The sequence below is a fragment of the Dipodomys spectabilis genome, unplaced genomic scaffold (assembly GCF_019054845.1).
Source record: "Dipodomys spectabilis isolate Male_0828 unplaced genomic scaffold, ASM1905484v1 ptg000175l, whole genome shotgun sequence".
NCBI lineage: Eukaryota > Metazoa > Chordata > Mammalia > Rodentia > Heteromyidae > Dipodomys > Dipodomys spectabilis.
In genome coordinates, this window is record NW_024870852.1 from 19,914,628 (window position 1) to 20,035,458 (window position 120,831).

Consider the following 120,831-nt stretch of genomic DNA (forward strand, 5'->3'; position numbering starts at 1 on the left):
ACTTCCTATCACCATTCATACATGTTAAATGTCTCTTGTCTTTTAAAGCAATGCAGCAGGAAGAGCCTCAGATCTCATTCTACTACACATGTAGACTTACAGACAACAATGCTGCTATTCCCCATCCCCTAGTTGTCAATTACCTCAACTACATTCGCGTCTCTCATCAGTGTTACTAGAATCAACTAAACATACAAGAAAATGGCAATTTCTTGCTTGTATTAGTATATAATATTGAAGTATGTGGAAAGTCACAGACACTTCTATGCTCATGGACCTCATTTTTATTCTTTTTTTTTTTTAATGTTTTCTTAGCAATGCTAAGGATCAAACCCAGGACCTCAGGAATGCTAGGTAAGTGTTCTAACTTTGAGCTACCACATCAGCCTCTCCATTTATTCTTGACTTTTTTGCTCTCTCTGTATTTTTATTTATTTATTTACTTATTTATTTATTTTTGTTAGTCATGGGGCTTCAACTCTAGGCTTGGGCGCTGTCCCTGAGCTCTTCAGCTCAAGGCGAGTGCTCTACCACTTGAGCCACAGCGCCACTTTCAGTTTTCTAGTGGTTTATTTGAGATAAGAGTCTCACGGACTTTCCTGCCTGGGCTGGCTTTGAACTGTGATCCTTAGATCTCAGCCTCTTGAGTAGCTAGGATTACAAGCATGAGCCACCAGCACCCAGCTTGTATTTTATTTTTAAGAAGTTGTACAAAGGAGTATTCAACTCAACAACTCTGATTATAAGTATAATGCATCTTGATCTGTGTCACAGCTTCCATTCTCTTCCTCACCCCAATATTTCCCAATCCCAGCTCCCAGCTCTATTTATTTTAGATTTTTTTTCTTGGTTTCTTAAGTTGCATTCTCTGTGTCTTTCTACCTTCTTGATTGCTGCTCTTTGAATATATCTGCAGCTGATTTTTGAAGCAATCACAAATACAAGATTATACCTATTTGCTGCATGATGGAATCATGGAAGGAGTCCTACTCTTGGACTTGTTCAGGCTGTGGTTACTCTTGTAATATGGAACAAGATCTTTTCTCATTCCAGACTTTTGGAAATTTAAATGAATGATCTCAAAAATATCGCTTAACATTTTTGGGGGCTAGGGGCATTCAGAAAAGGCCTCTAATATTATATTCCTGTACCATGTCCCTGGAATCTTGGCAATGCCTCCTACTGAGCAAGCTGGCATTTACTGGTAATGGCAGTGTCTGTGGTGACTTTAGCCACACCCCTAGCACACCCAGTTGAATAAGATATAAATGGGATGGATACACAACTCAGCTCTCAGCAAAGATCCTTCCCAGCAAGATGAAGTCCACCACTTTCTTCATCATTTCTCTGCTTCTCATTCTGCAGGAGCAAATAGCAGTTGGAATTGGATATCATGGTGAGTGGGGAAAGTCTGTTGGGGGAAAGATAACTAGGGGAGAAAGGTGTCTTGTAAGGGAACTCTAAAAGTGACTAGAACCTTCTTCACTCAGAGCTTCTTATGCTTGGTTAAAAAAAAAAAACACCAAGTCTTCTCCACACATCCCTTATGAGAACATCAGAGAGCCGAAGAAGAACAAGTTGGGTTACAAGTTGCAAAGGGTCATGAGTGGCAAGGGGTCCCTGGAGATGGTATAACTTGGACGTCTTATTGTCGTTTACTAGGCAGTCCTCCAGGCCAGTTGTCAAATGAAATACCTGCATTTTCAAAAAGACCCAGAGGTTCGCGGGGTTTTGGACATCATCGCAGTGTGCATGTTACAGAAGATAGTTCTCTAAGCCAACCTGAACCAAAAGTTGGTGACAGTGATTCTGATACAAAATACACACTTAAAGAAAAAGAAACCATTATCTCCGAGGAACACAGATCTGAAAACAAACCTGACAGCTTTTCTTCCAGTGACAGTCACGAGAATAAGGTAGAAAGTCGTGTACACAGACATTTCCATGAAAGACGCCATAAAACTGAAAAGGAAGATCAAGGCGGCTATGAATTTTCCAAGAAAAGGACCATCCAGTTTCAACATGAACACAATGAATAATACGCCCACTGACCAACTGAATACCTGGACTGATACCAAGGTAAGATTTGTTTTAACCAAATAAGAATGATACTAAATCCAGTGTTTAAAAATAGTACATGAGGACTTCCAGGGCCCATTATGGGATGGATACCCACTGTCCACGTCAGCAGAAGTGCTGTTACAAACTTGGAGAGCATGAGTGCCACTCGCTGGTAAGAAGAGCCCCTGCCAGAGGCCCAAAGCTATCCCTATCACAGAACCCTAAAAGTATATCCCAGTAAGCCTTTTAAGGGGCACTTACCTAACAGTAAATTCTTTTCTGAGCGTACACCTAAGCATATTTCTGAATTTGAAATATAACCATATTCTTTGGAATATTGGAATTTAGTTTCTTGCTTATATTGGTATTTTCTTTCTCACTGGGAGTAATGGGGAAACCCCTATAATCCCAGCTCCTTGGGAGATAGAGGCAGGAGAATCACAAGTTAGAGGCCAACTTGGACAAGTTACTGAGATCATGTCTCAAAAATAAAATAACAACAACAACAAAAAAGGGACTGGGTGCGGCCTCAGTGGTAGGATTCCCAATACCATATATAGATATAAAACATACCATATATATACATATATATTCTTTATCTCGACACCAACAAGTGTGCTTGCTTCTCTGTTGGGGTACATCTATCCTCTTTCAGAGACTGCTGGTCCAAAGTTTAGCTGCCCTTCCTTCAGAATATAAGAAGAAGACAATCACAAATAAAGATCCCTGTGTGTGATGCAGGAGAGATGAAAAGTGGGCACAAGAAGTGTTGAGAAATAACAGGTATAAGAGGGACATTTGCAGTGTCATGACAGAAATGTAAAGCCCAAGGAGAGAAAATGATGTGCCCTGCACATTTGTGCTAATAACACATCGGTTAGAGGAGAAGTAAGCAACAAAATCAATGGACAAAGGTAGTATTGTCGTTGTCAGTGGCTGGTACAGTAGGGAGTGTGCCTCCGATCCCCACATCGCCCTTCGCTGCCTCACTTCTCAACTTGCCCTCTGCCTCCCCAGGAGTCACCTAACCTGAGTGAAGACTGTGATGTGTTCCAGATGAAGACTTCCACGTGGTCCCACAGCCTCGGTCCATGGATGACACCTTGTGCTCACACCTGCTTGTCTTGGGGTTTCTAAACCTGGAGATTCTTCAAACACCTGCTTTCAAATAAAAAGATCACTTTCTGCATCATTTACTCTCGACTACTGAGGTCTTATTTCCTTGAAGTTTAGGGAATGGGGGAGGGGATATTTCCAAAATGAAAGGAAGGAATATTCTCAGAGAATTATGGAGATTTGCTAATCAAATTCTAGACTTCTGGCTAGACAGTCCATACGAACAAACAGGATAAGGGGATTCTGCCAGTCACTAGACTCAACTATAAAAGCCCCTCAGAACCCTTTTCCTTGGGAGATTTCAGAAACTGACAGCCTCCCAGAATTATCAGAGATGATATGTCCTGTGAGGCTCTGCAGAACCCTGACCTACTGGTGTCTTCCCATAAGGCCCCACTGCAAACCCCAATCAACTCGTGCCTTCAGTTCTACCAGTCCATAGTAGCTCCTCTCTGGTGTGGGCAAGAATTCTGCTCCCCTACAGATTCCTATTAATGGAAAGATCCCATGTTCAGTCTGTACCACTGCACTGAGAGGAAATGGTTCATCAGTGTCATCTGTGGAGAGACAGAGGATGAACCATAAGGGCTGGGCAGAGGAATCTTTTTTTTTTTTTTGGTCCTGTTGTGGGGCCTGAACTCTGGGCCTGGGTGCTGTCCCTCAGCTCTTCAGCTCAAGGCTAGCGCTCTACCACTTAAGCCACAGCGCCACCTCCGGCTTTTTTCTTTTTGCTTATGTGGTGCTGAGGAATCGAACCCAGGGCTTCAGGCATGCAAGGCAAGCGCTCTACCACTGAGCCACCTTCCCAGCCCTGGGCAGAGGAATCTTTATGATGAAAACTTTGCTACTGAAACATTCTTCTTTCCAGTATGCAAGTAAGATGCCCAGGTATGACAATCCTCAAACAAGCATAAACCAAAATAAAGGAATCAAAAACCCCTCACCCCATGAATATGGGGTTTCCAATTCTATCTCCATCATGGACACGAGATTATCTTCAATGAAACCAGATTTCCTCTGAGATCTTTATACATGGAAAACTTGATGCAGTAAAGTTGAACCTCAGTTCATACATATTGGATGAATGGAAGTTAGGCTATCACACTTGGGAGTCTACACGCCGGAAGTGGACTGACAGAAATACTTAGTCAAGAGCATGCTTGATTCTTGTGGAAAGGGAAAAATTGTTCTCAGTGTGATCAAGTGACAACAGATCTTCTCAGTTACCACACGCCCAGGGGCATAGCAACCCTGACTCAGTCCCAGGAGATATAGGCACCTGTTCATGTACAGAGAACATGTCCGCCATTGCTATGGGTCACTAGAGTTTGGCCATCATCTTTGTGCATTCAGCTAATAGACATGGAAATGCAGAGTACACTGAGTTTGAATTAGAATGAAATTAGCCCTTTGCAGTTCTTGATATTTCTGGGACCTCGGTCCATATTTCCTTCCAATTTATCCCTTTGGATTGAGCATGACTATCCTACCTTTATTGCACAATTGTCTCCTGGAAATACACAACTTTTATACATTCAGAGTTCACAGATGGAGAAGAATTTTGTCCAGGATTGGATATATCATGAATATGATATGATGTGGGTGTGGCAACTTCTTGTGCCTACAATCCTCGCTGAAGGCTGAGATCAAGAAAATCCCAGTTCAAGACCCAACCAGCCAAAAAAGTCTACAAGACCCCATCGCCACCAACAACTTGTGTGGTGGCCTGTGCCTCAACCCAACAACATACGGTAGGAACCGTGAAGTAAAAGTATCATGGACTATGCAAACCCAGGAAAACACTGAGACCCTATCTTAAAAGTAACCAGAGCTGGGCTGGGAAGGTGGCTCAGTGGTAGAGCGCTTGCCTTGCATGCATGAGGCCCTGGGTTCGATTCCTCAGCACCACATAAGCAGAAAAAAAAAAAAAGCTGGAAGTGGCACTGTGGCTCAAGTGGCAGAGCACTAGCCTTGAGCTGAAGAGCTGAGGGACAGCGCCCAGGCCTAGAGTTCAGGTCCCACGACCAGACCAAAAAAAAAAAGTAACCAGCGCTAAGCCGGACATATAATCCTAGTGCAAGCCTTGAGTACAATAGTTCAGGGACAGCACCCAGACCCTGACTTCAAATCTCAGGAATGGCGCGTGCGCGCGCGCAAACACACACACACACACACACACACACACACACACACGAGCTAAAAGGACCGATGACATGGCTTGAGTGGCTGAGTACCTGCGTCAGACAGGCAAAATCTTGGGTTAAAGTCTCAGTACTGCAAATAAATAAATAAGAAGAGAAATAAATAATATTATAAAATAAAATAAAGGGTTTGTTTTTCATTTTCACACTAGGAGTGAAAATGGTTAAGGAATTTTTGAATAAGCACATTGTACTTCAGGAAGGACGCTAATAGAGACAGAGAAAGCTTCTGGGCTGTCATGGAGTCCTGACTTTCAATCTTCTGTGAGTATTTTCAGTGGTGTGCTTTGACACCTACCTTCCACCACAAGCATGTTGATAAGCTTATTAAATAAGCATTCTAAAGCTTTAACTTTCCACTATTGATTATTTTATTGCTTATGTTATCATGAAGCATGATAGTAGTTCATCTGTCAGGCCCTTGGGTCTGTGAGTTTGTCAGATGCTGGCTTTCTGGTTCCATCTCATTCCTTGTTGTATTTCTTTTTTTTTATTATTGTGAAAATACTGTACAGAGGGGTTACAATTACATGGGCAAGATAATGAGTACATTTCTTATCAAACATTGTAGCCTCCTCCTTTGTTTCCCCTTCCCATGCCTTCCCATCCTCTCCCTACCCCCCACCCAATCCTTCCCGCTACCCCCCCCCCCACCAAAGTTGTAAAGTTCGTTTTCGACATAACGACTTGTACATCTCATTGTTGCAATGGGTCCACCAGTATCCCTATTTAAACGATTTGTTTTTCCCCTTCCCCTCCACAAAGTATACTGACATCAAATACAGTGAAAACAGGGGGAGGGACATACAAAGCAACAAAGAAATAATCTTATAAATGTGTTAGAAACAATCGCATGAAAGAAAAAAAAAACATTTGAGTACATGGTGATTTATATCTTTTTTTGTTTACATTGCTCTACATTGTACTAGAATATAGGTTTTCAAATATTCCCTCATGACCCTCTGAATTTCATTGGTACTTGTAATATCCCCATTTCATCTCTAATTTTATTCTTTCCCCTCCTTCTTTTGGTCAGTTTGACTTAAGCTGAGAAGAATGTGTATTATGCAGCTACTGGAAGAAATAACCTATAGTTCTTTATAAAGTTCTTTTGATCTATGGTGTTCATTGATTCTGCAGGGTTTTTTTTATTGTCGATCTGTTTTGTCTCCAGGACATAGTAGTGAGAGTGGGATATTGTAGTATCCTTATTTTATTGTTTTGGTGTCTATCTATCTATAAATCCAATAGCATTTGTTTAATGAAACTTGATGAACCAGCCTTTGGTGCGTACATGTTAACTATTGCTATCTCTTCCTAATGAATGTTCCCTTTTTTACTATGAAGTGCTTGCTTTTTTTCTGACTGATTTTGGTTTGAAGTCTGTTTTATCTAATGTGACTATAGCTACTCCTGCCTGTGTGGGCGGACCATTGGCTTGAAATATTTTTTTTTCCATTCGCTTACCCTAAGTCCATATTTGTCTTTGTCAGAAAGATGTATTTCTAGTATGCAACAAATGGTTGGGTCTTGGTTATTATTGGTGATGGTGGTACAGAGTTTTGAGTTCAAGGCCTCCTGCTTGCTAGACAAGTACTTGTCTGCTGAGCCACACCTCCAGCCTTGATTCTTACCCAGGCATGTCCTTGGACTTAGGATCCAGAAGTTGTTGAGATGGCCAGGACATGACACTACATCCAGCTTCCTGCTGTTGAGATGGAGTCTTACAGATTTTCCCCAGGCTTGCCTGAAGATATACTTCTCCCAATTTCAGTTTCCCATGTTGTTTTGGATAAGCTGACTTCAAATGTGATACTCCCATTCTCAACCTCTTAAGTAACTAAAATTACAAGGATAAGGCACTAGCACATAATTTTGGGTCCTGCTTTTTAATCTAAACCACTATTCTACATGTTTTGATCGGAGAATTAAGACCATTTATACTGGGCATTAATATTTAAACTCTGGTAGTATTTCCTGTCATTCTGTGATGATTTTGCTTCTTTTCTAATCCTTATTTTCTACCCTACTCATCTAGTGTGACTTATTTTCCCCTATTGTGATTCCTGGTTATGCTTCTGATTCTCATTTGTGTGTACTGTTTCTTTTAAACATATTCTGGAATTCTAGTTTACTGGTCATGAATGCCTTAAGTTTTTGTTTACCTTCAACTATGAAGGAGATAATTTTGTTACATAATCTATATGGACACTTCTTTTTCATGGCCTCATGCTTTTAGAATTTCTGTTGAAAAATCTGTTATTATTCTGATAGATTTGCATTTCTGTGTGACCTATTGCTTCTCTGTTGCAATTTTTTCTTTATTGCATATATTTAATGTTTTTCTGATAGTATGCATAGAAATATTTATTTTCTAATTCCCTATTTGGTGTTCTGAAAGTCTCCTCTCTGATTCTCTCTTTCTTGAGATTAGGGTAATTTTCTTCTATAATTCAATTGAATATAATTTCTAAACTATTAGCTTATATCTCCTCTCCTTCTTCTATATGCATCATTAGTAGGTTTGGTCTTGTGATAGTACTTCCGATTTCTTGAATGTTCTATTTATATTTTCATAGTACTTTTCTCCTGTGTGATATAATCTCTCTACTTTATCTTGATCCCTGATATTTTATTTTCAACTTGTTCCATTCTATTAGTAAGGCTTAAAATTGAGGTTTTAATTTGAGCTAGTGAGCTTTAATTCTAGTATTTCTACTTCATTTTTCTAGGATTTCTGTACCTTTATTGAAATCCTCCTCCTTTACATCCTGTATTGTCTTCCTTGTTTCATTCAGTTGTCAATTTGAGTTCTTTTTTACTTCATTCCACTCTTTATTTTTAGGCTCTTTGATTTCATTAAGGTGTTTACACATTCCTTCTTTAATTTCATTCTCTTATTTGTGTGTGTGCCAATACTAGGGCTTAAACTCAGGGCCTCAAGCTCTTGGCTTTTTCACTTACATCTCCCACTCAAACCATCTCTCCAATCTAGTATTTTTTCAGTTTAAGTAGATGTAAGAGCCTCACAGTCTATTTAGGCTGGTTTTGAACCGTAACTCAGATTCAGCCTCTGGAGTAGTTTAGACAACTGGTTTGAGGTGCCTGCCTCATTGATCATTCTTATCATTGTTCTTTTGAGTTCCTTGTTGGAAATTTATTTTGTTTCACTATAGTTCAAGTCTTTTATTGTGGAATTGTTAACTCTTGGAAAAGATGTGTTGCCTTGTTTGTTTGATTATTTTTCATATTACTTGCCTTTCTATGTTGAACTTAATGTATCTGAGGTCCAAATCATTGGTAGGAAATTCCAATCATGCATATTCTTTCATCTAAAGTAGTGTCAGTGTTCAGGCAGGAGAATGTAGTGGTTTGGTCAAGGAGGTATTTCTCAGCCCTAGCTGGGTAGAGAGCCATGTCTTAGTAATCAAGCCTTAGTCCAGTGCTCAGGGCATTGGATCTAGGACTGGGTTCTAGGCCCAGCATGGCCTAGAATCAGGTAAATTGTTGGAGTCAGTTGCCCTCTTCTAGGTTTCTATTACTATACTATAAAGGTTTATCTTCTTTGTGTAGTGGGAGATGCTTTTTCTGCAGGGATCTTTGTAGTGGTGGGTCAGGCAGCTTCACACTCTTCATATCCCCCAGTTTGGATCTTCAGGGTTAGCAAGCATCCAAACCTCAGGGTGGTCCTAAATGTGATAGAGAATGAGAAGTGAACAGAGCACTGAATTCTTCCCTGGCTTAGAGAGAGCTGAAGGGCCTAGTCACTTTACCTCTTGGTCTCCATGCTTATAGACACCTCTACTCTCCAGCACCTCTCTGTTTGCTGAAGAGGAGGCTGCAGATATTTTGTGATTCAGAATACCTGGATTTGGGTTCTCAGACCTCTCAAGCACACTCATCAAGCTATAGTTTCCAGGGGGTACATTACCGTGTTTCCAAGCCCTGTCAACTACTTACCTCTGTGAAGTATAAAAGGGTATTGATATTGCATGATTTAAAGGGCCTGCGAGCATTGTTCTGACTTACTCAGCCATCAACACTGCCAGAATTCAGAGCTTGGGGACTAAATATTTATCCAGACACAGGCTCAAAGCATCCTGGCCAAATATCAGATGAAAACCCAAAGTACTGCACCCCCCAAAAAAAAACTACATAGAAAGTGAAATTATTAATATCCTCCTGGCCTCTGAATTGATAGAGATAGATAATGTCCTTTTCATAATAGAGCCTTTGTTAGGTATTTGTGGTCATCAATGCTACCATAGACTCCTCTCAGAGTGGGAAATGTAAGCCTTAATCGGAAACATCTAGTATTTTTACATGTCTAAAGTACTTAATGTAAAAAGGGTACAAGATGACAGATTAGAAGCATCATGCTTTTGATTCCATGAATGAGAGTAGTCAAATAGTAGAGTAGGGAAGGGTCTTTTATCCCAAAGAGAAAGAAGAGCATCAGAAACCATGAAAGAAGTAGCCAAATTGCAGAAAAGCTAAAGAAACAGGGGCATGAAATAGAAGCATCAAGCAGCCCCATGCCTCACCCCAGATGTCTGGGAGAGGGAAATAAATCTGAAGACATGATCACAAGGTGATTGATCCAAATGGATCTTGTGATAGACTGGCAGTTCCAACTGCAAAATAAATACCTCTTACAAGCCAGTGCCATGACTGCTTGAGACAGAGACAGCTCTGGTACAGCTCTCTGCATGAAACTTAAGGTAAGAGATCTGTTCAGCAATCACAAGCCAGAGCAGGAGCTCCCGAGCCTATTCCCTCACTGGTACCATTGAGGGAAAAGACAAGCTTCTCATCTGGGAAGATCAGCAAACTCTGTCTTTTGATGTTTGTTCATTGGGGTCTTGTGGGGAGGAGAAGGTCTTTTCTACATTCAACCCTCAAAGACCTTCCCAGCTCCACTAGTCAGGCAAAATTCTGAGACTCATTGTGGAATCAGCCAATTGGTGGAGATTTAGTCTGTTACCCAAGCACAGAACTACTTGAGTAAAGATAGAAGAGTGAGGGCTACTCCACCACTGGAAGAAAGAGGGTAGATTTTCCATGGAAAGCCCCTCAGATGGAGAGAGCAACTGTCTTACTCTGAGTTACCACTCACAGGAAGCAGCCCCATTCAGTGCACAAAACAGCTCTGCCTCAACCTAACCTCTGCAAAGCAGCTTTAACTTACAGAGTTAAGAGTTCCCATTCATTGAAAAAGCTAAGCACTAACTGCTTGGACTTGTGTTCCCAAATGACCTTACCACAGGAGGTCATATCCGTAGCCCCAATGCTGTTGCTATAGCACCTACATCTGACCCATGTGCCCAGACCCCATCTAGCAAGAACTTGTTGCATCCCCATCCTCAGAGGGACTTGCTAGCAAGCCAATCAGGGATGTATCAGAACATAGAGGGATCTTGACCCCTTGATTTTATCTGTATCTTTTGAACATTGGGTCAGACAAAGGCTACGTTCTTTTCTCCAAGAAGGCAAGTTATCAGATCCTTTCCTTACGAGCAAACTTTAAATGGAGCAGTTCCTGGTATTTAATATTTTTTTTAAAGTAGTAGCTGTGCATGCAGGCCTAAGCTGGCTCAGTAAGCAATATTATGTCAGGATGACTTCAATGAAATCTGCTGAGATCTCTCCTGGGAGGATTGATCACTGCTCTTAAGCCAAAGAGATAACCTGGGTAGATTAAAGCAAGGGTCTAGCTTACATGTTTTCTGATAGATGATTTTAAAATCCATTTTATTAAAAAATATGGCTATTCTCTTCCTTCCCTTCCATCTTTCATACAGTACTCCTTACAGCAGATTCGGATTTTAGGACAGAATATACTAAAATCGTGTTTTCAAGCCATCTTCCTTCCCCTCCCCCAGCATGCTCTGAATGCATACCGACACCCTGGGGAGATGCTCTGCCTTTCTCCTACGGGTGCCCACACCAGTCTTCACCAGACAATGTAAAGGAATGTCATATTGGACCCTGGAGAGGATTGTCCCAATAGCAGAAAAGCAAATTTCTACAGAACGGCAAATGCTCACTTTGCATCTTATCTCAATATACTACAAAAAATTCATTGATGGTGATAAATATCCTCACAACCTCTAGGGGCTTGATGCTGCCTTACACTTCCATAAGAATTTTTTTCAAATGAAAAAATATATATACTGCATTCTTCAGGTAGATTTCATGGCAAGAGTGCAAGAAAGAAACTAATCATCTTCTTGTTTTTTCCAACAGTCATTCCTCTCAGCATACAAACACGCTAAATTCCTTCCATTCTTTAAAACATTTTTGCAGCACCTGACCCCCGGGGGTAGCTTTTGACTCGCATTGCATTGTAGGTGCAGACCTACTGAAAAGGCCACTGCTGTTCTACAGCCTCCAGGATAGGAGCGATGACTTCTTTGCTTGTGTTAGTATAAGGAATAGAATAGCTTTGGCTCATGCCATCATTGTTAATGATGAACTTTGCAGAAACTTTTGACATTGATGTACCCCATTTACATTACTTTTTTTTTTCTTAATGATGCTGAAGATTGAGAGGCGGGCCCCATGAATGCTGGGCAAGCCTTCTTCCACTGAGCTAAAGCCTCAGCCTTTCCACTTACCCTTGAACTTTCCTTTTTCTTAAGGCTTAAGAAAGCCTTTTCCTGGCTTTCTTAAATTGCATCCTCATCTGTGTTTACCTCTGTGCTTGTCCTTTTCAGGTAATATAGGTGTACCTCACTCTGATTTTGAAGCAAAAACAAATATAGGGTTATCTCTATGATACAGCATTTACAAAATGACATCATGGAAAGCTCCCAGTACTCAGACAAAGAAAGCTTCAAGTTACTTTTGTAACCCAAAGCAAGTCTCTTCCCTAGTCTGTCCTGAATTTCTTTCTTTTTTTGGGGGGAGGGGGTGGTCTGGTCATGGTCCCTGAACTCTGGGCCTGGGTATGGGAATGTAGGAAACTGACTGATGGTCTCAAAGCACTGATAAAAATCTGTTAGGACTTTTATGGACAGCAAAAGATCTCTATCCTTTGGTCCCTGTACAAAGTCCTTAGGGTACTGGCAATGCCTCCTACTGAGCAGGGAGAGGGAACTGGCATTCACAGATAATTTTTAAAAAGGGCAGTGTCCTTTGTAACTTCAGCCAAGTTCCACCGCATATCGAGTCAAGAAAGGTATAAATGAGGAGCTCAGCTCGGCTTTCAGACAAGGTACTTCCTGACAAGATGAAGTCCACCGTCTTCTTCATCCTGTCCCTGCTCTTCATTCTGCAGAACCAAGCATCTGGGGGTGGATTCCATGGTGAGTGGAGGGTGACATCTAGGGAGAAAGTACTTAGGGGAAAACTCTTCCAAGAGTACTCTAGAAATTAGCAGAATACCCTTAGAGCCACCAGGGGAGTCTTGTCCCTGATAAGATTTGACCTTCCTTCACTGTTACGATAGCTCTTGCATGAACGTAAGTGAGATGTTAAAAAGGTAGGGGGTGACAACTGTCAGGGAACTTAAAGAGATCGTGTAGCTCAGACATTCTCTCATTTCAATTACCAGGTGATGGGCAAAATCCTTTGGAAGGCTTAAAATCCAAATTTCCAAATAGACCAAGAAACCATCGGCATTTTGGCCATCACAAGCGTGTTGCATCTGAAATGGGGTCTGTAAGTGGACGTGAGACAAGTGGAGGTGGTGCTGGGACTGAAATGAAATTTGCAGTTGCTGAAGAATCAGTTTTCGGTACCGAAGACAGAACTCAAAACAGACCCAATGAGGATATAAATGAAAGTCTCGGAGTGAACCGGGGTCACCGCAGGGAACACTTTGAAAGTTTCCATAAACACAAGGAACGAAACAGTGACGGAGGATTTGGATTTTCAAAGAAAAAGACAGTCCACATTCAACACGGACACATGCAGTAATACAGTCACTGGCCAAGTGAAGACCTGGACCAATTTTGAGGTAAGCGTTTTGGTTTTGACCACATTAAGTGTGATATGTACCTCGGTGCTTAGAACTTTGTGGGCCCATCGGGAAATGGATAGCCAGTGCCCACACTAATGGAAGTGCAATGTTACCAACGTTAGGAAGTTGAGCAGCAAATCCTGGTAAGGAGAGCACATGCACATGATAGAGACAGAGAAAGCTACCTGGGCTATCACTGGGTGCTGAATTCCTATCCTAATGATTCGTTTTCTCTTTCTTTCTTTCCTTCTTCCTTCCTTTCTTTCTTTCACTCGTTCTTCCTTTCTTTCTTTCTATTTTTTTGTGTCGGTCTTGGGGTTTGAACTCTGGGTCTGGGCCCTATCCCTGAGCTCTTCAGCTCAAGGTGAACGCTCCACCACTTGAGCCACCGCATCACTTCCGATTTTCTGGTGGTTAATTGGAGATAAGAGTCTCACAGACTTTCCTACCTGGGCTGGCTCTGAACCATGATCCTCAAATCTCAGCCTCCTTTGTAGCTAGGATTACAGGCGTGAGCCACTGGTGCCCAGCCCAGGCTGGCTTTGAACCACCATCCTCAGATCTCAGCCTCCTGAGTCACTAGGATTACAGGTGTGAGCCACCCGTTCCCGGCTCTATCCTGAATGATTCTTTAAAGGGATTTTATTCAGCACAAAGTTACCAGTTGAAAGTATTTTGAGCATCTTCCCTGAATATAAGCATATTTATGCTTCTCATGGCGTCCTGTCGTTCTTACAGTTTTGAATGTTGAAGCTCAATTCCTTGCTCATATTGGTATGAAGTCTTTATTCTCTGTCTTTATACTCAGGAATCCCCGTCTCTTTCAGAGATCACATGTTAAACAATCTTTCCCATCAGAGCTCAGCAAAGAGATGTGATACAGGGGAGACGGAGAGTAGGTGCAAGAGACAGTGATGGTCCCCAGGTACCAGTGGAAAGTTAGCCATATCAAGAGGGAAAGTTAAAGTCCACGGAGGAAAAAAACAAAAAGACATGCCCTGCATGTTTGCAGTAAATAACACATCAATTAAAGGAAACACAAGCAAAAAACCAATGGACAAAGCCAGTATCTTCATTTCCAGTGGCTGGTACATTAGAGGGTAAAATAATAGAGGCCCATCTCCTCTCCCCACCCGTCCCCATTCACTGCCCTCAAGGCTCAGCTTGATTCTCTGCCTCCCTAGGAACCACCTCACCTGAGTGAAGTCTGTGATGTGTTCGAGATGAAGACTTCCATGTGGTCCCACAGCCTTGGTCCATGGATGACACCTTGTACTCCCATTTACTTTCCTTGAGCTTTGGAAAACTGAAGATTCCTCATATACTTGCTTTCAAATAAAAAGATCACTTTCTGCATCATTTGCTTCTGACTCCTGAGACCTTATTTCCTTGAAGTTTAGGGGATAAGGAGATAATTCTTGTGCTAGGTATTTCCAAAATGAAAGGAAAGAGTATTCTCAGAGAATCATGGAGATTGCTGATCAAAGACAAGCTTTCAGAATTCTAGCTAGAACTGCAACATAAAACCAGAGTGCTAGAACTCTGCCACCCACTCACCCTAGATGCTACCTAAGAACTCCATAATGACCTTTCTCCTAGTGGGACTTCAGAAACCAAAAACTTCCCAGAAATGTCAGGGCAATGTGTTTGTTTTTTGTTTTGCATGTTTTAGTTTTTTATTGTTATTGTAAAGGTGAGGTACAGAGAGGTTACCATTATGTAAGTCATGAGTACCTCTCATTTTGGACAATGTCACCCCTTTCTTCACTCTCCCAGTTTTTCCCTTCTGTCCCCAACCACAAGTTGTACAGTTCATTTTTAACATAGTGTCTAGCGAGTACCACTGCTGCACTGGTTCACCCTTTGTCCCTCTACTTCTGTACCTCCTCCTTGCCCTCCCAAAGCAGATAAATGAACAAACAAGACAAAAAGAAAAGAAAACAGAAACAGCAATGAAGAAAAACCTCTTGTTTCCATTTCTTAGAGTTCATTTCAATAAATATTATTTTATATGATCTGATGCACATAAGCATTGCACCTTTGTGCTCCTCTCTTTAGAGTAAGAACAATGCGGTTTAAGAGGCCCCAAGAAAGTCCTTCAATTCCTAGTACCTTCAGTCCCACCAATCTGTGGTAGTTCATCCCTGCACTTGGTTCAAATACTCTGCTTCTTCTACAAGATGCAAATGTCCCTACAAGTAATATATTATGCTTTTTGCTGCTTCAGGAAGAGGGAGTATGTTGAGCCAAGTCATCTGAAAAGATGGATTCAAGAACTAAATACAATAAAGGTTTTATTTGGGAAGGAAGGGTAGTCTTCCAAATGAAACTATCCTGCCTAAACTGTCTTCTTACCTTCTGAGAATGACAGTCCTCCAGGAGTAGAAACCAAATGAAGGAATCAATAAATCGCTTCCCTATTGAAAAGGCTTGTTTCCAGTTCCAGCTCAGTCCCAGGAACAGATATATCTTCAGCAAAATCCATTTTTCCTTCAGGCTGAAGTATCTTGGTCTTCATTTTGTACATACTGAATCAAAGGAAGTAAGGCTGTCACATTTCCAGGAGTCTACAGGCAGAATTGGACTAATAAGTTACTTAGACAAGAACACGTTTGATTCTTACAGAAAGGGAAGAATAATGTTGTGATCAAGTGACAGCAGACCTTCCTCTGTCACCATCAGCCCAGGGCCACAGCCCCCCTAGAAGGTATAGCCATTCCTTCATGTATGGGGAACATGTCCCTCTTTACTATTGGTCCCCAAGGTTTAACCACAGCAAATAGGCATGGAAACACAAAGAATTGTTCTGAGGCTTAAAACAGTACTGAATTGGGGGCTGGGAAGGTAGCTCAGTGGTAGAGCGCATGCCTTGCATGCCAGTGGCCCTGGGTTGGATTCCTCAGCACCACATAAGCAAAAAGAAAAAAGCCAAAAGTGGCGCTGTGGCTCAAGTGGTAGAGCGCTAGCCTGGAGCTGAAGAGCTGAGGGACAGCGCCCAGGCCCAGAGTTCAGGCCCCATGACTGGACCCAAAAAAAAACAGTACTGAATTGGCTCTTTTCAGGCTGGACATTCTTTTTGACATGAGTCCATATTTCCTTCCATTTTCTCCCTTTAGACTGGGCATATGTAGTTTAGTTTTTTTTTGGTTTTTTGTTTGTTTGTTTTTGTCGGTTGTGGGGCCTGAACTCTGGGCCTGGGCACTGTCCCTCAGCTCTTCAGCTCAAGGCTAACACTCTACCACTTGAGCTACAACGCCACTTCCAGCTTTTTTCTGTTTATATGGTGTTGAGGAATTGAACCCAGGGCCTCATGCATGAGAGGCAAGCACTCTACTACTGAGCCAACTTCCTAGCTCCTCTAGTTTAGTTTTATACCATGACTGTGTTCTGAAAATGCATGACTTTTTTGGTCTTCTCTAGACTCTATCATTCTAATCTTTTTCTGTTATCTTCTCTAGCTTACTAATTTGCCAATCTTTTCAGACATGTACCTGTAGGGGATTTTTCTAGTTTGTGCAGACACAAACACCACAAAGTGGTGTTTGTCAGCAATCTATCATCTTCCCAGATACCGCCCCCCCCCCACTCCCTCCTCTCTTGTGCTGGTCCTAGGGCTTGAACTCATGGCCTGGGCACTGTCCTTAAGTCTTTGAGCTTTTGTGCTCAAGGCTAGGTGCTTACCACTTCGAGCCACATTTCTAAATTTCTGGGTTTTTGTTAGTTAATTGGAGATAAGAATCTCATAGGTTTTCACTTCAAACCACATTTCTAAATTTCTGGGTTTTTGTTAGTTAATTGGAGATAAGAATCTCATAGGTTTAGCTGGGCGCTGGTGGCTCACGCCTGTAATCCTAGCTACTCAGGAAGCTGAGATCTGAGGATCGCGGTTCAAAGCCAGCCCGGGCAGGAAAGACCGTGAGACTCCTATCTCCAATAAACCACCAGAAAACCAGAAGTGGCGCTGTAGCTCAAGTGGTAGAGCGCTCGCCTTGAGCTGAAGAGCTGAGGGACAGTGCCCAGGCCAAGAGTTCAAGCCCCACGACCGACAAAAAAAAAAAATCTCATAGGTTTTCCTGCTACGGCTGGTTGTGAACTGACCTCAGCTTCTTGAGTAGCTAGAACTACAGACATGAGCCAGCGGTGCTCAGCTGTCATTTCTATTTTTAATTTTAACAAAGAATTCACATTCATATTGAACTTTGTGAATTTTTTGAGTGCTGGTTTGTTAATTTTACTAGAAGATACAAACTGATTTCTACAGTGGACTATGTATATAATACACAAGAGCACAGGTTGTTTCACAGTTTTTCCAGCATATAGTAATTAACCATTTGACTTTGATCCAGTCTAATGAGTGCTTTCTTGTTTCTCATACTCTTACTCGGTATTCCTCCCTGATGACTGTTCATGTCAAGAACTGTTTTCATGTATTTTGGGGCTATTTCTTTTTTTTTTTTTTTTTTTTTAGCTTTCAAACATCAAAAACTTTTTAATTTTTATTTTATTAGTATCTTAGGCTTGGAATTTTTAGGGTACAGTTTTCTTTACCACTTAGGACCACCAGCTAAATGTTTGTATGAACAGACCGCATCAAAAATACAATAAAGAAGCCAGGTGATAATGGCTCATACCTGTAATTCTAGCTACTCAGGGGGCTGAGATCTGAAGATTGTAGTTCAAAGCCAGCCCAGACAAGAAAGTTCATGAAAATCTTATCTCCAATAAACCATCAGAAAACCGGAAGTGGCACTATAGCTCAAGTAGTAGAGCGGTAACCTCGAGCTGAAGAGTTCAGGGACAGCACTCAGGCCCAAGGCTCAAGCCCCATGACCAACACAATAAAAATAAAATAAAGACACAAGTTTTGCGTTTTTTTCTTTTTACTGAATTAACAAGAAATACCACTTTTATATACTGCATTTGCACTTGAAAGGCAGTTTTGTTTTTGTCTTGCCAATTATGGGGCTTTAAGTCCCAGCCTGGGCACTGGCCCTGAGCTCTTCAGCTCAAAGTGAGCACTCTACCACTTGAGCCATAGCACTACTCCGTTTTCTGGTGGTTAATTACAGATAAGAATCACAGACTTTCCTGCACAGGCTGGCTTTGAACCATGATCCTGAGATCTCAGCTAAGATTTCAGGCGTGAGCAACCATTGCTTGATCCACTGTCCTTTACAGATAAAAAAGAACCTATGAAAGCCTTATAAACATGACTGAACTTTGGTCTACTGTAGTAGATAGAGTTGGGGGAAAAAAATGCCTGCACTGCAAACTCCAATGAATCTTAAACCCGAGGAATATATGTCTGCATAAACTGTTAACTGTCTCCCTTGCTGCTGTATTAAAAAAGTGAAGCATAAAACATCAAGTAGCTGGACTTTCAGAACTAAGCATTAGAATTTCGGTATTTCATACTAGATCTACCCTTAAGACAGCTGGATGCTACCTGGCACTATGACAAAAATGGGATTAGGGCTGCAATTAGAGGGGGCAAAGGTGAAGAGGTTAAGAAAGACTTGGCTAAGTACAAGATCATTCTAAGGAAGCTACATGCATAATCCTCACAATGTTTTAGAAAAGAGAGAGCAAATGCTTTTCCTATTTTCACTGAACTCTGAGGCAGAGTTCAGTAAAAAGATTACACTAGAAAAACAATTTTAACAGTGTATGTTGATAGACATGACGAGACAAATGTATTTAGCACAATCTAAAGATTTTGTGGAGGCCGCTGCAACAAAACAAGGAATTTGAAGTAAATAGTTATAAAATACAAAAATAAAAAACCAGGTGTTTTTTTTTCTCCAAATTCCTGGTTTAATAAGGGCTTGTTTATTTTTTGAGAAAAAAATGTCCCAAACATCAGGCTGTTCACAAAAATAACCCACAGTATCAACTTTAGAAAACAAATATTAAGACTAGTACACTAATTATTTTTCTAAAGGATGCATCTGACATGCCAACTCTCATTCACAAAAATACATTGTTACATTTCTGTTTAACATCCCCACACAGCACTCTCATGTGGGGCATGACACAAAGATTTCTAACTTAAAGCTGCTATCCAGTGCTACAACTAAATGCATGAGATTGCCTTGGCAGTTAGGGAAGCAAATACTAAAATTTTGTATGAATGGAAAGAACTGTACTCCCTGCATAACAAGAGATTATTTTGGAGACAGTTGATAAAAACCATACATCCTTTTTATTGTTAAGTCATAAAGAGGTATCAAAATTAAAAGCAAAAATTACAGGGTAAGACTTAACAAAACTATCAGGAGCATCAAAGGAAGTGAAAATGGAACTAGGCACAGGGCAATATGAATTAATGAACATGGGAAGGACAAGGATAGAGAGAACAGTGAGCATGTGCTGAAGATACTAGGGGAGAGGATCTGGTGAAATTTTGATCTTAAGACATGCGCCTAGGTAAAGAAATAATGGGATAAGATCCCTAAGCCCCACTATGTGCTTAAGAGTCATCCTCGCCATTGGCGCTGTCTCTGTCATCCTCTCCTTCCTCAGCCTCTTTTTCATCATCCTTGATCAACTCCAGCTGGTCTTCCCCCCGATCTTCATTATCATCATCATCCAGTAGGTCCCCCTCCTCAGCAGAATCATCTGCACCCCCCTCAGACTCCATCTTGACATTAGTCTCATCTTTCTTCAGGGAGCTGCTGCTCTGTTCTTCTTCTGACTTCTCATTCTTCACTTCGACTGCTTGTTTGCTCTGCTCCTTTTCAATTTTTTCCAGGCTGTCCAGCAAAGAATCCACTTTTTGTTTAATCTGGGTCAGTTCTTTCTTAATGGCTTGAAGATCATCACCTTTCAACTTTCCAGACTTGGAAGAAGATCGTCGCTGTCCACTCTTAGAATTGAAGCCACTTTTGCCCCTGCGTGAGGTGTTTCCTGATACACGCTGACGTTTAGAGGGCACCACAGCCCGAGCAATAGGAGGCGGTGGCGGCACACGTGCTGGATAACTGTACATCCTGTCATAATAATCTCGTTGAAAGTCATAGTCCAACTCAAATGAGGAGCCGTACATCTCCGCTGCAGATCGTTTCACACCTGCTTTTCCTCGATTCACTTTTGGCTCTGCAGCCAGATTAATATCTAAAACCTGGCCAGCAATCATTCTGCCATCCTCGCCTGCTACAGCAGCCCGAGCATTTCTCTCATTAACATACTGCACAAAGGCGAAGCCCTTATGAACAGAGCAGCCCACAATTTTCCCATACTTCGAGAAGATTGCTTCCACATCAGACTTCTTGACCACAAGGGTATTGAGATTCCCAATGAATACACGGGAGTTCATGGAACGAGGATCTGTCTTGTTGGTAACATTGCTAGCCATTGTGTCTGATAGTCTGGCTCCTCACAAAGCTGAAGGCGGGAGGGAAAAGAGATTCTATTCGAATCTCCTACTCCCAGGTTCTGTGAGAAGTCGACTGCTCCTCGAGGTCGGCAACGAGGATACAACCGTCCAGTCTTCGCCTCTTCAAAAAATGCTTGGGGTTATTTCTATCCTCATTTCCAAAGTGTCTACTGAAGTATCTTATTAATTTTTGCTTGGTGTCTTGCTTGTCATTTGATTATGGAGTTATAGAAGTTGTTTATATAATTCCAGCTGCAAATCCTGAAGGCATATAAATGTATCACAAGCATTTTCAAAAGAACTTTTCTTAAAAAAAAAAAAAAAAAAAAAAGCTCCTTCTGGGGATGGGTATACCTCTGAGGAAGAAAAAAAGGTACAGAGCAGTTTACTTTTATGAAACACTTACAAACCTTGATGAATTCTCTTTTTAACCTTTTATTTAGGATTATCACAACTATGGCCCTAGGAAAACACTTTGGCTCATGATTCTCTTTTCTTTTACTACCTATGTTTGTTTGTGCCATAACATTTTTGCTATATTACTGGTATTAGTCCACTATGGATGTATAAAAAGTATTCCAACTCTTAGCATTTTAAACCCATAAACCTTATCTCATAGTTTGAAGGTCAGAAATCCAGGAGTACCTTAGCTTGATACAACTGGGTGAAGGTTTCCCATGAGGTCAAGTCATTGCAAGATGGCTAGGTTCGTTCATGTGCTTGTTAGTAGGCCTCAAAGACATAGATAGTTCCTCATGCTGTGGGCCACTCCTCAGTTGACTTGAGTGCCCTTCTGAGCACAGAGAGACTGAGCATGCTCCTCCAAAGGAAGCTCAAGTGGCAAGCTTTTGCCACCTAATCTCACAAAGGTGCTAACCATCACTCCTACAAGGTCCCATTGGTCCAACAGACCAATGGTGGGAAAATGTGGGTGGGGACTCCACAAGGCTGTGAAGGCCTCGTGGTGAAGGTCCCTGGGGTCCAGTTGGGAGGGGAACCACCCCACCCATGGAATAACTGAGATGGTTCTCCTGCTTTTTCCTCTTCTCTGAAATAATTAACACATCCTGCTGCTGTTATGAGAGCCCTGGTAAACAGTAGTCAGGAATATTTTCTTAATTTAGTGACTATTTCCAAGAAATGATCAATGTATAAGTTTCTTTTTATCTTTCAATGATGGTGGTGGTGGTGATGATCTAACCAAATAGTCTCTTTCCTCTAGAATGGAATGGTACAGAGAAAAGTGTGGGGAAAGACTCTTGGCTATTCCCTGACTGTAAAAGTCTGGCTGTTCTTGTCCTTGCTCTAGGGAGCCACGAACAACATAAGCTTCAAGCAATACCAGCCAACAGCGTGTCACAAACATGACTCACCATGGCAATATTCTTATTTGAAGATAGGCAAGATGCTATCTTGGGGGAAAATACAGAAATGATAACTTCATAATCTCCCAGGAGGCATCATAGGGCTACAATGTGTGATAATGTCCTGTGGCTACACCACTGCTATTCATTATACAAATATTGCATCTTCTAATCATCTAAATCTTGGGAGGGGGGAAGTGATTTTGCTGCCATTTTTCAGATTAAGAAATGATAAGAGGTAGTACTGCTAGACTCATGATATAAACTCAAGGCCATCCAACCCTGAAAATTCCATCCTTCCACTCCATATATGTAGAAGGGAGGCCTCTTAATCCAAGCCTTCCCTCACTGCCTCTCACCCTACCCATACCTCAATGAATCACAGATACAATAGGAAGAGCATTTATTTGCTTGTTTGTTTATTTATGCACTGATTATCCATATTTCCAAAACGCCTCCTATGTGCCAAGCACTTGCAGAAACAAGATATTGGTGATAGAAACAAAGTATTCTTCAAAGGATCAAGCTTAGGATCAGAGAAGTAATTCCCAGACCCCACAAATCCACCGCCTCCTCCAAATAATGGGAATCAAGCTGCAATTAAAAAAAATAGATAAGGAAAAAAAGAATCAGATAAGAACTTTAGCATAAAGAACCAACCAAATCATTTCCCACAAAGAAGCCATCGAGATAGAGAGAAATAATAAGGTAGCAATGTGGCAAAACAGTTTTGGTATCAGGAGACTGACTTCAAGTCTTATTTTCACTGTAAAACTGAGAACACTGAACTAGATTGTCCTGAAATCCCACTCATTCTTTGAGGTTTGACCCAGGGTAGCATGACATAAATAACCCGAACAGCAAATACTTAGTATATATTGTGCTTTACAAAACACTGCATTATGTCTACTTTGCAGATAAGGGAACTGAGACGAAGAAGGGCTCTTTGTTTAATGAGCTGGAATAGAACCAAAGCCACAGGTGATCCCCTGGAAATCCCTGCCCAGAAACCTAGGGGAGTGCAATTGAATAACAAAGGTGCAAATCAGAGGCTCTGCATAGGGCAGGAGTCTCTCTACTCAAGTGTCTAGACTTCCACAGGGCTGAGTCTGAGAAGGAAGAGAGGAGGAGGGCTATCAATCAGTCCCAGCTCCCTCCTTACCTGACAAAGGAAGAACACAGGCTTTCCCACACATGCCTGGGCAGCACTTGTAGTTTCGCTCGCACTGGCTATCGGTCTCACAGAGGTTGGGAGGGTTAAGCATCAAACAATGAGCATCAACCACTGGGCACCTTCCAGACTTCTTATTTACTGGAGAGAGTAGAGCCACAAGTCAGAAGCCTTTACTGTTATAGAGCCCCACTCTGCTTCTTAGACCCAATCTCTATTGCACTCTGAGCAAGGAGGAACATGTCCTTCTCCTGTCCCCAGCAATACCACATCCTCTTAGCTAAAGCATCCCTTGAAATAGCACTTGGTTTCCATCAGAGCATATGGTCCTCGGCTGATACTGGTGACTAGCTGTTTAGTGCTGACTAGGTGAGCACTTAGCTATCTGAGGCACATATGATTTCCTGGAAGGCCATCCCGAGAGGCTAGCTGCTTCAGCCCAGGGGCTAACTGGCTCCACAAGGCAGCATGATGCCTTGAATGCCTGATACACTGGGATGGATAGCTTTTGGGAATGAAGAGGCCTGGAAAGACCTCTTCGTCTAGTCTTACGCCCCCAGATGCTGGGTCTTGAGGCTCCTTCCTCTCCACCTGGCTCTTCTACTAGCTCACCTGGTTTCGAGATGTCAACAGGATTTAGACATTTAATGCCACAATAGTCACGGCAACATTTCTGCTTGCCTGGACACTGCCAGTCAGACTTGCACTTGGGTTTCTCAAAGACAAGGCAATTGGCAGGTCTTCTAGAAGGGCAGGCTCCAGCTTTTACAGCTCCTGAAGAGAAGATCAAGAAGACGGAAGAGGGCTAGGTGCTTTGTAGTGACCATGAGTCTTGAATAAAGTACAACTTTCCAGGAAGGAGTGTCACCCTGGAGGCACAACCACAGATTTAAAGGGAAACGCCTGCCCCACCAGAAAAAGTGACAGACTGGCTCAAAACAGACATATGGGCAGAAAAAAAGTCATAAACTTAGGCTTCTAGTAAAAGACCTTTCACCCCAGGGCAAAAGCAAGATTATACAAAATCGTAGGGGAAGGTGGGAAGAGATACCTCTCAAGAGAAAGAAACAAAGCTGGGCACCTAGCTACTTAAGAGGCTGAGATCTGAGAACTGTGCTTCAAAGCCAGCCCAGGCAGGAAAGTTTGTGAGAGTCTTGTCTACGTTAAACCACCAGAAAACTGGAAGTGGTGTTGTGGCTCAAAGTAGTAGAGCAATCGCCTTGAGCTGGAGAGCTCAGGGACAATGCCCAGGCCCAGAGTTCAAACCCCAGGACTGACAAAAAAAAAAAAAAGATAAATAGAACCAGCAGAGGAAATGTAATCTGAAGCCAAAGACAGTGATGCAAAGACTAAAGGACAGGAACACAGAGAGAAAGGAAAAGGAGATGGTAATGGAGAGAGTGGAGGAGAGGACAGACCTGGCTTCATGGGGAAGCACTTCCACGAGCTCAGAACCCGTAGGGTAGGACATGTGTCCTACCTTAGCTTAGAGACATTATCTACATTATCTGCAGACACTCCCCATCACCATCAGGAGCCTCCAAATGCAAAGATTGGACTGGAGTCCAACTCACCCTTTTCAGAACCTTCCACAACCCAGGATGCTAGGATTCCCAGGGCAAAAAGCACCACCACAAGGAGGAGGCTGCTGGACTTCATGATGGAGGCTGGGTGGTTCTAATGACCAGTAAACCTCAGTATTTATACCTTGACTAGTGGGTGTGGCCCCAGCGGGACCTAAAACCCCAAAGGGTTTTAGCCCCTCCCTTTTGCTATTGCTTACGCAAGAAGCTTAATTAAGACACCGGATATCTTGCAATAAGGAAGGTAGTATTGGAATCCTTTTCATTTCAGGCAGCCTTACAAGGCCAAATGAGCAGTTGTCAGTGAAGGACTAAAAGGGGTCGGCTTGGCAGGTACCATTTTTCAAGACAGCTGTGTGAGCCCTAAACATGGCAAAGGTTTCCAGCCCGGCGGATAAAGGGCAGTAAGTGTCCATCACAAAGGGCCCACGTAGAGCCGGCACTGAAACAGGAGACTGGGAGTCTCGGCTGAGACTGTGTGTAATACATCCCTCCTTCTCACGGAATATTCCCGGACTCTCCAGGATTGTGAAATGCCTTCCTGATTGCTTAATGCACATCCATTTTCAAAAGTACATGTGTTATATCACTGACCCAACAGATATTTAGTTCCCACACCAAACTGCACCGTTACATCCCAGTGCCTATCTGCTCACTGAACCATGGAAAGAACTACCTAAACCAAGGAAAGACATGCAAGAAGAGCCTTCAGTAAATCTCTTTGGAGTTCAGTTCCCCACTTGTGAAATGGGATGATACAGTCAGCCCTTCTTGTGGAGTTATGACATTAAGAGTGTGAATAGACTCCAAAAAAATAAAGGCATTGTGCCCCCTTGCCACAGAAAGAAAATGGAAACATTTATGAGAGAAAGGGACAAACTACTCACCAGCCACTGTCATCAGCACTGAGCTAGGGTATGATGTTAGAGGCGTAATATGGAGTGGACGAAGGAGGAATACTTCCAGTCCCTAAATCCTCTACAGGTATCAGATAAGAGCAAAAACATAATGGCTGCCATGTATTAAAACTATTCTGAGTGCTATCCATTCTACACACATTGTGTCTCATTCCTGGAGACAGTCATTCTCTCTAGAACCCAGACTCCTCCAATTGCAAAGCCCACAATCATGTCACTATCATGGGACCTCTTAAGGCTTGGCATTCTGCCTTTCACTGATCAAATAGCAGATTTGTGGCAATTCAAACATGAAAGCAATAATGATGGTTCCACATGAATTTATTTAGTATTCTCCAGTCGGCTGGCAACAGACACTTGCATGCAGAAACCATTCAATGGTTTAGATTTTTGTAGGGATTGAAGAAGGAAAGAATTCTAGACACTGGGTAACTGTAGCGAACCTACTGTACTCTCTCCTAGCTGAAGAACTATACAGGAGGGGAGGAAAGAGAGGAAGGGAAGGGTCTGACTTGCAGCAGTGGCAAAGCACTGTCAGGTTTTTGTCCTCACTTCCTCTAACCAGGGCTTGGTTTGATTTTGCCCACCTAGCTCCCACACTACCCACCCATTGTTTTTCCCTATCCTTTTCAATGCCAAAAAGGTGTCTGGCATCATCTAAATATTTATTTCTTAAAGAGGAAAAAAAGAATGCTACTGCTAGTTTTTGATGTGATTGATGACTGGTGATTGATTGATTAAAAACCAACTCTTTCTCTTCAGGACAGAGCTCAGTGATCAACTAGATATATCTTCAGTGGGTAACCAGAGGAGGATAATGATGAATTTCTATTCATGACACTATTGACACTGAATCTTTAAGATTACAGAGTATCTCAGAGGTTATAGCGGACCAAACCCAGCAGGCTCCTTACCTATATACACGAAGTTGTATTGGAACATAGGCACGTGTATGTACGTCCATTCATTTCTCCATTGTCTTTGGCTGTTTTGCCACTACAGCAGCAGAATGGAATAGTCACAATAGAGACCAGAAGTATTCACTACAAAGCTTGAAATATTTCCTGTCTAGTCCTTTACAGAAAATATTTGCTGGTCCCTGATCTAGACCAAACCTCCAGCTTGCAATAAAAGAGACTGAATCCCTCAGAGAAGGTATGAGTCCAAAGTTACATTACATATTAATTATACAACATAAGAGTGAAATTTTCTCAAACAGGTGAGTCACCTGACAGGTGTTGATTCTCAGAACCTGTTTTTGCATTGGACATACATTCTTAGCTGGATCTCAACCTGAGGTTGACTCACTAAATCTACTTCACATGCTCTCTACTACCTTCTACCAAGTCATATAGATTAATATGTTCATGCATGCACAAATTACTTAATAATGTCTTGCCACTTGCCAAGGCATTGTGCTAGGCACTGAGTGTACAACAAATAGGATGCACAAAGCCAATACCACATGGTTGGTATAAAAAAAAACAACGATTTACTTGACTAAGTCTGAATTAGAAGAAAACCACTGAAACTTTCTGATCTTCAGTTACCTTATCTGCAAATGAAAGCCTTGCTTTCTCTTGTATCATACCCACGTCGGGAGGAGTGTTTGCCAAGTACTCAGCATAGGATCTGGTCCTATCAACCCAACAGACATTGTTTTTAACCGCACACACTTCCTGCATTCCCGAGGCACACAGGTTGCTGTCATCTACAGGCTCAAGCTTGGGTCTAGACCCAATCTACTCTGCCCCATTAAATGCTTTACAGAATCAGACTCCATTCATATTCTGTTATTTGCTTGTTTGGTCTAGAGATCTCTGGCTATGATAACCTTCTTATCTATTGTTTCTAGTACCACTTTGTTAATGCTAGTTACATCATTCCTTCAGGCCTCTGAACAGTGATGTCCAGGGATCTTTGTGTGATTCTTCCTCACTATCCACCATTTTGAGGTCAGGAAGGGGAACTTGGCAACAGGTGGCACACCAAGTATCAGGAGACCCAGGCACGAAGAAGGGCTACATTCTCTCCAGAAGCATCCACATACCTTTGGTAGAACAATAGTCAGTGAATTTTTAAAAGCCCCACGGTAGTTATGAGTGTTTTGGGTGTGACCTATAATCGCAGCACTCAAAAGGCTAAGTAAGGTATGCCTAGGCAGCATAGCAGGTTCCATCCAGACCAGCTGACTTCCAAAGGGAGACCCTGTCTCAGAACAAATGAGTAACATAAAAATTTTAAACATGGAAGATCTAGGGGTGGGATGCGGGAAGACTAAAGGAGGAAATATAGTCACTGGATACCATGTTGAAAATGAACTGTACAATTTGTTTCATTACGTGGCCTCTATAAAGGGGTGACACTATTGAAAAGAGAATGTACTCTTTACCTGATTTATATTACTGTAACCCCACTGCGCATCACCTTTATAATAATAATAATAAAATGTTAAGAAGGAAACAACTTTTTATCTTAAACAACATTTTCCTTGAACAAGGGACTTTGCATTTTTCATTTTGCCCTGGACCGCACAAATGATGTAGCCAGCACTGCGGGGCTCACGCTTCATTCACACAGGAACAGCCCTGTCTTTTTCCATCATCTTTCAGGACTGACCCTGGCCGAGTACCTGTCAATCATAGGCAAAAAAAAAAAAAAAAGAAAGAAAAGAACAGAAAAATTAAGGAAAGTGAATGGAAAGTTCTGATGGTTGATGGGTCATGGTCTAGAAAGTTCTGGGGGGAAGAGACAGAGATAGAAGACAGGATAGCCACACCCACCCACCAGGAATCTGCTGGGTGACTGCCTTGGATGTTGGCAGTGGGGGAGAGGTCAAGAGTGGGGGGAAATACCACAATAGAAAGAAAGGAAGCACTTTATTAAAAATGAACTATGCAGCTTTTGGGTGGGGATGGGAGGGAAAAGCTGAGAAAGAGCAAGGGAAGGGAAGGTATACTCTTCACCTGACTTGTGTAACTGTAACTCCTTTGTACATCACCTTTATAATAGCAATAAAAAATTAGGAAGGAAGGAAGGAAGGAAGGAAGGAAGAAAGAAAGAAAGGAAGGAAGGAAGGAAGGAAGGAAGGAAGGAAGGAAGGAAGGAAGGAAGGAAGGAAGGAAGGAAGGAAGACCAGAAGCCATTGAGTCTCCATCCAGCCTGGGCTTCACTGCTCCAGTGCTACTATGATCCCAGCTAGCCTTGAGTCTTGGAAAGGAACACAGATAATTTTGAAGAGGACACTCCAAAGCACAGGGCCCTGAAATATGAGGTCCACAGCTGAAGTCTCAGCTATTCATGTTTAAGGGAGATGTGAATCAGGCCTCCCTGTCCTGACAGCAGGTACCATCTAATCATTAGTTTAAATTTGCTTCATTTCTCAGCCTCAGAAGAAGGAAGGAAGGAAGGAAGGAAGGAAGGAAGGAAGGAAGGAAGGAAGGAAGGAAGGGAGGAAGGAAGGGAGGAAGGGAGGGAGGGAGGGAGGGAGGGAGGGAGGGAGGGAGGGAAGGAGGGAGGGAGGGAGGGAGGGAGGGAGGAAAAAAGGAAGGAAGGAAGGGAGGCAGGGAGGGAGGGAGGGAGGAAGGAAGGAAGGAAGGAAGAGAGGGAGGGAAGGAAGGAAGGAAGGAAGGAAGAGAGGGAGGGAGGGAGAGAGGGAGGGAATCAGAATCAGAATCTTGCAGGAGGGCAAGATCTCCTGGCTCATTGCTTTTTTTTTTTTTATTGTGAAAATACTGTACAGAAGGGTTACAATTACATGGGCAAGGTAATGAGTACATTTCTTATCAAGCATTGTAGCCTCCTCCTTTGTTTACCCTTCCCATCCCTTCCCAGTCTCCCCCTGCCCCCTGGCTCATTGCTTTGTATATGAGGTAGCACTTCCTTTCTCTAGGCTTCAGTTTCCTCCAATGTCCCATGATAATAATAACTATGACTCTAAGAAACAATTTTCCCTTAATTTTCCCAGATCTTAAAACTCATCCCAAGTGGATCAGTCAACTGTCTGACTTTTCAGTTGCCTTCATAACTTAGCTTGAACAAAACGCATACAACATTCAATGGTGTTTTAAAATTAAAACAGAGAGAAAGAATCCTGAAGACCCAGAGTAGTATCTAGATGTGGTGGAAAGGTAGTGAGGAGGGAAACTACTAAATACAAACAGAAAGAAGAGACCAAGAACGAGATGACAAAGGGAGGGTCAGATGATTTCTATCATCTCTGGCAAACAACAGGTAGCAACCAGAACCCTGCTCACCTTAGAGATGATTAAGCTAACCACTTCCCTCCACCCAAGAAAACTCAAATTTTACAAGGTTTGAACTTCCTCTCCATCTACTCAGAACAGTCCTAATAAAACTAGAAAAGTTGAACTGTTCCTTGTGTTCAAATGTAAATTATAGGGTCTGACAGTAAAGTAGAAGCTGGGTAAGGATCAAAATCCCCATCAAAGAAATGATGGAAGATCTCAGATGTCTTCTTATTCACATCCTGTCCAAGAGATGGTGGGTTCCAGAGTCCATTTCTCAAAGGCTGAGAGTATTTCTCCCTAGGAGTAGGCATTTGTTTACCCCAAGGTTAATGAAACAGTCTGTGACATGTCAAGAGAGAATGCTTTTTCTGATAAAAACAAAGACAAGTGTTGGATGTTGAGAAATTGTCCACATGGCTACTAGTGAGGGAGGTCGGGGAGGACTAGGAAAAGAAAAGAAAACTACATAATTAAAGTCTAGAAGAAAACTAGAAGCAGCCATGAAAACTTTCCTCCAAATCATTAAAATCTCCTGTCACCTGGCTGGGTTAAAAGATGAGGTTCTGCAAACATTATAGACAAAAATTAGATGCATGTGGTTTTACCATGTAAGAGCCCTGTTACGTAGAGGATTTATAATCACCATTGTTAACTTTTGTTGGAGAAGTTTTTTTTTCAGCCAATTAGCATGTCAAGCCCCTTGTATGTTTTATCCAATTTAATCCTCACATGATACTGAACAGATGTTAATGTCATCTTGATTTACAAATGAGAAAAAAAATGCATCTTGGAGAAGCTTTCTTCCAAGAATGACAGGAGGTATCAGGATCTTAGATGGAGCGTTTGATTCCTAAAAACTTTCTTGTGTCCAAGTCTGGGGTCAGTGGAGAGCACCACAATGAGGCCATATCTGTGATCCAAACAAGGCAGGAAACCTTAAAGGCAGTGGAGGCTCTCACTTGGGAGTGTTTATTTTGATCACCAGGCTCCCCACTCAGAAGACTAAGCTAGAATCCCTGCTTCCCACTGCCCTAAGACTTGTCTCTTCTCTGATCCTTGATTTCCCATTGGTGACATCAGAGCATTGGAAGAGATAACCGTTAAAGGTCCTCAATCTAAGATTGAGGCTGTGATTTGAACTCAGAACCCAGAGAGCCAATTTTCCTGAAGAATAATCCCAGAAATATACTTGTACTCAGAACATCCTTGGGGATAATCTCATTTTTAAGAGAAAGAAATGGAACCTCAGAGAATTTAGCCCATTTGCCCAAGATAACCAAAAAGAGAGTGGGAGAGAAAATTATTCTCCAGGAATAAACATAACAGGATATATAACATCACATCATCTCATAACATAACATAACATGCACATACACAGTCTCTAAAATCTACCTACTTTTGGCTACTGAAATCTACATTCCCATCAATTCTCATTCAAACACTTTTCAAACCACCAATGCCGTCATAAAACTTACCCAATCACGTATGCACACAGACACACACACACACACACAGAGACACACAGACACACACACACACACACACACACACACACACACACACAGAGTATCATCTCCCTTTATCGCACATTTATCTCCACTTCTGGGAAAGTAGTTCTCTCCACTAAATCTAGATAGGGCTCCTTATGCTCCTTATAGATTAATTTTAAAAAGTTTAACCACTTCAAATGTACCCAATATAAAATGATAGAATATGAACAAAACTGTAATTTAAAAAAAAATCCTCCTCTTTGCAGAAAAGAAAGATAAGCATTATTGTCCTGGGACATGTGTTCTGTCCTGCTAAGACCAGCATGTGAGGACTGTCTACCTGGTGGTGGCAGAGCTTCCTGGTACATGGAATCAGGACAAGCCAGTTCTGCTTTCCAGCAGCCTCATCCTTGCCTACTACCCTCCACAGCCACATCTCAGAGATCCTCTTTTCTTGGGAGGGAGGCAGGGTACATGGTTTCAGGAACTCAGTTCCCATGGGAGCCATAGGACCTGGGGATGGAAGCTATCAGCAGCCAGAGTTGGTAAGACTTGAGATTCTTGTTTTGTTAGCTCCTGGTCCATGTAACTCAAGGAAAAGCATTAGTTAGCAGCTATATTCAGAAATCTCATCTAATCTGGCTTGTCTTTTATGTGTTCTGTTTAACTGTAAAAGTATTCTCTTAATCTGAAGTTACCTGCCTTCACTTATTTCTTTTTTTGGGGGGGGGGGGCGGTTGTAGGTCCTGAACTCTGGGCCTGGGTGCTGTCCCTTAGCTCTTCAGCTCAAGGTTAGCGCTCTTCCACTTGAGCCTCAGTGCCACTTCCGGCTTTTTTTTTTTTTTTTTGCTTTTTGCTTATGTGGTGCTGAGGAATCGAACCCAGGGCCTCATGCATGCGAGGCAAGTGCTCTACCACTGAGCCACCTTCCCAGCCCGCCTTCACTTATTTCTGAAAAATATTGCCACCCTATCCCCTGCCCTTATCTCTTTTGAATAGTGCTTCTCTGCCATTCTCTGTTTTCTTTCTGGAATTTTCATTAAAATTACTTTCTACTCTCCTTGCTTTGTTTCATCTCTTATTTTTTTCCTCTTCTTCATCTCCTTGTGCTATGATTAGGATACGTTACTTATGTCTAGTTTCTCATTAACTCACTAGTTTTCCTTTAAACTCCATCCAATCTAGACTTCACTTATATAATGGGATTTTATTTCAATAATCATTTGTTTTCAGGATTTTTATTTCATTCTTTTGTATTTGTCCATCTGGTAAATCTGAATAGTGTCTATATTTTTGTCTGCTAGTAGTTTCATAAATTAAGGCTAATAATCTTTTAACCAATTGTTAGGAATCTTCATGCCCTGAAACAAGGTAGATTCAAGGGATACCTCAAACAGAATAATTCCTTAGAAAGGCAAAATCATAGTTCAACAAAAATGAACACCAGGATAGTATGGGGCCAAGGGAGGGGTAGATGAATGAAGAGAAGAAAGGGGGAGAATGTAGTAAAAAAAAAAATTCAATGTATAGCCTACAAAATTAAGAATGAAGAGAGAGAAGGGGTAGGTTGGGGGAGATGGATGAGAACATGGAAATGCTGATGAGGACACATTGTATTCATAAACTGCTTTGTTGAACAGCAACTCCTTTGTACAACTACTCCTTTGTAATTTAAAATAAAATTTAAAAGAAGGAAGAAAACTAGAACCAATCAACAATAAGCTCCTGACAATAGTTTTCTTGTTTTCCTTTCTCCTTTAAATAAGATTCAAATTATCAATGAGTTACCCAATAAGTGATACTTCCATATTCATTGATTGTTAAGGTCTTCTCTAATCAATCATTCCAAACAAAAACAAAAACCTTACAAGTTATAGATTTGTGAAGAAAGGAAATATGTATGACCTGTGATATTGTAGGCATGGACACAGGAGCACCTCTGTTCTTGTTTTTTCTTTGTTTGTTTATCATTTCTTCATTGGTTACTGAGGAAGGCTGAGCTTAGCTTTAATTCCTGGTCCTCATATCACCACCCAGGAGAGAGGGGCTAGAAGCACTTTAACACCATTCCTGCTGACTTATGAGCTACTTACCACCCACGTTTTTCAGGAAACACCTGTGTTCCTCAGTTTAGAGCTGCCCATGCTTCTGATATGCTGGTGTATACAGTCCTAGGGACTCTGAACTCTCTGTCTCTGAGCAGCTAGTAATGGCAGCTGAACTTGAACACTCATGAGTGTGGATAGAAAAATGGATTGGATTCTTTCTATTCCTAGCACAGCCATGGCTGGTGATTTCAAGAAGTATCTGGCGGGGACGGGGGGGGGGGGGGGGGGGGGGAGGTGGAGGGAGATGGGAAAGGATGAGAAGGGAAAATAAAGAAGGAAGCAACAATGCTTGATATGAAATGTACTCATTATCCTGCCCATGTAATTGTAAACCCTCTGTACGGTATTTTCACAATTAAAAAAAAAAAGTATCTGAAGCAGAAAGCAGCTCCCAAGCATGAGATGCTGGACAAACTGAGTGATATGCTTGCTCCTCGTCCATCCATTGGTTCCTATAGGCTGAGAGAATGCCTCAGGCTGGGAGAATGCTTACCTCACATCATTTTCATAAGAAGCAGACTTGAGTACACCGTGACATGACATGAAGTAAAGAAAATTTGCATACAGTGCTTCATTGAGATTGATGGTAAAGCCAAGACAGATAGAAGCTGCCCTGGTTATACCAGGTCAACCTGGTTTCAGGATGTCATCAGCACTAGGACTGAGTACAGGCTCCATCTGATCTATGACACCAAGGCTTACTCTGCTATTCCTTGTACTACATCTGAGAAGGCCACGTACAAGTTTTGCAAAGTGAGAAATGTCTTTGTGAGCACAAAAGGAATCCTTCATCTGGGGACCCATGATGCTCATACCATTTACTACCCTGACCCCTCGTCAAGGGAGTGACACCATCCAGATGGATCCAGTGACTGGCAATCAGTCTTGAAAAATAGTGCTACCATGGTTGACACTGAAAACCTGGGTATGGTGGCTAGAGGCGCTAGCTTGGGAAGACCTGGTCTGATCACCCACAGAGAGAAATGTCTTGGCTCTTTTGAGGCGATTCACAGGAAAGCGGCCAACAGCAATAGATTTGCCACCCTGCTTTCCAATAAATCTTAGGTTTCTATTGCCTGAGAAAAAAGGGAATCTGCCTTACCACTGCTGAACAGAGAGAGACAAGAGGCTGGCAGCCAAGAAGAAATGGTCTCTATGTGACTCTGGACATATGAATTAAGGAATTTTATTTAGTTAAAAATGATGTGGTATGGGCTGGGAAGGTGGCTCAGCGGTAGCGCTTGTCTTGCATGCATGAGGCCCTGGGTTTGATTCCTCAGCACCACATAAGCAGAAAAATCCAGAAGTGGCACTGTGGCTCAATTAGTAGAGTGCTAACCTTGAGCTGAAGAGCTGAGGAACAGCACCAAGGCCCAGAGTTCAGGCCCCACGACCAACAAAAAAAAAAAGATGTGGTATGATTTTTAAAAAGAAATAAAGGAAATGGAATGGGACCTGATATCTTTCATCTTTGACCTAATTATAATTGTTTCTTATCATAAAATCATACAGTGTTGACACTGAAATGTCCTTCAGAAGTGATTTAGACCAACCTTTTACACTGGTAAGAAAAGAGTCCCACAAGAAAGGGGAATCCATTCAAAGTCACATAATAAATTAATTATCCTGAGTGAGAAGGCATGTCTGGACATCTAGTCATTCCCAAGTGACCTGAGAAGCATGCTCTGTTTGAACTTATCTCTCCTAACCTGAGTGAGGGCCTGGATTCCAGCATCCTGCCTCTCCTCCTATAGTGAAAAAAATCAATTTAAAATCAATGACAAAAAATATAGTTTTCAATCACACGGTCAATCACAAAAATAAGTTCCATCATGCTTATATGATGGGAGCAAACAAGTTAAAAGAGAAGGGAATTCTTATACAAAGTTACAAAATTGATAACTGCCTTGGAATAATGCTTTCTATATATTAAATGCAGAAATACTTTCAATGGAAGTCCTAAAACTCATACTTATTGTCCTTAGTTTGGGGTAAACTTAGATCCCTTAAGTCCGTATTATTGAATAATACACAGAACCTATTTTGGCCATGTTTTGGGTATAAACTCATCCTAAATCTATTCTCTCAATGCTTGAAAATTTAGCAAAATGATTAGGAGTTGCTAGGTAATATGACCAGGAGTCTAGATAGGAATTCAAGAAATACCCAGACAAGAACTACTACTTTTGAGTTTTCTTCATCTCCAATAGGCAAGAAGAGTATACATTGAGTAAGATCTTCCATCATATAGGGTGAGTGTATTCTTTTTAATTCTGCTAGAGTATCTCTTAGATAACTATGATTTTTAGGGGGGGAGGTCTCCTAGGCCAGTTTCTATAGTTCTTTAGACATACTATTTCCCTACAAGTTAAACATTACTCTACATTTAAAGAACAGTGACAGCAAATCCTTGGCCCATACTTTGATGTTATCTAAGGATCAACAGATGTCCAGGGTTATGAAAAATTATAGAAAGATTGCTGATAGGGGAGCTTCTTAGGACCAGTGTTTATTTAGTTCTTTTTCCTCAAATGGTTGACATCAGCAGTTAATGTCTTCCAAAGCCATTTTCTTTAGAATTTATAGCACTGGGAAAAGGAAAAAAGAACAAAGAATAACTTTACAAGGGGCAGTTTGCAAAGTAGAGCCAATCTAAAAGAGGTTGTGTAAAACACATGGAATGGTCCTTATTGCTGTTACAAAACTAACGTTGAGCCAGGCACCAGTGGCTCACACCTGTAATCCTAGCCACTCAGGAAGCTGAGATCTGAGGATCATGGGTCAAAGCCAGCCAGGGCAGGAAAGTCTATGAGACTCTTACCTCCAATAAACTACACAAAAAATTGGAAGTGGCACTGTGGCTCAAGTGCTAGAGTGCTAGCCTTGAGCTGAAGAGCTGAGGGACAACACCCAAGCCCAGAGTTCAAGCCCCACCACCAACAGAATAATAATAATAATAAACTAATATAGAAACAAAATACAGACAACATGGTAGAATCCACAAATCCGTTCAACCAACATCTACAAATTACCTTTGGGGTGGGGGTACCTCTCGTATCACTGGAACATTAGAAGCTACATGTTTTAAGTCCTCTCTGAAGCTGTGGAGGGGGAAGGGCTATGACTTAGATTTTACTGTTCAGATGCATTCTCACAGTGTTGAACCAAGACAGAGTTAGAAGGGAAACAGACCTCAATCACCTAATTTGCATAGTGATCTGTAGGTGAATCTCTAGCTAGTAATTTCTTGAATTACCACCAAGGCAATGTGACCATGGGGTGAGAATAGGTGGTGTATTTCCAACATTTCATTTACAGTTTCTTCCCCAGCCCTTTGAGTAATTTTATAGGCTTATAATCCAAATAAGAAATCATCTTTTATTTAAACCAACCATAGTTGGTTTTACAACTAGCCCTTAGCCAATATAGAAGATAGGAAAGGTGTAGAGACTTGCCTAAAGTCAGTCTGCCAGTTGATGGCAGAGCTGAAGTTCAAATCCACACATGTGATCTCTTGCTCCTACCCACTCTTCAGCCCCTCACTCTTAGGGACCCTGATCACAGAGGACAGGGTGAAGAGAAATTCTTGGTGAACCCCTACAGAGCCCTGTTTTAGTTGCCTCCTCTTTGTATCATAGGTGAAGGAAGGATTTCTACTGTAGAGTTAGTAGCCTGGCTTTTGACACTCAGCATGGCACAGACCAATAACCATTTATCAGCTGCATGTGCTCAGAGCCTACAGGAGGACACCAGTGCCAAACACAGCCACGTAGGAGTTATACTCAGGAGCAGAGTAAACCCACTGAAGTCACATTATCAAGAAAGAGTATCCTCTGGTTCCCATAGGATTGTCTTAGCTGAATAGTTCCATCAGGCGACAAAGAACTAAATCTCACTACTCAGGGATAAGCAAAATGTGGGTCTGGTACCTTGGTTAGGGAGGTTGCTTTGATAGGGATTTTATCTGTGGGAACAAAGTGGAGAGAGACAACTGAGATTAGAATAATTCACATCCTCCTGAATTGATTATATCAAGTGCCAAGATATTGCGTGATGTTGAATCTTAATCTTAGGTCTTGCACCATAGCACATTGGGCAAAAATGGTTAAGGTGATGGAAGAAAGTGTTGAAGGTAGAAATATTGGGAAGATTTTCCCCCCACCCCCCCCCCAACACACACAAGGGTAAATAGATGATTTCTTTTTTCTTTTTCTTTTTTTTTTGTTGGTCATGGGGCCTGAACTCTGGGCCGGGTCACTGTCCCTCAGCTCTTCAGCTCAAGGCTAGTGCTCTACCACTTGAGCCACAGTGCTACTTTCGGCTTTTTCTGATTATGTGGTGCTGAGGAATGGAACCCAGGGCCTCATGCAAGCACTCTACCACTGAGTCACCTTCCCAGCCCCAGCAGATTATTTTTTATTGATAACCAGGCACCTGAGGTAGTGGTCCTAAGCAAGTTACGCAAGGCCAACCTCTTTTGGGTCATTCACAGCGGAAACACAAGTCCTTGCTTGCCATACTAGAAGTTGCCTTTAGCATTTTGACCTTTCTTTTCCCAGTTGTTTGGGCTTAGCATTATAAACCCATCTCCAGTACTTCCAGGCCTTCACACATGCCATAAGCCATCCTTGTTGCTACACCTTTGTTCTACCACTTCCCAATGGGATAGCCTAAGGATTACTTTCAGGGAAAAAACAATCACCTTTTGGCTATTGTTGAATTTCCCTGACCATACATCCAAGCAATGGCATGGGCTTGTAACCAAAGCCAAGTATCTTGAAATACAGATGTAAAATTATTTATTCTGGTAAACCCTTGATGTATGCTTTTGATCGAATCATTCACATCTTTCTTTAATTCTGAGAGGGGAAAAATTTCCCCATTCCTTCTTTAAATATCCTCTCTTGCTCTTTTCTCTCTTTTTGGAACTCCAGATGGATGGATTTGCATTCTCTTATTTTCCACGTCCATCTGCTCCTAATTCATACCCACTTGGTTTTATTTTATAACCTCAATGTTCTCTTTTTATGGATGTTATTCCTTCTATCCCCATAAGAGCCTTAAAATTTGTATTTCAAAGTGATTTTGCAGGGGGGTATGGGGGAGTTGGGAATTGAGCTATTTGCATCTTGTCTTGAGTGAATTCATCTCCTAATTGTTACATTTGTTGACCATTGCTTCAAAGGGCTCTTCATCAAAATGTCTTTTAAAAGACTGGAGCCTCCTACCACAATACAATTATTTTTCTCTCTGTTGAGTTACCCGTGAAATTAAATTAGTAGAGTATAGCAACTGAGCAAGTTATACCAGGATCAGAGTAGTGTTTTTTTTTTTTCAGAAACATAAATCTTACATGTTGCAATACGTAGACCGTGAACTGATGGCAAACTACCCATGAGAATTTTCTCCCTGGGCAGACCTCAATGCCAGCTGGATGTTTTATTTAGCGTGCAGAGCAGGGAAAGATGTGCCAATGGAACCTGCCTGGGGGGAGAGTTGTTGCATTAAAATAGGTTTCCCACAGCCAAGCATTTGTGTATCAAGAGAGGCTAGGAGCAAGGTACATTATATGCATGTGTGGAAACGTCATAATGAAACTGCTCACTTTGTACAATTAATATATGTTAATAAAAAAGAGATTAGGAAAGGGCACAGAATTCCATCCTTCTTAAAAATAAAGTTATAAGGAAAATACTGTACGTTCCTTCCAGCTATTACTTCTTTTCCCCGTAAGAGTCGATATCTCTTTGAATCTAGGAAAATAAAAATAAATTTCCCAGAACTAGATCTGATGTGGTGTTGATGAATTGTGTTTGGGGCCTAAAATTTAGGACAGCTGAAAACCCCTTTTGATCGGTCTGTAGATATCTTGATTTTCTAACACCTCTGCCTCATGGCTGTAGTTTTTTAATGTATTTTATTATGTTTAGGTAGTTGTAGAAAGGGTGTCAATTCAACATGTCAGTGTATGAGTAGAAAACACCTTGACCAATGTCACCCTTCTCCTGATTCCCACCCCCATCTCTCCTCACCACACCCATTGCCCTCAGCTTTCCTAGTTCCATTTTCATATATACACATTGGGTATGATGACTACAATCTCCCGCCCTTCCTCTCTTTATTCATCTACTTCCAACTCTTAACCTACCCACTATATACACCTTCGGTTCCAGCTTCCTGGTATACATTCGGTTCACCTGTAAGTCAGTGGCTCAAAAGAGTTACACCACTGGAATTCTACCCTGCTTATATCTTATTAGTTAATACATTTGTATACTGTGCATATGATCCTGTATATATTCATATATATGTAATAAATTAGACCTAACTTACACATACGAGAGAAAACATGCGGCCTTTGTCTCCCCGAGCCTGACTTACTTCACTTAACGTGATTTTTTCCAAGTCTATACATTTCTCTGCAAATACATGCTATCATTCTTTCTGATGGATGAGTAAGAGTCCATTTTCTACATAATTCTTTTTCTTAATCCATTCATTCATTGAAGGGAATCTGGGCTGTTTCTATAACTTTGTGATGATGAATAGTGCAACCATAAACATGCTTGTGCAAATGGCTTTAGTATCTTGACTTGTAATTTTTTGGATAATTGTCATGGCTAGTGTTAAAATAACCGAAATTGGCTCTAGCTCAAGAAAATAGACTCCCTTGATTTTGTCAGCTGAGTAAAACAGTCCCATTTCTAGTTCTGTGTTGTATTATTTTTACATGTATGCTTTTCTATTTTTGCTTGCAGACTTCCTTAGATTGAAAGGTTTTTGTATTCCTTTTCTGTCCCCATTCTCCTGGTGCATTGCTGGTTTGTAATCCCCTCCCTGTAGTTCTCCAGTACCTCCAGGCCAGAACCAGATTGCATATTAGCAGCTCAGAGCTATTCTGACTCCTAGGTTACAATTGCTTCTAAAACAATAGTATGATCACAGCAGAAGGGTTTTTCAAGATTTGGTTAGGTCAAGTCAACCACTGCTCAGAGGAAGGACACTGAGACGCTGAAAGAAAGGGCTTAGCCTGAGTCACCTACCAGGTCATGGGCCCTGTTCTTTTCTTCCACACCCATCTTTGAGGTAGGATATAAATGTGGGGGAAAGAGAAGTTTAAAATAGTAATTATTAAAAGGACAAGACTCTATGGGCGCTGATGGCTCATAATCGTAATCCTAGCTACTCAGGAAGCTGAAATCTGAGGATCATGATTCAAAGCCAGCCCAGACAGGAAAGTCTACCTCCAATAAACTACTCAGAAGAAGCCAGAAGGAGCGCTGTGGCTCAAGCGATAGTGCACTAGCCTTGAACACAAAGAGGCTCAGGGACAACACACAAGGCCCTGAGTTCAAGCCCCAGGATTGGCAGAAATAAATAAATAAAAAAATAATACTCAAAAATTAAAGCTAGAAGCAAGGAAGTGAAAGAGCGGAAAAATCAGATCCACAAGCTCTTCCCCCATTTCCTTCGCCACTCAGGCATTGAGTTACAAGAAAAGGGGAACTGCAGGGGCTATTTGCCTCTGGAATCTCTTTTGAGATGTTGAGAAATTACAAACTCAATGAATGGATAGTGAGGCAGAAAATTAGAGGGTCTATCTACTAAATGGAGGTCTTGTAACTTACAGCCCCCTTGGGCTGGGGATAGGCCCAGATCACATCTTTATATTTTAGAATAATAACAAGACCCAAGGGGAAATTGGGGGGAAGTAAAGGAAGGGGTGACATTGTCCAACAAAGAAATAGTCATTATCAGATTTATGAAATGGTAACTCCTCTGTAAAGCACCTTACTAATAACAATAAAACTACATTTTTAAAATATCAGGATCCATCTTGGTCTTATTTTGGGTACTAGGCCCACTTAGCACCCATTGCCTCTAATAATTATGGGTTATGATAGAACATGATCAAGTATATTCAACTAGATAGAAAATATAAAACCCAAGAGAAAACTACCATTTTCCCCCAATTCCTGAATTTTAAGCAAGAAGTACTTTACTCTCTTCTTTACTACTTTTCCCTACTTGACCCTGTTTTATTAAAATAAATCTCTGTTAAATCTTCAGTAAAAGAACAAAGCCTAAGAGAGTGCCCAGGGCAGACTTGCCTTTTTGTGAAACCTTTCAAAATAATTTTTGTTGTAGATATCAAGTTCCTGGGAATTGTGCAGAATTGGGAAGCTTAATTGAGGACATTTTCCCATCCTCTCTTACTGGGGAAAATCCCCTTTGGCTTTTTCCTTTCTCCAGTAACATCTTGACCTGATCTGGCTCCTAGAATCCAACTAAGCTTTCTCCATTCACCCTCTAATATTTCCTTCAAAGTCCTGTTAACTCATTCAATCCTCCGAGAATGTCTATGGCCTGGTGCTCAACACTGGGCATACCACTGTGAATATGGAACACACATAGAGCAGGGCGCCAGTGGCTCACGCCTGTAACCCTAGCTACTCAGAAGCCTGAGATCTGAGACCCTCAGTTTAAAGCCAGTCTGGTCAGAAAAGCCTGTGAGACTGTTATTCCAATTAACCACCCAAAAGCAGGAAGTAGAGATATGGCTCAAGTGATACAGCACTAGCTTTGAGAACAAAGGACGAGGGTACAAGAGACCAAGCTCTAGATTTAAGCTCCAGGACTGGTATCAATAGGAAGGAAGGGAGGAAGGAAGGAAGGAAGGAAGGAAGGAAGGGAGGAAGGAAGGAAGGAAGGAAGGAAGGAAGGAAGGAAGGAAGGAAGGAAGGAAGGAAGGAAGGTGGAAGGGAAGAAGGAAGGAAGGTGGAAGGGAGGAAGGGAAGGGAGAGAAGAAGGAAGGAAAAGGAACAAATAGATGTAAACACATCTGAATTTGTATAAAGAAATAGACTATAGACTTAGAAAAACCCAACTCTGAAATTCATTTCCTGTGTGATCTTGGGGCAATCAGAAGACTTCTGTTGTTTTGGTAACTTGTATAAAGTGTATGCAATCATGTACCCTTATTTCAGGCTTCTGTGGTGAGTAAATGACAAGGGTAGTCACCATGATGTCGGGCATTCAGTTGAGTCTGAAACAGAATTTACCATCATTGTCATTACCACTTCCTGCCTGCCTGTGTGGAGCTTGGTGGGAAGGTATGGTGGGCTCTTCTGTAACTGGAGATGCTCATCTTTGAAAGACCTTGCCCAAGCAAGTTGACCACCAGCCCAATCTGGTCCCATCCTCTTCTTCTGTCTGAGCCTGTAATACTCTCTTCACTGGCTGAGAACAGGCTGACCTTGCCAGGCACCCTCTGCTCTCTACCTTCTCTGAAATCATCACTCAAAGACCTCAAATTTTGGACACTTCTCCCTAATCTTAACATGTATGACCCCTCCTGGAGCCCTAATGTGTCCACCTGTACAGACTGTCTGGCCAGGCATGGTAGTACATATCTATAATCCCAGCACTCACTAGGCTGAAGCAGTAGGAGTTAAATTGAAGTCCAGCCTGAGATATTCAGACCCAAATTGAGTATCTCTCCTGACCCAGACATTGCTAGGTTCCAAGAAATACTGTGCTCCCTGTGTTACTCTAGCCCAAGTCAGGATGTAAGAGGCAACTTTAAATCTACTTTTGATTTTCTTCCGAAAATCAATGCTCCTGACTTGGGCCCATGAATTATAGGAAGAGGAGAAGGCTGGGCATTGTCTCCCACACAGAGAGAGGCCCAGCCCAGCCCCACTGGGATTTCCCCATCTAGGTCATTCCTGAGTGCACTTTTGATTTTTGTTCTACTGGTTCAACGTTCCAGGATATAATTCTATGTAGGTTAATAAGGAAATGCCTCACCTCCAAAAGCAAATTCTGAAAAGAGGGATTTGGAGTCTCAGAAACCTGGAATCTAAAACAAAGGTCCTCCTGAATAGCTAGGATTACAGGTATGAGCCACTGGCTCCCAACCATACCTATTTATTAAGAGGGCTTTCCAGTGTCAATACAATCTCCTCAGAAACATCACTTTCACAACCCAAGTGATGTTCCATCCAGTGAGAATTTATGTGTGCTTAACCAGTCTCCTACTTTTTTTTTTTTTTGTCAGTCAGTCATGAGGTTTGAACTCTGGACCTGGGCGCTGTCCCTCAGTTCTTCAGCTCAAAGATAGCACTCTATCACTTGAGCCCCAAAGTCACTTCCCAGTATCCTACTATTTAATGAATGGTTGTGTTGTTTCTGGTTACTCAAAACACTCTTTCCTGTTTTATACATTTCCATCAGCCCATATTTCCCAAGCAAAAGGGAGCAAAGTGATGTCACTACATACCAACAGATGTAAATTTCCTAGGTGCTTTGTTGCAACGCTGTTTTCCAGGAAGGGACACCGAATTCTCACTCCCGTCTGAATGTCTGAAAGAGACTGAGCAACATTCCCAGTGACTCATTGGGTTTTCCGTGTGCATCGGTAGCAGGAAGGGTGGAGGATGGGCTCCCAACCTCATACCTGAGTGCTAAGAATTCGGTCCTAGTACATACTCCCCACAATAAATTACTAGATTACATGATGCCCTTCGAGATCTCTCCAGCAATGACAAAACACTGGGCTTGACTTAGATCTCTCCTAGTGGCACTTTTGCCTTTATAGTTCTCTTCCCCAAATCCTATAGCTCCAATCTAACCATGAGAAAACATCAGGTAAGGTAAGCCCAGGGGAGGAGTAGCCTAGAAAATAACTTAATACTTCTCAAAAAATCAACAGGTCATTAGACAAAGAAAAAAAAAAAAAAGGTTGGGAAAACTGTGAGGAAAAGCCTCAAAAAGATGTGGTATTGTAGATGCAGGACCTGGAACTGGAATCAACTACGGCTCTGATTTATAATAATGTATCAGCACTTGCTTACTGTGATGCATGATATGTTAAGATAAAATAGTTAACAGTAGAATGAGGAGCATAAAGAAAGTCTTTACAAGCTTCAGAAGTTCTCTGTAAAGTTAAGATTATTCTTGATTGTTGTTTATTTTGATATTCTATATGTTAAACAAAATATGGGTCTCATTGTGAGCTTTTCATGTGTGCATATTACCTACTATACTCATATTCTCCTTCCCTGATCCTCGCCCCCTTTTGGGGCCTCCCGTGCCTCACCTCCTGTCTCTTTTTCTTGATGAAACTATTCTTTTCTCTTTTCTTTTTTCTTTTGATGTGGGTCCTGGGGCTTGAACTCAGGGCCTGGATGCTATCCCTGAGCCTCTTTGTGCTCAAGGTTAGCACTTTACCACCACTTCCAGCTTTTTCTGATTAGTTTATTGGATATAAGAGTGTCATGGGAACTTTTCTGTCTGTACTGACTTTGAACTGTGATCTTTAGATTTCAGCCTCCTGAGTAGCTAGGATTACAGGCATGAACCATCAGCAACCAGCTGAAAGAGTATTTTATATACTGGAAACAACATAACCATTCAATTAGTAAGAGACTGGCCAAGCATTCTTATTGTTCTTCAGTCTCCGCTGCTGATTCCTCTTCTCCCAACCTCTGAATGCTGGGCAGCCAGGCCTGGGCTCATGGTCTTCATCCTTGCTCATTTCTTTCTCTTCTGCATTCATCCAGTCTTGCAGTTTGAAATGTCTGCTAATGGCTGATAACTCCTCAGTTTCTATCTGTAGTCTCTACTAACTTCAAACTCATGACTCTGACTGATTTCCTGAGGTCTCAACCTGGATGCTCCATACATATCTCAACTGAATAGATATAAAACTGAATTCTCAATTCTACCTGCCAAATTTGCTTTACCTATGCCATCTTGGTTGATGGTATTTTCCTTTTAGTCATTCAGACAAAAATCCTGACATCAGCTTTGATTCACCATTTATTCTGTGTGTGTGTGTGTGTGTGTGTGTGTGTGTGTGTGTGTGTGTGTGTGTGTGTGTCTATCTGTCTGTCTGTCTGTCTGTCTGTCCTAGGGCTTGAACTCAGGACCTGGGCCCTGTGCCTGAGCTTTTCTGTGCTCAAAGCTAATGCTCTACCACTTGAGCCACAGCTCCACTTCTGGCTTTTTGATGGTTTATTGGAGATAAGAGTCTCACAGACTTTCCTGCCTAGGCTGGCTTCAAATCATGATTCTTGGGCTGGGAAGGTGGCTCAGTGATAGAGTGCTTGCCTTGCATGCATGAGGCCCTGGGTTCGATTCCTCAGCACCAAATAAGTAGAAAAAGCTGGAAGTGGCGCTGTAGCTCAAGTGGTAGAGTGCTAGCCTTGAGCTGAAGAGCTGAGGGATAGTGCCCAGGCCCAGAGCTCAGGCCCCACGACCGACCAAACCAAACCAAACCAAACAAAACCATGATTCTCAGATCTCAGCCTCCTGAGTAGCAAGGATTACAAGTGTGAGCCACCAGTGCCTGTCTTGTCTTTTTTTTGGGGGGGAGGGGTCCGGTTGTGGGGCCTGAACTCTGGGCCTGGGCGCTGTCCCTCAGCTCTTCAGCTCAAGGCTAGCGCTCTACCACTTGAGCTACAGCACCACTTCCAGCTTTTTTCTGCTTATTTGGTGCTGAGGAATCGAACCCAGGGCCTCATGCATGCAAGGCAAGCGCTCTACCACTGAGCCACCTTCCCAGCCCCTGACATACCATGTCTGGTCCACACAGAGATATAAATTGTCCCACCTTTGAAATATGATTATTAAATTGGGCATCAAGCACCTGTAATTTGCTGAACTGAAATATTTTAATCCATACCATGATGAACGGCAGGGTGTGAGTTCTGCCTTGCCCTCTATTGCCTCACTGTTGGGATAAAACACACATGCACCCTGGAGTCCTTCCTAGGTAGGACGATCCCTTCTCTAGACATGTGTCTGCTCAGCATTTTCCTCCAACTTGCTGAAGTTCCCACTTTATCCCACTTCACTTCTACTCCTATCCTCCCTCTCCTGCTCCAGCTCCAGCTTCCTCCCCTCCTGCCATCTCCTCCCCTCCTGCCATCTCCTCCCCTCCTGCCATCTCCTCCCCTCTCCTTTACTTAGACCTCAGAATACACCTCTCCTGATACACTTCATCTCTCACGTAGATGGTACTCCTAGATATCTGCTCATCTTAGAGCACGTAAGTCTTCTTGATTCCTTCATTACCACATTACAAGGAAATCTCTAAGACACAACCAAAAAAGCCAGGCATGGTAGCACACCTCTGTCAGCCCAGCACTCAAGAGGCTGAGACAGAAAGGTTACAATATTTTTAAGCCAGCTTGGGCTATAGAAGAAAATCCTATCTAGATTAAATAAATACAGTAAAAAAGAAGTATCCTAGTTCCTTTTCTATTTGACTGTCATTCATTAAAGCATCACCAAGACATGGGCTCCATGCTTGCTTTCTTCCTTTCCCGGTGGTTCAGTGAGGAAAATGGCAACATCTACTTCACGAGCCAATTGTGAGGATTAAATAAGGTGACGAACATCAAGAGCCTGGCACACAGCAACCAGGCAATAAGTGTCACTACTGCCCTGTGAATGGAGTGTCTCCTGCACGTTCAAACTGAATCCATGCATTTGATGTAGAGATCTACAAACATGTTCTAGCATTGTTTTAAAGTTAAATACACAGAGGCCAACAGGGATTACTGGCTTTTCTCAACAACATGAATCTAAAAAGTGACCAAGAAGAGATCCAAATTTGCACATGCCTAGCCCTAAACCTTTTGTTTTTACTGTGAAGCCCAAGTCTATAAAACATATAACTCCTTTAAGAAAGTAATATGGAAATATGTATCTAGCCAAGCACCAGTGGCTCACAACTGTAATTCTAGCTAATCAGGAGGCTGAGATCTGAGGACTGCAATTCAAAGCCAACTTAGGCAAGAAAAGTCCCTGGGATTCTTATCTTCAATTAACCAGCAATAAGCCAAAAGTGGAGCTGTGGCTCAAATGATAGAGCGCTAATCTTGAGCAAAAAAGCTAAGAGACAGCACCCAGGCTGCATGTGAGCCCTAGAACTAACTCAGGTGTGCATGCTCATTCACATACATGCACACACACACACACACACACACACACACACACACACACACGTATCAAAAGTCTTCAAGATGCTTATACCTCTTATAAAATGCTTTAGTAAAGTGATTGGAGTTACACACAACAAAATATTATTCATTTCCTTCGGGCTTGGAGAAATGCAGGTGGTGTTTCATGGTGATTACTGATTTGATTTTTGCTATTTTAAGACCACTTCTAGCAGGGCACCGGTGGCTCATGCCTGTAATCCTAGCTATTCAGGAGGCTGAGATCTAAGGATCATAGTTCAAAGCCAGCACAGGTAGGAAAGGCTGTGAGACTCTTATCTCCAATAAACCACTCAGAAAACCAGAAGTGGTGCTGTGGCTCAAGTGGTAGAGCGCTAACCTTGAGCTGAAGAGCTGAGGGACAGTGCCCGAGCCCAGAGTTCAAGCCCCACTACCGGAAAAAAAGCAAAAGAAAAAAACGATGACTTCTTTCTAGATTGCATAACATAAGAAATCTCAATAGTCAAGAAAGAGACCACAACTTCTCTGTTCTCCGAGAGGCAACATGATCATTTGGGACAGATGAGGCATCTTCTAGGAAAAAACAAGAATGGTTTCTATTGGAGTATGTAAGTATTGGACAGTATTGGAAATATCATCATGAAACCCTTTATGCAGCAAACACATGCAAATAAAAGTTGCTTTTGAAAAAGATGGCAAAAAAAAGATGGCAAGTTAAGATGGCATAGCTCCACTTTCCTCTCTGAAAGCCAAAGCACTTCTTGCTGAGAACAGAAAGCAGTTTCCATCCTGATCCACATTTATTTTTAAGCACAAGATGGGAAAGTAATGGGGGAAAATTAAACCTTTGTGGAAGGGTTTAGGTATAGCACAAAATGGAAACAACAGAGGTAACAGCACCCGGCACAGAACCCGGCACACAGGAGATGCTCAGAGAGGCATTGCTCATAATGGAATCTTGGGATATTTTTAAGCAAAGGGGCTGATAAGCTGAAGTCCAGGCTAAGAAAGAGGGTGTGGAGAGAAGCCAGCATGAGTGAGGGTCTTTGTCAAGAGAAGTGGTCACACACACACACACACACACACACACACACACACACACACGCGCACACACACACAGAGCGAGAATGAGTGAAGTCCAGTCAGTTATAGAATCATTTTCTGCAATAACATTAACCGAATATTAGGAATCAGGGAAACCTAGAAACTACATGACTGATTTGGGAGCACTGGATCCCCAACCAGGCCCCTCTGTCCTCTGACATGCTAGTGACACACGGCCTCCACTGCAGACCCTCTACCCAGCCCCCAACCTGAGGCTGACGAAGAGGTAACCTGGAGCCTCAGCCCTGACAAAGGTCCCATTCTCTCTTGATGGCCACAGCTGGGGCCCACATGAAGCAGCAAGATCCCGGGCTGTGAGCCAGCAGGCCTGGGTCCTGTCCAGCACTGCCAGTACTTCGCATGTAAACCTGGGCAAGTTACACTTCCTCTGTAGCTGAGTTTTCCCTTCTATAAAATAGCAATCCCCACCAGGAGTAGTGGCTCACACCTGTAATCCTACATTCTCTAGAGGTTGAGATCTGGAGAACTAAGAGTTCAAAGCCAAACCAGAGTATAAAAGTCCTCTAGATTCCATCTCCAAAATAACCAGCCAAAAGTAGAACTAGAAGTATGGCTCAAGTAGAGAATCAGCTGAGCAAGCTGGCCAAATAAGCTCAAGGCCCTAAGTTTAAACCCTAGTCCCACTACCAAAAAAAAAATCAATATCCATATTACTATGTCTTCCTCCCAAGATGGTATGTGAATTATGAATAATGGGAAATTGCTTTGTGAATCATCTCTAAACACTGGCTTCTGTGATTATTCATGTCGTAATCATCATTGTTCCTTGATTCACACACCAACTGTCCCCACTCCGCCTCTCCACCGGCCCTTCTGGAATGATGATGAATTGAGTTAGACATCTCAACACTCATATCAGTCCTCCCCCAACTCTTCTTGCTCCTTCCAGACCCTCAGCCTTTTGGGTGAAAAGAAACCCCCACTTTCACCCCCGTGCACCCCATTTCTGACCACTCTTATGAAAAGAGAAGAGCCCTAAACATCAAAGAGCTCACTGAGAGGTTTGTAGTCCCATGAGTTTTTAGACCTGAGCCCATGTCACTTCCCATTCTAAAGTGAAATGACAAAGACCAACACAGTAAGGGCAGGCTTGGTTTGGTGGGAAAAAGACTTGAGTTTTCTTCTACTTTCCACCACAGAGTGACCTGGCTCACTGAGTTCTTTGCCATTCTAAAACCTTTGGGAGAGGATGGTCATATGGAGACAGTCCAAGTGACAGATGTCAGTCAAGTACCTGCAAGACAATCTTGAACCCAGTGCCAAATCAGAGCTCCGGGTGCCATCCAGTGGCCACCAGAGAGATTGCAGGAGAAAAGCACAGGTGAGCAGCACTGCTGGCCTGTAACACAAAGGAGAGGAAGGAGCCTAGCCTGTGCCCTCTCTAGGTGGTCGACAGTTGAGTGTCCTATTTCAGTTACACACACACACACACACACCACGTACAAGTCTTCTGCCTGATCCAGCGAATGTTTTCTCACTGTGTGATTTTGAGCAGAAAATTCTCTCTACACGTTGCCCTGACTGTAAAAAATAAAACAAAATACAAATGATATGCACAGCCCATCAGTTCATCATGTGTCCAGGAGCAGACCATCCCCCATTCTCCAGTCCGGATTGCGCACAGTCAAGCTTAACTCGCATGTAAAATCCTCCATAGCCACCTGTGGAAATTTCAGCCAACATTAAAGACGTGGCTCAAAGATTTCTTCTGGGATTTTTCTCTGCTAACCTCCCCTTTTACTTGAACTGCCCCCTCCTTTCTAGTATGGACTTTATCCCCTCCAGCTCAGATAGTTTCCTCAGCACTGTCTGTCTCCCTCTTTCTCAGCCTAGCACGGGGTCAGGCTGAGAAGGACACTTGCCTATCATAGACTGGCTTCAGTCTCATGGCTCCAAATGATACATATGTCCTAACTTGTTTGGAACCTGTGAATAAATATGTGCTCTCACATAACAAAGAGGACTTTGAAGCTGAGATTAGATGAATGTGCTTGAAATGGGGACAATGTAATCTCCAGGGTCCTTACACGGCAGAGGGCAGGAAGATGAGCATCGGAGGAAGGAATGTGGATGCTGGATGCGGAGGAGGTCAAAGAGATATGAGGCCATGAGCCAAGGGATTCAGGCAGCCTCTGGGGGCAGAAATAGGGAAATGGACACCCTCAGAAGAAAAACAACCCTGCCAACCCATTTTGGACATCTGGCCTCCTGAACTAGAAGGCAATAAATCTGTGTTCGTTGAGAAACTGATACATCCTGATTCAGCTTCTTATTAGTTACATGACTTTGGAGACCTAGCTTTTCTATGTCTCCATTTCCTCATCTGTAAAACGGGAATGATAAAAGACAATAATCCTTGTCTGACAAGATCATTGTAAGGGTAAGAGGAAAACACTTGCAATTAGCTTAAAATAGCCCAACACTTATGTTTGGATCTTACTAAAATAGTAATTGCCATTAATTGGAGACTTAATAGGTACCAGGCAATGTCAGATGACTTAGAAGAACTTTCTGGAGTCTCGTCATTCCCTTGAGGGAAACTATTTCAATTTCAGTCTTACAGATGGCAAAACAAATTTAATTTGCTTCAAATCTGGTCCTGGAAACCTTTTAAACTTTGCGGTGGCTTGCATGTGTTCCTTGCTAGTAGAGGATATTGTTTCCTTTCATTTTGTTCCTTTTCTTTTCTGCCAGTACTGGGGCTTGAACTCCAGAGTGCCTGGACTTTTTTCCCTCAAGGCTAGGGCTCTAGCACTGAGCCACAGCTTCCCTTCTGTGGTGCTTCATGGGAGAGAAGAGTCTCACAGGCTTTCCTGCTTTGGCTGGCTTCGAACTGCAATCCTCAGAGCTCAGCCTCCCGAATCGCTAGGATTAAAGGCAGGAGCTGCGATTGCCTGGCTTTAGGGAGTAGCAGAGAGAGGGTCACAGGCCGGGCCCAGGGTCCCTGCAGACATGACCTCTGGATAGACATCATCTGCCCGGCCCCAAGCCTTTGAGTTCAATCGCTTGCCTCTCACTTCCTCATGGGCTCCAGAATCCGGTCTTAGCAGCCTCAAGGCCACCTCTGGGGGGCACCCGAGCCCCCTCCGGCCCGGCACCCTGCATAAGGACCCATCTGTTCTCCGCTGAATAAACAAGGAGGGGGAAGCAGCGCGGGGCCCCCTCCCCTGCCCACCCCGGCCGAACCCCTGCACAATGCGCCTTTCTCCGAGGAGACGCCGGGGCGCCTCAGCTGCGCTCTCCGTCTGGCCGCCCCCCACCCCACCCACCCCGGCGACACCCATAAACCGACCCCGTGGAAACCGGTTTTCATCCTTTTTTTTTTTTTAAGAAAAAGAAAAACAAAAAGAAACAAAAAAAGAATCCAACAAAGAGCTGAGCGCAGCGCGTGGCCCTGGCACAGCCCTCCCCCCACTCCCTGCACCCCCAGATCCAGGCGAGGCCAGCTCGAGCGCAGCGCTGGGAACCGGCCCGCGCCTCCTCCCCGACGGCCCGAGTCCAGCACCAGCACCGCGGGGCTCGGGCTCTGCCCCTCACGGGCGCTCGGAAGGGGCGCAAGGGGCGCGATCGATCCATCGGGGCGCGGGCCCCCCCCAGGCCTGGCCGGGTGCGGGCCCCCGGGACCCTCACTTCTGATTGGCCAGTTGGTTCTCCAGGTCCTCCAGGCGCGCTGTCAGCTGGGCCAGTGAGCGGTTAAGGAAGCCTGTCTGGGTTTGGAGGCCCCTGCAGCCCCCTCCCCCGCCCCCTCCAGCCCTGGCCTCCAGCCCCAAGGATATGGCTCTGCGTCAGGCTCTCGAGCGCCCCCAGCGTGCGGCCCTGGAACTCCACGAGGCTTGCGCATTCGCACGGGCTCCGGAGCTCCGTGCCCGCGCCGATGCCCTCCTCTGCGGACCCGGGGAGAGTGGGGCTCAGAGAATGCGAAGGGCCTACCGGGAGCCATCTACCAATTGGCCAAGGGCCCCACCCCGGAGCCCAGACTCCCCTTAGAATTCTAGGGCTGGAGGCGATCTTGGACAAGTAGCATCCTCATTTCAGAAGAGGGAGGAAGGGAAGGAAAAAAGGAGGGAGGGAAGAGGAGGAGGGGGAAAAGAAAGGAGGGAAGAGGAAAGGAAAAGAGGGAGGGAAGAAGAGGAGGAAGGAGGAGGGAAGGAAGGGAGGGAGAGAAAGAAAGAAAGAGAGAGAGAAGGAAGGAAAGAAAAGGAGAGGGAGAGAGCAGGAGGAAGTGGAGGAAAGGGAGGAAGACGAGGAGTTAGAGGAAGGGAGGGAAGGAGGGAAAATAGGTAAGGGAAGGAAAGGAATTAAACTATAATCTCTAGGTCAGCCCCAGCCGTAGTGCCCTCTCTACATGCAGGACCTGATACACTGAAAGAACAGTAACATTTTACACCTGGATTAGAGTCTAAAGACTATATGATTTAAAAAAATCATCCTCAAATGTTGGTATATGTGGAGGGGAAGGGAAAAAAACAAATTGTTAAAACAGGGATACAGGAGGACCCATTGCAACAATGAGATGTACAAGTCGTTATGTCAAAAAACGAACTTTACAACTTTGGTGGGGGGGACGGGGAGGGGGGGGAGGATATGAAGGGATGGGAAGGGGAAACAAAGCAGGAGGCTACAATGCTTGATAAGAAATGTGCTCATTATTTTACCTATGTAATTGTAACCCCTCTGTACAGTATTCTCACAAAGAAAATATATTTAAAAAATCGTCCTCAAGAAATTTTGTAATCACCTATAAGCTACAGTGCACAAGACTGCCCCTCCCTTCCCCCAGGTAACACTCTCCCCTCCCCACCCCCAGTGAGGCCAGATGAAGTAGGGAACTGCCCTTTAGGGGCAATGTCCTCCCCAAAGCACATGTCTATAAAGTTGAATTCCAACCAGTTTAAGGGATCTATGCGGTGAGTCCACTTACAAATGCTCAATTTGGCTGTTTAATTTTTTCCCTTAAATGACCCTAAACATTACCCATGAGAGGAATGCGTAGTTTCCTTTTTTTTTTTTAATTTTAATATGCTTAGGAACCACTTCAGGGGCTGATTCATTAGGTCAGGAGATAGCAGGAAATGGCATTTCTGACCACATGCCAGGTGACAACCCTGCCTTTGGGGACTTGTGAAACACACTTTAATTAGCAGGTGTGTCCTGGCTGTCTTTCTAGGCAGGGGGTGGGAAGGGGTGTTGGGGAAGGGGTGGGGCAGGGAGAGGAAGGAAGGAGCCCTGCGGGACTTGAGCTCACCTGGACAGATGCTGCCTCTGAGGTTCTCCAGCAGGTGTGTCATGGTGTGGAAGTCCGGGGAGTAGGAAACGTGCAGCTCCGCAGGCTCGGAGGCGATCTCCCGCAGCTCCTCCTCCACCGCCTTGCCCACGCCCACCGCGTACATGACGATGCCTACAGGGACCAGGGGCTCTAGGCCTCTCCAGAGCTGCCTCCCTGCACCCCCCCCCCCATCTCAGCCCAGGTCCAGAACCCACCTTCCTCCTTTGCCCGTGCTGCCCACATGGAGATGTCATCCTGGGAACGGCCATCAGTGAAAACTAAGCCTACGCGGGGCACGTTGAGGGATCGAGGGCGCGCGCCCTGCGCCTCGGAGAAGCTATGCTCCACCATATGCCGCAGCGCCAGCCCAGTCATGGTGCCCCGCTCCATGTACTCCACAGCCAGGACGGCCTGCTTCACCTCGGCTGCGGTGCCATAGCGACCCAGTGGGAACTCCGTGCGGACGCGGCTGGAGAACTGCACCAGCCCGATGCGGGTGCCCTCGGGGGACACGTCTAGGAAGTCTACGATCTGGTTGACAAAGCGCTTCACCAGCTCGAAGTTCTGGGGGCGCACGCTCTTGGAGCCATCCACCAGCAGGACGAGATCCACATGGCCTTCCCGGCACCCTGACAGCAAGAAGGCTTGGATGGAGAGGTCAGATCCTTGACTAGCAAGCACCATGGAATCCTACGCGTGCAAACATCTACTACATAACGCACACCAGGTGTGAGTGTTTGCTGTGCCTAGCAACGTGCTAAACCATCATCATCTCTCCATGAGAGCCCTGGACACCTCCTGAGGGCTTGGTTCACACTAAGCACTATTTTTTTAACCTTTTATGGAAAGTTTGAACCCAGTTCCCAGCTACCACAAATTATGCAGTCAGCTGCTATGTTTGGAGAAATCACAGCAATCAGCACATCTGGAGTTTGAAAAACACATGGGACACCACCTGAGCACAATATCTCCCTGCCAGGCAAGCGTGCACATCTACCTCCATTTCCATAACCAACAACAATAATCATAACGATTATATCTAAAAAATGTGTTGACCACTACCTATCAGCCATATTTCTAAGCATTGTGCCAGTATTAATAACATTGGGTTGAGGATTTTTAGCTCAGTGGAAGAGCACTTGCCTGGCAAGTGCAAGACCTTGAGTTTGGTCCTCAGCTCTGGAAAAAGAAAAAGGGGAAAAAAATTCCAATATCAATAAGAAAGACACCTTTTACTGACAAATTACTGTGTTGTCCCATACTGGTGTGTATGTGTATGTGTGTGTGTGTGTGTGTGTGTGTGTGCGCGCGCGCTCAATCCATCCAATAACCTCTGACATCAAAGTATTATCCTTGATTTCTATAACCTGAAGTTCTGAAGGATAAGTGACTTGCCTCAGATTGCACAGTGAGTAGAGACTGAGCAGGATTTGAAGCCAGGTCTGTCTGATTCCCCTTACCCCAATTCCATGCTCCTAACTACTCTACAGTGTTCTTTCCCCTATACTGAGCCAGAGATACTGGTGGCCTCCTGAAAGAAGGTGTCCAGTGAAGAAAACATACTCCTGATGGTCCAGCAGGAAAGCAGAACAAGTCAGATATGCCACCTACTACAGTTAAGGGAAGTGCTAGATGAGAAGAGCATGCAAGGAGCCCCATGCAACTCTTCCTGGAGTTGTTGAGGAAAGCTGTGTGGAGGTGGTGACAGGCCATTTGATCTGATTGGAATGATTGTGTCTCCCCAAATTCAACTGTTAGACTCCCTATCCCTCATGTGATGGACTTTGGTGGGTAAATTAAGAATGGATGAGGTGATGAGGGTAGAGAACTCATGAATGGAATCAGTGACCTTATAGGGATCTCAAGGGAGCTTGCCTCCACCCTTCATCCACTATGGGAAGACAACGTGAAGAAGGGTGTCTATGACCGCTCACCAAACACTGTTTCTACCAGTGGTTTCGTCTTGGCCTTCCCAGCCTCCAGAACTATGAGAAATAAGTGTTGTCCAAGCCACTTCCATGGTGTGACTATGAGTTGTGTCCCAAAGTTCAAGTGCCAACTTCTTAGAAGCTTGGTCCCAAATGTAACAGGGTTTGGGGGGATTGTCTTGTTTTTTGTTTTTGTTTTGTTTTGTCAGTCATTGGGCTTGAACTCAGGACCTGGGTGCTGTTCCTAAGCTCTTTCACTTAAGGCTAGTGCTGTACTACTTTGAGCCACTTCCCATTTTCTGGTGGTTAGTTGGAGATAAGAATCTCATGGACTTTCCTGCTCAGGCTGGCTTCCAACCACAATCCTCAGATCTCAGCATCCTGAGTAGCTAGGATTACAGGCATGAACCACTAGTGCACAGACCAATTTAACAGTTGTGAGCAGTGGTGTAACCCTTAAGGGCCTTGAAGCCTAGTGGAAAGCAATTAAACCTACCACCCTAGGGAGCAATTACACCTGTCCCAAGTGACTGAGACTGCGAATGGTTACCCTTGGGACTGCCATCACCAGCAGATGCTAACTAACATTGTGCTCTTGGACTTCCAAAATGGTGAGTCAAATAAGCCTCTCTACTAATCACTCAGCCACAGGGATTTTGTTACAGCAATATACAACAGACTAAGATAGCCATCCAGTCTATTTTATTTTGTTATAGCAGCCTGCACAGATAGACAGTCTTGTAGGACAAGTAGAAATTTGCCAAGATGGAGAGAACATGGGGGAACAGCAAGTGGAGGGAATGGGAGCTACGAAGAGCTCAAAACGCTCCAGAAGGAGCAGGCAGTATGACTAAAATATTCAAGTGTGCCAGGAGACAGGCTAAAGGGCTGGCTGAAGCTAAATTGTACTGAGCTATAATTCTGGTGCCAACCTGTTGATCACAACAACCAATAGTGAAAAATCATGATAATAGTAATACATCATGATTCACTCCATATGTTCCTATACAACTAAACTTCAGCCTGAGGAAGCAATGTTTACTCTTTCTATGTAGAGGAAACTCTACTCTCTCTTCCAACTTTTTTTTTTAATGCTAGTTGTAACCCTCTAATTTGATTACATCAACCACTAAAGTCACTGTGTTCACCACTTGGAAAGCTCAGAGGTAAGATACTTGATCTTTACTTAATGGGCATTGGTGAGCCACTGATTGGTTTTGAGCAGAAGAGGAATGTGATCCAATATGGAGTTTTAAATTAACTTTGGCAGCATGGCAGGGATTGGCCAAAAAAGCAGGCCAGGCACAATATGCCCTCCAACACACACACACACACACACACACATACACACACACACTCATTCATTCCACATCCTTGAGCCACCAGGGCAAACTGAGGATGCTCGGGATGGGGACCTCAGGGGCAGCTACAGATGTGACACCCTCCATGCATAACTTACGGTCACAGCTCTTGCCATCTGCCTGAAGCCGCCGCCCCTCGGGGCACAGGCAGTGGTAGGAGAGGCCCTCGCTCACACACTGGAACTCACAGCCATGATCCACCCTATTGCAAAGGTCCCTGACTTAAAGGAGAAAGAGACTAGAATGAGTCAGGGTAGACCCCCACCCTCACCCCCAGCCAGATCCTCTACCCATCTCCCAAGTGTGCAAGGCCCATCACACACCCTGGCAGCTCCTGCCGTCGGGCAGCAAGTCATGGCCCTCTCTGCAGCGGCACCGCGGTCCCCCGAGGGTGCTAACACACTCGTGCTGGCAGCTGTGGTTGCCGAAGCTGCAGTGGTCAATGACTGATGGGAAGAAGAAACAGTCAGGTATTGATCTGAATGGAGCCCTCAAAGGCTTGCGTGCTGGCTGGGGGGTTTACTCACCCCTGCAGCTTCTCTGGTCCGGCTGGAGGACAAAGCCAGCACGGCAACGGCAGTAGTAGGAGCCGGGAGAATTGACGCAGTGGTGCTCACAGCCGTGGGTCCCTTCAGCACACAAGTCAATGGCTGGGGAGGAGAAGGGGTTAGCCTTTGTCACACTTTGACACACTTCTCAGCCCCTCCACGTGGCCACCTGAGGACCCAGGTATGTGTCCCAAGTCCCCGTGGGGTGGTACCAAGCATCCTACAGACATGAGCCTCCTTCCTACAGCATCAGGCAACCTTACCCCTCTCTTCCAGATGCCCACTGGCTTGGCGGGGAGGAAGAGGGGAGGGAGGTCACTTTGTCTATCTGGCCTCCATTATCCCATTTGCAAAAATGGGAATCAAGAAAACAATTACTATTTACAACTTCCTACTGAGAAGGAAGGAGAAAAACCTATTGCCCTATTGCCCCCAAAACCATTCCCCCTTTTTGTTATATGGTCCTGGGGCTTGAACTCAGGGCCTCAGCATTGTCCCTTAGCTATTGATCTACCCCTTGAGCCACAGCTCCACTTCTAGCTTTTTGGTGGTTAATTAGAGCTAAGAGTCTCATGGACTTTTATTAATTGGAAACGAGAGTCTCACAGGCTGGCTACAAACCAAGAACCTCAGATCACATCTTCCTGAATAGCGAGGGTTACAGACAGGAGCCAGTAGCATCCAGCTCCTGTGGAGTACCTAGATGGCTTGATATGCAAAGCTGGCCTAGAGCCAGGTACAGTGGCTCACACCTGTAGTTCCAGCTAACCCAGTATGTGGAAATTAAGAGGAAGATGGTTCCAGGCCAATCTGGACAAAAAGTAAGCAAGGCCATCTCAACAACAAAGAAGTTAGGTGTGGTGGGTCTCACCTGTAGTCCCAGCTACTTCAGAGGTTTTAAGTGGGAGGATCACAACTCAGATTGGCTTGGGCAAAAACATGAGAACCTATCTGAGAAACAACTTACTCAAAAAGGGCTGAGGGGGGGCATGGATTCTCAGGAGGCTAGGATCTGGAGGATTATGGTTGGAGGTCAGCCCATGTGGAAGAGTTCACTAGACTCCAGCTCCAAAAACAAAACAAAACAAAACAAAACAGCAAAAAGCAAGGCTAGAGGCATGGCTCAAGCAGTAGAAAGCTATCCTAGCAAGCAAGTAACTCTGGGTTCAAACTCCAATACTAAAAAAATAAAAGATTACCAACCCTGGTCAAACTAAGGACTTGTATGACCTCAAGCAATAACTCCTGTCTCTACAGTTTGTAAATGAAGGAAGGAGGTGGGTGTTTACTTCCAAAATCCCTGCCAAACTCACGGGGCAGTGAGGAGCTGAAGAAGGTACAGCAGCAATGAGACCAAGATTGTAGGACAGGGGTAGTTCTCACCAAAACAGCTCTTGTTATCTGCTGCTAGCTTGTAGCCAGAGTTGCAGGCACAGTAGAATGTTCCAGGTGCATTGACACATTGGTGCTGACAGCCATGTCCCCACTCTGCACATAGATCCTCCCCTGAATGCACACAGAACTAGAATCAGCAGGGGACAGATTGGAAGAAGCCCCCAATGGGCAGGCTAGCTGGAGATGGAGTCACGATATGAGTCATTATTTGTGTGTGTGCTGGTCCTGGGGCTTGAACTCAGGGCCTGGACACTGTCCCTGAACTTCTTTTGCTCAACGCTAGCATTCTACCATTTGAGCCACAGCTCTACTTCCGGGCGGGGTGGGGGGGGGGGGGGAATAGTTTATTGGAGATAAGAGTCTCACTGACTTTCTCAGCCTCCTGAGAATCTAGGATTATAGGTATGAGCCTCTGATGCCTGGCTTAGATAGGACTCGTTTGAGAAGGGCCAGTCCAGGTGGGATGCTTAGCAAAGGGTAGGGTTTCGGCAGTCCCTGTAGAAGGCAGTGGACTGAACTGGTCAGTGGAATAGGAACATACAGAAATTGACTCTCCAATGAGGTAGAGAAGTATTAAACCAAGGTGGGTTCAATAACTCAAAATGTGATTAGAACAGATCTTCTTTTCTTTTCTTTTTTGTCGGCCGTGGCGCTTGAACTCTGGACTTGGGTGCTGTCCCTCAGCTCTTTAGCTCAAGGCTAGCACTCTACCACTTGAATCACAGCGCCACTTCTGGGTGTTTTTTTTTTTCTGGTGGTTTATTGGAGATAAGAGTCTCAAGGCCTTTCCTGCCTGGGCTGGCTTTGAACCGCGATCCTCAGATCTCAGCCTGAGTAGCTAGAATGACAGACATGAGCCACCGACACCTGGCTAAAACAGATCATGTAGCATTTACTTAAAAGTAAATTTAAAAAGAGCTGAAGCCAGGAATAGTGGCTCACACTTGTGATCCTAGCTACTTGGAGGTTGAGAGTAGGAGGACCACAGTTCAAAACCAGCCCCAGCACACAGCTCTGGAGACCTCACTTCAACCAAGAGAAAGCTGGGAGTGTGATTCATTTATCCCTACTTATCATCCTAGCTACTGAGAAAAGCAAGTGGAGGATCTCAATCCAGGCTGGCCTAGGCAATTCAAGAAAAAAGAAAACAAAAAGCCAACTCAAGAAAAAAAAAAAAAAAAAAAAGCAAGCCTGGTGCTGGTGGCTCACACCTGTAATCCTAGCTACTCAGTAGGCTGAGATCTGAGGATCGTGGTTCAAAGCTAGCCTGGGCAAAAAAGACCGTGAGACTCTTATCTCCAATAAACCACCAGAAAACCAGAAGTGGTGCTGTGGCTCAAGTGGTAGAGCTGAAGAGCTAAGGAACAGTGCCCAAGCCCAGAGTTCAAGCCCGATGACCAACAAAAAAAAAAAGAAAGAAAGACAAAAAAGCAAGCTGGGCTCCCATGGCAGCTCACACCTGTAATCCTAGCCATTCAGGAGGCTGAGATCTGAGGATCTTGGTTCAAAGATCTTAGGATTGTTGGTGTGACAGTTTCAAAATAGGCTGTAGAAAGATCACACCACTGGTGTCCTGGGGAGCAGGACAGGCTGAAGTAGCTTCTTGGGATGGGGGGTGGAGGGGACAAGAAGCTAAGCAAAGGCGGTCACAGCTAGAATCCGATTCACATCCCAGGAAGCTCTTTAGTGTCTCAACTCCACCTTGCTGATAGAGCACGGCTGGAAAACCGGACCACTCTTTGTTTTTTGGTGGGTCCTGGGCCTAGGTGTTGTCCCTGAGCTCTTCAGCTCTTCAGCGAGCGCTCTACCACTTGAGCCACAGCGCCACTTCCAGTTTTCTGGTGGTTCATTGGAGATCAGAGTCTCACGGACTTTCCTGCCGGGGCTGGCTTTGAACCGCGATCCTCAGATCTCAGCCTCCTGAGTAGCTAGGATGACAGGCGTGAGCCACCGGCGGGCGCCCGGCTTGCTGGGCAAGCTCTCCAGGGAAGCTGGGAAGGGACCCGCAAGCAGCGAGGGAGCGTTTCTCGCCTCACTCGCGCGCAGCTCCAACTCACCGCACAGCCGGCCCTGGAACTGCAGGCCGAACTCCTGGATGAGGTCGAAGGACTCAACCAGAAAGACGTGCTTGTCCAGCGGCGGGGACGCCATGGCGCGCAGGGAGCCCACGTCGGCGCGCTGCACGCCGACGGCGTAAATCTCGATGCCTCGGGCGCGCGCCTGCGCCGCCACCTCGGCCACGCGGTCCTGGGGCCGCCCGTCGGTCACGATGACCGCCACGCGGGGCACGCGCTCCTCCAGCGGGCGCGCGCCCTCGGCCTCGCTGAAGGCCACGTTCATGGCGTACTGGATGGCCAGCCCAGTCATGGTTCCCTGCGCCAGCGGCACCAGGGCGCGGATGGCGTGTTCCATGTCCTCCCGGCGAGAGAAGGAGCCCAGCGAGAAGACGCTCTGCACTTGGCTGGAATACTGGATCACCCCGACGCGGGTGGCATTGAACCCCACGTCCAAGCTGCGGAGGAGGCCCACGAGAAACTTCCGCACGGTCTCGAACTCGAAGGGGCGCACACTGCGGGAGCTGTCAATCACAAACACCAAATCTAGGGGTCCAGCGCGGCACCTAGGACCTGCTGAGTAGATCAAGGAGGACTTTTGAAGGTCAGCAGAGGCTCCTAGGAGACACCCCCTCCTCGCCGGGGAAAGCCACAAGAGGAGCAATGTCCAGCAGAGTGTTCATCTAGCAAATGCAGGTTTGCTGGCACAGTGAAGGAAGGACCGTTCCCTGCTCCCCTCCTCCCACTGTGACCCCCCCCCTCTCACCTGCAGACTGGAGCTGGGTTTCCCAGGCCTGGAGAAGGAGCAGCAGTATGGGCAGTGGCCAGCAAAGGGGGCCCCTCATGGTGCCTGGGCAAAGGAGAACGGAGTCCGTGCCTGGAGGGAGGACGCATGGAGGGAGGGCGGAGAGGTGGGTTTATTCTACTGATAGAATGAATATGTATATTTGACAGGTTGCATCGTGGAAAATGTCTCCGCTTGGACATGGCTGGGCGACACAAGAGATTCTTTGTAGAACTCCAGAAAGTCACACTTTGCAGAACAGTAATATGGTCATTAAAGCTGGGAGCCCAGTGGCTCACGCCTGTCATCCTAGCTACTCAAGAGGCTGAGATTTAAGGATCACGGTTCAAAGCCAGCCTGGGCAGAAAAGACCGTGAGACTCTTATCTCCAATAAACCACTCAGAAAACCAGAAGTGGTGCTGTGGCTCAAGTGGTAGAGCGCTGGCCTTGAACTGAAGAGCTGAGGGACAGAGCCCAGGCCCAGAGTTCAAGCCCCACCACCGACCAAAAAATAAAAAGGTAAATAAAAAGCAGACTGAAACTATACAGTATTTAAGACAGAAGATTGGTCTTTCCTAAATGCCCAAGTTAAATGCATTGTGACATTTGTTTGTTTATTTATATTGTTGGAACTGGGCTTGGACCCAGAGCCTTACGCTCTCAGTATGCCTCTTTGCTCAAAGCTGGAAGTCTACTACTTCAGCCACACATCCATGCCCAGTTTTTTGTTGTTGGTGGGGTTTTTTGTTTGTTTGTTTTGTGGTTAAACTGGAGATGACAGTGTCACAGACTTTCCTACCCAGGCTAGCTTCAACCCTTGATCCTCAGATCTCAGCCTCTTGAGTAGCTAGGATTACAGGCATGAGCCACTGGCACCCAGAGCCTTGTGACCATTGATTGAGCCCTTTCCCCCATTCTTACACTAAGCCTATTGCCCCCATTGTACAGATGAGGAAACCCAGGCTTAGAGAAGTTTAAGCTCTGGCACCAAAATCATGTGGCAATCAAGTGAGTACTCCAAGAAAATGCTCTGTGCCTCTCTGCTTCTGTGAGCCAGCTGGGATGCTCTGAGCCCTCTTCTCTGGAGAGGTGAGCCTCCACATTCCCCACCTCTGTCCCCATCCCCACCCCTTCCCTGCACACAGGAGCCTCTGTGTGGATTGTTTCTGGAGTCCCCACTGGGACCCCACAGGCAGCCCAACCGCAGGTGGTAGGAAAGGCCACTCCCTCTTGCTGGGTGGGGTTTAGGGAGTGGTGAGACAGTGAGTGGGCCATAACCCCCACCATGCCCAAGAACTGCAAGGCTAGTTCCTTGCAGCCTATGCTCAGGAGAGGCCACCAGGGGGCGCTTGCCGGGTCTAGATGCTACTGCTAGGTATCCTGTGGGAAGCCCACATCTGCCCAGCAGGTGTCCCTGCCTGAGCAAACAGGGGCCCTGGAGCCCCAAGGGCCTTGTAGATAAGACCTGGCCAAGATATATACTTCCCGAAGGCAAAGGAAGGAAGGTCGGGAGCAGAAGTGCCCAGGCCTCCAGGGAAGGCAGCACTGGACGCACCCAGAGGCCAGCGAGAGAGTGGCCAGGGCCTCTTAAAGCAGCCATGGACCCTATGAGGTCAGCAGGTGAGCCCTCGCCTTCCTACCACCCCTGGCAACACGCCTTGAAAAAAAACCCACAGAGCCCTTCGTTGTACAGACGAGAAAACTGAAGCCCAAGAAGGCATCAACCCCACAGAGGGGCTGATCAGCCCAGGGCTCCCCTTCTTCCTCCGGAGCTGCCTGGAGATGAGCAATCCCTAAATGTCTTTTCCTGCCATTCCCCACCCCTACCCCCTCACTCCTCACTCAGGGGTTACAGGCTGCCCTGGGAGCTAGCCGTCTGTCAGTCGATGTGTCTTGGCACAGAAAACCTTGAGGCCCCTAACCCACAGCAGTCCCGCCCCTCAATTCGTGAATGGGCTCATTCTCAGCAGAGCAGGGGCCTGCGGCTCACTCCATGCAGCCTTCCGGTCCAAGATTCTTCTCCCCCCTCTCTCCCTCCTTCTAGACCTGGTAGAGGAACGAAAATCCCTCTGGCAGGGTCTATCATGGGAGGGTGACTAAGCTGGCCAGAACCAGCTGCTGGAGGAGGTGGGGGGCGGGGGTTGGAGAATGCCCTCTCTAACTTGGCCAGTACCAGCTGCATGGAGGCCAGCGCCACCAGTAGCATGTGAGGAAAGCACAAGGGATGTTTGCCATTGGCCACCTTTCCCTCAGAAGCCTTAAGGTCTGCCTTATCCTAGTCTTGCTTAGACCAGCATCCAGTTGGTGACCCCTGCTGCCAACCCCAGGAATCCTGGAAAGTCAAAACAACAAGGGTAGCCAGGTGCTAGTGGCTCATACCTGTACTCCTAGCTACCCAGATGGTGGAGATCTGAAGCTCACAGTTCAAAGCCAGCCTGGGCAGAAAAGCCTGTGAGACTCTCATCTCCAATGAAGCACCAGAAAGCTGGAAGGGGTGCTGTGGCTCCATTGAGTGCCAGCCTTGAGTGAAAAAGCTAAGAGACAGCGCTCAGGCCCTGAGCTCAAGCCCCAGTACCAACACACACACACACACACACACACACACACACACACACACACACACACACACGGGGGGGGGGGCTCAAAGCTCATCACTTCTAGCCTCCTATTTGGCAGTGGGGAGCTATGGCTGGAGGGTAATGGGGGGTCACCACAGTGAGATGGTGACTGGGTGGACCCCAAAACCCAGAACTCCTGTGAGGAAGTTTCTCTTCCAAAGGAAGGCAGGCAGATGGCCCTGCCTTAGGTCGCGGGGTGGGTAATTCTTCAGACTGGCAGTCACCTTGTGACCCTTTGGGGCCACATCCGGGGTCTGCAGGGAGGAGAGAGATCGGGGACGGAATGGCCCTGTTTTCTCCGGTGGCTACATGCGGCCCCCGGGTGGGGATCCCCGCAGACCCCTCAGCGCCCCCAGGGCCTTTGACTCACCTGAGCCTGCCAGACCGCTCAGAGGCGCGGCTGCGGAGCGGAGCCGACGGGCGGAGCCTCCCGGGCAGCTGGACCAGGTACCGGCGTGGGCAGCGTGCCCTGGGCGGGGTCTGCCAGGCAGCTGGGGCGAGCCGCGGCGGGCGGCTGCATTTAACCCGGGGCTGGCGGGCGGGGAGGGGAGCGAGCGCCGCGCCCCCTCCCCCTGGCCCCCGCTTCCCGCGGGGACCGGGGCGGGGCGAGCGCGGCGCTCCCTTCTCCGGGACACCTTTGGCTGCGGCGCAGGCGGGAGGCGACACTCCACTCCGGAGCAGCCCGAGCCGGAATGTGCTGGAAGACTTTTTCCCCCGAGCAGAGCCCCAAGAGGCGGAGCGGCCCCCGGCTCTGGCTGCCGACAGACGGCTGCCTGGCGGGGCTTCGAGGGCGCGCCCCACACTTGCCCGGGGCAGTCCCTTCCAGGAGTGAGCAGAGGCCGGAATCAGAGGGTCAATGATCTGTCCCCCCGCCAAAAAAAGACAGTCTTTATGCCCACAGTTCTCCCTGGGCCTCGTCCTGCCAGTTCCCCCACATAATCCCAGCAATTGTGCAGGTTTGGGGTACACCAACCCTCACCCATAAAACTAAGAAGGCACGGACCCCAGGCTCTAACCCGGCAACATCCCACAGGGCCAACGTAATGGGCTTTGATCCTTCTGATAGAAAGAAAGGAGAGGTATTGCTTTGACCCCCAAAAGTTTGGGGGGGCCCCTTCCATGCTTGCAGAGGTCTGAGAGCAAGAGATGGGGAGGTAGGGGCAGCAAAGGTGATTTTCTTTATGGCGTTCTCCTGGGTGGGATAGCCTAACTGCCAATTCCACATACCCCATCTCCATCCCAGAGCCAGCACAAGCGCGGCCTTTGTAGTACAGCTGTGTCTCTAATAGCCATAGGTTGCAACAGCCAGGGAGCCAGACCCACAGCGTAGCATCTGGGTGGTCCTGGGAGGGGGGAGAGGGGAAGGGGGCTCCACACAGGCCTCACTGGACAGTCCCAAAGCCAGGTATTTAGTCCAAGTCTTGCCCTTGGCCTAACCGCACTCTGTCCTGCGATGCTGTGGGAGGCAGAGCGGAGGGCAGGCCCACGCTGCATCTCACGCCACCTGGTTAGTGGGCCCTGTGCCACCCACTGGGCCCTTGACTGTCCTTGATGCCACTTGCTCCCACTCCTAGGTCACCCCCAGAGCATGCCATCATGCTGAGAGAAGGTGTGCGCAGGTGCCTGCAGCAACACTGTGAGCAGACAGTAAGAATCTTGCATGCCAAGGTGGCCCAGAAATCCTATGGAAATGAGAAGCGGTAGGTGCCTCAGAAGCCCACCTCTGACCTGCTCCCAAAGTCTAGCCTCGTGTGTGTGTGCGCGCGCGTGCTTTGCATGCATGCACGTGTGTGCGCGCGCGTGCTTGTGCATGCATGCACGTACATGCGCACCAAGATCAGGACTCAGGGCCTACGTGCTGTTTCTTAGCTTTTTAACGCAAGGCTGGTACCCTTCCACTTGAGTCACCACTCCACTTCTGAGTTTTTGGTGGCTAACAGGAGATAAGAGTCTCATGGACTTTTCCTGCCAGGACTGACTTCAAACCAAGATGCTCAGATCTCAGCCTCCTGATTGGCTAGGATTACAGTAATGAGCCACTAGTGCCTGGCTGTCTGGCCTCTTTTACACTGGGGTAAGGCTCAGGACTGAGACCTCAGTTCTTGTCCCAGTAGTGGACTGTCCCTTAGCCAGTGCTAGTCACTTTGGTTTCTAGCAGAACCTCCCAGTGACTCTCCTATCCCTACCTGTTATTCATTCATTTAGCTACTTATGGGCATTGCTGAGAGCTGAGCATATAGCAAAACAACAAATACTGCTCCTGTGGTATTTCACTGAAATGTGAAAGAGGCAGCAAAATCCACAAACCAGCAAACAAGAAACTTTACATTATGAAAAGAGTTAAAAGGAAACCCAAATAGGGTAACGTCACTTGACTAGGAAAATCAAGGGGGTGAAAGGGCCCTTTAGAAGGTGACATTGGAACTAAGATGTAAATGTTAAAAATTGGGCAAGAGGCAAATGCCAGTGCCTCACACCTATAATTCTCAGAAGGCTGAGATCTGAGGATCGTGGTTCAAAGCCAGCCCAGGCAGGAAAGTCCATTAGACTCTTATCTCCTATTAACTACCAGTGGAGCTGTGGCTCAAGTAGTAGAGTGCTAGCTTTGAGCTTAAAAGCTCAGGGACAGTGCCCAGGCTGAGTCCAAGCCAAGGACCCCACCCCCACCCCCCCACACACAAAGTGGAGCAAGAGACAATGAGGAGATCTAGTGGATGCATGTTGCAACCCAAGGAAACAGAATCTGTGAAAAACATGAGGCTGTAGAGACTAGGCCTGTTCAGGTACTGAAGAAGTCACAGTCGCTAGAATTATAGGAGGAGGAGTTGCAGGAAATGAATTGGAGAAGTAGGCCAGATTATGAGGTCTTGGAATTTTAAACCACTGGAGGAAGACTGGACATGATTTGACTCATGTCTTAAGAAAAACAAGCACTCTGGCCTCTGTGAAAAATACTTTGAAGGAGAGAGGCGTAGGGAACGGGAGAGTGGCTGCAAGGCGGAGGAATGTAGTCATGGCTGGGACTAAGGCGTAGGTGGTAGGTGTCCAATGGATTCCGGCTAGGTTTTGAAGATCGAGTAGGGAGGACTTAATGATGAGGGCCATGGAGGAGCGTAGGGGAGAGGTGGAGGGGGCACGGAGACGTTCAGGGGATGTGTGCTCACAAGACGGTCCAGTGGAGTTGGAGGGCACTGGCTTGTCTCCGCAGCTTCTTCTGTCCCCCGCCCTGTGTCTACCTGGCCGGCCCCGGCTGGAGGGTGAAGCCAGCACAGGGTCAAGGTGAGAGCGCCCTCGGGCCGCGCGGCTGTCCCTCCTCCTCCAGGCCGGGAACGCCCAGGGGCCCCCCCGGCCCCCGCGCGCGCACGGCACAGGTGCAGCCCCGCTGCGCCCTCTGGCGGCGAGAACGAGGCCTGCGGGGCACCCGGGCGCCCGGCAGCTCCCGTCCCTTTCCAGCCCACCTGGCAGGGGACTCGGGGCCCACGGTCTGCGGCTACATGGGACTGGACGGCGCGTCCGGCAGCGCTGCCGAGACGCAGAAGCTGAATTTCGAGGAGCAGCCCGACTCCAATGTAAGAGTGCATGGGAGAGGGTTCGAGTCCTGCCCCCATCCCAGACTCCCGCTTTAATCCCGGCCAGAGGCCGACAGACAGATCGGGAGAGGCTTGCTGAGGCTGGGCGGAGAGGCGTCTTGTCCCCTGGACGGGGCGTCGGCGGGAGGGGGTGGCTCGGTGGCAGAGGACCGGCATGAGACCCCCCCCCCACCCCGTCCCCCGGAGCCGCGCAGGAATTCAGCTGTGCCAAGACCCTGTACATCTCCGACGCGGACAAGCGGAAGCACTTCCGGCTGGTGCTGCGGCTGGTGCAGCGAGGCGGCCGGGAGCTGGGCACCTTCCACAGCCGCCTCATCAAGGTCATCTCCAAGCCCTCGCAGAAGAAGCAGTCTCTGAAAAACACCGATCGTGAGCAGGGGCGAGTGGGAGGGTGGTGGGCGGGCCACCGAGGCAGGCAGGGCTAGCAAGGCTGGTGGGGAGGGAGACGGACGGGGTGGGGGTGGGGGGCGAGGGAGGGCAGGGGGGCCAGGGAGGGGGTCCTACACACAAATGGCCGGCAAGGACCAAACTAGAAACAAGATTAAGATAAAAGGAGATGGGGTTAGTAAGTCGGGTTCCAGAGGCTGAGCTCTGAGGACCACAGTTCGAAGCCAACCTGGGCAGAAAAATCCCCATGAGATTCTTATCTCCAGTTAACCCCTCAAAAAAGCGGAAGTGGAGCTGTGTGGCTCAATGTAGTAGAGCGCTAACTTGAGTGAAAGAGCTCAGGGACAGCACCCAGGCCCTGAGTTCAAGCCCCATGATCAAAAAAGAAAAAGCTTTGGTAAATGCAGCTCAGTGGTAGACAGGACAAAGAAGGAAGGAGGGAAGGAGGAAGGGAGGGAAAAGGAAAAGAAGAGATAAGAAAAGAACAGGAAAAGAAAAGAAAAGAAGGAGAGAGGGACTTGGGCCTAGCAAATTCATGGCGACTTACCTGAGATTGCTCATCTAGAAAGTACCCTGGTGAGAAAAACGACCTGAAATCACTCTTACTCTGGAGTCCACTGTCTGCATCACATTGACTTTCTGTCTGTCTCTAACCCTGTAGACTTTCGCAGATCCAGCAGTGTTCTGCTGGCCCTTGGTAGTAGGGCAGGGTCCTGAAGGGGTAGTGGCGTAGTGGGATGGTTACAAGTGAAGATCCTACAGTCTCTGTTTGAATCCTGCTCTGTGTCTCGCTAGCTGTGCAATCTTATGCGGGTTGCCCTCTTTCAGTAGCGATAATATTGTCTACCTCCGAGTTGCTAAAAGAATCAAACGAGCTAATGCCGGTAAGATGCCTAGAAAGGTGCTTGGCGCACAGTAAGTGCTAGCAGTGGTTCAGAGGGGTCTTGGACTAAGTGTAAGTGGTGCAGCTACGGTATGTCTAGGATGAGAGGAGAGGATTGTGCCCACCCAGTGTCTTCTCCCCAAACTATCACTTTCCATATAGAAAGTAAAGTGGTGGCTCTGAGCATGTGCTGTGGCCTAAGACAGACAGATACCAAGTCTGAGGGATACTGTCCTGCTGTTTCACACTGCAGGGTCTTTGCTTGAACAGCCCCCCTCTACGGCTCCCACCTACCTCATGCTCCCCAAGGCAGGCCTCCTCCCTCACCCTTCCCCACACCATTTTGCCATTCTGTACTTATGAACTCTTCTGAAGCAAAACTGGGCCTGATTCACAACTTGGTACCCAATACCCAGCACAGCCAACGCTGAGTAACTCAATGAGATTCAAATGAACTGAGGGATAGATACGCAGAGGAACTGGCAAAGGCTCAGATGCAGGACAGCAGCAGGCACTCGAGAAATAGCTGTGAAAAACAATCACCCAGATCCAGGCCAGTGGGGATATTCTCCAGGCTGACCCAGAGGATTGGCGATGATCTGGTGAGGCCCACCCAGAGACCCCGCCAGGCCAGAGCACTGACTCGCCCTCCCCTTACAGTGTGCATCTCCTCCGGCTCCAAGGTCTCCCTCTTTAACCGCCTGCGCTCGCAGACCGTGTCCACACGCTACCTCTCTGTGGAGGATGGGGCCTTTGTGGCCAGCGCAAGACAGTGGGCCGCCTTCACCCTCCACCTGGGTACGCTTTCGTCTTCTGCTCAGTCTTCATCCCAGCTTCTCTAGGAACGTCAACTGGGCCCTGGCTAACTGAGCCTCAGACACAAAAAGACTTGCCCTTGGTGAGGTGGTATGGAGCCATTGTAATGTCTGGACGACCCCTCCCCCCCACACACACACAACCTTCCCCTCCTCTCAGTTAACTTCTTGCCTCCAGAGGACCAGGGCCCAAAGGAGGATGAGGGTGGACACAAATGATCTCCCCAGGATTAGAACCTCCAGCTTTAGCTGCTTCCCCTGAGGGCCAGCCCTTCCCACAAAGCCTATCAGACAAGGCGGCAGGATGCAGTTCCCCAAACCTCTTTATTTCTTCCTTTCTTTCACCCCCCCCTCCTCCAGCTGATGAGCACAGCTCCCAAGGAGACTTCCCCCCTCGAGAGGGCTACGTCCGCTACGGCTCCCTGGTACAGCTCGTGTGCACAGACACAGGCATCACACTGCCACCTATGGTACGAGAAGAAGGGAGGGACCAGCCTCTGCCCCACCCCCACCCCCAGATCCATAGGGATCAGGGAAGCTCAGCCCACATGGGCGGGGCTGGAGGGTAGGCAACACACACACACACACACACACACACAACCTGGGCATACTCAGGGCTCTGTGGGACATTGCCCTTGCCCACGACCACTGCAATAGCAGAGATGGGCTGGGAGGGCAGCCTCTGGTTACCTGGCGCCTTGCTAACCACTCTCGCCCTCACCCTTCTGCTGCAGATCATCCGCAAAGTAGCCAAGCAGTGTGCCCTCCTGGATGTGGATGAGCCCATCTCCCAGCTGCACAAGTGCGCGTTCCAGTTCCCGGGAGCCTCTCCAGGTGCAGCTGGCAACTACTTGTGCCTCTCCACAGAGAAGGTGGTGCAGTTCCAGGTGAGATGCAGAAATCGCCAGCACCCTTGTGCCGGAAAATGAGAAGCATTGGGTGTAAGGGCATGTCACACTGACTACTGCTTACTGATCAACGCAGCCTCTCCTGGAAGGTTGGGACCATAGGCTGTCAGGACAGAATCATAAAGTGGAGAAAAGAAAGTGGTGATTACTAATTATCCAGCACTACTCATTCCCACAGACTGTTAGAATCATGGAATGTGGAGACCTAAACTTGTAGAATGAGCCAGGCACCTGTGCCTCATGTTTGTAATCTTAACTACTCAGGAGGCTGAGATCTAAGGATTACAGTTGGAAGCCAGCCCAGGCAGTAAACTTCATGAGACTCTCATCTCTAATGAACCAGCAAAAGCTGGAAGTAGAGCTGTGGCTGAAGTGGTAGAGTGCTAGCCTTGAGCTGAAGAGCTGAGGGACAGCGCCCAGGCCCAGAGTTCAGGCCCTATGACCACCACCAACAACAACAAAATCATAGGTGGTAGTATTGAATTTTTTTTCCAGTCCTGGGGCTTGAACTCAGAGCCTGGGCACTCTCCCTGAGCTTCTTTTACTCAAGGCTAACGCTCTACCACTTGAGCCACAGTGCCACTTCTGGCTTTTTCTGTTGATGTGGTACTGAGGAATTGAACCCAGGACATCATGCATGCTAGACAAGCACTCTACCATTAAGTTGCATTTCCAGCCCCAGTATTGAATATCATTAAGCTAAGATTATTAGACTCATAAAATGTTAAAAGAATTATGGGGTGTAGAAAACATTGCTATTATTAAGCAATATTACTCCCAAAATATTATCACAGAATATTAAGAGACAGAATCATAATATGTACAAAACAATCATTATTGAGCCATATTCTTTCCCAAAGAATATTAAAATTGTAGAATATTTAGACCTAAAATTGCACAATGTTAAAAGATAGACTTATAGAATTCTAAGAAAACAAGGCTATTAGGAACCAGCTGGTTCAACAAGCTTATTTATTTCTATTTAGAAGGCTAAAATCTGAGGATCACAACTCAAAGCCAGCTTGGGCAGGAAAGTCCACAGATTCTTAGCTCCAGTTAACCACCAAAAAGCCAAAAGTGGAGCTAGGCTCAAGTGGTAGAGTGCCAGCCTTGAGTGAACATAACAGAAACACACACACACACACACACACACACACACAGCCCGAGACTGGAGCTCAACTGGGACCAAGTGGGGGAAGCCCTGGAACTGTTGGCTCCAGGACACTGGTGGCCACCATTGAAGCTTCTGCCCCACCCCTGAAACCTCTTCCTAGGCCACCCTCTGCCCCAAGGAGGCAAACAAGGCCCTGCTCAATGACAGCTCCTGCTGGACCATCATCGGCACCGAGTCCGTAGAGTTCTCCTTCAGCTCCAGCCTGGCCTGTGCGTGTGAGCCGGTCACGCCTGTGCCCCTCATCAGCACCCTCGAGGTTGAATTGGGGTGTGGGATGGGGGTGGGCGCAGCCTGCCAGCAAGGGGGATGGCTGTTGACCAGGGAAGGCTGCAGGCTGCCATCTTACACGCCCCACTCCCCAAGCTGAGCGGCGGGGGTGATGTGGCCACGCTGGAGCTGATTGGAGAGAATTTCCATGCAGGACTCAAGGTGTGGTTTGGAGATGTGGAGGCAGAAACGATGTACAGGTATGGGACAGGCTGGGGGGCGGGGGGAGCGTGGTGAGGGACAGCTTCCTTTGGAACCCAAGGAGCTGGGGTGGGGTACACATCCTCAGAATCCCCATGAGACTGAACCTCTGTTCCCGCCCCCCCCCCCCACACACACACCAGGAGCCCTCGGTCCTTGGTGTGTGTTGTGCCAGATGTGTCTGCATTTGGCAGCGACTGGCGCTGGCTTCGCACTCCCATCACAGTGCCAGTGAGTCTGGTGCGCACCGATGGGCTCTTCTACCCCAGTGCCTTCTCCTTCACCTACACCCCTGAATACAGCATGCAGCCAGCACTGCCAGGCGCCCCAGAGCCAGCCGCCGACGCCGACACCCTCCTGGAGAGCATCCACCATGAGTTCACACGCACCAACTTCCACCTGTTCATCCAGACTTAGGTACTGCCCCCGTGCTCAGTCTACCCACCACCTAGGTCTGCTTCCTTGCCCCTTTAGCTGGGAAAAGACAGGAAAAGGTTGGCCCTAGACCAGATCTTATGTGGCTCCCTTCACATGTACAGGAAGATGCGACCTGCTAAGGTCTCTGTGTGGCTGCTGTGTATGCGCTTGACTTTCAGTGCACTAAAGAGAAAACACCCAGCTTCACAAGGCCAGCCATGAGGCATGGATCCCGAGGCCTTCCTAGAAGATCAGATCTGACTGGGAATGCCGAGTTCTGGGGCACTAAGTGTCACCTGAAATAGTGGAACCAACTTATGGCACAGTGTCCTATCCTGAAATGCCAGGATCTGCCCTGGCTGTACTAACAAAGGCTGGAGCCAAGATACATCACTTGCCTGGTTTTTTGGTTTGTTCTGTTCTGTTCATTTCGGTTTTCAGTTTTGTTGTTGTTTTCTTCTTTGTCCCCGCACGAGGACTGGAATTTGGGGCCTGGGTATTGTCCCTTTATTCAATCAAGGCTGATGTTCTAGAGCTACAACACCACTTCTGGTTTTTTGGTGGTTAATTGGAGATAAGCATCTTACAGACTTTCCTATCCCTGCTAGCTTCAAACTGTGATCTCAAGATCTTGGCCTTCTGAGTAGTCAGGATTACAGCTATAAGGCACCGACACTGACTAACTTGCCTGTGTTTGCTGTCTGACACACAGCAGCGGCGGCTGGACAGGTGACTGACAGTGGCCAGGCTTTCCCATCTTAATTCTCCCCTAGCCACTTCTCCTGCTGGCCCAGTTCAATTGAATCCTGAGGATCAGGGGTTCTTCTGCTATGTTAGAATCAACTCCTGTCCAAAGTGGTGCCCGATGGAACAGAAAGCCTACATTCTGACACTTTCTTAAAAAAAAAAAAATAGCAGAGTTCAGAGACAACTGACTCCTAGAAGCCCAATCTCTGCCCTGGGGAATAAGCTTTTACCTAGCCATTTACCTTACTAAATTCACTGTGTCGTCCTCCCCACCCCAACCCATCCCAAGCAAGAATGCTCCCTCAGCCCTGAGGCAAACATAAGGCCTCTTCAGAACAAAACTATTCCAGAAGATCCAGACAGAACTCGGGATAACTGGAAAACCAGTAGCTGAAAGAGGGCCTTCTTTTCACTGAGCCCTCTGGATGGACCAACCCCAGTCCATCCCTGATCAGTTTGTCCATAACCTACCTAGTCTATGTTTTATGGGGAAGGAAAGGTAATTGCCAAGCAGGGTCTGGTGCTGGTGGCTCACGCCTATAATCCTAGCTCCTCAGGAGTCTGAGATCTGAGGATTGCGATTCAAAGCCAGCCCAGGCAGGAAAGGCTGTGAGATTCTTATCTCCAATAAAACACAGAAAAACCGGAAGTGGTTCTGTGGCTCAAGTGGTAGAGCGCTAGCCTTGAACTGAATTGCTGATGGACAGTGCCCAGGCCCAAAGTTTAAGCCCCATGACCAACCAACCAACCAACAAAATCAAACAGGAGCATGGTTTGGGCAGTGAGAACCAGGGATCTGTACTCACCCCTCTGGTGCCCGGGGAGGACAGCAGGTCTGAAATGCAGGCTCAGGTGCTACCACCTTAGGTCCTGTCTCTATCTTCTGAAGAAGAGCTTGTTCGGAATAAAATGCCACCCCTAGAATGTGGAAGGTCACCTCTGAAAGAAGCAAGTGAGAGTTCCCATTGGGGTTTGCGCCTCAGACTCCCTGGAGTCTTGTCTCAGTTCCATCATCAGCCATCAGCAGGCTGAAATCCACTGCCAGGGTTAAGGCCAAGCTTGCTCCAAGCTTGGAGCAATTTACCTTAAGGTAGATTCTGGCCAAGTAGTGCAGCAAACTTATTGAATGGGAAACATCGCTGAGGTGAGTTCCTGCCTCAGAAGGGTTTGTGTCACTACCTGGTCATGATAATGAAGCAGGAAGGAAGTTGATTGGGGGTTCAGAGCACACCCCAAAGAGCGTGGAGCTGGACTCAATGGCCATCTGCTCCTCCAGGTCTTCCCTTGCTTCTCCTCAAGGCTAGAGTCTTGGAAACTATGAACCTACATAAGCTCAATAGCCCAGGTCCAGCCAAGCAACTCTATCTTCTTTATTGCTCTCAGAGACCAGTAACCATTGGCCTCACTTAAGTCTCTACTTGGAAGTCCAACCCTGGGTTTTTCCATGGAGCTCCTGAACCTGAATCATCAACATTAAACTCCCTTCCCTCTCCAGCCCCATTCACAGGCTCTTCTATCTCCTTCCCTGCTCAACATCCTGCCATGAACGACTAAGGACTCTGCTTTCCACACTAAAATATGCCTCACCCTTTCCTCTCCCTTCAATTCCTTGCCTTCCAAACCCAGGTCAAATGGCATCTCCTCCAAAATGACACTTTCCCAACTTTACCAGGTAGAACCAGCTAACTGGGGCCTAGTACAGAATGAGAATGTATGGCCTCTTACATTCAAATCTTATCAATAATTTCAAGACAAGAGACAGAAATAAAGTACAGACCTCAGCCAGTTGCAGGTGGCTCACATCTGTAATCCTGACTACTCAGGAAGCTGAGATTTGAGGATTATGCTTCAAAGCCAGCCCAGGCAGGAACATCCATGAGTCTCTTATCTCCTATTAACTACCAAAAAAGCCAAGAAGTGGAGCTATGGCTGAAATGGTAGAGTGTTTTGCTTTGAACAAAAAGAAGGATTCAGGGACAGCACCCAGGCCCTAAATTTAAGCCCCAGGACCAGAAAAACAAAAACAAAGTACATAATTATTCTAAGCAGGACCCATAGCCATGATACCAGCACTGGCCACTGGCTTCCATCCTATGTTTCTCTATCTTGCCTCCTACCTTGGATCTAAGGATTTTATGTACGTGTGTCCATTGGCCCATATAGACAGTGGGCTTCTTGCAGAAGGGAGTGTTTTGTTTCTGTGTGTCCTAGAAAAGGCATCACAATGCTTTTAGCACATTGAGTTGGTGCTTAATAAATGAGACATTGTTTTGGTAAATTTATATATTTCAAGTACACAGAAAAGCCACCAGGTGGCACTCTTCCCTTCTCAAACATGGAGTTTTTGTGATTTTTTTTTTTTTTTTTTTTTTTAGAATATCAAAACCTGCTGGGCTCACGCCTTTAATCCTAGCTACTCTGGAGGCTGAGATCTGAGGATCGCAGCTCAAAGCTAGCCCGGGCAGGAAAGACCGTGAGACTCCTATCTCCAATAAACCACTAGAAAACTGGAAGTGGCACTGTGGCTCAAGTGGTAGAGCACTCGCCTTGAGCTGAAGAGCTGAGGGACAGCACCCAGGTCCAGAGTTCAAGCCCACGATTGACAAAAAAATAATAATAATAATAATAATCAAAAACTGTTGGTGACCTCTTTGTGTTTATATGCACAATTCTGCAGACCTACCAGGACTTTTCCCACACTCTAAACCCCATGGATTCATTTAGTTCCTTTACATTAGACTCAGCTGCCACCCTATCTATATAACTTAGCTACCCAGGCCACACCACAGATTGAAACCTTGGAAGAGGAACCCTGGGCATCTGTATTACTGGAGATTTTCCTTACCAAAGTGGAAAAAGTTTTCCCCAAAACCTGTTTCCTCAGATGGGGAAACTGAGGCTCTAAGCTTGAAGACTAAGGTCACAGTACAGCTGGTCATTGATTTGAATCCTATACTCCCAACACAAAGTCTAAGGCTGTAAGATTCTCCCAATTGTCATTCTGCTTCCCTTCAGGGTATAGGTGGAATGTGCCTGGAACAGGGAGTGAGGGGGGATGAGGCACAAAAGTAAGGATAAGACCAGATCATTCCAGTTTACCATCACACATGCTGCCTGAGTTCCCACCATTAATAAACTAGTCTTCTAGTTTCTAAGTGCTGACCTTTTGTTTCTTGCTAGCTTAGATTTTCAGCAAATAGTTAGAACTTGTAGGTAAGATTCTCAGACATCCTCCTCCCTGGGGAGGATGTGGTGGCTGAAGAAACGGACCATAAAGATAACAAAAGAGAAGAAATATCTTTAAGGGAAATGAAACCAGTATGATATGTACAGGTTTTGCATGTGTGTGTGTGCCTGTGCGCATGTGCACACAGGCACACACACACACACACACACACACACACACACACACACACAGGCCCCAGTGGGGCCTCTGTTCCAGATTCCGAGGGACAAAAGAAGGGTAGTGGTAGTACAACAGTGCTTTTAGTAGGCAAAGAGGTAAACACCTGTCACACCTGGCTGCTTGTCATGGGAGAAGAATAGACAGAGGCTTGTGACTAATTTGTTTATGGATTTACTTTGGGTAAAGAATATCAAGGTGCAGCCGGGTGCTGATGGCTCACACATGTAATCCTGGTTCCTCAGGAGGCTGAGATCTGAGGATCATGGTTCAAAGCCAGCCTCGGCAAGAAATGATGTGAGACTCTTATCTTCAATTAACCATGTAAAAATCGGAAGTGGAGCTGTAGATCAAAGTGGTAAAGTGCTAGCCTTGAGCAAAAAACCTCAAGGACAGCATCCAGGCCCTGAGTTCAAACCCTGTGACCAACAATAACAAAAAATGCGTGTGTGTGTGTGTGTGTGTGTGTATCAGGGTGGAACCTTCAACTGATTGGGGTTCAATCCTGAGCCCCAGTCTGGTCCACAGCATCTTTCTCTCTGACCCTGGCTGGTAGCTGAACATGTACCATCAGCCTGGAGTAGAGGTATCCTGAACCTGGTTTTGTCCTGGTATACATACACTGGGTATATTTAATATGCATCTGTATTAATGTATTCTTAAGACATATATTTTGACAGGACCCATGTTAGAATGAAGGAATGTAATTCTTTAATGGTGATTTTTTAAGCTTCATGTGTGTGTGCTAGATGGGTGAACTTGATAAGCTCAAACTACTTAACCTCTCTGCTTCAGTTTCCACTTCTGTGAATGGAAATATTATTTATTTCATAAACTGTCATAAGGAGTAAGGTAATCCAACACGCCAAGCACTTCCAACAGGGCCTGGCCATGGTAACCACTTTATGTAGGCTAATTATGCCATTGTTGTTACTACAGAAGCACTTTTTGAAATGAACCATTTATTGTGCACATGCACTCTCAGTCTCTTTCTTTCTTTCTTTCTCTCTCTCCCTTGCTCGCTTGCCCACTCTCTCTTTCCCTCTCCTTCTCGCTCTCACTCTCTCTCACCACAAACAGATGGGGAAGGGCTAGGTATGTGGCCAAGTGGTAGAACACTGCCTACCAAGCATAAAATTCTGATTAACTCAGGGTCTGGTGAACTCCCCCTAAAAATAAACAGATGAGGAAATTAATGGTAAGTGACCTTCTTGTATTTGTTTTCTGGTTGCATAATGAACCACCACCACCACCGCAAAAGCAACAGGTTACCACACACATTCACTGTCCCTAAGCCCAACACATCCTAAGCTAGTCTGCTTAGGGTTTCCCAAAGCCATGTTCATGTTGTCAGTTGGGGGTTGCAGTTCCTTTGACCCGCAATTCCCCTTCCACCCATGTGATTTCTTTCTACTCCCTTAAAGCTGTACAGCATATGACATGTTCCGTCTTCAAGTTCAACTGATTGAATCAGGCCTAACCAGAATAAATACCTTTTTACACATTCAAAACTCAACTAACTGGAATCATTAAATACCTCTGCAAAATCTCCTCACCTTTGTTATCTAATGTAACCTATGTTAGAAATGCCTCTGGATATTGGGGTGCCGTGTGAATAAGGGCACCAACTTGAAATGAATTTGACAAAGTAAGGCTTACCAAAATCTGTCAAGCAAGCACACAAAGCAGGCAGGCTGCTGCTCCCTTTTTTCCACTAACCCAGAAGGCCCTGCCCTCTGCTCGGATTGGCTAAAGCTCAGGTTCACAATCTGCAAAAAGATATGACTTAACAAAAATCCAAGGAGCTTCTCACAAGTTGTCCCCATTAAAGTGCATCAGGAAAAGGGTGTAACTAAACTGTAATTAACAAGTGCCAAGCCACGTGGCCAAAGCAGGAACTTTTCAGAAAAACAATCCTCACAAGATTGACAGAAAGGAAGCAAACTACTTTACTAGGAAAATGCTTTCCTCACACCTACCATAAACCTACTGACATTTTATCATTCTACAGATCCTGTTCACACTCAAGGGAAGAGAATAATACCAGTTGTAATGCAAGTCGTATACACCAGGGGGGCAGGGCAAGGAGAGAACTTTTGAGGATCATCTTGGAATTCTGATTATTCCTCAAAGCCACAAAGCCAATTGGCAGAGTCAGATCTGTTTGCTTGCTTGTAAACTTTACCATGCCCATGCAAGAAATGTCCCATGCATGGGTCAGTGCTTTCAAAGCTTCAGAAGATTGGCAGATCCTGAATAAACATGTCCTGATGTGATCCAGTATCTGCTCTGCATTCCTTGCTTGATTCTCTGAAATATTGTGTCATGCAGGGTTAGCTCTCCAGAAAAAAATCAGATTCTGCCCGCGCCCACCCCACACAAGTATTGTCTAATCACAGAGCCATGGTCACTATTGTGTATGGGTTTGGATGTGTGTGTGCCTGAACTCAGGACCTTGGACTCACTTGGCTTTTTCTTGCTCAAGACTGACTCTATACCACGTGAGCCACACCTCCACTTCTGGTTTTTTTGCTAGTTAATTGGAGAGGAGAGTCTCATGAATTTTTCTACCTGGGCTGGCTTTAAAGCTTCACTAAGATGGATTGGGGGAGAGGGGCGATTTGGATGAAGTGTTACCCCAAAAGACTCAGTGTTAAAGACTTGGTTGCCAGCTGATGAGCTTTTGGGAGTAATTGAAGGGCTCTGACTTAATCAGTGGATTAATCCTTTCACAGATTCACATGTGATGGTATTATTAAGAGGTAGAGAAGCTTGTAAGGTAGAAAAGTAGGTAAAATCCAGTTGAAGGAAGTTATATCACTAGGGGAATGATCTAGAAACTTATCCCTGTCCCTACCCTTTCCTGTCCTTGCTTCCTGGCCACCATGAAGCTGGTAGTTCTGTTCCATTATGATAGTCTGTCTCAACCCAGGCTCAGAAATAGGGAGCCCAGTGTGCATGGGCTGACACCAGGAGACGAAATAAATCTTCCTCCCCTTGTATTTTGTCACAGTGATGAAATTTGACTAATACAGCTCCCTTCTACTTGAGCCTCTTGAATCACTGACTGTTCAAGAAGCCATTTGATAGAACTGAGACATCCTGACAATAGCCAGCATCAAGTTTCCAGACAAGTGAGTGTGCCATCTTGGAGATGGATCTTCCAGCCCAGCTTTCAGATGACTGCAATTCTGGACCACAACCTTAGGAGATTCTAAGCCAGAACCACCAGCTAAGCTACTCCTGATTCAAGAGAACTGGGTGAGAGTGGATTTATGTTAAATCCACAAATTTGGGGACAATTTAAAAAGTAATGGAGACTTCTGGAGCTAAGGGGCTACCCAAAAGGTGGCAATGAGATGGCCATTTATGAAACAATGTGTGCAAGAATCTCATCTTCCTCCCACCAGGCAGTGGACAGGCAAGGAAGCAGTTTGTGGAAGCCGAAATCCAAACACAGATTGTGTCTTGACCTACAGTTTCTAGGAAGGTGTAATGTTCTGTTTGCCTGTCCAGGATTATAACCACTAGCCACCGAGCGCTTAGGATGAGGCTAGTGTAACTGAGGAAGTAAATTTTATTTCTAATGTTTTCTTAAACTCAAACACCCATAGCTGCTAGTAGGCAATGAATGGTGAAGAGCTAACAGATATGAAGGCCTGCTCCAAGAAACAAATGACAAGAACAGAGCCTCACAGGACCCGCTCTCCCCCTCACCCCCCAAAAAACCCAACTAACATATTGCAGAACTTCAGGAGGGATTTGAGCTCACAAGGGATCTGAGGCACGCTCTGCTTCATGGGGATTACGTAAACCTGATGGGTACTATGGTTCTGAGCAGTCTGGCTACCTAGTTGGTTCAAGTTCTACCTCCACCACTAGTAAGCTGGTTGCTTTGGGCAAATTGTTCAACCTTTTAGATACAGGTTTCCCATCTGTAAAATGGGGCTATCTTAACAGCACCAATGCTGTAGAGTTGCAGTAATGATGGATTCAGATAAAGCATCTGAGAATGGGTTCCTGGATGGTGAAATGGGCAATGTAAGATTTTATGACTGTACCATCAACCCCTCTTGGCCTCCTCCCCTCTCCCCTACTACACAGGGAGCACCCACGTGGTGGTAAGCAAGGGAAAACCAACAGCCAAGGATCTGGCCCAACTCTGCACACATAAGCCAAGGGCAGGTTACGCACTTGGTAAAAATGATCCACGCTTCCTAGGGCTGTTATGAGGACCATGAGAGATTGTCAATGTTTCCAGAACCTTCCAATCAGAGTGTCTGCAGAAGCCAAGCTGAAGGAGGATGGGGGAGAGCAGAGCCACGTTAAGGAGGGTGCTGCCTTCAGACACATCCACTTTTTGCCAATCAGACTGTCATTTGCCCAAATGATTTGTCACCCTACCTCCCCTCCCCCCAATAGAAGAGTCCGGACTCTTTTGAGAAACTATTTCTGTATCAATGGCAACTCATTCAAGATTGTTGTTTTTTTGGGGGGGAGGGTGCCAGTCCTGGGGCTTGAACTCAGGGCATAGTGCTGCCCCTGAGCTTTTGTACTCAAGGCTAGCACTCTACCACTTGAGCCACAGCTCCACTTCTGGCTTTTTGGTGATTAACTGGAGGTAAGAGTTGCATACACTCTCGTGGCCTGGGCTGACTTTGAATTGTGATCTCACTCCAATATCATTCTCAAGTAGCTAGGATTATGGGTGAACCACCAGTGCTCAGCTTGTGCTTGTTTTTTGTTTTTTTTTTTGCCGGTCATGGGGCCTGAACTCTGGGCCTGGGCGCTGTCCCTCAGCTCTTCAGCTCAAGGCTAGCGCTCTACCACTGGAGCCACAGTGCCACTTCTGTCTTTTTCTGTTTATGTGGTACTGAGGAATCGAACCCAGGGCCTCATGCTTGCAAGGCATGCACTCTACCGCTGAGCTACCTTCCCAGCCCATTGTGCTTGTTTTTAAACACAGTGCCACCGAACCAACCCAGGAAGCAGAGATGATACACTGTCCAGGCCACCAGTGAATGAGTTCTGACATCTCCCATCCCTGGAGGCCCCTCCCTGTGTTCTTCTGCCTCTGCTCCTGTATCTGGCACCTGGGGGAAATTCAGTCAAAAGAATTTTCTCATGCTTCACTAAGTTCTACGGCTATTGAACCCAGAAATAATGATTTATTATAAACATGAAATGACAGAGATAGGCAGTCTAGAAAGTATCAGGTTTTATTATCTTTTTATCAAAAAAAAATCAGTAACAGACAACAGTGTGAGAGGGACTACAGAAAAGGTGCTCATTACAATACAGTCTGAGGAAAAGGGGACTGGGACCAGAAAAGGACCCAGCCAGTGGAGACCCTGGGCTGGGGTAATGACAGGAGCCAGTGGATGCTTTAAGGAGCATGATTCCCATCACTCCAGTCAGTGGGGTCAGAAGACATAAGCCAATGCACCAGGCCTCTCTTCTGTAAAAGGAAGAGGCTAGGATAACAGGCCCTTCATTGCCTTCCTCCCCGCCCCCTTGCTTTGCCTTGCCCAGGGAGACAAGGGTTTTCCCAGCAAAGCTAAGCTGTGATTCACTACATCAGTTCAGTTCTCCAACACAAAGTGCCTGATCAATGGAAATCCTCTCCTCTGTAGGGTCAGGAGGGCCACCAAGCACTCCGATGTGGTCAGTGCAAATGTGGAATGATTTTGCTCCCTTTACATGATTTAAACCAAACTGATTGAAATAGCCACATGTGTGTGGTTACCCTAATTGGACAACATATTCCTAGAGCTCAGAGAAAGCAAATCCAAGAATCCCTGGGACCCAGGAAGAAGGCAGAAAAAGTGTTGGAATATTCAACCCTCACAACCACTCCAGCTCAGACAGGAGAAGGCACCAGGAACGGGGCAAGAAAAGGATAGAAAACAAACAAACAAACTAGTCACATAAAAACTCACTCACTCAGACAACCCAGCCAACATGAAATTGGAAATATCCTACTATATCCTGAAAAAATATATTTAATCTATTTTTTCTAGAACCAAGAAAGGCGAATAATACAAGAAAGCACACAGACACAAACTCCTCACCATCCCCTATATTTTGGAATCTGGATTTGCTAGAAAACTATGTTTCAGCAAAACACTAACTTAGAAGCAGCAGCTTCAGAAAAGGGGCCAAGGTCATAAGCAGGGAGTGTGAACTATTAAAAAACAGAAAATGGGGAGGGGTTTAAAGAAAAAATGGGGGGGGGGGAAGGAAGGGGCCCTGTCTGAAGCTATAAATAGTAAAAAAAAAAAAAAAATTAATAAAAAAAATCACCTCCTGCTTTCTTCTCATTTTCAAGAAACATACAAGAACAAAAACAAAACCATTAAATACAAATAGCATAGGCGGTGGAAAAAAACAGGTGATAAAAACATTTCCCCATCTCTACACCCTGACCCAGGTACAGATATTCCTGCACACAAAGGAATGAACCATCATTTTGACAAAATAGATATACAAGTAACTCTACAAATCCACTTCAAAGCGAGCTTTCCACACTTCTCCCCCCCGCCCCCCGCCTTTCCTCCCTCCCCCACATTAAAAAAAAAAAAAACTGATTTCTAAAAGTCACTTGAAAGAGCCTAGAATGGCCCAAAGTTTACCACAGACACTCCTGTAGTGTGTGTACAAACACCTTTGGAGGACTGGCCTCCAGGTGCCAAGGTGCAGGGCTTTCTAGTGTCTTCCCCCGATTCCTGGCAGAGGGACAGGCTGGGAAAGGGGGAAGGAAGGCAGCCCCAGCAGACTTCTACACACGTCACCTCTAGCTTTTATGGGGGGGATGAGGGAGGAAGGGAGGCGCAAAAGAAGACCCTGCTGAGACAGGTTCAGTACAAGCTCTAAACTGGTCCTAGATTTGAATCTGAAAATCTTTTGAATGACCCCAGCCCCAGCCCCAGGCTTGCCTTCAGAAAGGTCAAGTTTAACCCCATTATTTTCTTTTCTGCCAGAATAACTAAGGCCCAAAGAATCGAGAAGAGCAAGGCAGCACAGTGGAAGATGATGTCTCTTCTGATGCTGGAGAGGCAGTCAGAGCCGGAGACACCAATGGGTCAGTATTAAGGTGCCCACCCCCTAACTCTAATGCCCGTTACTCACAATCCTCTGGATTCCCTCCCCCCCGCCAAAGTCCAAGCTGTATCTGCGGGAGTTTCATGCATAGAACTCATTCGTGGGGGCTTTCTTGTAGATGGGTTTCTTCCCCAGGTCGTAGCTGCCCTCATCCTTCTTCTTCATGCGGTATACCAGCAGCAGGATCAGGAACACAGCGAAGAGGATGCCCACAATGCCACCCACGATCAGAGCTGGAGAGGAAGAGGGCAGGAGACCAGAGTGAGAGATCTTCTTCAGCACCTTAGACTAGACCACACACCCTCCCCACACCCTTATAGTCAGACACCTTCACCGTTACCACCACACCTGTGACTCTTACAACCTCAAATAGGGATTATAAGTAAGTCCCTGGAGACCACAGGGTTAAGGACTCCCCAGCAGTAGCTTAGTACTGAGTTAGGACCAAGGACAATGGCCATCTATGGAAACCCCCATAGACACTGCTATCCTCAGCATAGGGTGCTTTGTAGCTTACCCTGTGTGTGCATATATATCTGAGCCTATACAACTACTGGCAGGCACTGTATGTATTCCACAGTGCGCAGAACACACTATTACCATGTTAGATTATTATGGCCCTACATATTCCTCAGTGGCACTGGCTTGTTTCTGTTCCTACCTCTCCCAACCACTGGCTATAGCCATTAGGATCATACCCATAATTTGCTCTTACAGACTCGTGCACCTGTGAACCCTTGTGGTTTCTATCTAGCCCCCAGCACCTGAACTTTGCCTGCACAACAGGGAGTACTTCGTACATGGCTCTCCCAGTTCAGCTGCGTGAGGAACCTCCGGCTGGTGCGGAGCTGAAGTGGGCTTCTAGCATTGAGTCAGCATCTGTTTTGTCCACCATGCCAGGTGGCTTGAATGACTCATTCCTGTTTGTTAGGGGGCAGGGATGGCTCACAGAATCCTTTCTGTAGCAGATTGAGTACCCTAATTCGGTCTTAGTCTAAGAAGATTAATTTCCCATCCCTGCACACACTACAAATCTATTCACAGAAGGGGGTGAGGTGGCACAAAGGAGCCAAATAAGGTTCTTTCTTGGCTAAAACCCTATAAAAGGCAGCAACAAAGGGCTTCCAGGGTGCTGCCAGAAAAATCACATGGAACTCTAGGCATCAGTCTTATTCCTGTTTCCAGCACTTTCTAACAGCCCACTCTTCCATCAATCAGGCCCTTGATCTGTGCTGGGACAGCCACTGGGGTTAAGGTCCAAGCACAGGCTCATAAGTCAACCAGGGTCCTAGGGCCTAATGCCAGATTCTTGGCTTTGTGACTTTAGAGTTCATCAGACTCCCATGTCAGGTTGTTCTGGGGACACAACGAAGGCCAGAGGAATCCGCTGACAAGCTACAAGTGCTGTTGAAAAGCTACTAGAAGGGAGACTCCTGCCTCTGTTAGCTGAAAACATGTAATTCTTAAATGGAAGCATAAGGAGATGGCCTGGCTTCGTTTGCTCTGTGATCCAAAGCCTGGGCCTCAGTTTTTCCTCAGATAAGAGGAGTGATTTTTACATGTTTCTACAGAAGCAGTAGAACCTCTCACTGCTTAAAGCAAAAGTTAAACAGAAATAAAAATCTATCATCTAAAATATACCAGCTGAGCCGGGCACCAGTGGCTCACACCTATAATCCTAGCTACTCAGGGGGTTGAGATCTAAGGATCACAGTTCAAAGTCAGCCTGGAGAGGGAAGTCCATGAGACTCTTATCTCCAATAAACCCCACAGAAAACTGGAAGTGGGGCTGTGGCTCAAGTGGTAGAGCACTTGCCTTGATCTGAAGAGCTGAGGGACAGTGCCCAGGCCCAGAGTTCAAGCCCCACAACCAACCAAAAACAAAACAAAACAAAACATTGTCACAGGTACCAAGAGGTCAGGGAGCAGGGCCTAGCCCAAGACCATCCCAAGTTGCACTCTGTTACATCTGTAAGATCTAAGAGAGATCCTTCACCTGTCTCAACTACTAGCATTTGGCACAGAGCTCTTTCCCTATACCTTACCTCCTCAGAGTTTGTTGGCCCAGTTGGTTCCCAGGAAACAACAGTTACCCAGCCTGGGCCTAGGGGAACCCACTCACCAGGCCGGTTCATCCAGGCAGGTCTTCAACCACAGCCAGTAGGCCTGTACCATGATGGAAAAGTCCCCTCCTTCCTTTGACAATCAGCTGTGGGGACACCTACCTCTCTCCCCAAACTGTGGGAAGCTGAGAGAGTGAGGGAAGAAGACAGGACTGGACACTAGATGAGGGAACCTCCTGCTGCGCTTGACAGAGCCACTCCTTAAGCCTCATCTGGACAGAGCTTAACCTACACCAGCAACATTACAGTCACAGACTTCTCACCTAACACCAAACATTTAACCTCTCGAGGCCCTTACGCAAGGCACAGAGTCACATATGCCCCACACACATCCTGAAAGGAAAATGAAGACTCAGTGACAGCCCTTTACTTAATTTACCCCTTTTTCATTTCTCACAGCAGTATCCTCAAACCCATCTTCCCAATAGGTAAACTGTGGTCCAACCTATTCAAACTCCAATGCTAAGGTCACAAGGCTGCTAAGTGACAGAGTAGGCAGAAGGGAAACCAATCTAATTCTAGAGAACTCCCAGGCTCTTTTGAGGAAATTAACTATCCAATGATTAACTCCGAGAGCCCAACCACAGGCCAGAAAAAGTGATTTGAATAAATACCTAAGGGGCTTAAGGCCACGACATGATTCATTAGAAACCTGTAGACTATTCTTTAGAAACCTTTGATATGCAATTTTCTGACTCCAGCACTGGGCTGCAAGCAGTTAGAGCCCCTTAAGGGAAGTAAAAGTCTTTCCTGCCCCAAGGCGACTGACTTCAGGGTTGAGCTGACTTCAGGGTTGAGCAGCACCTCTGCTTGAGAGCACTCTTTCCTGGTCCAGACCTGTCCGGAGGGGCAGGGGGCCTTACCTGCCAGGACTTCTGTTCTCTCAAAGATGTTGCTGCCCTGGGCGGTGCTGGACATGGACACTCTGTTGGACACATCCTCATCCCCATCAAAGGGTGCGATCCTCTTGGGGATGATCTCGTTCGCCTCCAGTTCCCCAGTTTCGGTGGGAACCCGCCTCCCAGGCCCTTCCCTCTCTGGGATGTGGTTATTTAGAGGCACCTGTATAGGACAGGGGAAGAAAGAGAAATAGAGTATATTTTCAAGAAATTTAGTGGGGCGGGGGGCAGGGAGGAGGACCTAGAACACAGGAAGAGACAGACATTCAGCCAGATGTAAAATCTAGACTGAAAGACACCGTCCTGGATAGGAGCCATCAACCTCTCAAAATAATGCCACTGTCCTTCTTTCCTATAGTATCTGTTCCTAATGGGAAATGAATCTGATGGAGGGCACAGGGAAGGGGTTGTTCTTTCCCACTCCTGTCTATGAGTATTCTAGAGGAGAGAGAGGGAGAGAAAGGGAAAGGGGGAGGAGGGAAGGAGACGGAGAGGGAGAGAGCAAGAGAGGGAGAGGAGAAAGGAGAGAGGATTGAGGAGAGAGGATTGAGGGACAGAAAGGAGAGAGGGAAAGAGAGAGGGAGAAGTGGTAAAATCTTAGAAACTGCTTGCCCTTAGAGACAGTATTGGGATTGTACCCAAGGAGCTAACCAAAGTGTGTCAAAGATGCCTCAAAGAGTTTCCACTTCAGGATATGAAAAAGTTCTCAACAGCTGGGCTGCTGATAATTCCAGTTACTCAGGAGGCAGAGAGCTGAGGACCACAGTTCAAAGCCAGTCCTGGCACAAAGTCTGAAAGCCTATGAGAATCTTACCTCCAATTAAGCATCCTCACCAATAAGAATCAGGTAACTAATATACAACCTATAACAATACAAGGGCATTTCGTTCTGCAGGGAGATACTCAGGACCATTGTAGGTAGACAACACAGAGCACAGACCGGCAGGCACAATTGTGATATCTGTGCTGTAAACATTTTAAAGGCACAAAAAAGGGATGGGTCATCCTTTCATGGAGGATGATCTACCTAGCCCACAATTATTCTGCCCAGGGTGCATCTGAATTTTCCATCTCTCTTTACAAACGTATTAGAGAAGAGCAAAGGGAGAGAGGCAAAGGCATGCAGCACTTACCAAGGGTTGGATCACTTCAGGGAAGGTCCTATGGTCCTCTGAGTCATCTGTAAAGTTAGAATAATAGGTGCATGAATACCAGGTCCACTATGCCCACATAACTGATCCTTTTGTCCATGGCTGGCAGGATTCCAACCTTACAACCAGCCCCTACAACCCCCAAGTCCAGCAACTGAGCATTACCTCAACCCCAGTCACCTAGGCTGAAAAAACCAGGCTCCTAAGACCTGTTCCCCTGACCATTTCACAACAATGTTGGCTGCACTGGTGTCTATGCAGGTATTTGGGCAGCTCCAAACTCTCAGCTCTACAACAATACTTGGGAGAGCTGATTAGAAATGCAGAAGGTGCCAGGCATCAAAAGCTCACACCTGTAACCCTACTCAGGAGGCTAGAGATCTGAAGATGGAGATTCAAAGCCAGCCTGGGCAGAGAAGTCCATGAGACTCTTATCTTCAGTTAACCACCCAAAAACTGGAAATGGTATTGTGGCTCCAAGTGATACAGCATTAGCCTTGAGCACAAAAGCTCAGGGGACAGCGCCCAGGAGCTGGAGATCAGGGCCCTGCTGCCAATAAAACCCCACTCTGCATTAGAACAAGATTCTCCAGGGAATTAAGGTTTCAGGAGACTAATTGCAGTGTTAAGCACTACACAGTGTAATACTAAAACATCTGTGTGACTACATGAGACAATGGATATGGTTCATTTGCTTCTTAAGAGCAACCTTTCTGTCTATGTATATATCCTTTAACTGCAGGTTGTATACCTTAAATGTAGACAATACAATTTGTTTGAACACACACACACACACACACACACACACACTTCCTGAATGCTTGATATATGCCAAGAGCTGAGTGAACTTGATTCAGTCACACAACGCTGATGTTGTCATTATGAGATGGGGAAATCTAAGGATTAGACAGAGGTAACAGAACTGAGGTCTGAACCTAGCACTGTGTGACTCCAAGGCTCAAACTTGGAGTAATGAGCATATTCCTGAAGACTGAAGGGACAGAGACCAGTGAGCAGTCTGACTTGCAGCCAGGAAAGTCAAATGTTACAAAAGCACTTTTGGTTGGTTTAGCCTCAGTCCCTTTAACCTAATCTGAAACTGGGCTGTTTGTTTTTGGTGCTATGGGGATTTGAATTTAAGGACTTCAGTTTACTAGGCTGGCATTGCACCACTTGAGCCACACCTCCAGCCCTGGTATTTCTGAGATAGGATCTTGTGAAATGTTCTTTTTGTTTTTTCCTACCTAGGCTGGACTTAAACCTTAATCTTTCAGTTCTCAGTCTCCTACAAACCTAGGTTTAGGGGCTTACTCCTGACTCTTCACCCCTCTCTGTCTACACATCCCCCCTCCTGCCCCACCCCTGCTTCTGAGCTAGTACTTTTCCTTTCCAAAGGAAGAAAAACAGTCTATGGGTGCTCCTCCTCCACCCTTACTTTCCCCTCTGCCAAAGGGAGGAGCCTATGAGGGCAGGTTCAGGCTGGTGCCTGAAAATCCCAGATAGGAATGAATTCAAAGCAACATACAACTCCCCCCAGAGGGTCTCTGGGAAAAGTTAAACCAGCTACTTCTATTTTCCCTTTGGAGGTGGGGGAGGAGCACTGTTGGAAAATCCCCACACACAAATCCCAGCCAAGTCACCCCCCTCCCTCCTAAGATCACCATTTCCCTCCATTCCATTCCACACACCTCCCCTCCCCAGGCCTGCCCTGCCCACCCTCCATACCCAGATCTCCAGAGCCTGACAGCTCAAAGTCATCACTGTCCTGCCCCGGCCCTCCGATATCCTCGTCATCAGGGAGGTCTCCAGAGAAGTATCCGCCTTCCAGGAGATCCTGAGGATCGATGACTTCAGTCTCTCGGATCTAGAATGCAAGAAAATAAAAGCATCAGCCAGCTGAACACCTAAAAACAGCCAGTAAATTGGACCCTGAAGTATTAACTAGCAGGGGATCCAGCCAGGTCTGGAAACCTAGATCTTGAATCCTGCTCTGCCCCCATCCTGCTATGTAACTTTACACAATTCTCTTTCCTGCTCTGGGTTAATAAAAATAATAATCGATTATTCCTATTACTTGCTAAGCACTTGTTGCATGGCAGGAGGTTTTTAAAGTAAGTCTGAGGAGGTATTGTTAATTTATTTTACAATGAAGGACACTGGGTATTGACTACAACTCAGCTCTGGCCTCCAGCGGGTCCTGTCTGTAATCCTAGCCACTCAAGAGGCTATGATATGATGATCATGGTTCGAATCCAGCCTGGGCAAGAAAACCTGTGAGACTCATTTCCAATTAACTACTAGAAAAACTGGAAGTGTAGCACTAGCACTTGAGCAAAAAAAAGCTCAGGGACAATGCCCAGGCTTTGAGTTTAAGCCCTCCCCTCAACCTGCCCCGGGGAGTGGGGGTGGGGGGGAGAGAAACTACAACTTAATTTCTTTGGGTAACACAACTTAACTAACTGAAGGCAGTCCAGCACCTCCCAGGCACAGTGATAGCCCCGGGGTGGGTTACAACCCCTCAGGGTCCTATGACGCAGTGGCAGCTGATTCACACATGACAGGAGGTGCCCTTACTGACTCTGGCCTTGCCCAGTCTGGGGCACCGTTCCCAGCTGAGTCAGACTGGGTTGGGACCGACAGGACTGACTTACTCACATTTCAAGACAGCTTCAGATCTACGTACTGCTCAAACCTAGTGTCTCAAGAGCAGACTCCTGGATTCTTCTGTCTTCCACACGTCTATACATCTGTCCTACACAGCCAGTACCATGGAGGTTAGACACAGAGGCACAGTCCTGCCCTGTAAGTGTCACTCGGCCCTTGCCCCATGGAGACCCAGCTGGTCACTCCGGAGTCTGATACCCAACCCCACACCAAGCAGCTTTCAGAAAACATTCAAGGTCCAGGGAGTTAAAGAACTTTCCCAGAGCAGGGCAGGGCACATTACTCCACCCCCAGCCCCTAGCTCCACTGAGTGGAAAACAAAGATCCCTCAGTAGCTCGATGGCATTCCGAGGCCCACCATTTCTCCTCTAGCCTCTAGACCTGAGTCTCAGTCTGCCCACAGAACAACCCTGAGCAAGGTTTAGCATTTCACTCTGACCAGATCCCATAACTATAGGAGGTAAGGGTCTCCTAGAAACCACAGAACAAAACTAGAGACCCCAAAAAAGGCCCTGTCCTCCTGTCATGGATAAGAGAATCTGAGCCAGTGACCCACAGTTTTAGCAACACAGCTTGGGACAGAAAGAAGACAAGTGTATTTCTAACTGCTCCAAACTGTCCTTCAACCACAGGAGGCTGCCCCTGAGAAGGAAGATCTGTATAAAGATGCCCCCAAAGACAGGAAGAGTATCGAGTGGCAAGAAAGAGGTTCAGGAAAGGCACTCAGAACTGGCTCCTCCCACACCCTCCCTCCCTGCAGCTTCCGGGGAGAGGCAGCCATATCTGTATTCTCTTCCACCCCCTCAGAGGCAGGATTCTGGATACCCGGAAGGAAGCAGGGTCAGGCTAGAGGGCAGCGGGGAGGCATCCATCTAACCCAGGGCAGAGGAAACAAATGCAGAGCGCTTGGCACACACGTGGGAGTGGGTTCCAGCAGGGGTTAAGCTCTGGTTAAGGATGACTTCATGACTCCGGAATCAGGAGCTGTGGACTACTGGTGCTGGAATTCCCCTCCCCCCACCCCCTCCACATACACACAGCCTGTGTCTTTGGCTTGGCAGGGCAGGGGAAAGGATCCTGCAAGGTTGGGTAAGTATATATATACCTAGGCAAGGACCAGGGGCTTCTATTGGCATCTCCAGCTGCAGATTCCCTTGGGGCTCAGAATCTAAAACAGCAGGACCTTGGTGGCTTGCTCAGTGTGAGATCTTAAACAGTTGTAAGCCCATCTCTATCAATCTATCCCTTCCTTCCTTCTTTCAACCTCCCAAGTACTGAGACTACAGGTGTGCACCATGCCATTCTCTATCCAGTTCTCTTAATGGTCCCTCTGGCAATGGTAGAATCCAGAGTTCAAAAAGGCAATGTTAGTCACTTCTCTAAAACTACACAAGCAGAAAGTGACCAAAACCCAGGTACAGGTCAGTCAGCAGGGAATGTTAAACACACACACATGAACATGCATGAAGACATGTGTACATGGGGTCATCAAATCCAGCAGAGAGAGAGATTCAGTGAGAGCAAAAAGCAGGGGGTTGGGGGTGGGGGGGAGAGGGAGGGAAGGAAGGGGTACTTTGTCTACTTGGACACTTATTGACCTGGCCTGAAACCAAGACTGGCTGTGGAATATCAGAGTTCAAACTTCCAGCATGGGGTTGGGGCTGGAGCTGGGGCTAGACAGGGACTAGGATTCCAATACAGGTTTCAGACCTAGAGTCTTTTTCCATCCTGCCTTGTCTTCTGGGATCCCTAGTGTTGCAGTGTTGCTCATACATCTAGCCCTTCTATCATTTAATTTTTAAATTTTATTTAACGGGGGGTGGGGGGGGAGAGAAGAGTCCTGGGGCCCCACTTCCAGCTTTTTATTGGCTAGCTGAAGGTAAGAACTCAGGGATATTCCTGTCCAGGCTGGTTTGGAACCAGAATCTTCAGATCTCCGCCTTCCAAGTAGCTGGGATTACAGGTGTGAGCCACCAGCTTGTGGCTAGCCATCCTTATGTGAAAGTGTCCTAGTATTTCAAAACAACCCCAGGGATTAGCACAAAGATTGGCTATCAGTAATTACTTCCCTTCTATAGTAGAGAAGTCAAGACTATGGAGGAGGAGGAGAGAGAAGAGTTTACAGTTAAGACAGTGGCAAAACTGCTTTATTCCCAGCTCAGCCCACTTTGGGGCACCTGATCATCCCCAGCCCTTTCCATGAGATTCCAGGAGGAGATACACAATCGTCTGAGGTCATACCACAGATCAGTGGCAGGGTCAGGCCCAGACCCTTCCAGACTCTGAACGCACAGTCTTCAGAGGCAAATCAAGGGCCCATGAGGCAGTTGATGGAGGACACTGAGAAGTCTCCAGGAGCTCTTCAAGCTCCCTGTCTGCCCACAATCTCCACAACAAGGAGACACCCAGTAAGCAGGAGTCACTTAGGATGAAGCCGGCAAGATAGGATTAAGCTCCATAGAATTATGGGTAATCATCTTTTTTTTTTTTTTTTTTTTTTTTTAACCTAGAGGTTTGGAAGGTCCCAACAGCCTTCCCTCCCCTACCTTCTTTTCAGACAAGGGCCAGTCAGTTTGGGGTGGCTTTGAAAAGCTAGGCCACCCAACATCCAGAACCCAACCCTGACCAAAAAGGGACCCAGCCCTGTTCCCGGCTAGGGATGTGGCCTGTTCTCCTCAGCTCACCTCAATCCTGTCCAGGCATGTGTGTCCACATGGGTGTACATGCTCAGACACCCTTTTCATGTGCCTTTGTTCATTTCACACTGATGCACAATAGAAGCTATCACTGACTGAGGCCTGAGACTCTGTTAGCCTGGTGGCTGGCTGAGGGACACTTCAACTACCTTGGGGGATTAGGGATCTTGGATTCCTTCCAGGCCATTCAGGGAGATGAAGAAGGAGTAGGTCCACTTGCATTTTATAGGGACTAACACCTGCCAACAGAAAATATCTGAGGTCACAGAGTCCAACTATCTTGTTTTATAACCCTGGAAAAGAATGAGAATTCAGGGGCTTTGTTAAGGTCACACTGCTGACAACAGAGCCAGGTTTAGGTAGGTGTCTTAGCTCCCAGGATTTACCCTCTCTCCTCTCTCAGATCTGGACTACCTCTGAGATTCTCAGCAAATCCACAGGCAGTGACTATGGCTCCAGTTGAGACTCCTCACCTAGCCCTTAAGCTTTATTGTGAACCTAGGAAAAAGCTGCCAGACCTATCCCGCAAGTTCTACAGCTTCTGTCACACCCGGAAAAGTATGGAGCCTGGGGTAACTCATACCTATTATGTACCCCAACACCTTTCTGAGTCCTCTCTCTGTGTGTTTACTGACTCCACAGCATTACAAGGTGCTCTCCCTGTTTTACAGATGAGCAAACTAAGGATAGTTGAGTTATCCATCCAGTCATAAAGCTAGAAAGCAACAGAGCTGGGATTCAAACCTAGATCTTCCTCTAGACCATGTCCTAACCACAACCACGTTTCTCACTGCTGCTTCTCACTCTCTCCCCACCACCCCCAGCACACAGCCTGGCTCAAGGTTGCCTGCCCCTTTCTTTGCCCAGGAGTAAACAAAGGTGAAAGTGATATGGCTTCAACAAAGGAACAGAAACTTGGCTGGAGTGCCAGGGAGGAGTTCGGGGTCAGGGCTTGGTTAACTATGCACTAATAAGAGCCCCCCCCCCCCCCAGCCACCTACACACACACACACACACACACACACACACACACACACACACACACACACACACACACACTCTTTCCCAGGAAGTGTCAAGTAGTCTACCCCTTTCCAACGATCAGTCTGGGAGTTTTCCAACTCTTTTATTTTTTGCTGGTCATGTGGCTTGAACTCTAGGCCTGAGTGCTCTCCCTGAGTTTTTGTGCTCAAGGCTAGCGTTCTAATCACTTGAGCTACAGTTCTACTTGCAGCTTTTTGTGGCTAATTCGAGATCAGAGTGTCATGGATTTTTCTGCCAGGGCTGGCTTCGAACCGCGATCCTCAGATCTCAGTCTGATTACAGGTATGAGCCACCGTACCGCCCTCTCCCCCCCAGCTTTATTCCAACTCTTAAGTCCTCAGTTTCCTCTTTGTAACCAGGGCCAGTAGGTAGCACCGTGCAGAGTACTGAAAGGATTCCAGGAGATGAATTAATGCACACAAGGGATTTAGCATGTGGCTGGGTACACAGCAGGTACTTAGTGAGTAGCAGCTATTATTAACCCCCACCTGCTTTCCTTCAGAGTAGGGAGATTAGTACTCAAGGTTCAGAGACCTTTGGAAACTTGCAGAAGTGGAAAGAGGCTAGTCACCTGATGGGAGAGGTGTTTTGCAAGCACAGAGGGACATTTCCCATTCTGCTAGTTCTGAGGCCAAAGACTTTCAACGACAAATTAGATCCCTTCCAGCTGTGTATAGAGTCTGAGGCTCAGGCTGGATGGAGCCTGGTCTGAGGTCACAGTGGTGAATACCTTGTCCAAAGCAAATAAAAATAGAGGCAGGAAGTGGCGCTGTAGCTCAAGCGGTAGAGCACTTGCCTTGAGCTGAAGAGCTGAGGGACAGCGCCCAGGCCCAGAGCTCAAGCCCCACGACCGACAAAAAAAAAAAAAAAAAATAGAGGCAATTTTGCACTTTTCCAGAAAGAATAGAAGGCACTGATTAAAGACATCTGAAATTCTACTAGAATTGAAATGTCACTTGCTTATTCTGGTACACACCTGCCTCGGGGAATAAATATCTAGAAAGCAAAAAACAACTCACACATCTTATCTGTATAGTCTGGTACCTGAAGGGTTAAGCTAGATCTGGGGGTGGGGTGGGGGTGGGTGGAGTGAGGGTTCAAATGTCGCTCTGCCCACTTCAAGGTCGGGTTACTCTGAACACAATCACCATGCAGAGAGCCAGGCTTAGCTGGCACTACCAGCAGCCAGCTTTTTACCAAGCCTAGGGCAGACCATTCCCACAGCAAGGATTCCAGGATCCTGGGGTAACAGCTAAGAATGAGGGGAAAGGTGATTCCGATGTGCCTCAGAACAAACTCCTGCCCCCGAGCCAATTAGACTCTCTTGTCACTAACTCTGTAGGTGGTCTTGGGTGATTCCTTCTCTGGCCTCAGTTTCCCTACCTATAAAAGATGGGTCTCCAAAAGACAAGCCTCCCTCTGTCCTAAGGCCTGGTAACCAAACTGGGCATTGCTCCGATTACCACTGGAGACAGCTGGGAGGGGCTGGCTCCCTCAGGGCCTCAGAGACAGAGGTGCATTGAAGCTGGAGCTTGTAATCTAGGCAGCAGATCCAAACTCCCTGCTGGTTCGTGGCTGGCCAGGAGGCTCTCAGGATGCAAACAAGCCTCTTGTGTTCTGAGAGCAAAGTCCAGGGCCTACTCTGCAGCCTTGTCTCAGCAGATTAGATCTACCCGGGTGCTGGCTTACTGCCCCTTGCCAACTTCTCCTGCCACGAGGGAAGCCACAGCTCTGGACCAGGTCAGTCTGTCCCATAATCTTCTTCCCACTGGGCTTCCCCCAAGGCAAGTGGTATCCCCACTCCTTAGCCCCAGCCATTTGCTGCCCAGAGGGCTGTGTGGTGCAGCCAGTTTCTGCAGGCCAGCCACCATTGCCTGCCTTCACCCAGTCAGTTTACACACACACACACACACACACACACACACACACACACACACACACACACACACACACGCCTCTCCCTGCCTCCCTTTCCATTACCCCGGGTGTCACCTGACTAGCAGCCTGGCCTCTGCCAGAGAAAACTGGGGCAGCCGACTCAACTCCCAGGGCTTAAGGGACAAAGGAAGGGGTAGATGAGGGGTAAAGGGTGAGGGGCTAGAATAGGAGGGTGTGGTCCAAGATAGAAGTGAGAAGTCTGGGGTGCAGGAGGTGGGTAGGAAGTAGGAGGAAGGATCTTTTGGTGGTGTCCTGGAACCCTGAGAACTGCCCGATCCACTTAGGTTTTCAATGTGTACAAACAGCACAGCAAAAGCCAGCCTCTGGCCAAGTTAGGAGTTCTTGTATAGCTGCTAATAATAAGCTCAACTTAAGCCAGTACTTTACAAGTTTGCCAAGCACCGATTATGGCCCTCAAGTGACACAGGTGTTTTATAGAGGACACTAGAGCTCTCATATTAACAAAGTGACTTATTAACTCTGTCTCTGGGTGAGTGGCAGGGCTGGAAGAGAGCACGGAGACTTTGGTTTTCTGGCTGTAAAGCAGACTTTTTTTTTTTTCTTTTTCATTCTCCAGCCTCTCAACAAAGGGGGTGGGGGTAGGAACGGACCCAAAGGCCACCAGTGGGTTAATGACAAACCAGCCCAAGACATCAGGTTTCTTGTTCTAGGGTTAACTCAGAACCCAACTGTTGACATATATGCTCTCTCCTGGTCTCTAGGTTGCCATGCAATGAAAATGCAGGAAAACTGCCTTCTCAGAACACAGTCTACCAACACCCCTGCACCCAAAGCCCATGGTGTCATTTGTAAGCATTCACTGAGGGCCTTTTCAAATGTTTTAATGTCAGTATTAGGGCCTGAACTCAAGGCCTGGGCACAGTCGCTGAGCTTTTCTACTCCTTTAGCACTTTAGCTACAGCCCCACTTTCCTGCTTTTTGGTGGTTATAGAGATAACTCTCACAGACTTTCTTACCAAGGCTAGTTTCAAACCGCCATCCTCAGATCTCAGGCTCCTAAGTAGCTAAGATTACAGGCATGAGCCACAGGTGCCTTCTTCAAGATTAGAAACTCTGTGCCCTCCAAGACAGGAGGATGGCCTGAATCCTGAGGAGAATCTTGAGTGGTTTTGGTACTTTTGTAAACCCCCCTTTATATCCACCCTTCAACCCCTGCAGAGTCCAAGTTGCTGGAGTGAGTACCTGCAGATCCTGGCAGGAGAGGTAGAACTGCCAGGAACTGGTTCTTGTTTAAATATAAACCCACCTGATAATTAGCAAACAGACCACTTTCTAAGATAAACAAATACAAAAGTTGGACTTGATCAGCCCCACCCTACTCTCCCACCCCAGCCAGCAGCTGCAAGGTTAGATATGAGAGTGGAAAGAAAGGTATTGAGCAAGGGGAACCTTCACCAAGGAATGCTTCCTCCGGGAATTCCTCATCTCTACAAGGCACAATGCTGAGGTCCCTTTATTTGCACAGTATTATTAAGCCTCTTGACAAAGTTATCATCATCTTCTTCTTCTTCTTCATTGCTGGAAATTGAAGCCAGGGCCTCTTACAAGCTAGTGATCTTTCACTGAGCTACATCCCCAGATCAGAATCCCAATTTCTGAACCAGGCTCACACCTGTAATCCTAGCTACTCAGGAGGCTGAGATCCAAGGATCCCAGTTCAAAGCTAGCCAGCCCAGGCAGGAAAGTCCATGAAACTCTTTATCTCCAATTAACCACAGGTAATGGCTCTGTGGCTAAAAAATGGGAGCTCAAAGACAGTGTCCAGGGCCCTCAGTTCAAGCTCCACAACCAACAAAAGAGAAAAGTTTTAGAAATAGAGGATCCCAATTTCTTTACAGACTAGGAAGCACACCTAGCTCACACCTAGCTACTCAGGAGTCTGAGATCTGAGGAATGAAGTTCAAAGCCAGCCTGGGCAGCAAAGTCTGTGAGACTCATCCCTAATAAACTACTCAGAAAAATCTGGAAGTGGTGTTCTGGCTCAAATAGTAGAGCACTAGCCTGGAGTGCAAAAGCTCAGAGACAGTACCCAGGCCCTGAATTCAAGCCCCATGACCAACAAAAAAATAAAAATAAAACCCAGGTTAAATAGTATGTCCAAAATTATGTTGCTTATAAGAGCTGGCTTTAACACCTCTTATAGTTAGATTTTTCCCAACACTAAACCAATTTTTTAACACTCTAAGTCAGAAGGCCTCAGAAATGTCAAGAAAAAGTAGGATTTTCCTTGAGGCAAATCTGAACTGTACCAGCTTTGCTTTATAAATTCAGTTGTGCTGTAAGGGGGAAAAGGAGGTGCCAACTTCTTTGTAGAAGTCTAAAGATAGATTTTGAGGATCGCCTGAACTCTTGTTCAATGTCAGGTCACATCTGAGCAAAAAGCTGTGAAGGTTTGGAGCCTAGTACAAGTACTTCCTGTCCAGGCCTCTCAAAGTCCTGGATGCTAAGATACTTGACTCCCCAAGGACAAGGTAAAACCTTCATGTCTATTACAACATGCCCACCACAGAGCTATCCTATTAGCCAAGAAGTTGAAAGGAAATTCATGACTCAGGCAGGCACGCTAACCCACGGTGACTCACAGAGCCCTGCTTGTCCCCTTCTCCTGATTTTAAGGGTTCATTCAGAAATCACATCCACTCATTCAGGCCAGGAGGCTGAAGTAGGAATTAGGAGCCAATTCCTCCCAACAGGAGCTGGCACTGGAAGCCCAGCCTGACTCCCTCAGCTCCTCATTCAGGTCACCCCAGCACTGCAAGTCCTTGGAGAAGCCCTGTTTCCAGGCGCTTTGGATGGCAGGAGCTCAATGCCCACCCCACTTCTCTTCTAAGGCAAGGATTTTTTCAGATTCTATCAAAGAGGCCAAGAACACTCCCCTCTGCTCCACATTGGGCCCTCAGGGCAGGAAGGACTCTTAGAAGGCAATGGTTCCAACCTCCACATTTTACAACTGGGGATATTGAAGCCGGGTACTGTTGGCTCACATCTATAATCCTAGCTGCACAGGACACTGAGATCTGAGGATCATAGTTCAAAGCCAGCCCAGGCAGGAAACTCCATGAGTCTCTTAAAAAGTGGAATGCTAAGGCTGGGAAGGTGGCTCAGTGGTAGAGTCCTTGCCTCGCATGCATGAGGCCCTGGTTCGATTCCTCAGCACCACATAAGCAGAAAAAGCCAGAAATGGCGCTGTGGCTCAAGTGGTAGAGCACTAGCCTTGAGCTGAAGAGTGGAGGGTCAGTGCCCAGGCCTCACAACCGACCAAAAAAAAAAAAAAGTGGAGTGCTAGCTAGCCTTAAATGAAAAAGCTGCCCAGGAGTAGTTGAAGCTCTAATACTGGCACCCAAAAAGAAAAGAAAAAAATGGAGATATTGAGACAGACATAGAATGGTTTGATCAGTTAGCCAGCAATGCAGAAGTAAGATTCAAGGTTATCTGCAAGCTATCTCCTCATCTGGAATGTTCCCTTACAGCAATCAAACCAGACAACTTGCTCTATCAGTCGGACCTGGTTCTGACCTCAGCAAGCTACTACACTCCTCTGAGCATCAGTTTCCTGTAAAAAAAATGAAGATTAAAAAAAAAAATGCATCTAAAGTATCATGGGACAATCAACCTCAATGTAGCTTTTAGAATGAAGTTCATTTATGAAGCTATTCATTCATACAAACATTCCCCAAGTGCTAGAACAAAAGCAGAGTTCTTGAAGTAGGGTAAGGGTAGATGGTGGAGCACCGCCCCCCTTGCGTGGAGTATATTAATTCCCAAGGGGGAATGCCTTAGATGTCTTGATGGTCTCCACACACATTCTTGAATAGTTGGTACTTAATTATTAATCAAGTATCAGCTCTGGATAGGGCTTTTGAAACCATCCAGCTCAAAGCTTTGGTTTTAGACGTAGGGAGCGCCAACCCCACGAGGACAAGGGATCTCCTTCCAGCCTCGTGCTGCCCTCCAAAGCATGGCCCAACTATTTTCCCAGGGGTGTTTTGTAATTTGGCTCCCAAGAGTTCTCACTGGCCACTTAAAGTTTCCGCCCCACCCCTACTTCTGTGTGCTTCAAAGAGCGATTTCTCAGGCCGACCAGATATATTTTTAAATTGACATACACCTGTGAGTGGGGTGGGGGGGTGTGAGTGCCCTAGAACTCCCTGGGCCTCGTGCCAAGTCAGAGGCCTGAGCCCCTGGGCAGCAACACCTTTGCCCACCCCTCAACCCTAACTCCCAAAACAAGGATGCCTTTAATTGGCTAGGGAGGGAGTGGCAGGAAGGCAGATGGGGAATGCTCCCAGCTGGACAGGAAGAACTGGTTTAGGATGGTAAACCCCCGCCAAACAGAGGAGAGGGCAGCTGGGTGCTGAGCTTTAGGTTCCCTTCTCAAAGCCTGTGGCACCCAAGGGTGTGAGGGTGCACCATCCAAAGGGAGGGAAGATTTGCATGAAACCTAAAATTTGGGGAGGGGACCAAGGAACACTACTGGAGAAGAGGACTACTAATCAGACATTCTGATGGCCTGAATGCTCTCTGCTATGAAGGTGGTTATCCAGTCATTCTTCTCCATACACCTTCATCTGGGTGGTGGAAATAATACATCACCATGTGCTAGAGTTCTGTGAAGATAAAATATTCCAGGTTTGGCACAGGGAAAGTACTCATAAATTGTAATCATAATGGCTGTTAAGCCGAAGTCCTTTTCCCTAGACCTAAAATTTCGTCTACCTGCAAACAGAAAAAAGAGTCCACGGGGCCATCTTTCCAGTCTAGATCAACTGTGATATGGTCTGATTTTTGCAGCCACAAGCTGAGAGGTGGGGTGGGGGCCAAAAGGGGAAGTTATGTGCCCCAATGAGAGCAAGAGGTCGGTGATAGTACCAGAAAGAGGAAAGCTGAGGTCAGGGTGAAAGATTGACACTCTGAGGAAGCAGCTGCTTAGGGCTAACTTCTCCTCCAGCTGGATGGGCCTGTCACCCAGCACAGGGACTGGCAGCCCCCCCCCCCAGACCACATCCTCCGGGCTGCCCTCTGGACCCAGCTGCCCACTCCTCCCCCAGAAGCACCTGTATGCTCAGCAGCCCCAGAGCTGAGCCTAGCATGTGACTGTCCACGTGGTAACCTTAGTTGCCCTAGTCCTTTCCTCTTTTTCTCCACCTGCTCAGACAGCATTCCTTCAATTACCTCCCCCCACTCCCCAAGGGCTCAACTCCTAAACACCCTTCAGTATCTCATTTAGAACAGCAGAGAAGCAGGTCCCGCTTTGCCACTAATGTTTCCCCAAAGATGTCCTTGGGTGGGCAGCGGGGAGGGAGAACCGGGGAGTGTTAGCTGGGAATTGTTTTCTTCCACTCAGAATCCTTGAGGCTTCCCGGCCCAAATCTCACCATCAGACTACAGTTGCCTGGAAATGGGGACCCACTAGAACTTAAGAAAACAGCAGGCCCTTCGGAAGCTTGGCTATCTCCTTGGAATCTGACTCAGCCAGTTATTAGCTGTGTGACCTTGAGCAAGTTACTTAACCTCTCTAGCCTCGGGACCAGCTTTAGAACAGTAAATAGTGGGGTTGTTAGAATTAAGCAAGTTGTTGAGCCATTACAAAGCTATTAGAACTGAGAGGGGCATACTAAACAGGCTACATATTTCCACCTTCACCCAAGATTTTAAATTGTGCCAGAGGCATTGCTCAGGGGCTCATCCATTCTCAACAAGGGCCTGCAGGCAAAACTAACTTTCCCCTAAGGGCAGATGGGAAAGGGAATCCACGCTTTCAAAGGAATGAACATGAATGATTTAAACTCCAGGGAATGCCTTCTCCCCCCCCTCCCCCCGCCCCCACACGAGGCTATATCAAACCCGAAACCTAAGCTCCTGGGGATCAGATCCACTCTCCCAGCAATTCCTGTACCCCTAACTCCTGGTCTCCTAACTCCCTTTCTGGTTGCTGGGATGGGGCTTCTGGTGGCCCAGGATTGCACCAATGGACAAGTGAAAGGGAGAGATTTCTCTGGTCTCTCTGGGGCCTTCTTTTCTCCACCTCCCACCCCTACCCACTCCACACAGGGTAAGTGTTCCAATTCCTCAATAGAAACGATTTCTTCCTTGCAGAAAGCTCGAGGCTCACCGCCTAAGCCATTCCTCCGGTCGGCCCTTGGAAGATGCCCTCAACTTTCTAGCAGTCGCTGCTTGCCTCATTCCCCCTTCCCTGGGACTCCCAGAGGCAGGGCCTCCACCCCTCCCGAGGTCACTGGCCGGGCCGTGGCTGGGTCTAAGGTCAGGACTCTGCTGTCCTTACCCGGCGTGTGAAACACGGCCCCCACGAGCCTCCAACCCCCGCTCCGAACGTGGTCATCTCCCCTGCACCCCTCATCTCCAAGCCATCTGGGATTCTGGGCGTCCAGAGGGAGCTGGCGGGGGGTGGGGAGGGGTGCTCCGCGCCCGCAGCCGGGGTCCCCCCCCAAGAATCCCCGCGTAAGGGTGAGGGTGTGGGGGCTGAGCTGACACCGGCTGGGTCACCTCCGAGCCCGCGGCGGGGGCCGAGGCCGGCGCGCTGCCCGCTGCCTGCCACCCCGGAGCGGAGTTCCCAACAAAGTTTGCCCGGCCTCGGAGTCCAATCGGGGACTCCGAGCACCCCACGCCACCGCGATCCCACGTCCTCCGGCACAAAGGGAGCGCTCGCCCCGGTCACCCCCACCCCCAAACACCTACCGACTCGGCGACGGCTGCGGGGAGGCCCACGCAGAGCAGCAGCAGCAGCAGGGGCAGGAGCGGGCGGGCGGGCGCCATGGAGCCGCGGAGCGGGGCCGGAGCGCGGGCTGCGTGCGGAGTGGCCCGGAGAGGGTGCGCGGCCCCTCTTATAGGCGGCGGCCCCGCCCCCCGCCCCCGCCCGCCCCGCCCCGCCCCGCGCGCACCCCGCCCGGAATTCCCCCGAGAACGCTGGGCCGCGGGGCGCACGCACGCACGCGGAGCTGGAAACCCCGGGGGACCTGCTCGGTGCGTGCGCGCACGCGCGCGCTCCTGCGCCCGCCCGCTCCAAGGGGGACCCTCCCGGGGCTCCCCTGGACTTCGTTTATCCGATCCACTACGAGCCCCCCACACCCAACCCCACTCAACCCCACTTAAAGTACAGTTGGGGGAACTGAGGCCCAGAAACGGGGAGGGTGGCCCGGGGACTGCGGGGGGGCGGGGGCGGTCCGTTTAGACCGGCTTTCAAAGTGGGTGCGCTCGCCTCTGAGGCCACCCAAGACTTTCTAAATGGGTCAGGGCAAACTTACGCAGCGATCGGCAAAGTTTTCGTACAGCTAACTATTCCGCGCTTTCTGGGCCTTGGAACTACTCTGAACTATTCAGACCAAGTGCCATGGGTAAAAGCAGGCACGCAAACGTTAAGGGAAGCTGGGCTGGTGGCTCAGGCCTGTGTTCCTAGCTTCTCAGGAGGTTGAGATCTGAGGAGCACAGTTGGAAGCCAGCCCAGGTAGGAAAGTCTGTGAGACTTATCTCCAATTAACCATCAAAAAGCTGGGGGCGGAGCTGTAGCTCAAGTGATAGAGCTCCAGCCAACTCTGAACAAAAAAGCTCAGGGATAGCACCTAGGCCCTTATTTCGATCCTTGAAGACAGACAGACAGACAGACACACACACACACACACACACACACACACACACTAAGGGAATGGCTTACCTGTCAAGGCAAGGCATTTGAGTTTTGTATAATTTTCTCTGCCTCCTTCACCTCCTTTCTTGCCACTCTGGCTGCCCTTACTCCTTCTCCCACTTGGAGACAGGGTTGTCCAACATTCCCCAGGCTGGCCTCCACCTCACAATCCTCCTTCCTCAGCCTGAGTAGTCTTTGGGATTCCAGGTCCTAGACATTATTAGGTCCAGCTCCTTAACATCCCTTCTTCTACTCCTTGAGTTTTATCCAAGAATGTAAATCTTTTCAAAGAAGGAGATTTAAAAGAGCCTTAAAAGTAAAACAAGTTTCAAACACTGACCATATTTTCCCATAGACTTAATGATGAGCAACTCAAAACTATTCTGAATATACTTCCCTAAAATTTGGAAACTAAAAAAAATGAATGAATCACCCTAGAATAAGACTTTTTTTTGCAAGTCTCATGGTTTACAATATTCACTTCGCAAAAAAATGAAAGATTTAATCTAATTGTGAGTAGGTAGATCATTAGAAATAATTTTTGCTGCTAGATCACTACATGACTTTAGTTAGCTGTCATCACATTACTATAACAAAACCCCTTCAGTTTCCACCAACTCAAGGCTGGCCTTGAATTCCCAACCTTCCCGCCCCAGCCTCTCAAGTACTAAGATTACAGGCCAGCCAAGTTCTTTAGGTGAAAATTTCTCAGTGTGTACAGGTAGTCTATCCGTGTGCTGGTTAATGTTTGACAACAGATGGGGAGATGCGGGGGTGCTAATTTGTGCCATTTGCCAATTTCTGTGGTGTAAATATTCCCACCATGGTTGATTTCAAGCTACTAATGAGATGTCACTGGTCATGAAGTTGGAAGGCAATCAGCAATGTTTGTACCACACAGTCTTCAAGTAGATGATAAAGTGTAGTGAGACAATTAGGAAGTAATGAGTTCTGAATACTTAATTTCTTTGCCTTTAATTATTTACTTATGTGGTGCTAGAACCTGAATCCAGGGTGTGCGTAAGCATTGTACCACTGAGTTGTAACCACAACACCCTTCAATAAGCTTCTTAACATAAAATAGGCACTGTGCAGGAGGTGGAGATTAGGAAATAAAACTCAAGGCCAGCATGGGGCAGAAGTTAGCTTTACAAAAACAAGCCAAGCATGGTGGGGCATACCTATGGTCCCAGCTACTTGAGAGGTGGAGGTAAAATGACTAATGTCCAAGGCCAACTTGGGCAAAAATATGAGTCCCTAGCTGAAAAATATCTGGTTAAAATGATGGCGCGTTTGTCTCACAAGCCTGAGGCCCTGAGTTCAGTCCCCAGAACTGCCTGCCTGTGTGTGTGTGTGTGTGTGTGTGTGTGTGTGTGTGTGTGTATGTGTGTGCGCGCACTTACACAGACACACATATAATAAACTTTGTAGTAAAATGTGGAGTAGAACTTTCTGACTCTTAGAGAAGAATCTGTTCATGTATTTATTTTTAATGAATGGTTGAGGATCAAATTTCAAGAATAGTTAATTCAACTGAATACATTTAAATGATGTAACTCTTATAACTCCTCTCTGTGTATGCGTAGGCATGCATGTGCGTTCGTATGTGTGTGCACATGCACTAGGGTTAGAACCCAGGCTCTTAGTTTGTTTTTGGTTGGCCATAAAACTTGAACTCTCAAGACTAGTGCTCTAACACTTTGAGCCACAGCACCACTTCCAGTTTCCTGGAGGTTATTTGGAGGTAAGAATCTCATGGACTTTCCTGCCCAAACTGGCTTTGAGCCATGATCCTCAGATCTCAGCCTCCTCAATCCCTAGAATCACAGGCATGAGCCACTGGTGCCTGGCTCAGAACCCAGGCTCATATGGATGCTAAGCAAACACTGTACCTACCACTGAGCTACAACCCTAGCCATAATCATTTTATTTTTAAGTATATACAAAGTACACAGATTTACAATATGTTGAAATTACAACCTTTGTAATTATTTAACCATCTGGTAAAAAGTGTTAACTATCAATTAAAGACTGTGCCAAGGAATACATGGTTTTAAAATAATAATTTAGAGAAAATACAACCAGCAAAGAATGAAAACGTTCAGTTTACAGTTAATAGGATTTCTATAAAACTATCTCAACCTTCTGGAATTAAGAAATTAATTTCTCCCTCCCCAAGTTCTGAGAACCTGTCTAAAGAGATGTTGGAATATAGGTATACATGTATTTATGAGGTTTTATCTTTGGTTCCTTGCAAAGGACACATAATAGCCATTATTCCTGTACAGTATTCTATGGTAAGAGACTTCAAATTGTGTATGTGTGTGTGTGTGTGTGTGAGCACACATGTACACACAAGTCCTGAGGACTGAACACAGGGCCTGGGCACTGTCCCTGAGCTTTTTGTGCTCAGTGCTAGCACTCTACCACTCAAACCACAGCTCCACTTCTGGTCTTTTTTGGCATCTCATTGGAGATAAGAGTCTCATAGACTTTCCTACCTGGGCTGGCTTTGAACCTTGATCTTCAGATCACAGCTTCCTGAGTAGCTAGGATTACAGGTATGAGTGCCCAGCTTCAGATTCTTTTTTTTTAACTCTGGGCCTAAGCGCTGTCCCCCAGCTATTCAGTTCAAGGCTAGCACTCTACCACTTGAGCCACAGTGCCACTTCTGGCTTTTTCTACTTATGTGGTGCTGAGGAATGGAACCCAGGGCCTCATGCATGCAAGACAAGCACTCTACCACTGAGCCACCTTCTCAGCCCCCAGATTCTTTTTTGGGGGGGGGGGATCCGGTCGTGGGGCCTGAATTCTGGGCCTGGGTGCTGTCCCTCAGCTCTTCAGCTCAAGGCTAGTGCTCTACCACTTGAGCCACAGTGCCACTTCTGGCTTTTTTCTTTTTCTTATGTGGTGCTGAGGAATCGAACCCAGGGCCTCATGCATGCAAGACAAGCACTCTACCACTGAGCCACCTTCTCAGCCCCCAGATTCTTTAGATTTGTAAAGAAGTCCTGATCCTGCAAAAGATTAAAAACTTGACTAAAAGTTGAAGTTCTCTGAGAGGGTTATTTTTTTTTGGGGGGGGGGGGTAGGAGGAATTTCCCTTTGATTCTTAGAACACAAAAAGCAGTAGTCAAGATTTTTCAGTATTCAATCTATTTCCTGCATGGTGCTGAAACAGTAAACAGAACAAAACTTTTATAATTTTTAGAGCCAGAAGTTCTTGATTGCAATCCTCCTTCCAGAAACTGCCAGGTGAAGAAAACTTGAAAGTCAACATAGATGTCTGCAAAAAGAGAGAATGTTTTCTCAGCCATTAAGAGAATGAAATAAAGTTGCAGGCAAGGGGCATATGTCCCTGCCTTTCTTTATTTTCTAGGCCTGAAGTGAGTCCAAGTGAGCCACACACTTGACATCATCCATCTAGCTCCTCACCAAGCAAATGGAAATGAGCCACAACACTAACAGGCAGTCTTCTCTCATGGAGAACAAACAGGAGCTGAAACCCAGCTTATGACAGGGGTGAAGGTATTTTCCTTTACCTCACTTCTCAGGCTGGGTGTGTGCCTGGCACACACAGTGAGGTCAAGCCCAAGGGGATACTAGCAACCTCTCTTTAAATACGCTCTTCTGCAAACGTAAACCCATCACCTGCTTCTAGCTTTCATCTCCCCTTCTGAAATTTCTAGTGTTCTGTTTTCTCTCCCTGTTGGGTAAGCATTGTGAGAAAAGCCTTTTTTTCTATCAAAGTAGTTTGTTTCTTTTCTGTTAATCTGATGAGAATTGTTTTTTCTGAAAAGTTCCTGCTTTGGCCAGGTGGCTTGGCCCTTGTTAATTATATTTTAGGTACATCCTTTGCCTGCTGTACTTTTAAAAGACATCCTGTTAGAAGCTCCTTGAACCCTAGTAAATCTTGTTGATCAAGCCACATCTTTCCCGCCCCTCCCCCCCCTCCGTCATGGGGCTTGAACTCTGGGTCTGGGCGCTTTCCCTGAGCTCTTCTGCTCAAGTCTAGTGCTCTACCACTTCTGGTTTTCTGGTGGCTAATTGGAAATAAGAGTCTCACAGCCTTTACTGCCTGGGCTGGCTTTGGACCACGATCCTCAGATATCATCCTCCTGGGTAAGCTAGGATTACAGGCCTGAGCCACCCCAGCTAGGCCATATCCTTTCCCAGACTGTGAACCTGAGCTCAGCCAATGGGAGCAGAGGGGCGGGGCCTGCTGGGTCAGGGATTAAAAAGGGAGCAGCCTGCCTGCTCTGGTGTGCTTGAGTACCAGATTTCTGGCTGATGGCCCACCCTTCTGCAGAAGTAAACCTTGCCTTGCCAAGTCCCTTTTGGGTTGGTGTCCTTATTCCTACACAACACCCCAACATCCTGAGCCATTTCTAACAGCATCCCTTTCTTTCTCATGTTAGGTGATAAGAGCTCAGACTTCGCAGAGCAATGTGGGCTGCAATCCTGGCTGCAATCCACAGAGCAATCCTCGCTGTTTGATTTGAGGATATTTTACCCTCTCTGTGCCTGAGTTACCTCATTTGCACTTTGGGAATGACTATAGTTCTTCACATTGTAAGAATGCTGATGGTGTGGTGCTTCCCACAATATCTTGCACATAAATGTTACAAGTTTTGACATCAAATATATCACCTACCTGGAGCTGGTGGCTCATACCTGTAATCCTAGCTACTAGGTGGCTGAGCTCTGAAGATCCCAGTTCGAAGCCAGCTCAGGCAGGAAAGTTCATGACACTCTTCTCTCCAATAAATCACCAGAAAACTGGAAGTGGCACTGTGGCTCTAAGTGGTGGAGCACTAACCTTGAGCAAAAGAGCTCAGGGACAGTGCTGAGGCCTTAAGTTCAAGACCCAGGACCAACAAAAACAAAAGCTGTTGATTTGTAAGCACCCTGCATTATTCCCTTCTCCAGTGGCTTTTAACACACAGTAAATAGGTAATAGCTACCCAATTTTCAAAATAGATAAGGGGATAGGATCATGGGGCTCCATGTCCCTGAGAGATGCTGAACTGTTTCACTCTTCCAAATTTTATGCAAATCTCTCTCCAGTTCCAGCTAATGACAGCCAAGACTTTCCAGACCTTGTGGAATGTCCAGCTACTGCCTTGCATAACCACAGAAACTGCAAATGCTCTGGCTCAAAGGATCCTCCCAGATCCGTGGAATTTAACAGTATGGCCATTGTAAGACAGGCAAACCAAAGTCCACACCACAGTGAGTCAGGATCCACTAGAGGTATTTCTAAGAGTTCTGAAAATAACCCTTTCAATTACTCGGGATGCTTTGCTTCATTTTTTCCCCCTTACCTGTCATCATGAGTTTATTCTTTTACTTGCCTATCATCTGTTTCTCCCACAAGATAAAAGCTTCATGAGACAGAGACAATGTCTGGTTCATGAATATATCCATAGCACCTTGCTAGCATAGACTGCCATTCAACAAAAAAATTATCTGTGTTTGGGAATGAGGGCGTGACTCAGTGGTTGGGTGCTTGCCTGGTGTAGAACAGGTCCTAGGTTTGATCTCCAGGACCTGCAAGAGGAAAAATAAAACAAAAAGGAAAAAAAAAGATTGTTTTATGTCTAACTGGATCAATGCCATTGGGATATTTTTCCTTAGAGCCTCAAATATACTAATTCATTCATTTGGTTACTTACCTATCCAACAAACATTTGATGAACATTTTGTATGTGAAAGACCTTTGGATTAATACTGATGAACAGACAGAGTTTTTGTGGTGATGGTTATTGTTTGTTGTATTGTATATTGCTTCGATGGCATGGGACTTCATCCTCCTGCCTCCATCTTCCCAGTGTTAGAATTACAAACATATACCACCATGTCCTGGCTCTGAAGCAGTTGGTGAATTCCTAGTTAATACCTACCAGTTATCTATGCTAAGAATCTACTATTTGAGGCTGCTTAAGGCTGACAACTTTATGTGTATCTTCTTCTGACCCAGCCCAGGTCTTGAAATGGTAGTGAAATGGTAATGCCTCAGTCGAATTCCCTTAAGCAAAAGGAAAGAGTTGGAGGTGAAGCAGGCACAAACCCAATACAACCAAAAACAGGAAAGGAAGAAGGAATGAAGAAAAGGTGGGAGGGAGGGAGCAAGAAGCCAGATATGGTAATGCAGGCCTCTAATCCCAGCATTGGATGGACTGGAGGATAGAGAATTTGAGGCTGGCCTAGGCTACACAGTGATACTTTTGCTCAATCTTTTGTTGTTGTTTTTGTTCCCATCCTGGGGCTTGAACTCAGGGGCTAGGTACTGTCACTGAGCTTCTTTTGCTCAAGGCTAGCACTCTACTACTTGAGCCACAGTACCACTTCCAGCCTTTTATTTCTTTCTTCCTTTCTTTTTCCTTTTCTTTTCTTTCTTTCTTTTTATTTTTTTGTCGGTCATGGGGCTTGAACTCTGGGCTGTCCCTGAGCTCTTCAGCTCAAGGTTAGTGCTCTACCACTTGAGCCAGCACCACTTCTGGTTTTCTGAGTGGTTTATTGGAGATAAGAGTTTCATGGCTTTTCTTTCCCAGGCTGGCTTTCAACCATGATCCTCAGATCTCAGCCTCCTGAGTAGCTAGGATTATAGGCATGAGTCACTGGCGCCTGGCTTTGGCTTTTTCTTTTCTTTTCTTTCTTTTTTTTTTGGGGGGGGGGGTCCGGTAGTGGGGCCTGAACTCTGGGCCTGGGCACTGTCCCTCAGCTCTTCAGCTCAAGGCTAGCGCTCTACCACTTGAGCCACAGCACCACTTCCGGCTTTTTTTTCTTTTTGCTTATGTGGTGCTAAGGAATCGAACCCAGGGCTTCAGGCATGCAAGGCAAGCACTCTACCACTGAGCCACCTTCCCAGCCCCGGCTTTGGCCTTTTCTATTTATATGGTACTAAGGAATTGAATCCATGGCTTCATGCATGCTAAGCAAGCAATCTACTACTAAGCCACATTCCCAGACTTCAATGTTTTTAAAAAGGAAAAATTAAAAGAAAACAAAAGGAAAGAAGAACTTAGGAGTTATCAGGATGTAGAAAAAAAACAACTGAAAATAGAAAGAATTGAGATATTATATAGGCTAGCAAAATTGGTGTGGGGTGTGTGTGTGAGAGAGGGAGAGAGAGAGAGAGAGAGAAGGAGAGAGAGAGAGGTCTTACTTGTCACACAAATTGGTCTTGAACTCACAATCTTCTTGTCTGAGCCTCCCAAATTCTGGGATTACAGGTATGCAATACTATTATTTCCAGACCTTTAACGCCACATGGTCTTTATTGGTAGTGTCTAGTCTTTATCCCAGATGTATGCTTCTCCCTTTAGTGACTTACTGGTTCTCTCAGTCTCATCTGCTTGGCCAGTGGTATTTATTTAGCTTTAAATGAACACCTGTTGAAGTAAGTAGGTCAGGTCTGGCTGGTGCCATATTGGCGCCACATGGTGAATGTTAGGATCTGGCATCTTGTCTTCATGCTGGAGGAAGAAAGCCCCCTGCCCATCACCTGTCTCCCAGCTGATGGGCATGCCCAGATCCCTGGAGGCAGGGCTGGGCACTTGGCCGATAGGTTACTGAATCTGTCAGTCCAGACAGATTTCTGGGAATTTCCTGTGGCTCAGCTCCCTCCCCCCCGCCCCATGCTGACCTACTAGGTCTGGACCAGCCCAGCCACCAGGATGCCATGCCACATGTGTCTCCGTGATCCTGTCCTACGTCCTGTCTCCTGGCTCGTCTCCAGTCATCATAGTGTCCCAATTCAGCTCTCCATTGGAGCTGAATTGGATTGTTGGTATTGTTGGTTTTGTTTTTGTTCATTCTTTCCTCTCTAGCATGTTTCCTAGCTGTGTTATGTATATTTGGGGGGCTGTAAGCCTTTCTAACAACAGGATGCCTATAGCCTGCTAACTGTATAATAAAGACTCAATGTTCCATCTTCCAAAATGTGGCTTCTGGGATAATTCATCTTACAACACTGTAAGCCAGACTACTTCCTTCATTTCTAGTCGGTAAATAGGGCACTCATCTTGTAGTTTCCAGCATACTTGAGCAGAGGGTATGTTTAAGCAAAAAGGAATACTTGTTCACTTTCTCATCCTGGCCCCATGAAGTCAATGATATTACTTCTTATTTTACAGATGAAAGAACAGGCTGAGCGAGAAGAAATGGCAACACATCTGTAACAAAGCTACCCCAGCGCTGACTTATACACCTTTGATTACTGTTTGCGATTGAGATCTGAGGGGCCATTTGTTATGCAGCAAAAGCTAACTGACACAGGATTCAATCAGGTTTAGTTTTTGTCTATATTCCCATTCTGTCCCCCTGAGCTTATAGCCCAGATTCTTGTTCTCCCCCACAAAATCACTTTTGAGGTATCCTCCAAAGGATAAGGGAGGAGAGAAAAACAAAGGTTAAAAAAATGTCCCTCCTAGCCGGGCGCTGGTGGCTCATGCCTGTAATCCTAGCTACTCAGAAGGCTGAGATCTGAGGATCACGGTTCAAAGCCAATCCGGGCAGGAAAGTCGGTGAGACTCTTATCTCCAATAAACCACTAGAAAACTGGAGTGGCGCTGTGGCTCAAGTGGTAGAGCGCTCTCCTTGAGCTGAAGAGCACAGGGACAGCGCCCAGGCCCAGAATTCAAGCCCCATGACCGACCCCCCCCCCCCAAAACAAAATGTCCCTCCTGAAGACGTGGTGGCAGTGACAGGGCAAGTGTAAGGAGCAGGTGGGTGAAGTCAGGGTGTGGCCCCTACTTCATTCTCCTGCCAAATTCCCTGTGTCCAATACCTATATTCTTTCTCATTTAAAACAGGGAGAGAGACCTGCTTTGAGCTGCCACAAAAAGAAGGGAGGGAGGGAAAATAGGAAGGAAGGGAAGGAGGGAGGAAGAGAAAGAGAAAGAGAGAGTGAGAGAAATGTATCACTGTGAGCTTCCTACACACTAATCTCACACTTCCTCTAGTCCAGCAATAGGAGAAAGACACAAACACAAACAATTCTAACCATTTAAAACTTGCTATGTCACTTTTAAAACAAAGTTTGTCTATGTTATTGCATTTAAACACACCACAAATAGCCCCAGGAACAGCCAGGACTGGTCTGCCAACACCATCTTACAGTTGAGGAAACTGAAGTTCAGAGAGGTGGAGTTCATCATCCAGCTGACAAAAGCTTCATGAAAGCCCCAATTTCTCCCAGCACTCAGGAGCCAAAGGCTGGAGGACAGCAAGTTTGAGGCCAGCCTGAGATTGTGTCTCAAAACAAAGCAAAACAGCAAATCCTGCTGATAGTTTATGCATATAATACTAGCTACTCAGCAGGCTAAGATCTGGAGGATTGAAGTTCTAAACCAGTTCCAATAGGAAAGCCTGTGAGGCTTTATCTCCAGCAAAAAAAAAAGTAGAACTAGAGGCATGACTCAAGTAGTAGAATGCCAGCCTAGCAAACTCATGGCCCTGAATGCAAGTCTCAGCACTTAGACACACACACACACACACACACACACACACACACACACACACACACACACACATTTCCTAAAATCTTGATCCATTGGTTCCAAGTCCTGGACTTTGTTCACAACACCTTACTGGCTCTGAGGCGTGACAGAGACATCATGTGGGTACTTACTTGGGGGTAGGCATAGTGCTGTATGGTTCACATGTCACAGCTCCCAGAGCAGAATGAAAACTAGGGAACACTGGGAACCAGTCATTCTTTGAGCTTTCCTTATCCTCCTTGCGTTCTCTGCCCCTCATCAAGGAGGAGGCATGAGCCTGTGTTCCAGATGCCGCAGAAACTGAAATCTGCAGTTTATAAACAGCAAGAGTTGTCAGTACAGTAGAAAGGTTCTAAGTAGTGAAGCCAAAACAGAAACTAGAGTGTTGTTCAAAGGTAGAGAGCTTGCCTATCAGCCCCTGGGGTCAAACTCCAATGTAGGAAAAACAACAACAGAAAAAGACTGAAGACGGACTCTGCCATTTGACTGTGCATCTGTGGTTACTCACCTCCCATGCCTGAGGCCTCTATTCTCTCCTTCAATCATTGTAAACCAGCATTTGATGACAGCCTGGCAGAATCAGGCCATCTCCTCTGCTGAGCATATCCCTGCCCAGGACTCGGTTGAAATGCTCCTTCCTCAGAGACATCTTCCCCTGAGACCACATTGAATTCCCATCTGAATTTTATATAGTTCAGGTCTTTGTGTGTGTGTGTGTGTGTGTGTGTGTGTGTGTGTGTGTGTGTGTGAGAGAGAGAGAGAGAGAGAGTCATAGGGCTTGAACTCATTGCCTGGGCACTGTCCCTGTGCTTTTTTGCTCAAGGCTAGCTACCACGCTACCACTACAGCTATAGCTCTACTTCTAGATAAGAGTCTCATGAAGGGGGCTGGGAAGGTAGCTCAGTGGTAGAGTGCTTGCCTTGCATGCATGAGGCCCTGGGTTCAATTCCTCAGCACCACATAAGCAGAAAAAGCTGGAAGTGGTGCTGTGGCCCAAGTGGTAAAGCACTACCCTTGAGCAGAAGAGCTGAGGGACAGTGCCCAGGCCCAGAGTTCAGGCCCCATGACTGGCAAAAAAAAAAAGTCTCATGAAAAATCCCACCCTGTCTGGCTTCGAACCATGATCCTCAGAACTCAGCCTCCTGAGTAGCTAGGATTACAAGTGTGAGCCACCAGTTTCCTGGATAGTTTAGAGCATTTCTGTTACATTGTAATGTGTGCCCCACAACCTAGCAATACCAGTCATAAAGCAAGCACTAAAGTTCAAGAGTTGCAGCTGCACACACATGGTGAATGAACAAATCAGTCAATCAATCTGCTTTCTCCTATATAACTCCCTCCCTCCTCCCTCTGTTCCTCTCCCAGGGGCACTGTACATTGATATGGAATTGTATGCTGGACATTGTTGGGTATGGGCTGGTGGCCTCGGCCGCCATGCTTCCCAGTGCCCACGAAGTTCCTGCCCCATCGAGCTGCTCCTCGAGACCCAGTGACTCTCCCGATCTCATTCCTGCCTCAGGCTTTTGCACCAGACTTAGTTCTACCTGGAATGTTCCAGATATACAAATGGCTTCGTCTTTTACTTCAAATATGTTTCTGCTTGAACTCTTACCTATTCAGACTGGTCATGGCTGGATGCCATTTCTAAAGTAATTCCTTGCTAGGGACCTGTGGCTCATGCTTGTAATCAATCCTAGTTACTCAGGAGGCTGAGATCTAAGAGTCACAATTGGAATTTAGTCCAGGCAGATACATCTAATAACCTCTTATTTCCAATTCATAACAAAAAAAAAAAACAGAAGGGGAGGTGTGGTTCAAATGGTAGTGCACCAGCCTTGAGCACAAAAAGCTAAGCAAGAGGGTGAAGCACTGATTCAAGTCCCAGCACACACACACACACACACACACACACACACACACACACACACACACACACACACACACACAGATTTACATACAGTGTATAAAGTGTAATCTCCTGTGCATTTTATCTGGAAGGGAAGAGGTGATGTGTAGAGTCTGCCCTTGGGTTGGAATTCACCTCTATCACTCACTAGCAATATGGCTTTGGGTAAACAGTGTCCCTTCTCTGAGCCCCAACTTCCTTATCGGCTAAACATGACTATTAATAGTGTCTACAGCCGGGCGCTGGTGGCTCACGCCTGTAATCCTAGCTACTCAGGAGGCTGAGATCTGAAGATCGCGGTTCAAAGCCAGCCCGGGCAGGAGAGACCATGAGACTCCTATCTCCAATAAACCACCAGAAAACTGGAAGTGGTAGAGCACTCGCCTTGAGCTGAAGAGCTGAGGGACAGCGCCCAGGCCCAGAGTTCAAGCCCCACGACCGACAAAAAAAAAAAAAAAATAGTGTCTACAACTTATAGGCTTGTTTTAGAAACAAGTAGTTGCTCAGCAAATGCTCCTCCTCAAATACAGTCCTAAAGCAGTCCGGATAACAAAAGGTTCCCAGTCTGAAGGAGAAAGGCAGCCAATGAGTTCAGTTTTTTTTTTTTTCTCTCTCTCTCTCCCCCCCCCCCCCAAGTTTCCACTCTAAGAGCGGAACTTACTGGCCAGAGTCCAGGACTGTCCCACATCTGGACGACAGGCAGCCAAATGCCAGCCTCCCACATGGAGTTTCCAAAAATTTTGAGCACAGAGAGTTGCATAACCTGTTCCAAGACATGGCTCTGAAGAGGGGGAAAAGAGACTTTCATAATCTATTCTCCGAAAAGAAACATGTGAGCAAGGCAATGAAGTAATCAAAAGGAGGGAAGGAGGGAGGGAAGGAGAGAGGGAGGGAAGAAGGGAGCTGCTGAATCTTGGGAGTAAGAGTGAGATGAGGAAGAAAGAAACAAAATTACTGACCTCCTCTCTTCCAGCTGCCTGGCTCAGTCTGACACCCAGTAAGATCCTTGACATAAAACTCAAATATTTCTACTCCCACATTCCAAGGGAAGGAATAATCACAATAATTAATATTGCTAACATTTACATAGCACAGAGGACTTATCAGGTAGTGAGCTAAGCATGCATTTGGGTGCTATTTTTTTTTTTTTTTTGGTTGGTCTTGGGGCTTGACCTCTGGGCCTGGTCACCGCTGTCCCTGAGCTCTTCACCTCAAAGCTAGAGCTCCACCACTTAAGCCACAAAACCACTTCTGGTTTTCTGGTAATTAATTGGAAATAAGAATCTTACGGACTTTCCTGCCCAAGCTGGTTTTGAACCTCGATCCTCAGATCTCAGCCTCCTGAGTGGCGTGAGCCAGCTTGATGCCCATTTTTAAAAAAACTAACAAGACTGAGAGAGATGAAATAACCTTCCTCAAGACTGTAGTAGCACCAGGATTTGAATCTAAGCAGGGCTCTAAAGCCCACAGAGCCATATAAGAACATTTCCTACAGAACTTCTGTGCATGGATCAGAAACTGACCCCGGTAGTTGTCCTTACGTGTTCACAGCGGTGTGGGAATGACATGAGTGAGGGAAAAACATGAGTGACTAAGTGACCTGAGGTAGTTGCCTTCCTGTCCATCCAGAGGACAGTTTGTCCCAACTTGGGGCTCTTCGTCACTCTGCCTGACCTAAAGTTGAAATTTCATTCATAAGTTTGTAACCACAGACTTGGCACTGTGGGAAGGGCCCTCAGAGACCAGCTATTCTAGTCTACCCCTCAAGTTACAGATCGAGAAAACAAACCCTGGAGGCCAATGAGAGCTGTGGACATGTCAAGGTCACAGAGAAAAACTAATTTCTGTTAAATGGAGAATTGGTTTGGGTCATCTTGTTCTGTGGTTACCAAATTGACTGTGCTTCTAAGACACTTGGACAGGGGCCTTTTTGTTTGTTTTGTACTAGTGGAGATTGCACCCAGGGGACCTGGCTCCTGATTGCTGTGTAAGCACTTTGAGGAACAATCCCTCCCCCAGATCCACGCTGCCCCCCCCCCCCTTTTTAATGTCTTTGGAGATAGTGTCCATTACACTCAAGTTAGACTGGAATTTATGAGCTTCCTGCCTCAGCCTCCAGAGTGCTGGGATTATAGGTGTGTACCTGTATATCTAGCTTGAATATATGGATATTAGCTGGGGATGTAGCTGGTTAAGAGAATGCTTGCCTAGCATACAGGTAGCTCTGAGTTTGAGCCTCAGTATTAGTGTGTGTGTGTGTGTGTGTGTGTGTACAGATTTCTGCACTCTGTTTTTGAAGATTTAGACTTTTGCAACAAGGAAACTGGATGTGTAATATGTTCCTTAGGTGATTCAGATGGCACAGGGCCATGGATTGCATTTGGAAGTTGGCATCCAATGCCACTCCTTCATTTTGTAGTTTGAGGTATTAAAACCCAACCGGGACTTGCCCAAAGTCACACAGCAATTCCGTGATGTTCTTGCTCAGGTTTTGTGCTCTCAACTAGGCTACTTGATTTCACAAATAGGCCAAGGAAGCTGGCCAAGGGAGCTGCCCTGGTTTACCCTAGCTTTTGGTTTCCTTGTTGTATTCAGATTAAGACCCAGATGGTGCCCATTTCCAGGGCTCGACAAAGTGGGAACTCAACAGGTGAACTTCCAAAGGGAAAAGGAAATGGAAAAGTGCAAACTGGCAGTGGGGTTTTTCTCAGAGGCAGGTTCTTGGGATGACATCATACATTAACTCCAGGCTACCTATGTTTTCCATTTCAGGAAAATGGATGAGAGTCTCCTTACCTGGGGGTGGGAGGCATAAGATGGGGTGGAGTGGACCCAGCAGTGACCTGAGGGGGAGCAGTCTCCAGTACTGGAAGGAAGATAGACCTGCCTGGGGTAATTAAGTCAAATTTCTCTCCTCACATCTCCCTGATCTATTACCTGGGGCTATCTGAGTGAAAAGATTCAACTGATTATTTTCTACTTACCACAACTATTTCACTGTCTCCTTCCTTTTTTTTTTTTTTGTCTTCCGAAATGGAATTTGGTGCTTGGAGTCATATGTCTAAGTTTAAGTCTCACAGCGGTTTCCTCATCTGTATGGGGTGGGCAGAGGGTAGTCATCTACCTTCTTGGATTGTAAGGATTAAACTAGGTCATGTTGGCACTTGACAAACAGAAAATGTTTTCTCACAAACAGTGGATCATATGACCTATGCACGGATTGGTGGATAGGAGGAATTTGAATATGTGTGTGTTGAATTGAATTGACGTCCCTAAAAGAATGGTTGAATTAGAAACACCTTGGAAATCTTTGGATCTTAATCATTTCCAAGCTAGAGTCCAAGTGATTGTTTAGCTTGTTTCCAAAGATAAGAGAAATTAAGCTATACTTACCAGACACTATGTTGGAAATGAACTTTACAACTTGGGGGACAGGAGAGTTTGTGGGGGGGGGGAGTGGGAGAAAATGAGGGAGGGGTAACATTGTTAAAAAAGAAGTGTAGGGCTGGGAAGATGGCTCAGTGGTAGAGTGCTTGCCTTGCATGCCTGAGGCCCTGGGTTCGATTCCTCAGCACCACATAAACAAAAAAGAAAAAAGCTGGAGTGGTGCTGTGGCTCAAGTGGTAGAGCGCTAGCCTTGAGCTGAAGAGCTGAGGGACAGCGCCCAGGCCCAGAGTTCAGGCCCCAGGACCGGACCCAAAAAAAAAAAAAAGAAATGTACTAATTATATTACTTATATAATTGTAACTCCTCTGTACATCTTTACAATAAAATTTAAATTAAAAAAGAGGAACTACTCTTGAGTAAAATCTCATTTCTTTATTTTTGTCTGGAATAGTATCCATCAAGGTGATAACATAGTTATCATATGCTGTTCGGAAATTGAGATTGGCAGTTACACTGGACTTTGATAAATTTTTAATGGGAAAATAAGTCGTAGAGTGTAATTCAATGCTGGAAAAATGTAAATCTTGTCTAACTCCTCATTTCATAAACTGGGAAGCTGAGGTTTAAAGACGGAAGTGGCTTTCTGGTCGCACAGCTAGTAAGTGATAGAACTGGCTCTAAGCCCAAATTCCTTTTCCTAGAACCAGCTACTTCCCTTCTTTCCACTCCCAGGAAGATTAAACTTGAATTGATGAAGTTGGAGAGTTGGTCTTTAGGGACAGGAATTAAGTGAGTCATCCGTTTGCTGTTGCCCTTTCTCTGTTCTTGACTCATTCGGGCAAATATTTACTGACTGTCCACTATTCAGACTCAGAGAAGGCAGAGATAAAATAATCACAGCAGGCAAGGCCAGGATTTGACCCTGGGCATGACTTCAGAGCCTGTACTTTCTTCCCATTGGATAACCACATTATAAAACACCCAGCACTCTGCCCCGGAATGCCAGGATCTGTGTTGTCTCGTATGTTCTAACCTTCCTAGCAACGGGCGAGTACCAGGACAGCATAGTAGTGTTTTCAAACAACCGAATTCTAATTCTGATTTTGCCACTAAATACATTGATTCCTTTCTCTGGTCTTCCATCACTTGTTATAAAGAAAACAGTGGTAACAAAATGCAGAAGAGCTTGTAAGTGCAAGTTATTCCTAATCTCTAAATTGGAGGAAAAACAAAAACATTGGAAATGTAAACTGAAAATAATCTAACTGCATTTCTCTTACCCCGACGCCTCCTTCTCTCTCCCCTCGGTAGTTTT

At 46.2% G+C, this 120,831-nt stretch overlaps 5 protein-coding genes and 2 long non-coding RNA genes across 8 annotated transcripts; 3 read left to right on the forward strand and 4 right to left on the reverse strand.

Annotated features, from left to right (window-relative positions):
* Nucleotides 1-1,272: 1,272 nt before the first annotated feature.
* Nucleotides 1,273-3,253, forward strand: LOC122120350. Its single transcript, XR_006149683.1, has 3 exons — nt 1,273-1,396; nt 1,663-2,079; nt 3,079-3,253. It is a non-coding gene; the product is annotated as an uncharacterized LOC122120350 (long non-coding RNA).
* Nucleotides 3,254-13,250: 9,997 nt separating this feature from the next.
* LOC122120187 lies at nt 13,251-14,700 on the forward strand. Its single transcript, XR_006149676.1, has 2 exons — nt 13,251-13,338; nt 14,526-14,700. It is a non-coding gene; the product is annotated as an uncharacterized LOC122120187 (long non-coding RNA).
* A 4,824-nt stretch (nt 14,701-19,524) lies between these two features.
* LOC122120301 (heterogeneous nuclear ribonucleoproteins C1/C2-like) lies at nt 19,525-20,842 on the reverse strand. The gene has a single exon (XM_042694515.1). The coding sequence runs from the start codon at nt 20,693-20,695 to the stop codon at nt 19,811-19,813; it is 885 nt and encodes a 294-aa protein (XP_042550449.1). The 5' UTR covers nt 20,696-20,842; the 3' UTR covers nt 19,525-19,810.
* A 1,650-nt stretch (nt 20,843-22,492) lies between these two features.
* Nucleotides 22,493-24,939, reverse strand: Slpi (secretory leukocyte peptidase inhibitor). Its single transcript, XM_042694701.1, has 4 exons — nt 24,826-24,939; nt 23,864-24,025; nt 23,243-23,392; nt 22,493-22,674 (listed from the first exon to the last, which is right to left on the reverse strand). Exons 1-4 carry the CDS (start codon nt 24,908-24,910, stop codon nt 22,670-22,672), a joined length of 402 nt encoding a protein of 133 aa, XP_042550635.1. The 5' UTR covers nt 24,911-24,939; the 3' UTR covers nt 22,493-22,669.
* Nucleotides 24,940-52,147: 27,208 nt separating this feature from the next.
* On the reverse strand, nt 52,148-65,121 carry Matn4 (matrilin 4). The gene is made up of 11 exons (XM_042694308.1): nt 65,020-65,121; nt 62,013-62,123; nt 61,250-61,822; nt 59,181-59,303; nt 57,777-57,899; nt 57,573-57,695; nt 57,348-57,470; nt 54,176-54,589; nt 53,940-54,092; nt 52,471-52,578; nt 52,148-52,379 (listed from the first exon to the last, which is right to left on the reverse strand). Exons 2-11 carry the CDS (start codon nt 62,089-62,091, stop codon nt 52,321-52,323), a joined length of 1,878 nt encoding a protein of 625 aa, XP_042550242.1. The 5' UTR covers nt 62,092-62,123; nt 65,020-65,121; the 3' UTR covers nt 52,148-52,320.
* Nucleotides 64,933-73,405, forward strand: Rbpjl (recombination signal binding protein for immunoglobulin kappa J region like). Its single transcript, XM_042694660.1, has 11 exons — nt 64,933-65,096; nt 66,224-66,349; nt 67,858-67,928; nt 68,103-68,218; nt 68,434-68,608; nt 70,170-70,307; nt 70,685-70,794; nt 71,059-71,211; nt 72,507-72,662; nt 72,770-72,873; nt 73,018-73,405. Exons 1-11 carry the CDS (start codon nt 64,933-64,935, stop codon nt 73,289-73,291), a joined length of 1,587 nt encoding a protein of 528 aa, XP_042550594.1. The 3' UTR covers nt 73,292-73,405.
* A 9,239-nt stretch (nt 73,406-82,644) lies between these two features.
* On the reverse strand, nt 82,645-103,880 carry Sdc4 (syndecan 4). Of its 2 annotated transcripts, none has more exons than XM_042694310.1 (5): nt 103,775-103,880; nt 90,447-90,579; nt 88,698-88,744; nt 87,529-87,727; nt 82,645-84,775 (listed from the first exon to the last, which is right to left on the reverse strand). In XM_042694310.1, the coding sequence occupies exons 1-5, from the start codon at nt 103,850-103,852 to the stop codon at nt 84,624-84,626; spliced, it is 609 nt and encodes a 202-aa protein (XP_042550244.1). In that variant the 5' UTR covers nt 103,853-103,880; the 3' UTR covers nt 82,645-84,623. The 2 variants fall into 2 exon arrangements, with proteins under 2 accessions (XP_042550244.1, XP_042550243.1); XM_042694309.1 differs by having other exon boundaries at nt 90,441-90,579.
* Nucleotides 103,881-120,831: the final 16,951 nt, after the last annotated feature.

What these genes read in the sequence shown, in the direction of transcription:
- LOC122120301 (XM_042694515.1), bottom strand. Translation starts at nt 20,695, where the DNA reads ATGGCTAGCAATGTTACCAACAAGACAGATCCTCGTTCCATGAACTCC.
- Slpi (XM_042694701.1), bottom strand. Translation starts at nt 24,910, where the DNA reads ATGAAGTCCAGCAGCCTCCTCCTTGTGGTGGTGCTTTTTGCCCTGGGA. An exon ending in TGTGGAAGGTTCTGAAAAGG is followed by an intron (nt 24,026 to 24,825) that starts GTGAGTTGGACT and finishes TCTTCTCTTCAG; the next exon opens with GAGCTGTAAAAGCTGGAGCC. An exon ending in TGTTGACATCTCGAAACCAG is followed by an intron (nt 23,393 to 23,863) that starts GTGAGCTAGTAG and finishes TACTCTCTCCAG; the next exon opens with TAAATAAGAAGTCTGGAAGG.
- Matn4 (XM_042694308.1), bottom strand. Translation starts at nt 62,091, where the DNA reads ATGAGGGGCCCCCTTTGCTGGCCACTGCCCATACTGCTGCTCCTTCTC. An exon ending in GTTCCAGGGCCGGCTGTGCG is followed by an intron (nt 59,304 to 61,249) that starts GTGAGTTGGAGC and finishes GTGTGCATTCAG; the next exon opens with GGGAGGATCTATGTGCAGAG. An exon ending in AGCACGGGCAAAGGAGGAAG is followed by an intron (nt 54,093 to 54,175) that starts GTGGGTTCTGGA and finishes TGGTCCCTGTAG; the next exon opens with GCATCGTCATGTACGCGGTG.
- Rbpjl (XM_042694660.1), top strand. Translation starts at nt 64,933, where the DNA reads ATGGCCCTGTTTTCTCCGGTGGCTACATGCGGCCCCCGGGTGGGGATC. An exon ending in TCCTATGGAAATGAGAAGCG is followed by an intron (nt 66,350 to 67,857) that starts GTAGGTGCCTCA and finishes TTGTCTCCGCAG; the next exon opens with CTTCTTCTGTCCCCCGCCCT. An exon ending in GCATCACACTGCCACCTATG is followed by an intron (nt 70,795 to 71,058) that starts GTACGAGAAGAA and finishes CTTCTGCTGCAG; the next exon opens with ATCATCCGCAAAGTAGCCAA.
- Sdc4 (XM_042694309.1), bottom strand. Translation starts at nt 103,852, where the DNA reads ATGGCGCCCGCCCGCCCGCTCCTGCCCCTGCTGCTGCTGCTGCTCTGC. An exon ending in CCGCAGCCGTCGCCGAGTCG is followed by an intron (nt 90,580 to 103,774) that starts GTAGGTGTTTGG and finishes CTTGCATTCTAG; the next exon opens with ATCCGAGAGACTGAAGTCAT. An exon ending in CTGAAGTGATCCAACCCTTG is followed by an intron (nt 87,728 to 88,697) that starts GTAAGTGCTGCA and finishes TGTCCTATACAG; the next exon opens with GTGCCTCTAAATAACCACAT.